The sequence below is a fragment of the Mytilus galloprovincialis genome, chromosome 2 (genome assembly GCF_965363235.1).
Source record: "Mytilus galloprovincialis chromosome 2, xbMytGall1.hap1.1, whole genome shotgun sequence".
Classification (NCBI taxonomy): domain Eukaryota; kingdom Metazoa; phylum Mollusca; class Bivalvia; order Mytilida; family Mytilidae; genus Mytilus; species Mytilus galloprovincialis.
The window spans coordinates 57,279,424-57,423,602 of NC_134839.1; the positions used below are offsets into that span (position 1 = coordinate 57,279,424).

General features: G+C 32.1%; 1 protein-coding gene and 3 long non-coding RNA genes across 7 annotated transcripts; 2 read left to right on the forward strand and 2 right to left on the reverse strand.

The window, feature by feature from the left end:
- Window positions 1-1,844: 1,844 nt before the first annotated feature.
- LOC143063929 (uncharacterized) lies at window positions 1,845-9,702 on the reverse strand. Its single transcript, XR_012975141.1, has 5 exons — window positions 9,577-9,702; window positions 8,625-8,802; window positions 5,963-6,111; window positions 4,680-4,809; window positions 1,845-2,105 (listed from the first exon to the last, which is right to left on the reverse strand). It is a non-coding gene; the product is annotated as an uncharacterized LOC143063929 (long non-coding RNA).
- Window positions 9,703-46,124: 36,422 nt separating this feature from the next.
- Window positions 46,125-60,005, reverse strand: LOC143063930 (NADPH oxidase activator 1-like). 2 transcript variants are annotated; one of them, XM_076236379.1, is made up of 7 exons: window positions 59,710-60,005; window positions 57,750-57,832; window positions 55,817-55,925; window positions 54,391-54,552; window positions 52,918-53,031; window positions 49,974-50,024; window positions 46,125-46,797 (listed from the first exon to the last, which is right to left on the reverse strand). In XM_076236379.1, the coding sequence occupies exons 1-7, from the start codon at window positions 59,881-59,883 to the stop codon at window positions 46,195-46,197; spliced, it is 1,296 nt and encodes a 431-aa protein (XP_076092494.1). In that variant the 5' UTR covers window positions 59,884-60,005; the 3' UTR covers window positions 46,125-46,194. The 2 variants fall into 2 exon arrangements, with proteins under 2 accessions (XP_076092494.1, XP_076092495.1); XM_076236380.1 differs by lacking the exon at window positions 49,974-50,024.
- Window positions 60,006-61,736: 1,731 nt separating this feature from the next.
- Window positions 61,737-73,485, forward strand: LOC143063931 (uncharacterized). Of its 3 annotated transcripts, none has more exons than XR_012975144.1 (5): window positions 61,737-61,754; window positions 65,147-65,651; window positions 67,922-68,002; window positions 69,716-69,849; window positions 73,124-73,485. It is a non-coding gene; the product is annotated as an uncharacterized LOC143063931 (long non-coding RNA). The 3 variants fall into 3 exon arrangements; XR_012975143.1 differs by lacking the exon at window positions 61,737-61,754 and adding an exon at window positions 63,622-63,659; XR_012975142.1 differs by lacking the exon at window positions 61,737-61,754 and having other exon boundaries at window positions 65,067-65,651.
- Window positions 73,486-92,111: 18,626 nt separating this feature from the next.
- On the forward strand, window positions 92,112-101,451 carry LOC143062314 (uncharacterized). The gene is made up of 3 exons (XR_012974680.1): window positions 92,112-92,245; window positions 98,447-98,547; window positions 101,073-101,451. It is a non-coding gene; the product is annotated as an uncharacterized LOC143062314 (long non-coding RNA).
- Window positions 101,452-144,179: the final 42,728 nt, after the last annotated feature.

The window sequence follows — 144,179 nt, forward strand, 5'->3', positions numbered from 1 at the left end:
TTTTGTCATTTTAACCTATTATGTCTGGGTTTGTTTCCCAAACATAATTGTCAATATAAAGGACTTTGATGTTAATGTCATACTAAATGTACAAACGAGAGCTTTAACTAGCTTTAAAACCCGGTTTAACCCACCATTTTCTATATCAGAAAATGCCTGTATTATTTGTTTCATTTTCCTTCCGATTTCAGTATTTTTGTGATTTTACTTTATGATGTATACATGTATACCGCAACTAATGTTGTGTTTCCCTAAAATCTTTGTTAAAAATTAATTATTTCCTTTAAATTTTTATACATACATGTATTAAGAGCATACATGTATATTTGTGTAAAGAACATTTATATGATGTTTTTGACAAAATCCGGCTTTGTTTGTCTGTTAAAATAGAAAAGCTAGATGTTTCTCTCCTGAGAATATAAATTATATCTAAAAAAAAGAAAAACTAAATTTGAAGAAAATGTCTAAAATTTGTAACCCTTTTATCTCTTAAAGTATATCAATTTAAACATATTAATCAATTAATAGGTGAACAAAAATAGCCATGCAAATTTTCGTACACAAATCTTTACACGATCTAAACTATATCGTATGTCCTTAATGAAAGATTGTCATCTTATTCAGATTTGAAATAGTTGTGCTACTTACGATAAGAAAACATACGGAAAAAGGACAATAAACAGATGGGGTCAATTATATTTTTTAGATATAAAGAGTAATGCACAGTTACTTGCAGACAACTTTCAAGAAAATAAAAACTTATAGCCCATAACAAATACTCATGGTGCTAGCTATATACTGTGGATTCATTATAATTATTCGTTGAATACCAATATTCGTGGGTTTCGATGGTACAGGTGAACCACGAATTCAAATGCTTAACGAATGATATCTTTTTAATAGGCTTTGTATACAGAGATTGTCAAAACCACGAAATCAAATATCCACAAAAAGTTAAAATGCAAGTTTTCAGCAATCCACAAAAATTGATACCCATCAAAATAATTGACACCACAGTAATACTTCTGCAAAACTTAACACCATTGGTATATTTGACATTCCACAAAGTGTTATTAATTTTCAAATAGGAAGACAACACCATATTCGAGAGTAGTTGAATGTAACCTGAATAATGGTTATCTATCTGATTTTTTTTTGTAATAGAGAGGGGGCGGCAAAGGGAACCATTGTCTCTCTACCTGTTCGTTTTATATCAATAAAATATGACAACGTCAACATTAATGTTTTATTCAGCCAGTGTGTAGATGATTTGACTTTGATCTGGATGATATGGAAACGTATATTAGTCACCAGTTGATCAGTTGTCAACACAACTTGACGACAAAAATAAGAGGGAAAGTTGCATTGTTACTGAACTTGTACACTTAAACAAGTTTACTTGTTTAATTAATAATTCAACTTGTAGACTTACTACAAGTTGACTTGTTGAGTTCTTCTGAACAAGACCACAGACCAAAAAGTGTACATAATATTATTGTGTCCTAGTAAACTTTGCCGTTTGTACTTGTAGGTGATTTGACTTTGATCTGGATGATAATCTCATCTTATTAGTTGAATTTGTTTAATCTTTTCTTTTTTTCGGTTCTTTATCATTAACTTAACTGACATTATCAATATTTTTATTATGTAACAGGACATGTTCTTTTTTATTTATCTTTTTTTATATATTGCATCTCACGTAACAGGAAGACAGATAACAATAAGCACTTGTTGCTTGCTTCTGAAATCTATTTGTGAATGTAAATATACAATATATAATTCATAATAAAATATTGTTTACACTAACACAAAACAGATACTGAATGATTAAGATAGAAGGTAAGTCTCTTTGAACTTATTTTATTCAGAATTTTGTTATTTCATATCATCAACTGAAGACAATTTGAATAAAATCTGATGTTGTGGTAGTCTAGATTCCCCAAAGCGCATAACTAACAATTGTACAAGTGTCCAACTGATGACTTGTGAGCATTTCTGTAATTGACCTTGTACTTTCTGGTGCGCACGAATCAAACTGACAAAGACATGACTTAAAAGTGGTAGCTACAGCTGTGAACCAAGATTGGAAACTTTCATCGTATTCTCTGCAAAATAAAACAACAAACTAACATTATTTTTGTATGGGTGTCAGACTTCTAACTTTCTAATATATGTATATACCACGGTAGGTGTAGTGTCCGGCTAGAATCGGCATTTTTTCGAGTGATTTGATCGGGATTTTTCTAGTATGACCACTTTTTAAAGTGAATATGAAAAACAAATGTGGACAAACATACTCCCTTTCTGACAAGACGTGAATCAGAAGTTTCAGTTTAGTATTCGAGGTTAATATAAATGGTATGCTTGTGTTTGAAAAAAATATCTAGTTATCAATCCGACTTTATTTTTCGTTAAAATGGATCAATTAAGTCTTACAATGCTTTTGTTCCAAAATACAGAATAAGGCTGTTTTTAATCGCATACCAATGCAAATGTCGAAGAAAATGCATAAATGGAATCTATATTTCCTGAAGAGTCCCGATGAAATCGATAGAATGGAACTGTTAACTTTTTACTTATTTTATTATTTTATTTAATGAATATATATATCTGCACATGTGAAAATTTTGTTTTACGCCTATATATATATTGTTATAGGTGGCACTGTAGGATTTCCTGGCCTATAAGGGATAATGATAGCCTTTTGAGAATTTTCACCACTTTCTAACACTGCCAAAAATTCTACATTAACAGTAAACAGAAGTACTTTTATCTTACTATTCGGAAATGAATTTGAATATGTATCATGACCGTTTACCTTTTTTGCTATTTTTAAAAACCTAAGGTCACTAGTGGTTTTATGTCTTTTATCGTGAAGTAAATACCAAATTTTGAAAAAATCTCAAAAATTCATTTTCATCTGTATGTAAAATTATTTCCTATTTTTCTACACCTGCTTCATCCCTCAGTTTGGCAAGTTTGTTCAGTTGATACTGAACTTTTTGTCCAATGACACTGTACAGACAGCAACCTAAATTCTGGAATGCAAATACTACCGTGCTACATGTACCTATACAGACACTTTACAAATTTTTTTGTTATTGCATTTAAAACGACATTTTGAGAATAAATTCATTTCTATATGTCTTGATTTTTCGAAAGCAGTTAGGACTTATTCAAGTGCGTCCGTGTTTTATCGAATGTCTATATAAATTTCCTATAGTTTAAAATGTTATATGTCAGTGTAATAACGTTTAAAAACAATACAATATGTTCAAATTAAGTACTTTTCAAGGCACGAAACTGGTGCGCTCATCAGTTTGATAATGGTATACTAACTTTGACAATTGATACACAAGTATCGTTCATTTGCATATATTGTTGTTTGTTACATCTTATAAATCACATGTACAGTAAATATTCGTGATTATGTTAACAATGAAATGTACAATATAAGCATATACAAAATGGATTGCGACGTATGTATACATAAAGTGTGTTAAGTTGATGAACTATTCCTTGGTTTGTTAAGTATATATTTATTGTATTATCTTCACGCTAAAATTTTAAGTTTTATAGACAAATGCGATTATATATTCAAAGCCTCACACCAAGGAAAGAGACAAACAGTGTACACAAATGTTTTAGTTTACGATATCGGTCTTATAGAAAATCTCAAATATTATTTACTGTTTATTCGTATACTAGTATTTAGAATGTTACACAATTAGGTACTATAGTTGTTTCATTTAAAATATACAATACTTTATATCGATATTATACTGCAGTATAGACAAATATTTTTGATTTGCTGAAATAAGACACATGTATTAAAAAAAAAAACATATCATCGTCCGAATTTAATGTTATATTTGGTTTGATATTTTGTCATATTAAGCTATGTTAGCCAGAACAATTTCTTCCAAAATGAGAGAGAGGATTCCAAAAGGAATTCAAATTTCATTCATAAAACAAGAATGTGTCCAAGGTACACGTATGCCCCATTCGCACTACCATTTTCTATGTTCATGGGACCGTGAAAATGGGATAAAATCTCTAATTTTGCATTAACATTAGAAAGATCATATCGTAGGGAACACGTTTACTAAGTTTCAAGTTGATTGGACAAAAACTTCATCAAAAACTACATCGACCAAAAACTTTTACCTGAAGCGGGACAGACGAATATGCAGACAATAACCCCACCAAAACCGAGGTGCTCCCAGCAGAAAACAGTTTCAGGTCTGCAAGTGTTACCCGTCGCGATTAGCATCACTTCAATATCGCGTTATTAGTCGTTTTTTTATTGTCATAATCGAGAAAGTGGGGACGAGATTGTTGTCCGATAATATGAACATAATTCGTAGTCATACTTGACATACCAGATATTTAATATCAATCAAACCACGAATGCGTACGTAAAACGTTCGAAAGGATTTACAAGTAAAAGTTTTCTTACATACACTTTAAAAAATGAAAAGATCAATACATAACGCATGAAACTTTAATTTTTATTTCAAGAAATGTTTATATGTATCCACTGAACTTGCAATTAGTAGATTATTAATGAATAACATATAATTTCACCATTCTCCGGAGTCATGGAAATTGCATATTTTGATTTTTCAAGCAGCAATTCATGTTGTTTAATAAATAATTGAAATTTCAAATATACTTACGAGCAAGTGAGAGAATCGGGTTTATTCAAACTCAAACTACTCAAACCACTTAGAGTACCTTGCAGACAACCATCGAATCCGTGCTGTGTCATACGGTTATTATTAGCACATGTCAGAAGGGCTTTAACATCTGTAATTAAAAATTGGATATTACTTACACATATCAGAAGGGCTCATAATCTGTAATACAAAATCTGTTATAACTAACACATGCCAGAAGGGCTCATAATCTGTAATACACAATCGGTTTTTACTAGCACATATCAGAAGTGCTTTAAGAACTGTTATACAAAATCGGTTATTACTAACACATGTCAGAGAAGGGATTTGAGATCTCTAATACAAAATCGGTTATACCAAACACATATCAGAAGTGCTTTAAGATCTGTAATACTAACTTTGGTTATTATACTAACACATGTCAGAAGGGCTTTGACATCTTTAATAAAAAAATAGGTTATTACTTGCACATATCAGAAGGGCTTTATCATCTGTAATACAAAATCTGTTATTACTAACACATGTCAGAAGGGCTTTATCATCTGTAATACAAAATCGGTTATTTCTTACACATGTCAGAAGGGCTTTTAGATCTCAAATACAAAATCAGTTGTAAGCTACACATGTCAAAAGGGTTTTAACATATGTAATATAATATATGTTGTTACTAACACATGTCAGAAGGGCTTAAAGATCTCTAATACAAAATCGGTTATTACTAACACATGTCAAAAGGGCTTTAAGATCTGTAATGCAAAATCGATTGTAGGGCATACAACAGTGGACCTATATGTAATACAAAATCGGTTTAAAGTAATAACACATGTCAGAAGGACTTGAGATCTCTAATACAAAATCTGTTATTACTAACACATTTCATAAGGGCTTTATCATCTGTAATACAAAATCAGTTATTACTAGCACATGTCATAAGGGCGTTAACATCTCTAATACAAAGTCAGTTGTTAGTAACACATGTCTGAAAGGTTTTAACATCTGTAATACAAAATCTGTTGTTAGGTACACATGTAAGAAGGGCTTTATCATCTGTAATACAAAAACTGTTATAACTAGCACATGTCAGAAGGGCTTTGAGATCCCTAATACATGTAAGAAAGGCGGGTTTAAGATCTGTAAACAAAATCGGTTGTTCACAATAATTCAGTTTTATATCATATGTTACCATTAAAAGATAATTTTATCTATCGTTGAACCTGGTTTTTTTCAATATATCAGGAATCAAGTAAGAATAAAAGATTTTTTAAAAATTGTAGTTATAATACCTTTCGTTTTCTCGACATCACACATTGACGTAGCAACATTAATTATATGCGGCATTAGGTCTAAATAGTTTCTCATATAATCAGTGTTGCACAATATTCTCAAATCTGCAATGTTGTTTTCGTAAATTGGAACCACGTTTCGAAACAAGCTAAAAGGAAACACATAAAATTGAAGTAACGATCCACTTAACACCAGTAATCATGCAAACGTTAAATTGATTCCTGAAAAAATTATTTTATGTTATGGAAGTGCAATATTCCTTAATAAACTAGTTATGACTAATTAATAAATTCAGCTGAAATGAGTTAATATATATGCAAAATGTTTACACTGGCACCACGTTAACATATAAAGATTATTTTTTCTCTAGAATTCAGTTTGTCTTTTCGAAAAAAAGAGAGGTTCCCTATATATTAATCAACTGAACGTTCACGAAGATGTTGTATGAGTGTCAATGAGACAATTCCTCATCCAAGTCAAAGTGTAGAAAACGTAAACAATTATGGACCAAACACGGAGTCTTGGCTCTAACCGAACATCAACCTATCAAGGGTCCCAATATGACTAGTGTTAAACAATCCAAACTGAAAAACAGTCTAGTCGAGTATGTTCCAATTGCATCAAACACAGCAGACACAGCAGTGGTCGTCGCAATCAAGTTTCTTTCCACAGATGTCCTAAAGCTGGTGCAAGGAGAAACCAGTGAAGTAAGGCAATCAGAAGATACCCTGGACCACTATTTAATGTAAGTGTTGATTGAATCATCGTTGTTTAACCCGCAGAATCTTCAAAGCTATTTGCTACCGCTATATCATCACATACGCATACCTTTTCTCAATTGTGACATCATTAAATTTGACTAATCATCCGAATTGTTACTTGTAAGCATGTATAAAACGACTCATGTCACGACTTCTTGTGCAATATTTACCTTTAAAACTCAGCATAGATACCCGGATTAAATTTTATATTTACGCCAGACACGAGTTTTGTCTACAAAAGATTCATCATTGACGCTCGAATCCAAAATTTAAAAAAAAGGCCAAATAAAGTACGAAGTTGAAGAGCATTAAGAACCAAAATTCCTAAAAGTTTAGTCAGTCAACCGTAGTTTTTCGTGGAAATCTTTTTTTTTTTTGTTAGTTTTTTTTGGCTTGGTTTATCAAAGAGACAAATCAAAGTAGCAAACCAAAAAACTAAGGAAATTGCATGAGCTCCAAAAAGGAACAAGCCTGGATGCTTCGACAGAGTAATCATATCTCTCTATGCATGTATCAACTACCAAGCGAATTAACACCTCAATCAAAATGCCAGAATGGGGAATAAAAAACAATAACCGAGCAGACGAGTTAAATGGGATATAAAGATCTAAGATTCGCGATGTGCACATGCCGTTAGTGAGTTGACACACCAACACACTGTATTTGTCGAAAAAAATCGCGATAGTGACCGTAAACCTTCTGAAGTGTCAATAACAATTGCATTTGTTTTGCTTTTGTTCGTCGTAACGGAAGGTTTTCAGTTTGTATGACTTTTCTCTGTGTCTGATTCAGTTCGAAATACATTTTATGAATTCGGATTGAATCCCGTTATGTCTTACCATGAGGAACAAAAGATAAAAGATACCAGATGGTTAGACAAACTCATAGATCGAAAATAAACTAACAACGCCATGGCTTAAAAAGAAAATGACAAACAGGCAAATTATAGTACACAAGACACAACATAGAAAACTACAACATAAGAAACAGTTTTGTTGTGTAACATTATCTGCTAGAACCTTTGTGTAAGTAGTATGAAGCACAAACTACTTCACCACGGTAAAGAACATCTTTACAGGTAAGACATAATTTGTTTCAAAGTATACTTAACGTTGAGGCATATCAAGCACACCTGTATGACCTCCTATACAGAAAAAGAAAGGATCAATATGAAAATAAATAATATAGATAAAATATCCTTTTTGATACAAATAATGGTGAATATCCACTGTACACTTTGTAAACCAAACTCCGAAACAGTGGTAACGTCCTCTTTGCTTCGATACGTTGACTTCATGAAAGAGACCCGAGAGATGCGAAATGCTCGTTGCAGTGATTATAGTTTAGCGAATCACAATCACCATTGTTTCGGAGTGTGTTTGTAAACATAAAAAAAAAATGAAAACAACACGTTCAATAATGTATTGCGTCCGAAGCGCTTTTCTGGATTTACCTTCATCAGGAACGCTCAAAGCCATACATTTGAAACCCGAAGAAAGATAAGTAACGAAAATCGTTGAAGAGCTGTATGTCAAAAAAACCTAAAATAAACAACCAAATTCATCTAAAGCCAACTTTGACTGAGGGAGTTGAAGCCTTAGTTAATAATAATTTCAAAATTTATAAACGGACAATTTAAGTAAAGTTTGTTAAATCATGTCAGTACCGAAGCACAAACTACTGAGCTGATGATACCCTCGGTACTGATAGTCCACTAGCAGAGGTACATGTATCGACCCAGTTATGTAAAAAATAGATAACAACACGTTAAATAATTTATTGCGTCCGAAGCGCTTTTCTGGATTTACCTTATTTAGGAACGCTCAATGCCAAACATTTGTAATCCGAAGATGGATAAGTTCTCATAAACTACGTGTAGGAGATTATAGTTATTTCTCACCTACAGTAATCATCTACCAAAGTTTCATCGAAAGAATATTCGTCCGTTTGGGTATTTGTCTGTATATAACTTTCAATATTTGGTATTGTCTCCCGTGAAGCAAATTCTTGTGTCAATTCGTCAAGTCTATCTGTACATATTTGTGAAGGAAGGGGTGGAGGTACTGCTTTAGCAAAACCTGCAATGAGAATGACACACAGGTGTTGTCGACATTTTATCGCTTTATCTCTTTATCAATTATTATAACGTTTACCTTTTCATAAAGGTATAACGTTAGTATTGACATTCTGAAATTTAAGTTGCTCTTTTGTAAATGTATCAATACAGCGTGATTGGACAAAAAAATACAGCATCTACTGAAAATACTTTCCCAAGCTGAGGTGTGAATCAAGTGTAGAAAAATATGAAATAATTTTGCATACAGGGGAAGATGAGTTTTTGAGAATTTTGTATTCATGACATGGTAAAAGAGCTCAAAGCACCAGTGACATTAGTTTTCTAGATAGCATAAAATGTAAACGGTCTTCATACATATTTGAATATTTTATTTAATATAAAATGAAAGTAATTCATCAGTTAACAGAGGATGTAAAATTTTGAGTAGTGTTAGAAAGTGGTGAAAATTCTAAAAAGGCTATCATTTTCTCTATCAGCAAGGAAATTTTACCAAGCCACCTAAACTATATTTCTATCTGTGTACGTTAAATTGTGGAATACATATATACTATATTTGAAGAGCTTTCAATCTTAATGTACAACTTTTGTATTATTGACAAAAAAGTCATAGTTGGTATAGCATTTAAAACATAAGGGATGTAAATTTAGCTACTGCATAATAAATTTGAATTAGTTATTCTGAGGATTTAAATAAATTAACAATAAATGTGTTTGACTAATAAAGAAATACAAATAAAATTAAACAGCAATAAAAATTATAAAAATAGTAACTTACATGCTAACATTAAAACCAACAAGTTAACAAAATACATCATCTTTGAACGATGCAACATCTATCTTTGTTGAGGATCCTTGTATTAGGGTATTTATATATTCTGTTAAGCGTGTGAATTAACTCAAATTTAAAACGACATAAACTGATATAATAGGTTTGAAATGAAATAGTACTTATAACAGTCATTATAATTGTAAGATGGCTATCGCATTTAAACATATTACATAATTATTTTTTTTTGCTGTTGTTTTAAATATGTGCGTTGTGATAAATATGCGTGTCATATGAAACAGCATTAAAAAGTAAAATCACAAAAATACTGATCTTCGAGGAAAATCAAATGGCAAAATCAAAATATAAAACACATCAAACGAATGGACAACAACTGTCAAATTCCTGACTTTGTACAGGCATGTTCAAATGTAGAAAACGGTGGATTGAACCTGGTTTTATAGCGCTTAACCTCTCACTTGTACGACAGTTACAGCAATTTCTGTTATATTGACAATGATGCGTGAACAAAATGGGACAAATAGGGGTACAAAAACAACACGGAACCCACCAAAAAGTAGGGGTGATTTCAGGTGCTCCGCAAGTAGAAGAAGTGGCACCCATCGTGTTGCTCATGTTGTTACAAAGCCGGTAAATAGTCTTATTCGGTAGGTCATATTCGTGTAAAGAGAAGGGGATTATAGTTACGACATAAGGAATATATCCGATATCATCTGTATAACGAATATTCCATAAAGGTCAACCAACTCGTGATGACGTTCGTAATATTTACGAATTGATGATTACAACTTCACTATTAGGATCTCTAGGTTTAAAAATGAAAAGTTCACAATTGGAAAGCTAAAATCATCTCTTGTCTCGTTAAGTTTAATGAAGTCGACAATCATAGAGTATGTTTTCTTTTGTTAGCACATTATTGTTTTGTTTTTTTCCGTGAATTCACGGGACATATCATAACTTGATCTATTATTTATACATAACCAAAATTATGATTTAAATTATCAACAGCGGGACAATACTGTAATTATACCATAAGTTATTTATTTATACGAAAGATACCAAAGTCTTCTAAACGCAGATTCTTCTTAGTTGATAAACAAATGAGCGTTAACATTGCTGAAATGCTTGATGTTTTGTGCCACTTTGTATTTTATTCTATTTATTTCGTTGTACTTTTGTAATAAAAATGTAAGTAGGTATAACCAAAACAAACAAATGATAATGTGCAAACGAAGACGTCAATGAGTATAATCCTAACCGAGCTGCTAGTATAATGACAACATGTATGAAGGTGTATGGAACGCCAACACTGTCTTATTATGCCCATTTTTCATTATATGTTGTGCATTTACCTTTATATGATGTGCATTTACCTTCATATGATGTGCACTTGTCATCATATGATGTACAAATATCCTTGTATGATGTGCAAACATCATTATATGATGTGCAAATATCATTATATGATGTGCAAACATCACTATATGATGTGCAAATAACATTATATGATGTGCAAACATACTTATATGATGCACATATATACTTATATGATGTGCAAATATACTTATATGATGTGCAAATGTACTTATATGATGTGCAAACATTCTTATGTGATGTGAAAATATACTCATATTATGTTGAAAGATCCTTATATGATGTGCAAATATACTTATATTATGTTGAAAGATCCTTATATGATGTGCAAATATACTTATATGCTGTGCAAAGATACTTATAAGATGTGTACATATCATTATATGATGTGTAGTTTCCCTTATATTACGTGCAAACATCTTTATATGATGTGGTTGTGTCATTATATTATGTGCTTGTAATCTTATATTATGTGGTTAGGTTTACTTCATTATATGATGTCGAAACGTCATTATATGCTGTGCTTTCATCGTCGTTATGGTCAATGAACATGATTACGATTAGAATGATTACTGTCTACGTCATAACTGATTCCGATCTGCTTCTGCGGAGTAACCGTTACTACAAATTAGAATCAAATCTGTTGCTACCGTTTGGAAAATGGTTGAGACTTGAGATAAACCTTGGCATGTTAGTACCTCGTTTTAAGATGCAAAAAAATCACATCTGATATTGTTGGAAAATTATAAAAATATATATGAATTGCAAAGTTTTGTTTAAATCGCAAATCTTTAATAATAAACATATGGAGTCTACAATACGGTTAAGGTTATTGAATTGAATAAATAATTCTTGTATGTCATGCTATATGATCGTTTTAACGAGGGAAGGCATTATATTTGTCAATTTCGTTATACCTAACGTTAGCATTTTTTCTATAAGAAGATAATACACGAAGTTTAGTATTTTCATTTATGTAAATATTGCCTTTCTGATCATGTTAGCTGTTCGAGTTTCTCTTTATATATTCTCAAGATAGACACAAACAATTGGGAATAAATCGGACTCTGATAGAGTAATGGCTCATATAAGGAACCGGTCATTTGTTACCAAAACCAAAGAGGGGATAGGAAAAGTGGCATTCAATTTTATATAGTTATAAATTTGCCGCGGTATAATGTTATGGCGAATTCTTCGTCAACCGTAGGCATCAATCTTTACGCCTCGTTTCGCTCATCTGAATTGTTAAAACCTGAAAATTTATTTTCTTCAATTTCTTCTAGCAGAGAATTTTTCATCTGATACTATTATTGAATGAAGGTGTGGTAAATATTAATAAAACCACAAACGGCAAATCCAAACCAATATAAAAAAAGAAGATGTGGTATGATTGCCAATGAGACAACTATCCACAAAAGACCAAAATGACACAAACATTAACAACTATAGATCACCGTACGGCCTTCAACAATGAGCAAAGCCCATACCGCATAGTTAGCTTTAAATAGCCCCGATAAGAAAAAATAATGTAAAACAATTCAAACGAGAAAACTAACGGCCTTATTAATGTAAAAAAAATGATCGAAAAACAAATATGTAACACAAAAACAAACGATAACCACTGAATTACAGGCTTCTGACTTGGGACAGGCACATACATAAATAATGTGGCGGGGTTAAACATGTTAGCGGGATCCCAACCCTCCCCCTAACCTGGGACAGTGGTATAACAGTGCAACATAAGAATAAACTAGTTCCCTGAAGTCGCAAACAATTTTCATACTTCAGTACTTTGATTATATATGTTATTGTCTATACCCTGCAAGAAAAGGTTTCTCTATTATTAGTTATCAAGATAATAGCCAATAAAACAACAAAACTTGAAAAGCCAAAACTACCCAAAAAGTACCTTTACTATAGAGTATACTCACCGGTTGGTGACCTTCTGCTGTTGTGTTTTTTTTATTTTGGTCGGGTTGTTGTCTCTTTGACACATTCCCCATTTCCATTCTCAATTTTATCAGACACATTGTACTATTTTTTTTTTAAAATCTATTATGTTTCCAGGATAAACGCAAAATATTAAAAGCCGCTGTCGTAAATCTTCACTTTGAAAAATTCAAAACACCACTCTCTATATTTAAGAGAACAACAGGTCTCAGTAACAAATAAATAAATGCAGTGTTTTAAGTTCATTTAGACACCAGATTAAAAACGCTCAATTCTCTGGTTTTGTTGGATTGATGTATACACACCTTCAAAAATTTGAAGGCTGAAATGTCATTGGCTGATGTAATATATACAAGGACAGAAAATAAAATGACGTGTTGTCAGATCCTTGTATCCAAAGCTGAAACAGATGATCTGTACATTATATATTAATAAATAAATGTGTTAGACACCGACTCTAGTTTGAGGGAAGGAGCACGTGTATTTCCTTTTTCGAAATAAAAAAAACAAAACAAAACATGGTTTATTTTTTTTTAAGTTTCATCATTGTTTTATTTTTTCCTCATTTTAAATAGAAACAAACTATTTCGCTTCCCTTCTGAAATAGATAAAATCTCTTTCAAGAAATTTAAAATCCAACATTTACAAAACAACTTGCCCCCACCCTCACATAAAAATATCAATGGTCGGTAAGTTAGCCCTGTTTAATTGAGTCTAGAGGTGAATACTGGTATATGAGCGGCTTCCCACGAAACCTTTTATATTGCGGGTTACTGCATGTCTAGTGGTGGTACTTTCGTCGTAGCATGTTTGCCTTGAGTGAGAGAGGTCGTGGGTTCGAACCCCGGCCGGGTCAAAACCAAAAACTTTAAAATTCTTATTTACATGCTGCTTCCCAGCTAATTATATAAGCACGCGGGATTAAGGATTAAGAGCAACAGTTGGTCGGCTCGGAATCAGAAAAATGTGTCCGGGTAAGGTGATGTACATGTCTTCCTTCGGAATGATACCTTTTGAACTAGCATGTTAAAAAATCCGGCTCAGGGTGTCGGTCTAGTACAAACAGGGTTAATATTCATACCACATTGACATGTTCTTGTACGAATATGCATATATCAATTTGCTGCTGGACCTCAAGAATCCACCCACAATCATCTATAGTTGAAACTGTGAAATATATGCACAAAAACATGATAAAAAGCTGCACGTTACTGTAATACACCGAGTTCAGGTTCATTCCATATCTTCTTTAATCCATTTCGGGTGAAAGTGATGGGCGCTCGGTGGTCGAGTGGTTACATTGTCATTTCGTGGCCTTTTATAGCTGAATGTGCGGTATGGGCTTTGATCATTGTTGCAGGCCGTACGGTGACCTATACTTGTTAATTTCTGTGTCATTTTGACCTCTTGTGAAAGTTCTCTTTAGCAGTCATAACACTTCTTCTTTTTTATAAGTATTCGAACTGCTGTATCAATAGCATGTCAACACTTCGGTGTTCGATTTCAAATCCCGCACGTGGCAGGTAAGCTCGATTCCAATCGTAATTGACCAGAATTGTATGTTTTCCAAACAAAGGTCAGGGGTCTCTCCGGGCACTTCTGCTTTCTCCACCAATATAAACTCAACGCCACGAAATAGCATGAAAGTTTTGAAAGTTGCGCTAAATTACAGTCAATCAATCATCCATACCGGTATACTTATGGCCTCTAAATCTATATAATAGCAATGTCAATGTATGACATCAGTATACAGAGATAAAAATAATAACTATTTATAGTATTATACTCGTTTGGTTATTAACGGGCCGGACCATATGAGTATTTGGACCATATAGGTATTTTTTCAAATATACAATAGAAATAAAACAATCAACTTTATCTTAAAAACAAATGTGTTTACAAAAAAAATGAATTAGTTTTACATTTCAAAAGCTACATAATCATTAAATATTGATGCCACAGTCAGTTGATCTTAGTTTTCATCGCTAATTGTATTCGTGTATACTTTTGTACATTTCGAATGACCTTCACACGGTACCATACATGTAGCTTTTCTGCGATTGCTTGTTTTGGCTGCGTGCAGTGATATCGATTGGGACAGTTCAGATGTGTCTACGGTGTTTTTAAGAAACTCTAGATCTCCAATATCGTAAAATAAATATTACAGATCAAATTAAATAAAAGCAGTGGCTATTTCATAGCTCTTAAATGCTATTTTACCGGTCTTTTAATAAAGATTAAAATAGAAATATAGAAATAAAGAATAGAAAAAAATAATAAAACATACACTTTTAATATTTTACTTATCAAAAATGTCTTAAAAAATGTCATGATCTTTAAATAAATATCATGATCCTTGTCGGTGATGTAACCTACTTTAAACAATAAAATTCCTTTTAAAATATGTTCATTTGATTTTGACATCTTCTTATAATTGTACTTACAAATAGTAAGTAATATTAACTGTGTGAAACTGGTTTTTTTTTAATAAGTTGTTTTAATATATTAATTACATTTAATTACATTTTAGTAACGTTACAACCAGAAGGGTCACACCAAATGAAGAGTTTAAAAGTATACGTGTTGATTACCCCGACCATACGCGTACGGTCCGACCATACGCGTATGGTCGGACCATATGAGTATATACCCATATGGTCATGACCATACGCGTATGGTCCATATACTCATATGGTCCGGAACATATACAAAACAAGAGAGAGAGGTTTCAAAATTACTAAGACAGCTGGAGGACAAACGCACGTGTTTATATATTTTTTTTATAAACGAACAAGCTGAAGTTGACCTTTTACAGAAATCTTATACATCCTTCCTGTTTTCAAGTTTTCGTACATGGCTTAAAGCCTTATCGGATAAATGTTGTTTGTCATATTGAAATTTCCCGTTTTAGTAACAACAAACGTCAATTAGCGATGAAAACTAAGATCTTATTTGTTATAGTTTTAGTAACAACAAACGTACGTTTTAGTAACAACAAACGTACAATTAGCGATGAAAACTAAGATCTTATTTGTTATATTTACAAGAAATCTACCCGGAAATTTGTGTTTAATTATAGTCAATTGTGTAAAGATGTTAATATCAGTGAAAATACACCTACTTCATGTAATTGCAGTAATTCCGAATATATTTATGGACCCATTTCCCATGTTATTACAGGAGATCTTAACATCGTTCAAGACCGAGAGTTAAAATCATTCCTCAGTAAAGGACCTAAATATCGTCCCCCGTCAATTATTAATTGGAATGAGTGTCGTAATATCATCCACGACTCACTCCATACTTACTGTATGAAATGGATAAAACGGGAAAATAATAACCAAAAACTGCAAAATTTCCTTAAAATAACCAATTCAGGGGCAGCAACCCAACAACAGGTTGTCTGATTCATCTGAAAATTTTAGGGCAGATAGATCTTGACCTGATCAACAATTTTACCCCTGTCAGATTTGCTCTAAATGTTATGGTTTCAAAGATATATGCAAAAATATACATTTTACCCATGTGTTCTATTTTTAGCCATGGCGGCCATCTTGGTTGGATGGCGAGGTCACCGGACACATTTTTTAAACTAGATACACCAAGGATGATTGTGGCCAAGTTTGGTTAGATTTGGCCCAGTAGTTTCAGGGGAGAAGATTTTTGTAAAAGTTTACGGACGACGGACGACGGACGCCAAGTGATGAGAAAAGCTCACTTGACCTTTCAGGTCAGGTGAGCTAAAAAGATAGCATTTTGTGACATAATGTTTATCAGGATGTAAAAGAAATTTCCGAGGAGAACACTTTATACATATAAATACCTTAAACATTTTACCTTAAAACAATCATGAGTGATATGAAAATAGTTGTTACATTAATGTATATATAATAAATATTCACAAAATATTTAAAAAAAAAAAAAAAACATATATGAGGGGGGGGATAGGAGGGGTCCTGATCCCAAAATCCCGGGCTTAAAAACACGAAATCCTGCGGTCCAGAATTTAAATAAAGTAAATCCTGAAGTCCCGAAGTTTGAAAACAAGAATTTCCGGATCTGACAGGGTCAATCCCAAAATCCCGAGCTTAAAAACACCCGATCCCAGAGTCCCGATAAAGGTCCTATCCCCCCTCATACATGTACATTGTATATCATATATATATAGTAAACAGCAATCATGCATCATGTTCAGGTATTGCGGTTAATGAAATATAAATGAATACAATTAGTTATCATTTACATGATTTAGATACCAGAATTATGATTTAATACTCCTAATACTTGTCTCATCTCAATTAAATGCATCAATGATGCTCGAATCAAAATTTGCAGAAACCAAACATGTACAAAGTTAAACAATGATAAATTGAAGACCCAAAATTCCAAAAAGTTTTCCAAGTACAGCTAAGGTTATGGCTGTAATATGCCGGTCAAAAAGGGGTACTATCATGACAAATAATGGTTAGAAATCTTGCCAAAGGAAGTTGACGGTAATTTTTGATGTATTACAATAAAACCTTTAATTTCTTCAAGACAATAAAAACATGGAACATTTTTGATGAATCACATCAATTTATTTCTAAAAAGATGGTAAAAAATATAACAATAATCATTTTAGACCTCTGATGAATTGCCATAAAAATTTAACCTATTTGATGCTAACAGTAGCCAAAAAATGACTGTTTGATGCCTGGCGTTAAAGGTCATTACCAGTGGTGGATCCAGGGGAGGGTTCCAGGGATTGGACCCCCTTTTCCTAGCGGACAATCAATGTATTTGAATGGGGACATATAGTTGGACCCCCTTTTAAAATGGCTTGATCCGACTCTGATTACTACCCTGTATTAATAGTCATAGTTTTTCGCAAATTGAACAGTTGCAGTCAGTGGGGTGGGGGACTTCCAGGGGTTGGAACCCACCCATGATCAATTCATTTGAATGGGGACATGTAGTATTGTAATGTATTGTTGCTTTGTCCTGGGTTACCCCCCCCCCCCTTTTTAAAATGGCTGGATCCGCCGTAGTCCAAGTTTACTGTGATATCCATTGGCTTTTTTGCCAGACAAGCTGGGGCCATGGTCCCACAGCCCCAGCTTGTGTGGCAAAACAGCCGTTGGATGTCCGAGTTATCTCGGATTAGAAACGCCCCTGGAAGTTGTATCGAAAAAAAATGATTTATACCTTTTTCTAATTTTTCTCCAAGGTACACACTCTCTATTCCCTGTTTGAAAAATTGTTCTTTTTGATCTCTCATTAGTGCAACCAGAGGAGAGATTACTAAAACAACTGAATTGTCTATTTTCTTTACTTTCTTGAATAGTTCAGGAAGAATAGAGTAGATCAGAGTCTTCCCATATCCAGTTGGTAGCACCACAAAAACATCGTTACCCTCTAACAAATACGCAATGGCTGATTTTTGGTGTTCCTTAAGGTCAAAATTTTGTTGTATGTTTTCTATGGAGGCTGCCATGTTGGATTTTGTTTGTCACAATTTTAATTCGGATACATCGTTCAAGACCGAGAGTTAAAATCATTCCTCAGTAAAGGACCTAAATATCGTCCCCCGTCAATTATTAATTGGAATGAGTGTCGTAATATCATCCACGACTCACTCCATACTTACTGTATGAAATGGATAAAACGGGAAAAAGCTGACAAAAAATCTTTGGACTCTTTTTTTAATTCAGTAATGAAGATAGTTGATATACGTATTCAACATTTTAAAGAACATTTTACTATAAACAATAACCACAATAAACCTATTTCTCGCATCAAACATAAACTAAAAGAACTAGCCAAGGAATTTGTTTTTGTCCCGGCAGATAAAGCTTCCGAAGCTACACAAAACCCCTTACAAATATAGATTTATTTCGTCTTCAAGCCATTGTTCAACTACTAAATTGTCTATTCTTCTTACCAGCACACTTGGTACAATTAAAAACCTGATAATAAATTGTTCAAATAAGGCCTTCGAAAATAGTGGAATAAATTACTTTTGGAGTGTCAAGAACTCGTTGGAAGTACTTGATAAATTGCATGCTTATATTGGTGATATTGAATCTGTTCAAAGTTTTGATTTTTCTACCCTGTATACCACATTGCCTCACATTCTCATTAAGAAAAAAATCACATACCTAATTAAATGGGCATTCAAAAAATCAGAATGTGAATATATATGTTCAAACTCTTTTAGGTCATTTTTTAGTAGCAATAAACAAAAAAACTATGTTAATTGGACATGCTTTGATACTATACATGCCCTTGAATTTTTACTAGATAACATTTTTGTTCGCTTTGGAGATTCCGTATATCGTCAGATTATCGGAATTCCAATGGGGACTAACTGTGCACCACTTATTGCGGACCTGTTTTTGTATTGTTATGAGTTACAATTTATGACAAAAATAAGCAAAGACCCATCGAAACAACATCTGATAAACAAATTTAATAATACTTTTAGATATTTGGATGATATTTTGGCTCTCAATAATGACGACTTCAGTATGTATATTAATGAAATTTATCCTGTTGAACTTACTTTAAATAAAGCTAATACTAACAATGACCACTGCCCTTTTCTTGATCTTGATATCTATATCACTAATGGAAAGCTGAATACTAAAATTTATGATAAAAGGGATGATTTTTCATTTCCTATCGTTAATTATCCGTTTTTAGATGGTGACGTTCCCTTGTCACCATCTTACGGTGTTTATATATCTCAACTTGTACGATTCGCTCGTGTATGTAACAATGTTTTCGATTTTAACGAGAGAAATTTATGTATTACTGAAAAATTATTACACCAGGGTTTTCGATATCACAAACTAGTCAAAACATTTACTAAATCTTATCATCGGTATAAAGACATCATTCGTAAATATAGCTCAACATGCAGACTTCTAATACTTTCAGGTATTTCACATCCAATTTTTTATGGTAATATTCTTTATAAAGCACAAAGGTGTCAGTATTCACCTCAGAAACTTACAAAACCTTTGAATAGACTTATTAAGAAGGGATATAATTACGATACTGTTGTCAAGTCATTAAAGATTGCATATTTTGGCGTTAATATTGAGTCACTGATAAGGTCTTTGCATCGGAACTAAACACATTTATTCTAAAATACAGTTGTTGGCATGACACGGGTTATGTTCTTCTCATATATGTTATGATGGTATGATACTAAACCCCTAACGGGAAGGATTGTGCCTGATGTTCATATGATGAAATCATAATCTTTCAGTCAGTTTAATTGAAGTCTGGAGCTGGCATGTCAGTTAACTGCTAGTAGTCTGTTGTTATTTATGTATTATTGTCATTTTGTTTATTTTCTTTGGTTACATCTTCTGACATCAGACTCGGATTTCTCTTTTCTATTGTTATGCGTTTACTTTACTACATTGGTTAGAGGTATAGGGGGAGGGTTGAGATCTCACAAACATGTTTAACCCCGCCGCATTTTTGCGCCTGTCCCAAGTCAGGAGCCTCTGGCCTTTGTTAGTCTTGTATTATTTTAATTTTAGTTTCTTGTGTACAATTTGGAAATTAGTATGGCGTTCATTATCACTGGACTAGTATATATTTGTTTAGGGGCCAGCTGAAGGACGCCTCCGGGTGCGGGAATTTCTCGCTACATTGAAGACCTGTTGGTGATCCTCTGCTGTTGTTGTTTTTTATTTGGTCGGGTTGTTGTCTCTTTGACACATTCCCCATTTCCATTCTCAATTTTACAATTCCCAAAAAGTTATATTGTTTTATCATCTCAATGTTAGTATCATTGTAAGAAAATCGGAGTTGTTTTGGCTTCCGTTAAAAAAAACACCTCACTAAGACTTTAATTTTGACCACTTTCCTTTCAAGTTCCAAGCCTTACAATAATCATGGAAAGCATTGAGTTGAGTCTGCAGGTCCTGTGCTGTTTCAGCCAACAACACCGTGTCATCTGCAAACAATATAACAAAACACTTAAGATATATTTCTAATTCTCTTTCCAGATCCTCATGGCATAGTTCTGTTAAGTCATGTAATATTTCTAGTTACTAAGAAATTATTTTAGTCAATCAAAAGTAAATAAAATAGGAAAGGTGATAAGTTTTCTCCTTGTCGAACACCATTGTCACAAGCAAGCAAAGTATTCCGAATTATAATTACTATCGTGTATCATCGGTACAGTGGATATAGCTTTGTAGGTACTTCGAAGCATGAAAAAAATATATACCGTACATTCATTTTACTATGCACCGTACAGAAGGATTCATGTGGTCAGCTATACACAACGCGGGCGTAGCTACCCGGAGGCACGACAGCACGTGCATCCACGTCGTTTTCACAACAACAAAAAAATGAAGAGAGAGAGAAATGAGTTGTCAATCGGAATCGGACAGCGACGCGTGATGCATGTATTATCTTAGACTATTATGATTATAATATTTGTTTAACGTCGGAGACTGTTGGTATCCCGGATATTAGTTTGACAACCTATAGTTACAAGTGTTGATGAAGCTGTTCGAGTCATGCAGAAAAAGATCGTGGCTCTATATACACTTACACGCAGTTGCGTGTACATTGATTCGGCATGCAAAAAAGAAATGGCAAAATCAAAATTTATAAATTGAATGTTAAAAGAAACAACTATGTTGTCACCTTTTTAATTAATGAAATATCATTAAATAACGACATTTGGTTTCAAAATAAAAAAAAATGACAAGATCAGGAGGTAACTTGTATCTTTTACAAGATTTGAATTTATATTCAGTCTAAGACATGTAGTTTTGGAATGAGATGTACCAATCGGCATTAGAATTATTAGATCCCTTCGATATCGTTGAAAATATGCCGAGGCGAAGTGGTCGAATCACCCTGCAACCACGCCAAAACAGTATTGGAAATTCTTATTATTTTTTGCGTTTTTAGACCATATGATAAGGGAACTGGAAAGTGGAGTCGCTTCAAGTATTATCTTCTTTGCGCTGTATCTGCATCATCATAATGTAGGAAATATCACAAATCTCAATCTTGTCTGAGACATACGAAACTGACCTGTCATGTAATTTTGACGAATTCAATTGGGAAGGTCGCTCGATGCCGGACACGTACGCTGGTTTATAACATCTCGCGAGTGCTACCATACAATGATGGAGATCTTTCAGTCACGGTACTACATATGTAATTGAAAACAAATGTACGATCAACAATGAACAACGACATTTACATAGCATTACTGCATATTCATCGGGATTTCAGTGTGAATATTGACAAAGTCATAGAGAAGTTTCTTTCTTCCAAGACACAAAGAGCAGATTTTGGACAATTTTAAGTAAATTCTTATCAAAAATATGAGTTGCTTATTTGTTACTCTATTCAGAAGATTTATTAATAGTTTTTCATTCATTAATTTTTATCTACATATACATGTAGCTCCTCTTTTAGCCGTCCTATGACCAAAAACCCAAAAAAAAAAACATTTTTCTGCAAAATAGGGTCCCACGTCGTTTCTTTCTAACTACGCCCCTGCCTTTCTTGTCGGAATAAAATATCGAAAAATAACATAAGTACAAATATATTTCAATGCCAATTATTGAAACAGCTATACTTATTACGCACAAACAGTGGCCTTCTATCAGAAAAAAAGTTGCAATGAATATAGAATCATATCGAACGAGACGAGCGCCAACTTCTTTGACAAGTATTTGCACATGTTTTAGTAAGGATTCTTGTTTTAGGCAAATAGTGAGAATTCTCTAATCACCAACCTACGACAAAATCATTTCTTAAAACAACAAATATGTTTAGATTGAAGTACACATTGATATAATGTAAACAAAACAAAGATTTTCGTACCGTGTCAGAAGAAAAATCGACCACGACCCCTTGGATAGTACCTATATCCGCTCTACCGATGATGCAAGGAGACGCCAGCGAGTGGGCAATGTTGAAACAAAGAGTGATGGCACAGTAATAAGGTGGACACAGTAAATACAAAGTTAATGCATTTTAATCTATTTTTTTTAAAGAGACGAAAAAGAGGAACAAAATGCAAAAGACAGGCGTCACCCCATTCATCTCGGTTTGAAAATAAAAATATTAAATACCCTAAATTGAAAAAAAGTGTGGCAAAGTGTGATTTTCAGTGGTTTTTCCCCCTGTTAACTCAATAACTGTATCGTCTACGTAAAATCCGTTGCCATTACCGAAAAGGACCAAAATATTTACCACAAAGGTAAAATCCGATCTAATCGGACGAAAAATTAGATCTAAAACACTTAATCAGGAATCAACCCCTTATATCTCAGAAATCGTTGACGCTACTCCAAATCTGTTGACATACTAGTACTAATGTTTCAGAATTTTATAACCAACTAAAAATATCTCCATTAAAATAAGTTGAAAATAAACAATCTGTATATGCCAATATGTGCTCATTGTTGAAGACCGTATGGTGACCTATAGTTATTAATTTCTGTGTAATTTGGTCTGTTGTGGAGAGTTGTCTCATTAGCAAAGATACCACTTTTTCATTTTTTATAATTTCCCACATAGCCATTTCGCATTTTGTGGGCACTACGTCGACTAAGCTTGCAGTCTTCGAAATTGGATATTTTCTCACATAATTGGCGTTTTCTGTGGAAAAAAGATTGGTTCAAAGACAAATTAAAAGTCCTATCACACATATTTCCGACTTGGTATGGTTTTAGAGGAGTTGCGGCTCAATGAAATCGGTCTACTCCTTTAGTAGCATAGATTATATGATATACTAGATGTAATATCATTGTACATATTCAATACTACATTATACATCTTACCATTTATAGATTAATATTATTCAATAACATATTTAATAAAACAAACCATCTCGCCATAGTATGCATCAGAAGATAATTTTATAGCTATTGTTATGACATATTTTTGAAACAGACTGGGATTTCAATAGTGTCTTTAGCAATGAATAGAAATAAGCAGATGTGGTATGAAAGCCAAAGAGACAACTCTCCATCCAAGTCATAATTTGTAAGAGGAAACAATTATAGGTCATAGTACGACCTTCAACACGGATCCTATGCTTAAACCGAATAGCAAGTTATAAAAGGCTCTTATTTTGTTATCATTTTCTCCACAGCCCGATATTTCTTAACTAGCTCCTTTATTAACTGATTTTAATTTTCAACCGAAATGTTTGAAACGTTGATTTTGTTAAATTGCTTTGTCTCATTTTCCCTATAAATTGCACTTTCGCTAGCGATAGACACATATTTGAGCCGGGTTAATAGTTTACAGAAGCAGATCGGAATCAGTTATGACGTAGACAGTAATCATTCTAATCGTAATCATGTTCATTGACCATAACGACGATGAAAGCACATCATATAATGACGTTTCGACATCATATAATGAAGTAAACCTAACCACATAATATAAGATTACAAGCACATAATAAAATGACACAACCACATCATATAAAGATGTTTGCACGTAATATAAGGGAAACTGCACATCATATAAGGATATGTACACACCATATAAGGATCTTTGCACATCATATAAGTATATTTGCACATCATATAAGGATCTTTGCACATAATGTAAGTACATTTGCACATCATGTAATAATGTTTCACATCATATAAGAATGTTTGCACATCATATAAGAATGTTTGCACATCATATAAGTATATTTGCACATCATATGAGTATATATGCACATCATATAAGTATGTTTGCACATACTATAATGATATTTGCACAACATATAAGGATATTTGCACAACATATAAGGATATTTGCACAACATATAAGGATATTTGTACATCATATAAAGGTGTTTGCACATCATATAATGACAAGTGCACATCATACAAAGGTAAAAGCACAGCATATAAAGGTAAATGCACATCATATAAAGGTAAATGCACATCATATAAAGGTAAATGCACATCATATAAAGGTAAATGCACATCATATAATGAAAATGGTCATAACAAGACAGTGTTGGCGTTCCATAAAGGTGGTCCTTTGTCCATGTGATAGCGGACAAACGATGGTAGTTAAAACACAATATTTATGAAAAAGTAAAATCACAAAAATACTAATGTTGTAAACGGTTTACCGTTAAATCAGTTAACCGTCGGAAGTACCGAATACCAAATACCAAAAACCCTATCCGGTTAATCGGGCTTTTTCAATTTAATAGATTTGATATAAATTAGTATTGAAATCATTTAATATTTTTGTTCTCTTTAAAGGGGCACTAGCTATTAGAGATACATAAAAAATCTAATATATGTTGGGTGCCATATTTTTTGGCTCAATCATTAATGAAAGGAAAATAGTGAAACAATAATTCGCCTCTAGCAGCCAGTATGGTTCAATTTTGTCAAAATAAGCTAAAAAAACATTGATTATGAATTATTCACTTGCAAGTGAATAATTCGACCTCATTGAATCCGTATTCATGTGAACTTCAATTTATCCCCTTCGCTTGAGATGGATAACACGTGAATTGTATATGTAAATTTATTTAAGGAAAAGAATGTCAACATTCAAAGTGAAAGGTAAATCATTTGATTGACCGATTCGATCCACAAAATATTATTCTTATACAGGTAAAAACGACGATAAACATTTATTTGTTGTCTATAATATGAAATTAAATTGACCTAAATCTATTTATATTTATATTTATGTTTACATCGCGCGCTTATATGGTCATCGGATGACTTAAGTGGTCAACTCGATGATTAATTAGATGGCGTCTTGACTAAAATACACACGAAAGGAAGCTACGTATGTTCATGCCTGTGCACTGAAAATTGTTTATTTCCGACGTTTAATTGTTTAGATAAATGTTTTATATTGTTATAAATCAAATATGAGAATTTGGTGAACATGAATTTGACAGCTAGTGCCTCTTTAACAAATTATGGTCCTGGTAATTAATTTGACAGATCAATTGTCCAATATATTGATTGATATCCTAACAATATCATATTATTTAGCTCGGAGCAAGATCTTAAGGAAACAAACTTAGTATACATGTTTTTAAACATTAATTTCAATCAGTAATCCGATTTAACATCACGATTTACTCTAATATTTTATTTATGATTTGATATTGCGAAGGCCTACTTCTGAATGTGCAAGCTCGATCGTTCAAGGCTTTTTGATACTTTAAACGAAATGCCAATTCAAATACTGCGAAATGCATATAAACGTGAATGTAATTAATGCAATATCAAAGTGAATGTAATTAATGCATACTTAATACGAGTAACAGGCTAAAGTATTTCAAATTAAAACACCCCACATTATTTTCTCAGACATAAAAAAAATATTAAAATATCATCTATTTCAGACATTTTCAATTCAACCAGATTAAGGATGTATTTGTCTTTCATTTCAGTCTCGTAGAAATCTCGTTCTGGAATTGTATTCAAAACATGTGATATAAGTGGAAAACATCAATGCATTTTTCAAATATTATAATCAAACAAAACTCTGTGAAAAAAATGTTTAGTTACAATAAATAGTTTGTGAGTATTCCAGTTTTTAAAATTTTCGACCAATCAAGTCAGTTTTTTAGCCAAATTTTCGAGAAAATGGGTGAGGGTACAAAAAATGATTTTACAAGAATCATATCATTTTTGTCTTTTCAAATTTCTTAGATATGTATTTTGTCATTCATTTATAAGAAAAAAATGAAATAATATGCATGTAGTTCTTAAAACTGAGAACAATCACAAATTTACAAAATTGACAACATGGTAAATTTTACACAAAAAAGCATCAAAATATGATAAAACTTTCTTATATTAACACCTACCTAATTTTTTTTAAAGTTTACTTTATTCAGACTGGTCCACTTCATCTTTATTGAAAGTATGCCAAAAAGTTAAATAGTGGAACTGTGATTTTTTTCATGATTATAGCCCAAAAATCAGGTAAATATTGATGAAAAATGGGAAAATCATCAAAATTGGGTATTATTAAAGGGCCGTAGCGAAAAAAGAAGTGCACCACCGTATGAATTTTCTTCACAACTATTTTTTTAAAGTTATATAAACCCAAAAATCAGGTAAATTAAAACAGTTTAATTCTAGAAAAGTTTGGCTCCTCCTTACAGTCAAGCCTGATAATGCCAACTTCAATTCATCGTATTATAAAAACGTACATTTGTAGGGTACTACATATATAGATATAGGAAGATGCGGTGTAAGTGCCAATGAGATAAGGCCTTCAAAAATCAATTTAAACTATCGGTTAACCGGTTGAACGACTACCCGAGTAACCGGTTTGTCAAAACTGTTCGATTTGACAATTCTAAAAAATACTGAACTCCGAGGAAAACTAAAAACGAAAGGTTACTAATCAAATGGCAAAATCAAAAGCTCAAACACGTCAAACGTAGGAATAACAACTAATATATTCCTGACTTGATACCGACATTTTCTTTTGCAGAAAATGTTGGATTAAACCTGTTTTCTTTGGTTATCTTAACATCTCACTTGCATGACAGTCGCATCAAATTCCATTATTTTGACAATGATGTGTGAACAGAACAGACAGACATAATGCTAGGTAAAAATGTCAAAAAGGGGTACAGCAGTCAACATTTTGTTAAAATCTTAATAACTATAAAACCAAACAGATATATTACAGAAAAGCACAAAAAAGGATAGACAAGACACATTAGAAAAATTGAAAGACAATTACAAGTATACCAAAATTTACCATAGAACAATAACACAATTACGGGATGTATAAGTACAGAGCCACGTCATATGTATCAAAGGAACATTAAAAGGCATTCTGACAAAGCACATTAGCGAAAATGCAAGACAAGATAAAATTGAGAATGGAAATGGGAAATGTGTCAAAGAGACAACAACCCGACCATAGAAGAACAGACAACAGCATAAGGTCACCAACAGGTCTTCAATGCAGCGAAAAATTCCCGCAACAGGAGGCGTCTATCAGACGGCCCCCAAACAAATATATATACTAGTTCGGTGATAATGAACGCCATACTAAACTATATAAAGAATATACAAATTATTATAAACTAATAACACAATGACGGGATGTACAGAGTCACGTCAAATGAATATCACCAAAACATATTAAACAGAAAAAGTAATATTCATTAAGACATAAAAGAATACTATACCACGTCATTAAGATGATACACAACGTCAGTACCTAGAAACTATAGTTCAAGACCATCGTGTACTATTTGTGAAGCTGGTACGGAATATTTGTCAACAAGGTTTTTGGTACCTTCCGATGATTTTGTTGTTTACAAAAAAACGATACGTTCTTTAACATATGCCTGGTTCATAAATTTCTGCTCAGATACTGGTCACGTTTTACATAGTCTGAGTAGAAGCTTCAATCTCTTGAATACCGAATAACTTGGGAATTGTATATTCCATATGCAGGTGAAATTGGTATATTGCTACTAAAATGGGGGAATTGATATTCTAAAAATTAAAATCGTCTCATTTGTCATAGATTCTGGTTCTGAGATAAGCGTGTATGCCAAATTCGAGGTATAAGTCTAAAAATGAGGTGGGGAAAGCCGCGTCTGTTGTTTCTTCAATTTTAGCTCTGAGAGATATATTTAGGGAAACCCAATGAAAAAGTTTGGATTGTTAATGGAAAGAATATCATCAATATATCTAAACGTAAATTCAAATAACCTGACTTCTTTGATCTTTTTTAAGGTAGTCTTGGGTCCAGGTTAAAGCAACAAACAATGGCAGTTAAACCACAAAATATGTATGAAGGTCGACTAAGTCCTGGGTGCAGGAACAACGGACAAACAATGGCAGCAAAAACACACAGTACCAATAAAGGTATTCCAGGTCAAAAAGGGCAAACAATGGCAGGAAAAACACACAATTTGTATGAAGGTTGTCTTGGGTAAAGTGGAATGGACAAACATTGGCAGTTAAAACACACAGTATGAATGAATGTTTTCCTGGGTACAGGTAAAACCGGTCAAACAATGGCAGCAAAAACACAAAATATATACGAGGATATTCCTTGATCCAGGTTAAAACAGACAAACAAAGGAATTAAAAAACACAACATGTATGAAGGTATTTCTCGGTCAAGGTAAAAGCGGACAAACAATGACAGTTAAACCATACAATATGTATGAAGGTGGTTATGGGTTCCGGTCAAACGGACAAACAACAGCAGCAAAAATTCACAATATGTATATAGGTAGTCCTGGGTAAAGGTAGAAAGGACAAACACTGGCTTTAAAACACACAATATACAGTTATCAAAGGTACCAGGATTATAATTTAGTACGCCAGACGCGCGTTTCGTCTACATAAGACTCATCAGTGACGCTTAAAATATCTATAAAGCCAAACAAGTACAAAGTTGAGGAACATTGAGGATACAAAATTCCAAAAAGTTGTGCCAAATATATATAAAGGTAGTCCTTGGTGCAGGTTCAACGGACAAACAATGGCAGAAAAAACACACAACATGTATGAAGGTAGTCCTGGTTTTAGAATCATAAGAGAAACAAAGACAGCACAAATACACTATATGTGTAAAGTTTTTCCTGGTTGCAGGTACAAACGAACAATAGCAAGAAGGTATTCCTTGAAGCAGGTAAAACGGACAAAGAATGGCAGCAAACACACACATTAAGTATGAATGTTTTTCTTGGACCAGTTAAAACGGGCAAACAATGGCAACAAACACACACAATAAATATGAATGTTTTTCTTGGACCAGTTAAAACGGACAAGCAATGGCAGCAAACACACACAATAAGTATGAATGTTTTTCTTGGACCAGTTAAAACGGACAAACAATGGCAGCAAACACACACAATTAGTATGAATGTTTTTCTTGCACCAGTTAAAACGAACAGACAGTGGCAGCAAACACACACAATAAGTATGAATGTTTTTCTTGCACCAGTTAAAACGAACAGACAGTGGCAGCAAACACACACAATAAGTATGAATGTTTTTCTTGGACCAGTTAAAACGGACAAGCAATGGCAACAAGAACACACAATATGTATAAATATAGTCCTGGGTGCAGGTATCACGTACAATCAATCACGGCAACTACACATCATATGTACCTATAATGTGATAAATTGAAACATAACTAAAGACTGCCATATATTTATGAAAGCGTATGGCCCTAATAAAGGCAACAATAGTATACCGCTGTTCAAAAGTCATAAATCGATTGAGAGAAAACATATCTGGGTTACAAACTAAAACCAAGGGAAACATATCAACTTTATAAGAGGAAAACAATGAAACAACAGAACACTAAGTGCAACAAAACAAACGACAATGCAACATACATAGAAACGAACTATTAAAACTACATTTTGCCGTTTCACATAGTCATTTTATTCAGACTGTTTATGACATCTTTTAATCTTTACACTTAATCTGTTGGATGTTCTGATTGATAGTTTATTCTGGAAAATATGATTTACATATACATGTATGTTGTTTGTAGTTTCAGTAACTGCGAAAACTCTTAAATGTGTACTTTGTGTCTTTTGTCATTACGTAAGTTGCGTTTTATGTTTCGTGCCAATTTGCCGAGTAAAGCCATTAACGGTTTTGTCGTAATAATGCACACCTTCAAAAATGGTAACGCAGACCTCATAGCCTTGAATCAACATCCATAACACATGTATAAATGTGATTATGGTATCTTAATTTAAATGGGATATATGTGAGAGTCACAAAAACTATGATAACTAAAATTTATTATAAATCCTTCAGTACTAGTATATCAATGATGCCAACTGTATATGTTTAATATCATTTATAATTACAAACAGAAAGTAGAACAATGTGACGACGCATGGACACAGAGTATGTGCTTTTTTTTAATTAAGATTAAGAATCAAATAAGATTAATACAATAGTTTATCAAAGGTACCAGGCCTTTTTTTTTAATACGTCAGACACGCACTTTTCGTCTACACAAGACTCATCAATGACGCTCAGATCATGAGACTTCATTTATTCGAATGGTTCTTTTTTTTTTCATTTAGCGGCATTCTTATTTATTTCCTATTTTTTATTTTCAGGATAAGCGGTTGTCAATGATTTGCGTTCTCTGTCATGTTTTCATAATTGTTTATTTTTTTAAAGTTATCAGAAGTAGCAGAACCAGCTCTGTTAAAAAGAAAATCTTTAATCTGTGCATCCCGAACTCAACGTTTGCATCTCCCTGAATTGTCAATGCATGATGTTTCCCCAAATCAATTCTTTTCCTTCAACTAAAGCAAAGCATATGATTTTGACCTTTCTCCACATTATTGATATATATACTATATGGCAATCCTCCTTTGAAGAGAAGTGTCATAACTTGGTTTTTCTCAACATATTACAGTTTTAGTATTAAAGACCTATTTCGAAGTTGTTACATCTGTCCTTGGCAACAATATTACAAAATTTAGCCCTTTGAGAATATGTAACACGCATATGATGAGACAACTGAACGGATATGAGTGATTGGTGATATTAGACATAAATGTACAAAATAGCACATGATAATTTAAAACTACAGCATTTTGTCAGTAAATTTACCTTTTTAATAGAAATTATACTAAATCGTGATGTTTGTCATTTTGTAATCGTGACTAGGTTTAATATAACCGAGATATGTTTTCTACATTAAACATAGACGATCAAAATGTTAAATAGATTTTAAAAGTTGATTTGTATGATTATACTTATGGCTCATCCTGCACCTTGGAAATAGTATGTCACTCCTGAAAATGCAAATAAAGGATCAAATATTACTTCCTAACAATTTTGTTTTTTGATTACAACGTCGAGCAGTATTGTACCAAGATTCACATGGTAAAACTGATTCCGGACATTGTGCGCTCTGTTGCGATAAACAACAGCATATGAAAGAAGTATCAAAATTACAGTGAAAACAAATACACATATAACATCAAATAAATGATAAATAAACATGTTCTGACTCAGGAAAAAAAACATAATCCCCCTTGGGGTAAATGTTCCTATATTGATCATCATTTGGTTGTCGTCTTTCAGATACAGGTTTCCGTGAAAGTATCACTGAACGTAGCATTGATTAAACTCATCATAGATACCAGGATTGAAATTTTGTAAATGCGCCCTTCAAATGACTCAGTAGTGACGATCGAGTAAAAACAGTTCAAAAAAGACAAATAGAGTACGGAGGAGAAGAGCTTTGAGGACTCACAATTCCTAAAAGTATTGCCAAATACAGCTAAAGTAATCTATTCCTGAGGTAAAAAGCCTAAGTGTTTCGAAAATGTAAAGTTTTGTAAACAGTTAACTTATTATTATGACCATATCAATACAATACAATACAATACAAATATGTTTATTATAGTGACATTGTGTATAACAAAATATGTACAATATTGAAATATTTCAATTAAATTACACCCGGCCATGGACCTATAAGTCACTTCAAATAGATACTATAGTATTTATTCAGATTTTCATCAGGAATTTTATATACATATCAATGATAGTCAATGTCAACACTAAAGTGCCGACTACTGGGCTGGTGATACCCTCCGGGAATAATAATTCCACCGGCAGTGGCATTGACTCAGTGGTTATAAATAAATTTATCATAGATACCGATATTAAAATTTTGTAATTGGGCCAGACGCAGGTTTCGTCTTTAAAAAACTCATCAATGTAGGATTAAAAAGATTCATGTAAAAAGAAGGGCATGTACACTGTACAATTATTCCATACACCAAATATAGTCAGCGTTTTGCATATATAATCTAAGAGACTAACATGAAAACTTTACGTTGACTAACGAACAATGGAAATAAGTCATGGCCAAATGAACCCTTCAACCATTGACCACAAGGATATGAAGATCATTTAATTATTCTATACAACGAATAAAGTTCACCTACTGCGAATACCATTATTAGAAACAAAAGATACAAATGTATCTTGAGTAGTAATGATCCGTCAAATCAGTTATAAATTTCCTGTTTCCCAAACTTTGAATTTTTGAAAAAACTAAGGATTTTCTTATCCCAGGCATAGATTACCTTAGCCGTATTTGGCACAACTTTTTGGAATTTTGGATCCTCAATGCTCTTCAACTTTGTACTTGTTTGGCTTTATAAATATTTTGATATGAGCGTCACTGATGAGTCTTATGTAGACAAAACGCGCGTCTGGCGTATAAAATTATAATCCTGGTACCTTTGATAACTATTTACACCACTGGGTCGATGCCACTGCTGGTGGACGTTTCGTCCCCGAGGGTATCACCAGCCCAGTGGTCAACACTTCGGTGTTGACATGAATATCAATAATGTGGTCATTTTTATAAATTTCCTGTTTCCCAAACTTTGAATTTTTGAAAAAACTAAGGATTTTCTTATCCCAGGCATAGATTACCTTAGCCGTATTTGGCACAACTTTTTGGAATTTTGGATCCTCAATGCTCTTCAACTTTGTACTTGTTTGGCTTTATAAATATTTTGATATGAGCGTCACTGATGAGTCTTATGTAGACGAAACGCGCGTCTGGCGTATAAAATTATAATCCTGGTACCTTTGATAACTATTTAGGGTATATGAACACTGCCTGATGGATACGATGCAATAATTCCATATACCAAATACAGTTGCTTACAATATACGAGAAATAGACTGAACCATATAAACTTATAAAACATTGATTAATGAACCATGTAAATGAAGTCCTGGTGAACCATGCCCGTCGGGCTTATACAGCGTTAAACATTCAATACACAAAATATTGATAATAAATGAGAAATACATTTTTCCACAAAGAAAAAAAATATTCTTTTCATCGACTTATCACAACCATGAAAATGAGGTCAATGTCAAATTAATCCTGCCAGACAAACATGTACACTTTTTAATCAGACCACACTCAAAATATAATTTCTTATATAATAGGAGATACAGACCAAACTACATAAACTTATAATGACAAGTCAACCATAACAATGAGGGCAGGGTCAGATGCACCCGCAAAACGACTTTCATAAAAATATTTGACTTACTGCCTATTCGTATTTTAGAAATACACTCAACAAGAAAACTTGATCTCTGATCCATAAAATTACGGTTAAGGTTAGGAAGACGCGGTCTATCGAACATGAAGACCTTAGAAAGATCCCATATACCAAATATAGTAATAAAGTTATTTAAATTAAGTGAAAAAATGTGACCAAAAAATAGGTTTTTAGGTCAACAGTAGTTTATCAATATTCAAGACTCATAAATGCATTTACACGATACACATCAAGAAATGAATCAAAGCTTTGTAAATTTTAAGAGCTTTCTCTGCTTTTATATGGCAGACGTATATTTGTATGGTCATGTTGTCCTCCAACGATATTTGTTTTCTAGACAATAACTTAAGTGCGAGTTTATTGATCCCTATGAAATTGTACCACAAGGTATCATATCAAAAAGGAAGGTTGGTATTGATTTATGCCCTAAAAAATTTGGTGCAAAAAATAGCCAAAAGCAAACATTTTATTGTTTTCCAGACAATACCTTGCGTAAAAGTGTATGGATTTGTATGAAATTGTTCCATATCACAAAAGGAAAGTTAGATTGAGTTTTGGGGTTGTGGTCATATCAGCTGATGAGATTTTTAAATGGGTGAAAAGGCGTAAAACACAAGCAACTTCTGTTAACTTTGTTTGAATTGATTATTTCTGACCAATTTTAATGGGGTTTAAAAATCAAGATATCATTGAATTTCATATTCTTTTTAAAATATGACAGTTTCTTCATTTGAAATACCAAATTTATTTGCAACAATATTGAAAATTCTCTATCTTTTGGAAAAAGAATAGACATTTTACAGTGAAATAATGGAAATGAAGATAACAAAATAATTTTTGAAAGTATAGTCAGCTATAGAATTGGCTGAATCAAAACATCCATGATATATATCAGGAGCAATAACTCCAAATAGGGGAGTCTGATTCATCTGATGGACTTTTACCCCATCTCATTCATACATAAATGGGGCATGTGTCCATAGGGACAGAGATGATCCCCCCGCTAGTATATAGCATTATAAAGGGACATAAATTAAGAAACTGTAAAAGTGATGCTTCAAAAATTTGAACTTAAACTGAATTAAGTGGTATTAAGCATTATATATACATTTCACTAAATTAAGTTAAAAACAAAATATAATAGAAGGTTATAAACTGTATAACATAATTCAAAGTGCTTATAAGCACCGAAGGGTAAAAATTGTTTTAACTTTTTCAGGGAACAGCAGTGTAGTAGGGTGCTCAATCAACAAATTTGATCGATTTGCCTGAACGGAATAACACACGGCTATATTTTATATCATTGGAAAGAGGAGAACAAGCCTCATCGAAATAGCGTTGTCGTCGTTGTCTGTCGTGGTCACGTTTTTTTTTTTAAAAACAGGGTCAAAGGTCAAAGCAAATATTCAAGAAAAATGCACAGTCACATTTAGATAGCTCGTTTCTCCTACATATACGCGTTTGAAGCAAAGTAAAGACAACTTATTTATAGAAAAATATCTCTTGTATCTACATTTAAAACTTATTTTATATTTTTATCGCCAAAAATGACTTTAGATTGACTTTTTTGCATATAGGGTGCAAATTTGAAATTTTCAAACATCTGTTAAATAACAGTGACCTTGACCTATTTCAATTTCTATTTTTGAAATTTTTGTATTCATTTCGTTACAAGTAATATCTAAAGATGTTTTTTAGATCTTAACTTTAATCATTTGTCGAAAACAAAATGTGTTTTTCATGTCCTTTGATAGTAACGTGTTCGTCAATTTCTAGGTAAATATCAAATTTCTGTTATTGGTTGTGAAAGAGTATATATAAATGATTTGTTTCGAAATTAACGTCGAACTTGGTTGAATATAAAGCTCTGTGTATAGCTTTGTAAGTAAAAATACAGCAAACAGAGAAAAAGGGGGGTGGGTTAAAGTTATGAAAACAAAACGTCTATTAGAAACAGGTAAAACACCCCATCCTACATATACAGATGACTAAACATGCTAAATGAGCAACGATTGAATGTTTACAAGTATTCCAAATATATAATAAGGGAGTGGGTTATGTACAGCGCCGATGTATTTTACAAACAATTGCAAACCAAAAAAGGCGTGAAAACCAAAGGAACATTTAAACTTATAAAATGAAGACAGTCAGACAACAGCATGGCAAAAAAACACGAAAAAAAAAAAGAACAAATGCAAATAGAAAATTCTGATCGAGGCTAGTATTACCTACTTCTATCTATGGTCTCCTGTAGTTCAAACCCACCAATCACGCCAAGGTCAGAGAACTTGTGGAAGGGTTTCAATATTATTATTTTTTACATATCTTTCGGAATCCCCACTAATAGATTATTACTATATTTCCCACGATTTCAAAATTGAGTAAGATGTTTTATTTTTTGTTTAGAAAATATTATGGACTGCTTAGTTTTCATTCGATAGCTAACAATGATTTATAAGGTACATACAGAAAAATGAAATCTTATACATCGTCATCATTGGTGTAATTCGAATTAAAACGGGTTTATTATGCTGTACAATATTGGTAACTTAGTCATAATCTTTAAATTTATTTCAGGTACACCCTTGTACATTTTTCTATTGCGCAGAATTTATCAAATATAAATTTGAATGAATCCATTATCATCTTCTCATTCTTCTGCAATAATATTAAAACTCTATTTTAAACGAAAGCTTCTGGTTTTTAAAACCAGTTATGAACGAAAATGTTATAAAACAGATATTATAAAATAAAAAGTAAGGATATCAAAAGGATTATTTAAAGTCAAACGCACATGACTGTCAAAAATGAACGGACAATGCTACGGCAATAAATGGAAAACGACAAAAGACAAACAACGATCGCAAAATAAGTGAATAAACAGCAAAACAAGTTTACAATCGCACGATAGACGATAATAGTATAAGTAATGGACTATTTCACAACAAAATCAAATCTTGAGAGCCGGGTGAGACGTGATTTGTTTTTTACACTGATGGACTACCGTTACGCTAAAATATTTGTATTAAAACATTTACCGACTGTATCAACCTATGAAGTGTTTGTTTTAAACATTTAACGACTGTGTCAACCTTTTATAAGTTGTGCTAAACATTTAATGACTGTGCCAACCTTTAGAAAGTTGTAACAAACATTTAACGACTGTCCCAACTCTAAAAACGTTGTGACAAACATTTTTTGGCTGCATCAACGTCTGAAAAGTTGACACAAACAAATTTTAACTGTCCCAACTATTAAAAGGTTGGGACGGACATTATGCAACTGCCACAACTATTAGAAAGACTGTAATAAATATATTTTGACTGTGACAACACCGTAAATCACTGCAACAGTTCTGAAATGACTGATGGTAGCATTTTTTGACTTTCACAACCCGTAGAAAAGTTGGGACAGACATAAATGAACTGTTGCAACGAAATATGACAGATTTGACAGTCATTACTTGTCTTTTACAGACTAAGACAGTCGTACAACGACTGTTACTGGTATGGACAGTTGTTTTTTCGTCCAGTAGTGTTCGTCGTCATCAATGTTTCTAACTGCAACCAGACAAGTATTTACAGATTGCCTGACATCGGCATAAATCTGTACATGATACATTTTGTTCTAGGCAAATGCAACCCTTTGAAAACACAGATTTCCCCTTACAAATACAAACTAAATCTTGCAGAAACACGGATGACATCTGACCATCGAAATAGACAGGAAAAAATCGTTTTTTTTTCCCCATTCGAACTAAAGAGGAGAATGTTAGGGTAGTTTTGCTATATTGGAAGACTTCAAATTTACCTGTGGATTGAAGCTCTTATTGCATATTGTTTAAAAGTAGATTCACAAGGAGGAAGTTTGACAAAAGAGAAATCTTAAATTGTAGCCAATTTTACGCTCAATTTGTTTATGTCACAATGATATATTTCTAGTTTTGACTTGAGATTATTCAACGTGACAACAAGATCTTGAGCTGCATCTATAGATTCATCGATGTCACAATTAGAAAGGTTTGTCAAATCAGTGAAATCATCTGGGTTGTCCTTCAAGGCTAAAAACAGTGCGCTTACAGATCCAAAACAGGGCTGATTACGTTTTATCGCATCATGTTACAGCATGTGCGGCTAGTAGAATGTTACAGATGACAAACCCGAGACTTTTACATATTTCGTGGACAGGTATATAGCGACGCAAATCTTGTGTTCAAGTTATAGTGCCTGTTTGAAACCATACCTCATGCGTATGCTGCATGGAGGGGAAGTAATGAATACATAAGATCAGAACATCTGTATCTTGTGAGTTTATTATTATCCTACCCTTGATTCCTTTTACACCGAACTCTTTGTCTACATGAATAGCATGTAAAATCATACGAGTACTACTTCATCGGGCGTACAAAATAATTTTTAAAACCTGAAAACTCCTTCTGAGCTGATTTAGGGTCCTTGGAAGTGCTAGCTAGAATATGACTTCCTCATGTCTCATAGTAACTGTTGATCTACCATGATGCTGAACAATCGATTCGCCAAGAAATCTGATTAAGGCCTGCTGGTTTTCAATGACTCAGAGAAACTTTTTCCAGTCAGGAATTTGGCGACCTTCTATATGACCTGAAACACTTTTACAGACAAACAAGTCAGAACTTGATTCAGCTTTAAAATAACTGCAGTTGTGACTGCTTGTGTAAGATTTATAGCAAGAATGGTGGTACAACATTTTTTAATCATCAGTACGAAGATGGTCTAGGTCTGAAGCATCATGCAATAAACTAAAATCTTTCCCTGCTCCCATAGCCTCGATAAAGCTTTTGCTTGTGCTAATTCCTCGCATATAAATACGCAATTCAATAGAAGAACCCTGACATATAACACACTTATCCCATTGTATTTCATTCTTACTTCGTTTCGGGCTTGATGGACATAGTTTAACAGAACTGTGAATGTGTGCAATAACCCGGTTCTGAAACGATCAATTAAAAAAAAATAATTAAATTTATAAAAACCTACAAAAAAATATTTCCAATTAAAAAACAACGAGCTTCAAACTAACTGGACTATTCCAAATATACAAATCGACAATACAACAAGCAGAAAGGAGAAATGAGATTAGTAACTATTGTCCTATTTAATAACCTGATAGTGTAAGCTACAAAACGATTAACGGCACGAGAAAAGGCTTGTTTGAATCAATTCACCCACGTAAATTTTTTTTACCAAGGGTATGGTTTGCCGGCCTCGATGGTCGATAGACCCACGGAAGAGTCTAACGTGCGACTCCTCGATGAAAATTTCACCCACGTAAAGGCAGAATTATCACTAAATTTGTGTTTTAGATTGCTTTTTTCTTCTCACCGATTAACATTACACAAAAGATATTTGGCACACATATGAACCATGTCTTATTGATGTAATCAGAGTAAAAATCCCGTGAAAGTAACACACAATACATTTTCTTTCGTTCAAAATGTGGTAAATTTCAGCTAAAAAAATAGTTATACTACAATCATGAAATACCGATACTTAAATTATGTAAATCTTTTCAGCTTTCGTTATATGATAAATTTGATTTTTAAGGTAAATGATAAGTATCATTTGAACAAATAACACAGAAAGCAATAATTTTATTTTTCGTGTTGAAGATGGCCTGTATGATGAGATATCTTTGGGTACCCCAAGAAAACACAAAATTTTGAAAAACGTGACCAAGGGAACTTACGACGACATTCATGATTTGAAAATATAATGATTTTCCAATAGTTTGTATGTTAAAATAGCTATGTGTTATCCGTTAACTTAAACTCGTTAACTAGACGTCTTTTTCGATACTGGGCACCCTACTATTGGTTGTAGTTGATGTAGTTGTTAAAGTCAATTTTTAAAATTAGAGTTATCTTCCTTTGTCCATAATTGTAGTTGGTTAAAATTGATTTTTAAAATTGGAGTTATTTTCCTTTGTCCATAATTAATTGTAGCTGATTCAACTAAAATTATGGACAAAGGAAGATAACTTCAATTCTAAAAATTAATTAAAAAAATTTCATCATTGATATTTTTAGAACAGATATAAGATTCCTATTTTTCCATTTGTAAAAGCCATAACTCAACAACAGTAAATGTGACGCCACCAAAATACAAACATGATCTGTTTTTTGTGTTAATGAGCATTTTTTAAAAGTTTCATAACATTTGATTGAAGCAAACTTAAGTTAAAGAACAGAAACTAACTTTGATGTGTACGTACATACCTACAGAAGGATAATGGTAAAACTTAATGCCCCCTCCACTACAGGGGGGCATAAAAATTTTAGTAAAGAAAGTGAGATTAAAACATATACTATAAGAATCATTTATTGCACTTCGTTGTTTGTCATGAACAATTTTTAATTTTTAACTATAGCAATAATTTGCTGTCAATCATCAACAGCATGCTTCAATTTATAATCTTTATCTCATTTCAAAGGCACTTTTGGGTCACCAGTTTTGCAAAAAAAAATGTATTATTCCCAACAAAAACAGACAAAGCAAATACAAACTATCAATCATACATACACCATAATATAATACATACAGACGGATAATAACCTTATGTCCCCTCCACTACAGCTGGGGCATAAAAATTGTAGTAAAGTAAGTGAGATTAAAATATATACTATAAGAATCATTTATTGCACTTCGTTGTTTGTCATGAACAATTTTTAACTATAGCAATAATTTGCTGTCAACCATTAACACTAAACAGCATGCTTCAATTTATAATCTTATCTCATTTCAAAGGCACTTCTGCGTCACCAGTTTTACAAAAAAAAATCTATCATTCCCAACAAAAACAGACAAAAAAAAATACAAACTCTTAATCATACATACACCATAATATAATATATACTATGAATAAACAATTAAAATAACCATGACTCATATAATATAAGTTGGAAATACAGCATTGACTGTGACAGTTACACACAACCAAATCTATGTTGTCTTTGATTGTGAAACTATTTTGTTTTGATATTGAACAAATAAAGTTTCAATGCTTCATTTAAAAAAAAAAAATTGGCAGGAAATCAATTATTTATGACTATTTTTCTGAAGAAATTTCCATCATTTTATGATATTTAGATTCGGTTTCCAGACAACATGACAGTTCATTATTGTTTTTTCTCTCCTACAGATTGTATATCAAAACTGGGCTCCATATACTGTACTTAATTTAGACTTAAAATCAGTAAACTTAATCCAAAAAGAAGACATAGTTTTAATAGTTCGGGAAAAAACGTTAAAACATAGAAAATAAAGTAATAAGATATAAATGCACTAAGAAAAAAATCTTACGTAACCAACTGGCAACACAAATATTTACTTATTTAAAGGAATCATAAAGAGCTGCCATTAATTATTTACAATCATTGAGCAGTTAATTAAGATATTTTGTCATGTTTTGATTAATGAATTGTCAGCATTATTTACTCACATTTTCACCTTCCTACATGTTGTACAATATTTGAAAATAACAAACTTGTTAAACCCTGAGCAAGTTAACAGTTTGGTTTATTACATAGACACTTGTCCACAAATAAGATCTTGTGATGACCTTTTCTTGTTTTTTGTTTTTGTTTTTTTAAAGCTGTTGCCCATTATACAACATTAAAACATACAAGAACTTAAGTCAGTGTACAATAGATAATATTAAAATTTTTATTAGTTACTAGTCAGAGTAATTATATTTTTCCTATAACATGTATATAAGACTATTCTGATATTACCGACTTTTGACTTCAGAGTTTATATTTTTTTTTCAACAGGTTATCTACTCGGAGGCAGAACATTATGGTACTTTATCAAGTAAGAAGTAAAGAAATAAAATCAAGCTCATTATCAGGTCAATTCCGTTTGATATTTCTTTTTAAGGTTGCTATACCCTACTGAGTACCACAGAGTAGGAAACCAGTTAAACCTGTAGATTTTGTTTCAATCTGAAGTCAAAAGTAGGTTATATGAATTGTGTGTTACAGAATATAAAATTGAGATTATCATATTAGAATTCCATGGATCCAATACTAGTTGCAGGATTTACTAATTTTTTGGGTATACTTTAGGTGAGCAACAAAGTCAAATTGTTCAATAAAATACAAATTGTCTATTTATAAGAATCACAAAATTAATTATCAACAAAATATACAATCTCTTTTTCAATACACTATTCTATAAAGCACAAACATATCAAAATATTATAAATACACAATATAGAATTGTCATACAAAAGGTCATATTTCTTTTTATTTTCAATGCCCTACAAAAATATTTTAAACTATAAAAAAAAACATGAATGAAAACTATAAAGTGTAATAAACAAAGGCAACAGTAATCATCAGTTACCATAAAACCTTTTAAAATATACAATAAAAATATATGACGATGAAGACTAGATGAATTCTACAAAGAACGTGATTATTATTATAAATATTGATATGATCATTCTAAAACATTTCTTCTATTTTTCTACACAAAATTATTAATCAGATTACATGTGGGATTCGGTTTTTTAATATTGCAACTTTTGCAAGCTAGTATCAACACACTCTGAAGGATCTATATTGTTTTACACAAAAATGTGTTTGTTGAACTATATGATAAGACTACAGTAAATATAGAAATTTTTGCAATTCTAAAACTTGTGATTGGAAAGGTTGATATACACAAATTATAACTTACATCTAAAAAATTTAAAAAATTATGTATGTGCAGTAATTCTAATCATTGTAATAATTAATCTGTAATAATGTTTTCTATTGAACCATTGCAATAATATAAGCATGCACAAATTTCTGAATTTGCAGTACTATATTTTAAGATGAAATTATATATCTTTCACATTTCATTATTTAGTATCACACAGTTTTACATTACATAAGTATAACCCTATGCAACATTTCTGTAGTATGACCCTATGTAACATTTCATTAATATGACCCTATGTAACATTTCTTGAGTATGACCCTAGGTAACATTTCATTAATATGACCCTATGTAACAGTTCTTTAGTATGACCCTAGGTAACATTTCATTAATATGACCCTATGTAACAGTTCTTTAGTATGACCCTAGGTAACATTTCATTAATATGACCCTATGTAACAGTTCTTTAGTATGACCCTAGGTAACATTTCATTAATATGACCCTATGTAACAGTTCTTTAGTATGACCCTAGGTAACATTTCATTAATATGACCCTATGTAACAGTTCTTTAGTATGACCCTAGGTAACATTTCATTAATATGACCCTATGTAACAGTTCTTTAGTATGACCCTAGGTAACATTTCATTAGTATAAATATATTGGCTAAATTAAAATAAAGTCTCATTATGTAAATATTGAATCACAGCAAATAAAATATAATATCATTTATTTTAATTTGATCTATAACTTGTCAAAGACAAACTTTACAATAAATATCAATTTAATATCTACAAACATGATAACACAAAGTGTGGGATAACTGATTAGTTGCACGAGTTTTTGCAGTCTGGAGACAAATGATCACCCAAACTGAATTAATTTGAAACTGATCTGTAACTGGTCAAGGTAAACTATTTATCAAATTTCAAATGAATAGCTTCAAGCATGATGAAAAAAGCGCAGAAAACTTATTGAGTGAATTTTTGTCCAATGACCATAACTGAGTTACTCTGTGCAAAATCATCAGACAGGATCAAATTTAAACTTGATCTGTAAATTGTCATGATAAAACTATATACCATATATCAAATCAATATCAAGCATGAAGAAATAAATTGCTGAGCGCAGCTGGATACGACCGCAGAGGTCCAACACTGAACAGTTGGGGCAAAAATGGACACAATATTCGTGCTTGATACAGGTCTGAATTTGGATTGTTATTAAATATTTGACACATATTAGGTTTCTGATACAATAACTGTAGTCGAAGAACTTAGAATTGGTTATATGATTTGAATTTATATATTTTTTGCTTTTCCCCCCCTCCCCCTTTTTTTGGCAAATAGTCCAAACCCTGACATTTCTTTATACATAATTTAGAAGTAGTGTAAATATTTTAGAATTAACTCCCTTACACTGCTTTTAAATTGTCTTAATTGTCCATTGACCAGAAAAGCCTAGTTTTTTCCTCCAAACTCAATACTAACCATCCCTTCATGGTATGGAAACTTGTGATATAATTTCAGAGAGATTCATACAATTAAACACAAGTTATGTTTGGAAACTACAAAAATGCTTATTTGGGCCCTTTTTTAGCCCCTAATCCTAAACTATTGGGACCATAACCCCCAAAATCAATCCCAACCTTCCTTTATTGGTACGACATGATAGCATTCTACGACGCAAAAAATGCTTTGCTGTCATATAAAAAGTCTGGAGAACTGATTTGCGAGAGCAAACCAAAAGTGCCATTTGGCTTTGCAAGTAGGGGACTAATAATGAAATATTAAAACAAACTTCATATAATAATGATAAAGATTGTGATGTAATAAAAGGCAGTACGTATTGTCAAAGGAACAAAATGTGGCAGTTTTGAGTGCTGATATCAACATACCCGTAGCCAAGGGGGTTCGAGGGGTTTGGACGAACCCCCCCTTGAAAACAAATAAGCACTGTTAAAGTCAATGTTCTGTTCGAATTGTGACTGTTAAAGTCAAGTTTGTGAGTCCAACGAACCCCCCCTTAAAAATTCTTGGCTACGGGCCTGATCAAATTGGTCAAAATATCAAAACTGAGATCAACTTTGAAATACATTAATTAACTTAAAAAACAATTTCAAGTTTAACACATAAGGTGATGTCATACTTAACCTATAAATGGATATAACTAATAAAAATTCACTAAATGCTATTCATATGTACTTCATCAACATAAATTAACTAAATTGCTTGTGACCTTCTGGGATTTTTTTATGGTCTGCTTTAGCTAGAAAGAGAAAACAAGTTTTCACACGTTCTTTTAATGTTTAAACTAAAACTTGAAATCATTATAAATTTTCTTTGGTTTTTAATATGAATGTAAAAATATCCTTACTTTATAGAGCCTTGAACTGATCTGTATATCTTCTTTTTTAAGACAGATAAGGCCACGGTTTTTTAATTTGTTGGTTTACGGATTTTCCCCATGAAAAAATCGGGTCGGTCGGTCGGGAAAAAAAAGAAAAAAAAAATCTTTCAAGACAGAAAAAAAAATGCAAAATAAATATACATTTCACCATTCTAACAAAATGTTTTTTATGCTATTTTGTCATCATTTCAAATTTTAGTTCGATGAAATATTCTTGCTCAGCTGTCATAAATATCGCATGACATTGTCTAATGATTTGCCGTAAAAAAGGGGGGTGTTCACAGACAAAGACGAAATTAAATCGTCTTTTCACAAACAAGAAAAACAAATTCGCGTAGCTCTTAATCAATTCCAGAAAACTTGGTGAGTAATGATCTTCAAAAACGAAAACTGATAAAGAAAAAAATGTAAAAAACGTCGTACGAAAATAAGTTTCAACACACGTGTCAAAAACGTAATAGACTCGTCCACGGAAAAAAAGAGAATATCGGGTTTATAATCTAGTGTCATGCATTCCCGTTTTTTTATCCAAATGGACGATATTTTTTTTTTATTATCCATGAAACAAGAAAATTCTAAATGACTTGTTGATATTCAGAACTTTTACTTCCAAGGTGCTTCCCACCTGTCCACATTTGGACAAGTCTATTTCTATGAGATTATGCATCTTACAGACTGATGACAAATAAGGGAAACGAACTTATTGTGTAATGGGTTTTAAACACAGATTTCGTTCCGCAAAATTATTTGCGTAAACGACATTTCAAGGTCAGTTATAATTGATTTGTCTATTTTTAGAAACGTAAACTGGAAGTTTTATTTTTTCACAACAGAGAGTGTTATCAATTTTGTTAGTGATTCATGCATTTCATTTCATAAAAAAAGAATCATTTAATTATTTTTCAGGGATAATGTATTTGTTTGGGTCGGCGGGAATAAAAAAGTATGAAAAGTCAATTTTATTTTTATTCTAGGAATCGGCAAAATCGGGTCGGCGGATCCGTAAACCAACAAATTAAAAAATCCTGGCCTAATTCATTTTTGTTCTTTTGGCATTAAAATAGGGAAGATCCTAACAAATATTACCAACATTTTATCAATTTTTACCTAAGTTCTCTTTTTGGGGGGTAAAGGAGGCAAATTATTTTGTTTCAATGGAGGGGGTGGGGCTCTAAAAGAGGGTGGTGGAGGGGGAGGTTTGTAAGAAGGAGGGGGAGGAATGTTACGAGTTGAACCATTGGAACCAGATTTGGTAGGGGATTGGGACAGATTTTGTGATGGTAATGTTTTGGTTGTAGCTTTGACTGGTAATGGAGGTGAATCAAAATTTGAATTTGTTGATGGACTTATGTTACGGGGACAGGATGTTGAACCAGGAGGAGGAGGTCTTCTTGGGGGTCTTGATGGAGTATGAGAGGGCTTAGGAGGAGGTTTTGAAGGCATATTTTTGTTTTTAAACTGAGCATTAAGTGCATTTGTGAGTTCATTGTTTTTGGAAAATTGCCAGCTCTGACTAGATGCTTCCTCTTTCTTTAATTCTTCAACTATGCTTCCCATTGACCTTGATGTCCGCAATTCTGAAGGTTGTGGTGGCAGTGGCCGTCGTGGCAGAGGTGGTGTTCTAGGTGCTAGTGAACGATAATTTGGTTTTTCTGCAGTTTCAGTATTAGAAGTGGAATTAGAATGTCCTCTAACGGATCCTTTAATGACCTAAAAAAATGTTTAAATATAATGTTTAATATTGATAAATATACTAGCTAAAATGACAGGCTCAAGAAATAGACATCACACATGTATAATGAAGATATTTAGCATCTACTGAATATTTTGATATTATTTACAAACCGTATTTTCATAAATTAAACTCATGGTACAGTGCCTTGTCATAAGAAGCATAAGCTCCTCTTTTATTCATTACATAATAACTGCATATCCATTCATTTAAGATTAAATTTAAATCATTTGAGAGTCCAATGTTAAACTTTAATCAAAAGTCATGGTAACTACTTTATGTCATCAAGACACAACAAAAAATAAAGTGACCTGAACTAAATTATCATTGACATCATAATGTATGCTCTAATGTTGATTAGTGTGCAACTTAATATCCTCCTATGGTTTGCTGGTAAAACAAAGCAAAACTATTGTTTGTATGGTAAAAACACACAAACAAACATGCATCAAATAGCTTCATTATGTGACTTGCAGCTGATATTTAACAGCATTAATATAAAGAGAACTGATATTTTTACACTTATCTACCTTAGGAATGTGATGCACTCTAAAATATCTATTAACTCATATAATTCAACAAAAATTTACATAGATTGCTACGAATAATGATTTAACTTTTAGTTAAAATAATTAATTTAGTTAGATAGGAAAACAATACATTCATTAATCTGCAATGTTATTTTTACATATAATGCTATCATATTGTTGTAGTGAAATGTACAAGGGAGGAGAACTCTTGTGCTAAACTAGCTTTCTACTATACTTTCTTTTTTATACTTTCTTTTAGCATTGAATGCTGTTTTTTTCTTTATTTATATAAAATGGCCTTTTCATATAACGTTACATGGTCAATGCTTACTGTCATTTCTTATAAATTTTGAAAATCACAACGTTTTAATCTTATATCTACAAATCTTTCAAATAAATAAAATACATACTATATTATCATCATTTTAAATCAGAAAGTAAATCTTTAAACACAAAATTTAGACAGAAATTGTCTAATGAGATGAAAGCAGTATCATTTCACATGAAATCCATTAAACTTCATTTACATGATTTAGCTGAAATTTGCATAGAGGAGATTTTGATAGTCATGATTGTGAAGCAGATAGCTCATCAAAATAATTTTTAAATTTCAATAATTCTATAAATGTATGTTATGGGATAATAAATTTACTGCTACATTTTTACACCTTTTATGCATATGTAAAATATATACAGTTTCAACTACTTTTTCAAACTTAATACAATATATTGGCAGTTCTTGAATCAGCTTAAAACATTGTCATGAAATAAAAGCAAGCCAAATGTATTAGACACAACACAATAAGCAGTGAGGATACTGCAAGGTTAAACACACAATTCTTAATGTTTATCACTTCTCTCCACTCAAAAAGTATACAACACTCCTTAACTTTAAACTATTGTCAGTTCTATTATATGACAAAAATTTAGGTATATCTTTTTTTTTTGTATAAAATTTTTGTACTTTGTATAACTTTGTATACAATGTTTAAAATATTTTTCAAAATATTTTTCAAAATTTGTATTTTTTTTTTAAAATTGACTTCACTATAACTGTTGCTCTTTACCTATAACAATTCATTCAAAATTCTGACCAAATCGAAACTTGTTTAAACAAACCAAACTGTTGAACTGGTTAAACTGGAAAAATGCAGTTAATACGGTACACTATGATAAAACAAATGTAATTTGGTCAGAACTTGGTCAGAACTTTTTTTGAACTACTATATGTGGAGAGCAGCTCTAAAGCCCCGGTCACAACAGATCGTACGATTTTTTGTCGTGTTAGATCTACAAAATAGTTGTCGTGGCACTGTCGTGCAAAATGTCAAAAAAATAATTCAATGGTCACATCAGCTACGACATGTCCATGATGGTTTCACGATGGGTACAGTACAGAAAAACAGAATTGTAATTGTACTGTCGTGGGTTTGTCGCAAGTGAGTCGTGCGAAAGTCATGCAAAAGTCATGCGACAGTCGTACGACAATAGTCAGTTGTTTGGGGCTATTTTTCAGGTTTTCATGTCATGGGATGCACGTATTACTGTTGTGCCACTGTCGAACAACTGTTGCACGATTGTCGCAAAACAGTCTTGGGTCACTCGCACGTTTGACTCCCAACTACTAGTATATAAAGATGGCCCGATTTATTACATGCCATTTGCCATTTGCTGTCAATATTGTTCAGTGTCATTACAAGTTCGGTCCAAATAAACGACATTTTCGTATTAGTTTATATTATAAATGTTTAGCGAATTTAAACCAGGCTGCCCCCTGAAAGAAAAATTAACAAGTAAACGTGGTTGATGTTGATCAGACGGTGGACCCCATACCACAAGCTGAATCAAATGACGTTTCCGAAACTGCTGGAGATGACCCTCCTAATAATGTCTCTATGTGACAGGGGACAGGGAGGAATCTACGGACATTCCCGCCAAATTGTATTTTTCTAAATAAAACAAAAATATATTGCACGACAAACTTACCACTGTCGTACGACAGACAATGAGATTGTTGTACGACAGTTGTGTGACAGTTGAACGAATGTTTTTATTAAAATGGTTTATTTTGGTACCAAAGACAATGTGTTAACTGCACGACAGTCACACAACTGTGGTAAGACACTCTCACGACAGCCACAAGACAGTCACATGACAAAAAATTGTGGAGCAAAAAAGGTCTATGTTCAATTTTACCACGACACACGACAGCGCCACAATGCTGAAAATATCGTGTGACGGTCGTATGACAATCACAGATGACCCGCGATTTGACCAAATTTCATGTCATAGCACTGCATAGATGTGTCATGGGTTCGTTGTGACCAAGTTTTTACATATAAGTCATAGTAGCGAATAAACTCATCAAAGATACCAGGATTAAATTTTGTATTTACACCAGACGCAACTTTCATATACAATAGATTCATCAGTGACACTCATTTCCCAAAAAGTTAAAAACCACAAATAAACAAGTCAAAACTTGGATTTTGAAACTGAAATTTTTGATAATGAGTTTTAATATTTTACAGAAGTGTTAAACTACATAATTAGGTGTATCAGAAGTGATCACATATCCCAGAATTCTGTGCAGATTATTTGACACACAACAGAAAACATTGGACCTTTTCATTGGTTTCCACAGGAATTTTACCATCTCCATACCTAGCAATAACCTGATAAGGCCAAAATACTATATATCATTTCATACAGTAAAGTAAACTAGAGGCTCTTAAGAGCCTGTGTCGCTCAACTTGGTCTATATGCATATTAAACAAAGAACACAGATGGATTCATGACAAATTGTGTTTTGGTGATGGTGATGTGTTTGTAGATCTTACTTTACTGAACATTCTTGCTACTTACAATTTTCTGTATCTATAATACACTTGGCCCTTTAGTTACAGAGGATAATATTTTGTAAAAATTTAAAAAAGTTTACCAAATTAATGAAAATTGTTAAAAATTTACTATAAAAGGCAACAACTCCTTCAGGGGTCAACTGACCATATTGGTCATGTAGACTTATTTGTAGATCTTACTTTGCTGAACATTATTGCTCTTACATTTTATCTCTATCTATAATAGTATTCAAGATAATAACCCAATGCCAAAGTTTCTTTAAAAATTAACAATTGGGGGGCAGCAACCCAAAATCCCAATTCCAATTCATCTGAAAATTTCAGGGCAGATAGATATTGACTTGATAAACAATTTAACCCCATTGAGATATTTGCTCTAAATGCTTTGGTTTCAGAGTTATAAGCCAAAATCATCATTTTACCCTTATGTTCTATTTTTAGCCATGGCAGCCATCTTGGTTGGTTGGGTGGGTCACCACACACATTTTTTAAACTAGTTACCCTAATTATGATTGTGGCTAAGTTTGGTTAAATTTGGCCCAGAAGTTTCAGAGGAGAAGATTTTTGTACAAGATTACAAACATTTACGAAAAATTGGTAAAAAATGACTATAAAGGGCAATAACTCCTTAAGGGGTCAACTGACCATTTTGGTCAAGTTGATTTATTTGTAGATCTTACTCTGCTGAACATTATTGTTGTTCATAGTTTATCTCTATCTATAATAATATTCAAGATGATAACCAAAAATGGCAAAATTTCCTTAAAATTACCAATTCAGGGGCAGCAACCCAACAACAGGGTGTCTGATTCATCTGAAAATTTCAGGACAGATAGATCTTGACTTGATAAACAATTTAACCCTCATGTCAGAATTGCTCTAAATGCTTTGGTTTCAGAGTTATAAGCCAAATTTTTAAAACTAGATACCCCAATGATGATTGTGGCCAAGTTTGGTCAACTTTAACCCAGTAGTTTCAGAGGAAAAGATTTTGGTAAAGTTAACGACGACGGACGACGACGACAACGGATGCCAAGTGATGAGAAAAGCTCACTTGGCCCTTTGGGCCAGGTGAGCTAAACAAATAATATATTATATGAAATCATACATATGTCATATGAAACAATGATTTTAGTAAATGTTGTTATAAATGATAAAATCTAAAAATAGCAAAAACAAAATCAATGTGCGTCAGTTCTGTAGATGTATGAAAAATGTTTCTTTCAGAAAATATGAACTGTATTTCATTTGTTCATCAAACATTTGATTAAGATTCTTAGTTATTAAAATTGCTGTAATAGCACATTAACTAAATAGAGATATATAGATAAGACAGTTGGTTTTCCCGTTTGAATGGTTTTACACTCTTCATTTTTTGGGCCCTATATAGCTTGCTGTTCGGTGTGAGCCAAGGCTCTGTGTTTAGGACAGTACACGGAACTATAATGGTTTACTTTTATAAATTATTACTTGGATGGAGAGTTGTCTCATTGTCACTCATATCACATTTTCTTATATCTATATGTGTCATAAATAACCAAAATCAAGTTAATTAAGGTTAACTGTCACTTTTGGTTAGAAGATTTGTACAATGTAGATCCTCCACAAGGAAAATTTCTTATATTAAACTTAACTTGTGTAACGTTCTCCAATAAAAACATGTTTCCTTAAAAAAGGGAACAAATACAAGTACCATGGCATAATCAATATCCAATAAGACAGACAACTACATGGTAAAAAAAATGACAACATTAGAGCAAAAAAACTTATTTTTGAAACTAAAACCTAAACATGAAGCTACTCAAATTAAACCCCATTAAATTATGGCTTTTGATAGGGACCCATGGCCAGGAAGGGTCAGCAGCAATGTCTTCACAAGTCATTATACAAATGAAGATAAAGATTGATAGCCCTACAAGCAAAAATATTTGTTGAAATATCAACAACAAAGGAAGCAAACGCTTGGTAATTTATAGTAACTCATTTGCTTACTATGAACTAGTTTATTTACTTTCATCAAAAAGGTGTTTTCAGTCTAAACCAATCCAAGAACCTATTGCCATGTGTGGTACTATGACTGCTATGTGATCAGAACCACAGTAACAACACTTCAACCATAGGTAAAAACTTTTAATAGGTATGGGTTCTGTTCATTGCTGAATGCTGTACAGTAACCTTTAGTTGTTAATTTCTGTCATTTGGTCTCTTCTGGAAAGTTGTTTCATTTGCAATCATACTTTTATATTTGACATGTTTCAACTGATTTATATAGAGGTACACTATAGCTCAAGTGGATGTTTCCATTACCATCTGATATTAGTGGTAGTTTGGGTAACCTTAAAGATATCCCTTTGGTCACCCTTTTAGACAAGACATATCATTTCAGTTTCAATATCATGTGAATTGATTATACAATACCTTGCAAAACAAAAGCTTTTTTTTCAATATTTTTATGTTAAATTTGAATGAATTTGAATAGTGGGCAGGTGAAAAAGGTAAAATCTATCTGAACTGTAGTGTATGTCATTAGACTCTGACCGTGTAAGGGCTGTATAGCCTGCAGTCAAGGCCGTTAAAATCTTCCATTTGCTGTTGTCATTAGATGTGACAAATGTTTCCAGCAGACATATATGATAGATACCGAGTGATGACAACAGCTCAAGTGACATTTTGCCAAGTGAACTATATAATTTCAACTTCAACAGACCTTTGCTTTTGCTACATATTCCTTTCTTCCTAAATTTGCTACCATATCTTTTGGTGGTTGAAATAAACATTCACCTGGTACTTCAAATTCATTAAATGAACTCGGAAGATTTCCCTATAAAAGAAAAAATAAACCTATCTAGTTGTTCATAAAAACTCAGTCACAGGTTTCTGAAAAATTGGAGAAAAAGTACAAAATATTAGCAATTAATTCCATGATTCCATGATGTTATTACAGGTCAACAATAAATACATCAAACAATTGTATATTATTTCAGTGGAGCAATAAAACAAATTATTTTGGATTATGAATTAAGTGCTAATCTGCCCAAGAATCAGGCTGTGGTGAAAACATGACAACAACCAGCTCAAGTTGACATCAATTTTGTTTGCTTTTCCTATTCTTATATTTCAAGACACAATTTGGTTGAAATGTACTAGAAACTACCAATTACCCTGTTATTTTTTATCATTCAAACAAAAGTAATCTAGAGATATCTCAAATTACCAGACATGCAAATACAAAAGTCCTACTATTTCTAACTAAAGATGAGGATAACTTCAAAATAGGATCCGTGTTTTTTTTACCATGTTGTTACATTGGTTTAAATTGATTCTTACAAAGCGGCACTTACTTATATTTGTATAATTTAGACAAGATATAAAACTATGTGATTTTTATAAAAGATTAAAAAAGCTGTATTCTTTAATTAACAAACAGCTGAACAAGTTATAATGTGATAATATAGATCACTGAATCTTTTAGGTAATGCATCAGCAGGTGCAGGAAACTACATGAACTACAGAATACCAAATATTTCAGTCACCTCACTGATGCCAACTTGTATGCTTTTAAAGTGTAATACATGTTTTTTCAATTGTTTAAATGTACTCGTGTTTTCATCAAATGGAGTGAACGTTCAGTGTATGTTTACTAATTTTTTGTTAATATGTACTTTGATTGAGTTAAGCCTTGATTTCAATTGATATTTGTGGTGTGTCCTTTTATGTTGTGATGTTACACTTTTATTTCAGATAAGGGTGAAGGTTGGTGTCAGTTATAACGTATAAACCTGCTGCATTTGTTTGCACCTGTCCTAAGTGAGAAACCTGATGATAAGTTGTTGTCGTTTGTTGATGTGGTTGACAGTGTTCTCATTTCTTAAATAGATTAGATCGTTGGTTTTCCTGTTTGAATGGTTTTACACTAGTCATTTTTGATGGCAATTATAGCTGGCTGTTTGATTTGACCCAAGGCTCTGTTTTAAAGGCTGTATTTTGACCTTTAATGGATTACATTTTTTAATTGTGTCTTGGATGGAGAGTTGTCTCATTGGCACTAATACCACATCTTCTTATACATGTATCTATGTACACAAACTTTTTGGCATGACAAAAATTCTCATTGCTAATATTAGAAGACAATTATGAGAGAACCTTTAAAATAAACCATTTTCTAGAGATATATCCATACCTTATAACCTTCCTGTTTAACTAGTGTCAAGTCCTGTATAGTTTTCACACTGATTCTGCTATGGACTTCTTCTTCTGCTATCTTGCCAGCATCTATTAACATATGTACAGCAGTTCTTATATCTCCTTGCCTGGCAAAACATACTGCTCTGTTAAACTGTATCTACAAGATTTAAAATTGAATATCTAAATAAATAAATTTGGTGTTTTTACGGTCTTCTGATTGGTTAAAATTATTAGTTTTATTTTCAATGTTGTCAATTTTGATGGTGACACGCCCACTCTGACGTTGTGTATTCATACGCCAACATGTGTGTACGTTGTTATTGTTAATATAAATAATACAAAAAGTTCTTTGAGCCTTATTTTTGATAGAAATTTATTTATAATGAATGGCAATAATTTATTTTGACTTTATTGAACCATAAAACTAATTTTTGACTCTCCACATTTTACATAATCCGCTTCGCAGATTATTCAATGTGAAGAGTCAAAAATTAGTTTTATGGTTGAATAAATTGAAAATAGATAATAGCCATTCATTAAATACAGTAGTGTAGAACTTGATCACAAGATTTTTTTTAAAAGAAAGAGGGTGCCAAAGTTAAAGGCATGCAAAGGCTAGAGAGAATTATTTCAATCCAAATTCCACATTTTTTCAGTGACTTATATCTCAAAATCAAGCACACCAACTCTTCATTTTTTTCTGCTTTTTTAGTTCCCTTTTTTATGCCATTTTAATACATTTATAACAGTATTTTAAAAAGCTTTTTATTTTGCAACAAAGTACTGACCATCCTTGACGAGCAAGTACAATGGATTTTTTACTCATTATTTTTTTTTCTATAAGGTTCTGTAGTTTATTATTTATATATTTCAGTGGCGGATCCAGAACTTTTCCTAAGGGGGCCCGCTGACTGACCTAATTGGGGGGCTTCAGTCATGCTTCAATGATTCCCTATATAATCAACCAAATCTTTCCCACGAAAGGGGTATTTTGTTGTATTCAACTTATAAATGGAACAAATATTAGAATAGTAGGTGGATTTTTAAATTACTACAAGAAACCGTAAATTTTTAAGACATGGTCAAATAAATCAGCCCAGATGAGTTTGTGATATATCATACATATTCAAGTATCAGTTTTATTATGAAATATTGGAAATATTTTATAGAAATATGCCAAATTCAAAACAAGGCATGCATATATATAGTTAAGGAGTAAGAAAGGTAAAATAAGTTTTCAGGGTATACTCATAATAGTTTTTTTCTAGGATATTTCCTTTGAATGGCATTTTTACAGTAAATAATATGACATTATACAACAATAGCAAAACATTTTACTTTTAAACAACAAAGTTCTCTAGCACCAATAACAAGTATTTTGAAAGGTAAATATCATTTCCTTGGATTATTTTCTTACTCACCTCAAATTTATATAAAGTGAAATTCAATCCAAGCTGACTATACTTTATAAAAGAAGATCCACGTAAACTTTGTTCTGCTCTATCTAAATCATCAAGTGCCTCACTGTATCTAAAATTACAAAAATATATTTACATGTATCACAGTAAGAATAAAAAGATGTGCCAAGAGAGTATGATAAACCCTCATTATGCAAATTGAAATTGAGGCAAGAATATAATAGGATATCTAGAAGGCATTTAAATCAAAATGTTAGATTAGAAGGCTCTGCAGAAATTCATGTACTGTGGATTCATTTTTATTCGTGGTATACCAATTTTCGTTGGTTTCGTGGGTCACAGCGAACCACGAATTTAAGAATTCAACGAAGAATAATCCCGAGAAATGTGTATGGAGTTGGATGTTTATTTCCGGTTATGTTATGCAGTTCTAGTATAGTGTTGACTAACGATAAACATTGTAACATAACACGTGATTTTTATTGAAAGAAGATACAAGTATTTTGATTAAATCTATAATAAATATATCGAATATCAGTGATAATTTACTTTTTAAAATTGATTAAAACTGTTCATGGAAAATAACTGCAAGTTGTTAATTACCGTGTCATACTTAGTTTGGTTTACCTGTGATTAAAAATCAATAGGATTAAGTACGGGGATATTGCCCGTAGGTAATATTGTTTATGACAGGAACATTTATTTTCACACCTTATACTTATATCACTGTTTATTATATCGTGATTAGGGAAATTAGCTTTCAATCATAAAGTTTTGAATGCCTTATAGAATTCAGACAAGAATTTATAAATTGTAAAACAAACAAATAATTAGTTGTCTCTGCCCATTATTGTAATCGAAGTTATCAATGAATGACCAATTAAGTGAGGATTTTGACAATTCAAAACTTTTTCAATGAATTCCTTCTTTTTTGTTTTGTTTTTTTTATTGATCGAACCAAGGATGTTATATGATCTCCTAAATCAAAAAGAAATCCACGAATTACGTATCTATTTTTTGCTGTTGTAATCAGCGATCCACGAATTTACGTATACCACGAAACGTCTTTTTTTCACTATCCACGAAAATTGATACCCACGAAAATAAATGAATCCACAGTATGCGGATATTCTTTGAAGTATAAATATTTATACTTCAAAGGATTGTCAAATGTCCATAAATAACTCTGGAATGACAAACCTGCAAAATTTTTCAAATTAGAAAGAGAGTTTTCATTCACTTTGTTCACTAATCCCTACAGCAGTGTATCAGTAAGTTTGAAGTGATTTGATCCAAGAATACTGCAGTGGTAGTGTACGACATTTCTAAAATGCTTCTTATTTATCTAAGGGTCAAAGTCCAATAACTCTGGAAGGATATTTTTTTTTAATCAAATGGTTTGTTCTGTCACCAATTCCAACAATAATGTAAAGTTTTCAGTAAATCAATCCAAGCAGCCTCAGGTATTGCTAGAACAGGTGAAAAATTTATTTAAATCATACAATCTAAGTCCTGTTATGCATGGATCAACAAACCAAAAAATATAAAAAGTCTAAAGGTAGTTTCCTATTATAAATTCCAACAATAATGTAAGGTTATGAGGAAATTAATTATGGCATGCTTGGGTTAATGTGCATTATGTGACTAGACCCATGACTTTTATTGAAGGAAGTATGCTGACATCTCAATGCCCTCGAGAGATATTTGTTTCATTGGGTTGCTGTCTAAATGTCTCTATTTATTCCTACAATCATGCAATGATCAAGCAACCATACATAGTACAACTAACAAATTATGGAGACTAAATTGTATTGTTAAACTTTTAAACCTATCCCAAACAATTTGAAAGAATAAATAGTGAGTTCAACTACCATGACTTCTACAACGATATTGTCTTGAAGTGCAGGTAATGTTAATTATATATAAAGAATCATACTTTTTTAATTTAAGGTACTGCACTGCTCTATGATAAAAAGCCACAGCTAAATGAGGATCCTTTTTTATTGCTTCTCCTAGGTGCTGCAAGTAAATAAATTTGATTATAATTCAATTCTAGCATTATGAACATGACAACAAATATAGTATTGTATTGAAATTATTGCGTGCATTTATTATTGCCATTCTGTCATTTAAGTTTAAAATACGCTTTTAATTTTTGCGATTTTGAGAAAAATCCTCTTTAGATCATGTTAAAGATTTCAAAATGCTTATGTTGTACTGTACTTTTACACCTCTGCACCAAGTTAAGGGAGGGGGCCTTTTATAGCTTACTATACAGTATGGGTTCTGCTCATTGTTGAAGGCTGTAGCATGACCAATGCTTATTTACTTTTATACATCATTTGGTCTATGGTCTATGGTAGTGATTTGTCTCATTGGCAGTCATACCACATCTTCATCTTTTTATGTGAATAGACACGCTGTAATCTCTTGCCTTCATAATAAGTTATGACTTTGATGTGGTAAAAAAATTGGTGCTCCAGGTGTTAATAAGACTAAGGTTTGGCTATAAATACAAAAAAAAGTTTTAAAATCATGCCCATTGATTATGAAAATTAGGTTAAATCTGGGGTGAACCCTATCTGACAAAAACATGATTGTCATAACAGTCATGTATGTCTATCTTTTATAACCGTACAGTAAATCTGAGGATTAAATATAGATAACATTTCATAGATAATAATCAATACAATGAGCTCAGTACGAAAATTTACAATGTACAATGTAACACAGATCAATGAATGATGAGGAGCTCCAGGTCCAGGTCAGGTGAACTTTGTCGAACAGATATCGCCATCATGACCATACAGTGATTCTACTGATGAAATAATCAACCTTTTACTTGTATGGCTAACTGACATACATGTATAAATCATAAAAACTTTAATAGCATTATCCTGTACATGCTGTACATTGTATCATATCAAGGGAGCAAACATTTTTATCCCAGTCAGAAATATTTTTTTCACCCAAAGCGTGACAATTATATTTTAGTTTTTCAATGCTATCAATCAAATAAATTTTTTTTCTACAAAATTTAAACACTAAAACATGTATAAGGTATGGGGGAGAATTTGGTTTCTGAATTAACTATTTGTTTTTTCATCTGCTTGACCACAATGTTTATTTTCATCAAATTTTGAATCAGAATATTTTTTTTACACCATAACCCTCCATTCATGATTGAACAGTTCCCAAATGAATATCATCTGAAAATGTTCACATCTTTGTCATTTGGTCTTTTATCATGACGAAATAAATAAAGATTTTTATTTTAGGTAAAAAACAAGCAAATAGGAAATCAGAGACTGAAATTATCACACATTTTTATCAAATGGATTTGTTCCTGGTTACAATAAATACCTATTTTTCGAAAACAAACATTTTAATTATTTTGCCTAGCTTTTCGCTGCAAAAATGGCAACCCCTGGCCCTCATGGTCCTGCCACCTTTTGTTTTGTTTTTGTACTACATTTTGTATATAGCATTTTGTTCTGAGGGATGGAAAGCAAAGTACTCCAATAAATAAAATAAACACTTAGTTAAACACTAATCATTCCTAATAGAGTACTGATCAGTTTAATTGTTGCACTGTATAACTTCAGTCCAAATTTATGTACAGGATATACTAATTCATACAATGAACAATGTACTTATCATTCCTATTGTTTTATTTAATTGTCGAACTACTTCAGAGGAAAGACTTACAGGATATATTCATACAATGAACAATGTGTGTGTACATGCATATTGATCAATTGTTTATGGTGTCCTTTCTTAATTAACAACTTATAAACATGGACATTGGTTAACATGATGATTTTAAAAGTTACCGAATGTCTCATGATTTGAGTAATTTGTGTGTACCTATCCAAAGAATGATCAAGAATTCATACCACAATACAATCATTCTCTCTGCTAAGTCCTTTCAATACACAGGCGATATTGAACTGGATACGAGCACTCGGCTCAAGTATGTTGTTAAAACTAAGTAGGGAGTCCTTGTATCGGTCCTCTTGGAAAGCAACAACGCCTTCGTTCCAACAACGAACTGTCTCCAAAAATGCCATGTTGATCTGTCAACTTCAAAAACTTGTCTTTCATCTAGATATCGTCGAAACAATAGTTATTATTGAATTGTAATGCATTTTAGGAAATATCCGGCTAGAGTTTGATACCTAGTAGGAAGTCCTGTTACATTGGATGTTCCGAGTAAATCTGTTCGGAATCTTTTCCCGCGTTTTTTTTTACGTTTATAAACAAAGAAAAGCAATCGTGAACCCTAAAACGATATTAACTTATTTACTGAAATTTGTTACATTACAGATTTACCAATAACAAATAAGCAAATCTATGTTTGAAAGGTTTTCGTGACTACCACAAATTTATGAAGAATTTGGACTAAAACTAACGTTGGTAAAATGTTTTAAAAAACACTTCAAGTTGGCTGAATTGGAATAGTGCAGACTATCGGACAAAAAAAAAAAGATGCACGATTGGTAACGCTATATAAAATTTAAATATAACACGAAAAGGTTGCAATACATAAAACAATAAATTAATTCCACGAAAGATACACAAAAGACATTCAAATTCAAACATTTCAAAATTCCATCCTGTAAAACACAGTACAAAAAAAAAATTTTTTTCTGAGAACAACCAGTCGTGATAACCATGATAATCGACTGGAACAAACTAGCCAATACCACCATTAAATGCACATTAAGAGTTTTTCTTTACATAGCAAGTTACAAATAGACTAATACATTATTAATTGAAGGTCCTGACACGGCAAAATATATATGTATTAAATGTACTCAGTCACGTACTGTCAAAGATAAGGCTCATTTCGGAATGCCAAAAAAAAAGAAATTATAGTTTGTCAAGTCAGTATATATAATACTGATTCTAATAATGTTGTAAGTTAACACAAAGTTATTAGGCTGCAATAAAGAGTAAAATATAATAACTCAATATGATATTATAAATAAAAATATGGAGATTTGGTATGGGTGCCCGGCAATAAGAAAACTAACCACCAAAGCCGGTTCAAATGAAGTAGATGTAAACTGATGAGAACACTATAACTAGAATCTAACTACAGACCAGTATGTCTAACTTCTATCACATGTAAGGACGCAGAACATATCGTACATAGCAACATCATGGACCACTTTGACAAAAATGAATTACTAACTGAATGCACAACACGGATTCCGCAAAAGACGATCATGCGAATCCCAACTCATCATAACCATCAACGACACAGTCAAAGAACAGCATGCAATACAGTTTAGATGACTGAAAGAAAAAAAAAGAAAAAAATACAAATACTAATAATTGTTCTCAAAACTGAAGAAAACTATAACATCGAAGACATGACAGTGTATGCAAAGGAACAAATCTGGTTGTGTTATACTTCTACTAATAAAAAATGCTATCAGACACGGTTAAAAATCTATATAATAGTACTTATAACCATCTTCTGTTTATGTTCATTCGTGTTCCTGTTTTATAAAGAAAATAAGCTGCGAGGTATAAGGAAATGAGATACCAACCTATCGATCAAATAAAAAAGGCAAGTTGTGACTTAAACTTGCAAAAACAATCAAAGATCTGCCACCAACAAACAATTATTCGGAAAAAAAAACACAATTAAGATATATGTATTATTAATTTATGACATGAGACAACAATTGACACGAGTCCTGACTATGCTAACATAATAAAAATTAAAAAAAAAAACATATTCAGCATCAATCATTAATATACAATTAATCATAATATAAACATTGCAATACACAGTGAGTCATTTCAGTCATCGATCACTCTATATGTCTTCTAATCTATAATCATATATTAGATTCGATACTCCAAAACATCGAAATTTTATGGGCTGGAGAGTTGCATGGCCTTTTTGGATTTTTAATAATGCAAACAGGTTTGTTTTTCTCTTTAATTCTCTTTCTATCGACTTAAGCAATTAGTTTTGTAACTTTTGGCTATACTTTACGTACTCTGCATTTAATTTGTCAGTTATGTGAATAGATATTTTTATAATATGGTGCTATCATAATCCCAGTCTGCAGTGTCCCAATCTCGTACATCTACCAGAGTTCTGATCATGTACGATCTAAACTAAAAGTTAAGAAGCGTAATGTAAAAAAAAGCAATAGTCTTGAGGGAATCAATTCAAGACTTTTATATAACAATATTGATCTTAGAATATGGTTATGTGGCGACCTTGATCCTCTTGCAAATTGATTTAGGCTTGTAAATATTGATATGCGTCTGCCGTAGGAAACGTTTTGTCTGCCCTGTCATGGGAAAATGCAGGGACGGATCAATAATTTTTTAGAAAGGGGGATCGGGTTCAATTATATATGTGCCGATTCAAATGCATTGATCGTTAAAGGGGGGTTCTAACCCAAACTCCCCCCGCCCCCTGGATCCGCCACTGAATGCATTTACTTGAGCAATCCGAACTGATGGGATTCGATGAAATAAAAATGCACTTTTTTGTATTTTACCCAACATACTAATCTTTAGGACAGTTTTGAGTTTGAAATAGAAATGTAAATTGTATCCCAGATTTGTTTATCAGTCATATAAAACTACATACAATAAGACCCGTGTAAATTGCTGAACTATAGGAATGCATTTCATGATCCATGACCCGGTTTTGTCATGAATATGAATGAAAAACTGGATGATGACAAATTATATAATAATGTATATGAATTATAATAATCATTCCCTTTTTCTTCACTTGTCAAAATTCTTCCTTCTCTTTTCTTTGCAGGCATTCACTAGTATATAAATGAAAATTATAAGTTTGTTTGCATTTCATATTCTGTTTTTCTAAAGTCTATTTTGTTATGTATCCTTCAGCTATGTCCAACAGATTTTTATACTAAAAGTTTATTTTTACTTTAATTGTCGAGTCTAAACTAAATAATGATGTATGGAATTTTATAAGTACCAAAAATACTTTTCTAAAAGATGGAATAGTCAACCAAATCTAAATGCCTTAGACGTATAGTCGGAATCGGTAACAACAGGAATTTATATCAATGGCTGACTTCTGCATGGGTACGAATTTCGGATTATGCAAAATATTATGCGTGAAAAATATACAAATACTTTGACATGCATTTCTCAATATGAAAATGACATACCTAGATCTTAATGTATATAATATTTTTGCTGGTGTTTGTGTTCTTTGTATTGATTAATTATGTTGTTAGACATATTCATTTAAAAATAAATTTGCTACAAAACATGATATTCAATATCATGTGTATCTCAATACTATAGAAACAGAATAGTCTTTCTAATTTAATGTGAAGGACCATGAAAATAACTGGGTTTTAAATTTCAGTGTCAACTCATATAAAAATACCATTCTCACGAAGAAAGTAGTAAGCTTTTTATTTTGAAATTGTTTAAAAACATCATCACATGAAAATTATTTATTTTTCATAATTAAAACTTAACAGGGTGTAGATTTGCAATGTGGTGATATATAAGTGTTTCTTTGAGAAAGTGTTTTTCTGCGTGTGGTGTATATAATTAAAAGAAATAAAACAATTTTCTGTTTGAATTTATAACTGATAAATAAAAAAAAAAATCTATTCAATATTGGTTAAGGTCGCGGTCCTTTAAAATATTCAAAAGTCAAAATATTTAATGATTGCAATTAAAGTGGTTTAATTTATAATTTCATTCGGTGAAATTTACGATAAATAATGACAAAGTCTGCGTGTCAAAAAGCAATTTAAAGCTGATTCATTATTACATTCAACACTTTAAAACTTTGATTTGGTCTGACATCTTAATCAACCGGGTAAGCCTTTTTTTATTTTGTGAACAGCATGAACGAGTAAAATGTAGACTGAATGTTCTTGTGTTCATGCCTTTTACATGTTCTTTCTTACAAAAAATATTAACAAAAAGAACACGCTTTATAAACCACATGTTTTTTTTTTTTAATAATTATGCATTGTTTTGATGCGTATTTCTTATTTTATTGTGTTCGAATGTATCATATACTGTAGATTTAGCTATATCGTTAAAAGGCATAGGGCAAAATCTAGCAACACAAATCTAGAGCGGTGTATCGATAGCCTAGGAAATTGGATACATACATTATTGAAAAGTGTTATCTCTAAATTAAAACAAATAGATGCAAAATAAATTTCTAAACTTTCAACACATACATAGATGAAAAATAAATTTCTAAACTTTCAAAACATCACACCCAGTCAAGTGAAAACCAAAGTGTGAAACTTGTTTCAATTCCGTTAATTTCCAGTGGAAAGTATTTCAAGAACGTTGAGAACTGCAGCAATTTTACATTGTAACATTAAAGCAACTTGTTAAGTGTTCCATAGTAGGCATAGTTGGGCCAAGTAGACTGGGCTGAAGGCTGTGAAATATGGAGTGACACTAAACATGTACTATGTTGTATTCCGGAATAAGGTACGGGCTATTCAAAGATTCTGAGATAAAAATATGATACGTGTTCCTTAAAGGACAATTTATGTCAGTAGCATCAAATAGTGTGTCGGTATAATTATAGTAAACAAATACAATATGCAAATGTTTATGGATTTTGTGATTTTATCAGTAATAAAATATTATTACAAAATTTCCAATTAAAAATTAATTAATCATTATTATGGAACATTTTTTTTTATCGCAAGACAAGACAAGACAAGACAAGACAATATTTTATTTGAGTCTCACCTTTTATAAAACATTTACATAATATTACAATTTCACATATAAAACAAGAGCCACTCTAAAAAGAGTTATAGGAGACTATAAAAATGGTATATACCTTTACATATATATATACACACACTTAAAATATAAAACATAAAACGTATTAAAAGTATACAATTTTGATGTCATAAGTTAAAAATGCCGTGCTAATTGATAGCCAGTCTCGCTTCCTCTCGCAATGAATGAAAATAAACAAATTTTGAAAAGGGGTCTTAATAAGTCAATTAAAAATCATTAAGTTAATAAACAAATATATAAAACTTCATTTAGTTAAAAGCCAGTTAATAATAGTAATAAAGAAACACTAATATGAATAAATAAAACAAAGATAATACGGCAATTTGAGCAAAACGTGTCAAATGTTAATGCTAATTCTCACGCTAAGTATACAAAGATTTATAGTTAATTTATATGCTTTTCCCAAATTTATTTAGTCAATATCCACAGTTATTTAACTCATTTCGTGTCAAATTATGTCACATGACAGTCCAAGTGCTTGTTAACATGCAATGTTATACTACTTAACTTTAAACTTTTTTCTTGTAGATTTTTCAAATGATGCTACACGAAGTGACCTTGTAGTTTACATACAAATCGTATAAAAAAGATTAATTTTGAGAAGACTTAATTTAAAAAGCCGACTGCGCATAGTTAAACGAATAAGGGATGGGAAAAGGAAAACAGGATATTAAACAAACTAATCCAGAAGAAGAATAGTACGAAAAGTGCTACTTGGAATTATTCAGGATAGAATGCTAATTATAATTCAAAATTGGTTGTGTCCATTTTCTTTGTGACATTTTACTTGCGTTGCTTTGCTAAATTATACAGGAATCAATGCAATGATTCAAAATTATGAGTGTCAATAGACTTTTGGACAATTTCATTGTGCTGTTTAACTGAATTCTACGGACTACAATGCAGTAATTCAAAATAATGAATGCCAGTTTGTTTTCTGACATCTTCCTTCTTGTTGCCTTACTGATGGGAATGTATGCATGTAAAGTTTCAAGTCACTTTGTCGTCACAGCGACACAGCAAACTAGTCATGGTAATATAATCTTCTACAGAAATATTGATAGGAAATTTTAAGTTGTATTTTTATATGTAGTCTTTTTCGGTATTTGTTATTGAATATCTGTTTACGAAGTAGCCTTATATATGTACTAAGATATTTATCATGCAATCAGCCAACTATTGTACAAATAAAGGGTATACAAATAAATTTTTACTATATTTGTACTTTTACAAATAAACTCTCCTGTGACCCCGCTTCCATGTTATGCAAAAGATAATGTGGATATTTCTTTTTCCGTACCAGTTCATTTTAGAGTTCTTTTTGCGCTCCGCGTTTTAACGAAGTCGATTTCTTTGAAAAGTTAGAGACAATGGTTTTTCGATTTTATTCAAAATAACTAAAATATCAATTGTTTGGAGTAAATTTCAGGATATAAACACTATAATGTAGATTGCCGTTGGAAAATATAAAATGTATTTGTACTCGTCACGAAACAGGAAAAAAGCTCGGCCAGACTCGCTTTTTGTCCTGTTTCTACATGTATGTCAGGACCGTAACTACCTATGAGGCAGGGGAGGCAGCAGGGGTGCCTCCCCTGAATTTTCTACACCAATTTTTTTTTTTTGGAAGTAATAAAATGAAATTTTGACAATATGTACACCAAGAACTTGAATTTATATAATAAACAACACAAGTTTACAGTTTTAACAGTGTCATGATACGTGATATATGCGTCATTTTCCGGATTTTTCATCGAAAGTGAACCGTTTCAGTATTTGTATTTTGTGTTTTTTTTCGTGTGGCCATCCGTCTGTTATTCAGTATTCGTACGAGAACACACATGAAACTTTGATTTCGACAATTTTGAATAAAACTTAACTATTCACATTTATCTAGGGGCTCAATTAAGCAGAGGAAGTTCCCTTTGAATTGTGAATCTTTTATGATATCGGGAATTCGTTACCGGCTGAATCAGCTGTTTTAACCGCTTCTCCCGATCGCACGAGAACATTATGGTCAATGCCTAAGTAGTTAAACACCCCATTCGTTGTAGCAGGGACTTTCTATACTAAGTATATACTTGACTGTATTTAAAGTTCCTGTTTTTAGTTATATACATGTCTGACTGTTCAGCTTTCAACAATATTGAAATTCAAGGTCCTCGATAAAAAAATTATCTTGCGTTCCATGATATTAGTTGCTTTATATGTTTTTTAACTTACCAGTTTGATTTCTAATAAAAATATCTTTAAAGTCATAAGAAACGAGTGACCGGTGAAAAATAATGTTCTTCCAATTCTTGAACCAATGCATACAAACATCATTAACAGTAGTCTTCTGTGCACGAATTTATCATTTTTTTTTTCGGTTAAATTTCGTATAATCGTCAATTTTTTTTTCAATCGGTCAGTGTTGTTGTGAAAATATGGCAGGTAATTAAAGTTCGTGTTTTGAAGCCGAAGTTTAACGATTGTCACCTGTTTGTCAACAATCGACAAAAAATCAACAGAAAGCACGGAAATTGAGCACGTGTTTAACATGTAAATACAGATAATAGTTTATTTTAAGGACATCAATGGATAACTATTGTGATCATCGGATTTTTACGAGATGGGTCACACTGAGGTCACTTTGCATACGGAAAATATATCGGGGGAATTGCTTCCTGGAGGAAGGAAGCAATTAAAATAAAGTAAACTTCTTCTAAATATGAATAAATTAAAGAATTTTCTTCAGAAAAAAAGTATATGTACATAAGTTTTATAATGAAAACTATCCATTGAGTTTTAAAAAAAAACATATGCATTATTTTTTTTTTTGATTTGGGGTTTCTTATGACTTTAAATACAGGTAATAATTGTTTGAATAAAAATTGCTTCCAGGATCCAGCATTACTGATGTCTCTTAGAGTAAGGAAATCGAAGGAAAACGGGTAATTTTTAGCCATTTTATACTGAGAGGAAAACAAATCTGCGACGCAGCCCCCAACCCCTCTCTTGTGGGCCTCAGTCGGCGGCCCCCAAACCCCTGCCTCCCCTGAATTAGAACCCTAGTTACGGCCCTGTTATGTCATACAAATAAATGTGATATTTTCCGACAATGTACATATATATTGTATATATACCTTGTGACAAAGTATACGTTTTTTTCACCTATATCATGATCGACTATACATGCGAGGGGAACATTTTATCTTGAACCGTTAGAATTCATTTTGACATGTTTAATATATTTGATGCGTCGTATACGATAAGTGTATAGGAATGCATTTTTTATATTGCATTAGTTTCATTTTTTCACAGGTCTAACATGCTGGACATGTCCAGAGATGTATAGTAATCAAGAATGCAATGATTGGGCACCAGATATTCCCTGTCCACAAAGTATGTATTCGCAGACCAATAACCCCTATTAGCATATTACTTATTGAATATAATTTATGACAAAAGCAAATGATACGTTCAGATTGTGCATGCAAAATTAATACTGTTATTCTCTTTCTATTTTGATCATGATAATGACAATGGAGGTCACTGATATTTTTTTTTTATTTGATAAACGCCTAGTATCAATGTTCAATTTGAATCAAATATTCTGAATAAATCGTTTATTAAATGAAGATTGAATTGACAGAATGTTATATTTTCAAGACATTATAAAATAAAAACAATATTTTGATTGATAATTTATGAAAAAGATCTGAATTGAAGCAAAAAACAGTACTTTTCAGAGATATTTTATTTAATGAAAAAATATCGTCGGTACTTTATCAAATTCTTCTCTTAATATTTTTGTAGTTATATTCAAATATATTTATATACATGTACGGGGAGGATTGTGCCTGATATTCATATGATGAAGACATAATTTTTCAATCAGTTTAATTGAAGTCCGGAGCTGGCATGTCAGTTAACTGCTAGTCATTTTATTTATTTTCTTTGGTTACATCTTCTGACATCAGACTCGGACTTCTCTTGAACTGAATTTTAATGTGCGTATTGTTATGCGTTTACTTTTCTGCATTGGCTAGAGGTATAGGGGGAGGGTTGAGATCTCACAAACATGTTTAACCCCGCCGCATTTTTGCGCCTGTCCCAAGTCAGGAGCCTCTGACCTTTGTTAGTCTTGTATTATTTTAACTTTTAGTTTCTTGTGTACAATTTGGAGTTTAGTATGGTGTTCAGTATCACTGAACCAGTATATATTTGTTTAGGGGCCAGCTGAAGGACGCCTCCGGGTGCGAGAATTTCTCGTTGCATTGAAGACCTGTTGGTGACCTTCTGCTGTTGTCTGCTCTATGGTCGGGTTGTTGTCTCCTTAGCACATTCCCCATTTCCATTCTCAATTTTATGTACTAGTATGTGATTAGAGTATGGTATAATGCGAACCTAATAAGTAAGTTTTTGTCGCCATTTTATGTACACAAACTAGTATGCTATAATTTTAGCCAGAGTTAAGAACTAACAGGACACCTTGAGTTGTATCCATTAAATTAAATCTGGTGCCATTTCTTTACCAATTATCATAGTTCTCCATAAGAAAAACAATATTTGCAGTTTTTCTCTCATGCTATATTGTAGTTTATTATACGTCATGACGGACCTTTTCAATGTAAGTGTCATACTAAGACAGGAGCTTGTAATTCAGTGGTTGCCGTTTTATGCTGTATATCATATTTGTTTTTTCGTACATTATTTTGTACATAAATCAGGTTTTTCGTTTCTCGTTTAAACAGTTTTATATTTGTCATTTAGAGGCATTTTATAGTCGACTATGCGGTATAATGGGTTTTGCTCATTGATGAAGACCGTACAATTATCCAAAAAAGTTGATTATTTCTATGTTATTTGGTCTCTAGTTGAGAGTTGTCTCATTGACAATCATACCACTTCTTTTTATTCGTACATTTGTCGCCAAAAATATATTTTTATTAAAACATTAAATTATTGAACATCTTATCTGGTAAGATTATTTTACTTTAATGATATGTATTATTGCGTTGTATGAAAACGATTGAACGAATTGATGATTGTTTTCTTCAAATTTGTCACAGTGACTTATTTGACATTAATATGATTTTGATCATTTATTTGCAGATAAAACTACATGTGCAACAATTCATAGATTCAATACAAGTAGCAAAGTCAGCATAAGAGTAACCAAATCATGTGTGATTCCATTGGAATGTGATAAGTCGGTTGTTGGGTGCATAACAAAAGATGGCGCCACGGTACGATATCCAATATTAAGTCGTCCTGAATATGCATGAAATATTTGCCACTGGACGTTAAGCAACCAACAATCAATCAACCCCATATTAAGAATTTATTAATCAATTAAATGATTGATTCATGTCCAATACTGAAGACTATAATAGTTGCCCTCTAGCTTATGATAGGTCAAACATACGACAAAGCATTGATTTACAATCTTCTATACTTAAGAATGTTCCATATATTCTAGCTGACATAAAAAAAATCACCACTCTCTCTTCTAAGAATACATCAAGAAAGAAAGATATTATGAATATTTGCCACCTAGCCTTTAAAGGGTAAATTATTTTTTGACAAATGATATAAAAACCTCACAACTACAATAAAACGTTCATTTGAAAAAAATGTTAAAAACATTAATTAAGCATCCATACATTAATGAACCATTAAAACCGGTAAAAAAAATAGTTTCATAATAAATGAATTCATTAACAAAACGCAAATGAATAAAATATCCATATATGTTAATTTGTTTAAGATTTTTTCCCCTATGTCAAAAAGACCAGAATGCTGGATTTGTTGATCGACAAAATCGTGTTTGATCGATTGATACGTCAACCAGGGACTTTCTATACTAAGTATACTATTTTAGTATAGGGAGTCCCTGCATCAACAGACAATCGATTGATGTCTTTAAATAGACAATCGGTATTTATTTCAATTTGGAAAATTTAAATAAACCTGGTAGATGTCTTGTTAATTGTTTACAAATAATTCGAAAGTATGTTGAGAAAATGTCGTGTCATGGTAAAAATAAAGTAAATTGAAACAATCTTATTTTTAAATCTTGTAGATTATATACAAGTATCATGCATGGCATTCAATGTTATTAAACAAAACTCTTACTATTTGAATTTAAAAGAAAGGGAGAGGTGCAAAGGAGGGAACAACAACCATAAGTTCTATAAATATAGATATCAACTATAAAAAGTCTATGAGCAGAAAAAAAAAACAACAAAAAAACCTAATAGATGTGGCAAGACGGACCCCGGCAAATCTGCAGTCGAACTAAGTTGCTCTGGCAGGGTAATCACTTCCTGCTACTAAATTATATCGTCGTACCCTCTGACGATACAATATAAAATAAAATTCGGTTATTTACATACAGTATATTCCCCTCCAGAAATCAAATGTTGTTTAAAAAAGAGGGACGAAAGATACCAAAGGGACAGTCAAACTCATAAATCTAAAACAAACTGCCAACGCCATGGCTAAAAATGAAAAAGACAAACAAACAACAGCACACATAACACAACATAGAAAACTAAAGATTAAACAACACGAACCCCACCAAAAAACTAGGGGTGATCTCAGGTCCTCCGGAAGGGTAAGCAGATCCTGCTCCACATGTGGCACCCGTCGTGTTGCTTATGTGATAACAAATCCGGTAAATAGTCTAATTCGGTAGGTCACGTTCCTGAAAGGGAAGGGGATTGTAGTTTCGACGTAAGGAACATATCCGATATAATTTGTGAAACGGTTATTCCATAACGGTCAACCAACTCGTGATGGCGTCCGTAAAATTTACGAAGGGAGGATTTCAACTTCACCATTTGGAACTCTTGGTTTAATAGCTTCCTTGTGAGCAGCTTGTTAATGTTTCTATAGATATAACGGCCTTCCAAACACTTTTAGATTCCTAACATCACTGAAGAGACATTAATTGTCGATATCCGGATATGGTGTAAAAAAATTAAGAACTTTTACAATAATTTGCAAAGTCCTTTAATTGGACTCTCGTTTAGAATTGAATATTTATATGAACTCTTATTCAATTTGAAACGATAGTTCATATAAATATTCAATTCAAAACGAGAGTTCATATAAAACACTTTGCAAATTATTTAAAAGTTCTTCAAGTCACTTTCCTTCCGGTTATATAGCTCTCAATTTTTTTAACTGTAATGTGCTAATCAGATTTATAATCAAATGTTTACATACATAACTATTTCCAACTAATCAGTTTGTTAAACCATAATATTGTGTTTACATTCGACTTTTACATGTTTTACATGAATGAAATATCTTTCCTAATCTTGTAATTTGATTGCAATGGTTACCGTTGACAAGGGATATAATTAAGTCCTTATCCTCAGTGAACAGCAACGAAGATCAGAAGGGTAACCTTTTTATTGAAATCCAATAACCCAAATATAATATTGTTGTTATTAGGGATTCACAGGGAATATGACCAGAGCAGGGGATATAAACACATAAGTAAATGCCTTAATATAACACAATTAAAGTACTTAGGCAGCAACCGTTTGATTTTCTGGGGGGGGGGGGGGGGGGGCTATGGTTTTTTTTTCTGGACAAATTTTTTTTCTCGCCTGCGGCGAAAAACAATCTATTTTTTTCGCGACAAGTCGAAAACAATTTTTTTCTTTCAATTTTAGCATTACATATAGTGGCAGCTGAGGGTGAAACAAACAATTTTTTTTTCTCAGAATCAAAAACAAATTATTTTTTTCTACAAAAACTGGAAACAAACTTTTTTTTCCAAAAAAAACCATAGCCCCCCCCCCCCCCCCAGAAAATCAAATGGTTGCTGCCTTAACTCGCATTTTTGAAAAGAAAAAAAAACAAATTTCAAGTTCCAATCCGTTGTGGGTAAATGAAATAATTACGCTTGATATACTTAGGAAGGTTTACTACGAATGATTCAGGAAACAAATATAGGCGTGTTATACACCAATGTGTAGATAAATCAACTTATATTAACGGCATAACACGTTTTAGTGCGGTTGACATCTGAGAAATCGAAATATAACAAAAGTTAGCGACTGGGTGTCATTAAAAATAAATGCGAGTTAAGTACCTTGTACTATACCAAGGTATATTAGGGGGGATGTTTCAGAGACACGTGCCTGAGTTATAACACACTGGCAGTGATCACGATTCCTTATCCAATGTGAAGATCTAACTTTTTATGCTAACATATAAGATATATCATAGTTTAAACATATTATTTATTGTGGATTGGGAACAAGTTATTGCAACTTATATCAATCACTTTCCAAGTTGCGGGTGCGAGGGCTGCCTTGTACATGTGGCAGTAATAGCCTGATCTTTTCCGAAATCTACAAGGGTATTTTACGTGCAAGATAAATGGCTGGTCTCTCTGAACACGGGTCAGCCATTTATCGTCCCCTTATAATGTACAGAGTGAGCCTTTACAAATGAGATGTATAATTTTTAAATTCAATATTGTTATTTTTTTTTTTTTTTTAGGAATGTACCTCCTGTTGTACTGAGTCATATTGTAACAAACACATTCCAACAGACGACCGATCGGCCAGTCAGCTGACATCAAACTCCATATCGTCTGCGCCATCTTTACCGCGGAATTCAGGGCTATATTTGACATTGATTGTTTACTGCTTATCTTTGTTAATTTGTATCTAATGATCGATAGATATATCATATGTACCGGGAAAAGAATTTATAAAATGTGCAATATATTTTCTTGATTGTTATCAAATTTTAATTGTGTTTGGATTAACGAACAGTGCGTCTTGGTAACAAATTTAAATGTCTTTTACTTTGTACAGATATAAGAGGTCATATAAAGTATATAAATATAATGTATAGATTATTTGGTCATGTTTTTTTATCCCCAAATAAAACTGGCAATAACAACACGAACAATGATAGCTATCAGTTGTGGTTTGCGTGAACAAAAATGATTTATCTTTAGTACATTTGCATATACTGTAATGTGCAGTATTACAGATGATCATTGACGTTTTAAAAATCATGATTCATGTGGTCAAAAGAAAGAGGGGGAGCAATTATAATCAAATTGAATGTAATTATTTCTCAGCAGGGTTATTTTGAAGAGGTTGTTGAATACGTTAATTAGATGTTTAAACATTTTAATTTATTATTTATAATTCATTAGACAAACTTTTTTAAAGGGAAAATAGCCATTCTTTTTTTTCAATTAATTTTTGACCACGTGAAGAATATAACACAAAAGATACAAACTTCACAGCTGGAGAGGTTCGTCTATTTATTGAAAAAACCCTGATGGATATTGCTAAACAATCAAAGATACCAACGAAGCCATAAAAACACAAGAATCGAAAGAGGGCATTCTGATGGGAAAATAGTGAAAAGACCAACATGTCTTCAAAACAGTAAACTTAGATTGCCTTTGAAACCGGAATGATGAAAATGATCTTGAGGGGAAGCAGTTCAAGCATTGATAGTCGTCCAACTTTACACTCATGTATTTACAAAAAATTGCAACGTCTATTTATAATAAGTCGTAAAGCATTAAAAAATAGAGGACTGGTAAAGTTTACATGATCATAACATTACTTTATTATCCATTTTTACATATAAAACCGAGTGTGAAATAGTTAAAAAGAAAACTAATTGTATCAGAACAAACAATGAATAAGATCTAGATGGACAAAACAAAGCAGAATTTTGAAAATTTTGATACATTGTTTTAATAAAAATTATAATATAACAAAAATATCGAACTCAAAGGAGAATTTAAAACGGAAATTCCCTTATCAAATGGCAAAATCAAAAGCTCAAACACACCAAACGAATAAAAACAATAACACAGAAAACTAAACAAAAGTAACACGTACCTTAGAAATAAACTACGAAAACGAAAGGCTTTTAACAAGGTGGCATCATTTAAATATTCCTCTACAGAGACTACTTAAGAGTTCACGTATATGAATTTTCCGATAGCATGGACGCTTTATTTATTCTTCATGGACATGAACCTCTCATAAAAACGTTATAAGTCATCCATTAATAACCTTCTTTCCATTTTAAAAGATACAGATACACTGGATTATTTCGAGAAGAATTTATTAAATAAAGTGTTATATTATTTCAACATTTACTTTCATGATCAACAACAACTAAAATGTAATCAATGGAAGAAGCCAACTTTTAGTGGTACAAATTTATCTTCACACATTTATTTCTGGGATCTATAATAAGCTGAAGCAATATATGCTGTAATAATTCGATTTAGAAGGATGCAGAAGGAAGAACGTTAATTACCTTACTTCGTTGGCTTTATCAATGAAAACCAAGAAGAGTAATTAAAAGTTGCCTTTTAGTGACTTTCTTTGTTCTGTATTGGTTCAAGCATTGATCAAATTTTGGACAGTGCATAAATCTCTCATTACATTGCAGTGTTTGGCAAGAATGACATAGACTTAGTGGTCATTAAGACCCAAGTTTATTTTGAACTGATACAATGTGTTCAATGATAGGATTTCTACAGTAATTCCCTTGTCGTTAATGATTTAGCAAATTTTTCTCCCAAGACATAGTTGAACTTGTTAATTTAGAAATATTTAGAAAATGTTGCATTTTTAATGCTCTTTGACTTCATTACTGATTTTGCTCCCTAACTGATTTGATTTTAGCACCACTGAGTACTACCGAAGACGAAAAGAGCAGACTAATTGTAAGACTGGTATATTTGAGGTGTTTTACAATTTTGGACATTGCCACTGATGGTGGACGTTATGTATCCGAGGGACACTAGCCTTTGACACAATTAACAAACTTTTCTGAATTGATGGTTTGTAATGCTCATCAATTTCGTCATGATTAGGCCTTTCGTCAATTGCCAATTGCGCGCCACTTATTAATCTTATCTAGACGAAATGCTCATCTGGCGAAATGAAATGTTAGTCCAGTATCTTTGATGAATGTTCAAAACCACTGGGTAGATGCCACTGCTAATGGACGTGTAACAGACTAGCACCATATCAATTTACATTTAATGTATAGTAAATGTTCATAAAATGTTCATAAATTGTTAAAATAGTTCGAAACAATAAGCCGGATTGTATACCCTATGCATAATGATTATATAAGATAGAATGTGCATTTTGTTTTGACTTTTAGGTTGTGCTATTCTCTCAAACTTCGTCTTTGACTTATCCATCAAAGTGTTTTGATTTGAGCATCAATGGTGAGTTTTATGCAAAACGAAACCCGCGTCTAGCGTACTAAATTGTAAGCCTGGTAAACTGATGTTTTATGCAATCATTAAAGGACTGTAAATGTACAAAGACTCCGGTATTAACTCCATTCAGATAATAATGGGTCCCGAGTTTCCGTAGTTGCTACTGTTGTCACATATTTGATGCTTCTTAAGTAGATGCATTACTTAAACAAATAATACCCGATAACACTTATGTATTGGAAATTGTTTTGAAGAACTTTGTTTTAAATCAAATTCAGTTTTATAATACCTTTTTTTTTTTAACTTACCTCATTATGCAGTGCTTAGGTTAAAAAAAGGAAGAAAAAAACCCAAAAAAAAATTATTGATCAATTCATTTAGCCTTGAACTTTTTTTGTAAATGAAAATATGCATTTGTCATAAGAATACGATAACAATGAAATCAATTCGATATTTTTTGTAAACCATGTGATAAAATATCATACAAAAGAGACCACAATACACATTTATTATTCGCATAAACACTGCAGATAATCCCGATATATAAAACCTACATCTATTTTCCTTTTTACAATACAACCTCACTTTAAAAGAAATATGGAACAGAACAGTAAACTTTCGATTGCCTTCGTAAGTATTATTTATATTGAATAAAGCATGATGTACGGTTTATAACTTTATGTATATATTAGGGATGTCAAAATATCTGAAATTTAATACTCGGATCCTTGGTCATGATACTCGCGAGTACTCGTGTACTCGGATGAAACTTAAACGTCTATTGAAAAGTTAAGATTTTAGGTGTGATTTTACTTTTTATAAACATATTAACGAAATACAATAAAGCTTTTAAATCTGTCAACTATATCACAGACAGAACATATCTTGCATTTTTGTTTTTTTAGTATCCAAAATTTTCTTTGTTTTGCAGGAAAGATTCGAATTCTAAACAAACCATTTGCTGAACCTGCAAACTGAATTTACTTTTAATTTATTTTTGTACTGAAAATACATTACATATTTGTTTTAGATTTTTACACAAACAACTATCGATCAATTAAACTAAGCAAGTCACACTGTTGTCAATATAATGAGATTCTATGCCACTGTCATACAAATGAGAGGTTTGACTACCTACAAAACCAGGTTCAATCCAACATTTTCTACATGAGAAATGCCTGTACCAAAACAGAAATATGACAGTTGTTTTTCCATTTGTTTGAAGTGCCTTTTGATAAAAGACTTTCCGTTTGAAATTTCCTTGGAGTTCTTTTTACAATTAAACTTATGCAGGTGAAAAAAAGATTAATGAGAATTGATCGCTCAATTTTTTTTCATTTCAAAGAAAAAAACAGACGGGTTCTTTTGATAAAGTACAACTGAACTATTTTTACTTTGATGTCTTTACCAGCTTAATTACTAGCATCAAAATACAAATATGGTTTTGGTTATGTTGTTATCAGGTATACTTATTTTGATCTCTAATATCTAGAGGTTGAGATCGACAAAACAAAGTTTGTTTGAATGGAACTATTAAGGAAACAAATCTTCATCTAAACCATAAAACTAACAAAACTTCAACGACAAATCGTTGAGCTAAAAAATAACAACTGTAAAATAACATGAAATTCTTAATAACAGCAGATTGCCTAAACACTTGTTAGTTAGGGTTAATTATTTTTAGAACATACACCCTCCAACTATATAATATATGTAACCTTTGTTTTTGTCCTTGTGTCTTTTTTAACTTCTCTATGTTTTATCGCACTTGGCAAGACTCTCGTTTCTGATATTTAAAGGAGGCACCAGAAGGTGTTCACTCTAATTTTGAATATACGAACAAAATGAAAACAGCTTAGGAAATCGCAAGAATACTGGAAAGAGCTGGACAAGGTTCTAGTCAAAATAAGCGTTATCTGTTAAATATGCATCCCCCTCCATGAAGAAGGAAATGTTTATTAATATATGTTTTTCAAAGTGTAAGATTCAATTATATTTTACTTAATTTCGTCCGTTCGATTTACTAGTAGGTTAATGTCATTAAAAATACGTTTTTCCTTTCTTTTCAGGTTGCACATACTTGGTTAATACTACTATTCCTTATTTGTATATTTATCGGTAATATATCATTTTTATAATATATTATTTAGATTTTGTAGAATTATTATTCATTAAAAAAAAACCCAGAAAACTACGTCTAGCTTAATCAGGAATTGCCAGTGAATAAGCCCGTCTCATATAATAATAACAATGATAATGATTTAAAAAAAAATCTTTTTATATATTTAGTTTACTGTTGAAAAAAAGGAATAGAAGATATCAAGGGGATATTTGCAAATCCGAAGTTTAACAAAGATTAACATACCATACACAAAAACGACGAAAAACAAACAACTCTATGGTCGGGTTGTTGTCTCTTTGGCACATTCCCCATTTCCATTCTCAATTTTAACACTTAGAAAACCTTACATAAAAAACTAGAAACTGAACAATTCGAATCCAACAGAAAGCACCGTGTTAATCTCGGTTACTGCTCCAAATGTGACATTCCTGGTGGTGCTCAAGAAATTAGAAATCCGTAAAACATATCCGTGGTTATTTACTCCATAGATCAGAACCAATCAGATTATGATCACGTCCGTAAAATCTTCGACGGAATGACTTCAATAACATTAACGGTATCAATTTTTCTGCACCAGATGCGCATTTCGACAAAACATGTCTCTTCAGTAATGCTCGTGGCCAAAATATGTAAAATCCAAAGCTTATATAAAAGATGTAGAGCTATAATCACTTGTTCTATAGGAACCCTTGATGCAATTGTTTTCTTATTAGCCTCCAATCAAGAAATCAAGGACATTATTATAGTAAATGCAAGCCTATCGAATCATCTAGGAAACATATATTTCATATTCTAGCCCTGCTGGATGTTCTTTCTCCAAAAAAAAAAAAAAAATGAAAAGTTTACAATTGGAAAAATTTGTATCACTCCTGTTGTCGTAAATATAAAAATAAGAGAAAATGTGACATGATTGCCAATGAGGTAACTCTCTACCAGAGACCAAATAAAAAAAAATTAGTTAACAACTATATGAAAGTAAATTATAGTTGTTAACCGATCCGCATTGTCATATTTTAGACGAAAGTCAATTATAAGGTAGATTCAACTGTATCTCGTGTATCCTTTATGTTAAGAGCCAATCCGCCAGAAAACCATGCAATAATCAGAAAATCGTCCAAATCGACAAAAGTTCAATTAGTTGAATAAATAAAACATAAACATAAAACTTTGAAGAATACAGCGAAAGGACATCATCTATATAGAGAAAAGGGAAATTTAGGAATAGTGCATGCTTCTTTTTATTTATCTTTAAACGGTTCTGTACAAGTTTGGACTCATAACAATATAGAAGCAAGTCGGTACCGTTGACTCCTATAGACATGCCGATCTTCGGTTTTAAAACATGATCCGAAACGTAACAAATGTATTGTCAATGATGAAATCCAGCATTTAATATCAGTTTCAGTGAGCTTTCTGCTTGAACAAGGGTGTTTTAAATGCAAATAATTACAAAATGGAGCCATTGTACAGTTGTATAAGCTCACTTGACCCAAAGGGCATGCCTGTGTCACTAATGACGCAACCAATCTTGTTCGTTTTTAAGTTAATGCGATTTTCACAGTTCTTGTTTTTACCTTTATATGTTCATATCTTCTTAACAGATTTATGACTTATGAATATCAGTTAACTACGGTTGCCTCTAATTTAATACCAATAATTGACGTTTATCTACGGCTTTGCGTTTGCAATCATTTTTTTTCTACTTTTCTAATTTAACTAGTTTAATTAAAAGAGGAGATGTGGTATGATTCAATGAGCAACTATCCTAGTTAAAATGAAGTGGCAGTTAGTAATTATATAGGCCTCAGTACGGCATTCAACAATGAGATAAACCCACAAAGCAATAGTCAGCTGTAAAAGGCCTCGAAAGGAAAAATGTGAAACAATTCAGAAGAAAAGGCGTACGGCCTATTTAATAATTCACAATTTACGAAAAACAAATATACCAGACATGAACCAACAACAAATGAAATGATAGGGTGACATCACATATATGTTCCTTTTCATCTCAGGTGCACATAACAGTGTGCTACATCTATTTTATAGTAAAATTTATGTATTTCTTTGAAATGATAAACCTAACAATATTAAGCAGGATCTTGAACGTCTTTAACAAATTATGACTTGGATGGAGAGTTGTATCTTTGGCACTCATACTATATCTTCTTATACCTATATAGGTAGTTTTTTAAAGAATTTAAAACTCTGTAATTGTTTATGTTTTAATTTAGTTTGTTAATCTTCTATGCATTTACAAGGTTTGAACATTTTGAACTACAAATGTACTCTTGCCTCTTCTTATTTATGATCTTTATGTATATATATATATATATATATATACAACTCGTCTAAACATCAACCCAACAATGTTAGATCTGTAAATTTGCTTTCGCAAATTTTTGGTTCTTCCCTCGCCGGGATTCGAACTCATGCTACTGTGATATCGTGACACCAAATCGCCTGCACTGCAGCCGTCCCGCTAGACCACACGACCACCTGGGCTCTCAAAAAAAGAGCTTTCGCTGGCCGTGTGTTACCTTTCCACGTCAGTTTTAATCTATCGGCGTACTACAGTACATGATATATAAGGCATGAAGATGTTATTGTTACAGATCAGCTAAATTATCTATAGTAAAGGATCCTACAAATTAATGTAATATACAGTCACAGAAAATAATTATATTTATAAGTACGTCTGAGTCAGTGACAACCCTACAACAGATGTATCCATCGGATCGCCATCAATGATGGTGATACATGGCTGTGTACATAATGTATATACAACTCGTCGAAAACATCAACCCAACAATGTTAGATCTGTAAATTTGCTTTCGCAAATATATATATATACAATCGAACCTGCGTAAGAGACCACCTGTATTATGTTTTAAGCAAAAACCTTATAATTAGTTATCAAAGGTACCAGGATTATAATTTAATACACCAGACGCGCGTTTCGTCTACATAAGACTCACCAGTAACGCGCAAATCAACATAGTTATCATGGCAACCAAGTACAAAGTTGAAGAGCATTTAGGATCCAAAATTCCAAAAAGTTATGCCAAATACGGCTAAGATAATATATTCCTGGGATAAGAAACTCCTTATTTTTTTCGAAAAATTCAAAGTTTTTTACAGGAAATTTATGAAAATGACCATATACTGTAAACCAACTTATTTTCGCGCATACTTTATTTCGCGTTTTACCCTTTCTATATCACTTCGCGGGTATTTAATTTCGCGATTTTCTGATTTACTTGATGAAGTTTAATAAGGAATAATTGAAGTTTTACATATTCGCGACGATTTAAATTCGCGTTTTTTTTCTACTCGCGAAAGTCGCGAAAATAAATCGCTCGCGAAAATAAGTTGGTTTACAGTAATTGATATTCATGTCATCATCTAAGTTCTGACTACTGGGCTGGTGATACCCTAGGGAACGAAACGTCCACTTGCAGTGGCATCGACCCAGTGGTGTTAAAAGTTATCAAAGGTACCAGGATTATAATTTAATACACCAGACGCGCGTTTTGGCTACATAAGACTCATCAGTGACGCTTAGATCAAAATAGTTATAAAGCCAAACAAGTTCAAAGTTGAAGAGCATTGAGGACCAAAATTTCCAAAAAGTTGTGCCAAATACGGCTAAGTTAATCTTTTCCTGGGATTAGAAAATTCTTAGTTTTTCGAAAATTTAAAGTTTATAATATCATTATAATAAGATCGCTCTGTAGCGTATTTCATATAGATTGAACCTGTTTTAAAAGACCACTTGTCTTATGAGACCATTGTATGATATCCCGTAAGTGTTCTTTTACAAATAGGTTTTACTTTTATACCATTACTGTACCACTAAAAGAAACTGTTCTCTTCCAAACCACCTGTGTTGTCCTTGCTACTACTTTCTTTGTGTTTTCATCAAGTGTTTTCGATGAATGATTTATTTATTCGTCTTTTTGTCATCTTTTGATTCCCCCCGTTTATTTTTATTTTTAGGTGTAAACGGGACAATTCGATGTTGGCAAGAAGATCCAACATCAGGTGAAAGGACACGACAGTTTTGCTCTGCAAGAAACAGCTCTTTACTTTATATGACAGTTGGTGTGCAGAAGACCCTTTTGAATCACTTTCAAACCACAAGCCTTTCAGATAATGAGTAAGTTTATTATTAATTTGATGTTTTATTATTTTCTTATTTATGTTTTTTAAACAAATGCTACAAATCAGTTTAAAAGCACTGAACGAAAAGGAAATGATAATGTTTATTTATATTTATTGAAACTTCTTTTAAGTTTTGATTTATTTTGTAAGACAAATACATTTGAATACAATGGAAAGTATTGAACAAGTAACTTAATAAAACGTTTAGTAGAAAAAAAAACTATTAAACGGTAAATGCAAAATCCGTAATCATAGATAATTGTGACCTGCATTTATGTTTTAACACATTGTGTTGAAATGTCCAAAAGTTTTAAAAGATGACAGTTTTACTTTCGTTATCAGCTGGAAATAAAATAAATCCAACTAAGGCGAATAACGCTTGAACGGTAAATGCCAAAACATCAATTTTTCAAAATCGAAGTTGACCTGTACTTTTTGGTTTATGCCTTTTTATTCAAATTTTAAAAAGTGGTACTCTAATTATCTGCCAAAAATTGATACATAGTCAAATGTTGAATGGAACTAAGGGATACAGTGTACAACTCTAGAACAGTAAATGTCTGAACCAGCCAAGCCGAAATCACACCTGTATTTTTACATTTTAGGATCTTGATTTGTTTTTAAAATGAAAAAGATTTGTTGAAGGCCGTACAGTGACCTATAGTTGTTAATGTCTGTGTCATTTTGGTCTTTTATGAACAGCTGTCTCATTGGCAATCATACCACATCTTCTTTTTTATATTGATGAAGCTGTAATTTAATTTTAATCTGGAATGAGGATGCTCAAGAAAGAAAACATAAGGTCCAGTAATATTATCATTATCGTGTGGGAACCGACGAAAGTAACTAAGATTTTAGTTTTGAAATGACCTGTATTTTTGTTTTTAAAACATTGTGATAAAATTTAAAGATATGGTCAAGTGTACTTTAATTATCATCGGAAAATATACTTGTGTGACAATCTGAGCTACGGAATGACATGTGCATCGCTACCTACCGCCTCCATTTACGATGCGGATTTGTAAAACTTAAAATTGCTATCCATACATTTGAAATAATATAGTAAATGATAAGAAGATAACTTGATTTTGTCTTAAGCTATGCACTTGAATGTTATTAATTATCTGTTACTGTTAAAAGGTAAATCAAATTTTGTTCACACAAATAAAAAAGAAAAATAAAGGATATGGGTATTCCTCCATGACACAACATTGGTACATCTACCACACACAAACAACCTTTCTGTTCGTCATTTGTCTTAGTGAGGCCTTCAACACGGAGCATCCCAATGCAAGTTTAAAGTGGCCCCTATCACCGGCTTGAGCGGAATTCTTTGCAAAAATAATTCGGATAGACATTTTAAGAAGTACAATCAGGGATTAAGTGTTTTAACGTCATGGATTATAATTATAATTATGAATGACTTATAAAATTGAGGGCATATATTGCCTGTTTCTCAGATATGAAGTACCTAGTTTGGTGTATACAAAGTTCCGGTAACCAGTACGGTCGAATAAAGGTGGTGTGCGTCTTATTAAAATTTTAGTACACACACTGGCCTTAATTTGAGAGAATGATGTGGCACTAATAAGACAAGTTATCTCAAGAATAAATATGCCATAATTTCAAAATAAAAAAGGAAATACACCTCAAGCACGGGTAAACTGTCTCAAATGTTTATTTTTTAGCCAAGTGTCATCATGGACAAATCATCATGTCAAAAGACAATTCTTTGATGAAGGGAACATATACTTCAGCGAATTTCCTTTCAGTGATGATGTCCCTTTTAATGAAGCCTCTATTTTCTGTATTTATGCTACTTTTTACCTAAACAATAATACTGTTGGATGGGTTCCGTCAAACTGCAATGACAACTACTTGAACTCCGTTGATTGTTGTTATACGTCACAAAAGAATATAGGTAACTATCTATTTCTATTTTAAAGCATTTCATTATATCCTGTCACTTTTTGTTTCTATACTAACCTTTTTTAGTCTGTCAAATATAATTTAGTAATAGAATAGAATTGTTATTGGTTTAGTGTTTTGTAAATCAGGCCTTATATAGCTAATTCAGTTTGATTACTAATTGTGTATTGCCATACGATCACCTAAAAGGATGCATTCTTACATCCACGACATTTAGACTTTTGTGGATAGGTGTCTCATAACCAATCATAACAGAGCTTTTTACTTTTATATTATTTATGAAACGAAATCATAATATGCATCGGATCGTGAAAAAATCTTGTTTTCAAGCTTTCAAGTTATCATTTTACCGTTAACATTTCTAACATTACATTATAACAATAGACGGTGATGCGATGAAGCAGTTCTTATTATGAGTAAATAAACTTATCATAGATACCAGGATTCAAAATGTGTACGCCTGACGCGCGTTTCGTCTAAAAAAAGACTTGAATCTAAAACGTTAAAAGGTGATATAAAGAACGAAGTTGAAGAGCAGAAAAAAGTAAACAATTAAATAGTTATCGGATATCACACGTACTTCGTTTTTGAAACTAAAAGCATTCAATTACAATGTGTTGATTTTTTTCTCGATTTTCTGGCAGGATGACTGATTATGATGTGGATGGCTTTTTAACATCCAACGGACAATAAAATGCATAATTTAGACCGAGATCTTGTTAATGAAATATGATTATTAATACTGCTTTGAATAAGATCGACACGCTGAGCCGGATGTTTAATGTGTTTGTTCACAAGATAACCATCCGCTGGAAGACATGAAAACCTACACGGGCACATTTTCCGACTCTAAGTTGACTCTTACTCTCGCGTGCGTGCTAAGCGGAGAAGCATCAAATACTAAATTTAAAGTTTTGGCTGGACACGTCCGGGATTTCGAACCCCTGATCTCCCGTTCGGGGCGAACATGCTACCAAGAGACCAGTGATGCTGTTCGGACAGGATGGATTTTTAGTTATTGTATATTATGTATCATTTAAACACAGCAATATATATTATTGTTAGTGATTTAAAAAACGTCTACTCTACTTGCTTATTACAATATATAAACATGTGTCATTGTATAATTGAAACAGAAGCTTTGAACGCTACGTTGTACACCGTAGCGGTCACGTGGTACACAGCAGAAAACTATTGTTCAAAGGAAGGAAGCAATTTGTTAAACCTTACTCAGCCGATTAACTTGTATTTAAGTTTCGTTAAAACGCCATGGCTATCATCAGGGTAAGAAAATGTAGACTCAACACATTTTGTCATTTTTTTTTAGAAAGATAGTAGAAGAAAAGGTTAGCAGAGGTTTTCGAACCTTAAAAGTGTTTAATTATGGAAAGAATGATACAAAACTTAGTTCTAGACATTATTTTGAATTTTCTACAACTAAGACATTTATATGTTTTGCACATTTGATTACAAGGATCAAGGGTGAGGAATAATACCAACTATTAAATAAAGATAACATTTATACAGACCATCGACGTTATCTTGAAAAAAATTAAATACATTTTCATAAAGCAACTGGAAACATTGCCGATGTAGATGTAATAGAATGGGGAAGGATGAAAATTCTGCAATCAAGTGTAAGAGTCAGTGTAATATAGTCGCATTTTCAACATCGTAAATGATTTTACTTTGCAACTGTTTTGATTCGAACGCCACTGATGTGTCTTAAATATAGATGAAATGCGCGTCTGGCGTACTAAATTATAACCTGAATCTTTGATCAAGAAAGTTCTAAATAGGAAGCATGAAGTCTATTAAGTGTTAATTTTTGATATATTGTATAGATACTTGTTTATTGTTGAATTCTTTATGGGTTATTTTTCTTGTTTTTTTTTAGGGGGGGAGGGTTATTGCTGTCGTTGTAGTCCTGTTTCATTTATGATAACCCCACATCTCTTTTTATTCAAAACTAGTATTTCGTACTTCGATTTTTTTATTAAGCTTTTAAACTTATTTTTGAAATCAAACTGTAAGAAGAACCACACACATGTACTCGAGTGTAACAATGAGATACTAAACAGATGATGTATGGCTTTTCATCAACATGTAAGATCATCAATAATAATCAAATTCTATTTTAACATGTTAACATGTAAATAATCTCAAAACAACTTGAAGTTGAAGAGCAGTGATGCCACCAAAAAATCCTAAAAGTTTTGACAAATACAGCTGAGGTAATCTATTCCTGAGGTAGAAAAACCTTAGTATTTCAAAAATTCAAAGTTTTGTTAGCAGTCAATTTATAATTATGAACATATCAATGATAATTCAAGTCAACACAGAAGTGCTGACTGCTGGGCTCGTGATACCCTCGGGGAATTAAAACTCACCCAGCAGTAGCATCTACACAGTGGTTGTAAATAAACTCATCATAGATACCAGAGTTGAAACTTTATATTTCCGCCAGACGCGCGTTTCGTCCGACTGTCATCCTTATTGCTACTTGCGAAGAGGAAGTGTACGAAAATAATTATAAAATCAAGATAATATGAGACGTGAATACTTGTTTATCTTCGAAAAATAACATTTTCTTCAAGCAAATGACATATCTACTGATTTATTTCTGTCATTAAATAATAAGCAAATAAGAATAGGAAATTGATCTCTTCGTTGGTCAATAAACGAAATAATCACGATGGCTACTTTGTGGTCGAATGATGACAGGTTTACACTTGGCGACCTCTTTTCTGTATAAAAATATTTCCCAATGTTATTTTGGTAATAGTGGGAAAGCTGGAACACTGAAGAGCTACGTTGTATTGGTCACGCGGGAAAAGGGAGATAGACGCCATTTTACAAAAATGGCGCCTCCATCGTACCGGAAAAATTGCTTAAAAATTTATTCTAGATACTTAAAATGCAGTTTAAGAACTTATTATTGTAATAATATAATTCTTAAAGACAAGTCTGAATTTCGAGCTGATTCTCCAGCTTTCTATTGTTATTCAAATATTGTTAATTCTATTACAATAATATTTGTTTCAGGGTAACAAAGTTTTGGACTGGTCATTCATCACTAGAAATTTTTGAAAATTTAGAGATTGCAAAGAAATATGATATTGCTGAAATGGAAATCAACCAAACAGGTTGTGTCTATGTTATTGTTGAAAACCAATATCAAAACTTTCCAAAAATTCAGTTGGGAATAGATTCATGCAATAATACTAAGGACGGTTTTATTTGCTTGAAACCCACACGTAAGTTAACTGTATACATGTATGACGTTTTTGTTCGATTTTCTGGATGTATACAATTGTGTATTTACTTTATTTTTACGCACCACATATATGCAGTATTTTTCTCCATTAAATAGAAGAATATGAAGTATTTGAAAATATTAAGGGTTTTCAAAAATATTCTAAATACTAAACCATACAAAAAGGTCATTGATGCAAACCTTTTTTTTTTTTAAAATATATGCCAAAAGCTCGGGGACGTAGATTGTACAAGCAGATAAATATGCATGTAATATAAATTCGTAGAAACAAGACACTTATTAGTACAGTAGTAATGTGTTCATCTAAAAATGCAAAAGCACATAATTGAACACGAACTTATACCAGCACACGAGATGAAACAGTTTATTTCGTTCACAACATATATCGGTAACCTCATCAATTTGTTTTCTTCATGTAGTGGTTTATATTGATGCCGATCTTTTTTAACATTTATTTTTATCAATCTTTTTCCGTAGAAAATTGTGTTGATGTCAAACCTTTGATAGTCTGATTTGACGGCTGTGTGTTTTTGTAATGTGTCCGTTTTTATTCTATAGCTAGTCACCACTTCAGTTTGATCATGTAGATCTATTGTATAGTCATTTAATAAAATTTTCTATTCGCAAAAGTATGAATTATTCTAAATTCTAAATGATAATGATGTTCTTGTCCCAGGCGTATTGGTTATATTTTACAAATTCAAATGTGACGCCATTTTGAGCCTTACAATGTGTTTTAGCTAACACGGCTGTGAATTTTTGTAATGTGTCTGTTTTTATTCTATAGCTAGTCACCACTTCAGTTTAATCATGTAGATCTACTATATAGTCATTTTATAAAATTTACTGTTCACAAAAGTATGAATTATTCTAAATTCTAAATAATAATAATGTTCTTGTCCCATGCGTATTGGTTACATTTTGTTTTGGGACTTTTGGTTCTCAATGCTTTTCAACTTTGTACTTGTTTTGGCTTCCAAACTTAGCGTCACTGGTTGGTCTTGTGTGGACGTGGAGGACGTCTGGCGTGTTACATTTTTAGCCTGGTACATTTGTTGGCTATTATTCATTTGTTATTCTGTCCTATATTTTCTCTCATTTATTTGTATTGTAGTCCTGTCATTTAATATTGTCATTTTAATGTTATAATTAACATTGCCATTAAAGCGGGATGTTTGGCATGCCACAAAACCAGGTTCAACCCACCATTTTTATTTTGAATTGCCCTGTACCAAGTCAGTGAAATGGCCATTGTTATATTATAGTTCATTTGTGTGTGTGTTACATTTTAATGTTGTGTTTCTGTTGTGTCGTAGTTCTCTTATATTTGATGCGTTTCCCTCAGTTTTAGTTTGTAACCCCGATTTGTTTTTTCTCTATCGTTTTATGAATTTCGAACAGCGGTGTACTACTGTTGCCTTTATTTGATACTTTTTTATTTTCCCTAGAACTTGAACTTCCAACTCACAAGTCGAAAACAAACTGTCAACGTCATGCCAAAAACGAAACATAAAAAAACCCCGACCAAATTCAAACAATAGTATACAAAACACAACGTAGAAACTATAGACTGAGCAACACGTACCCAACCAAAAACTCAAGTGCTTTCGGTGTGTCAACATGACAATTATACAATGATACCAAGATTAAACTGTGCATTTCAATTGAGAAAAGGAAGGCACTAAAAGCATTCATCATTTGTAATGTAAAGAAATGCCGGAATTCTTTAATCAATGCAAAACATGGTTTGTCAGTGGAATAAAAAGAATGCTTTGAATATTTTGAATATTTTTTTGCAGAATATATGTATTTCGATAGGTCACCAAACTTTATTTACACCAGCAATTATTTAAAGTACGATGGTCAGCCATATACTATTTCGGAGTGTGAGGATGAGTGTGAGGAAATGATGAAGAACGGTTATGCATGTATCGGCTTCAATTACAATAAAGCAAATTCGAGCTGCCAATTTAAGGAAACGATGTTCGGAGGCAGTTATACTATCCGATTTGACTCCGATTGGATTTCTGTTGATTTTACCCACCATCATGGTATGATATAACCATTAGTTGAATGTACAACTTGCACACTGTTAAATATAGTAAAATTGAGGAACTGCTTAAATCCACGTAATTTAGATTCATTTACATTGCCACGTGTCACAATTTTACACTAATTATAATTTAAGGAAAATTTCTTCAGGATTATCTGATAATTTTTAACTTTGGACTTATCTTTCCTGCTGAATAATCATGCAGAATGGTCATATTCTTTATAGGTGTTACATATTACAACTTGTATGTTCTATAGGCTGTAGCAACAACTACTTTATCTTCTTAAACTTTTAAACATTACCAAACGAGATTCATTTGATATGAACAATACGAAAGGAGCAACTAATAGAACAGGAAATGCTTTCTTTTCAGGATCACATGAGTTAACCTCCTTTTGATATTCATGTTGCCCAATAACTTTTGAATAGTGTTTAGTATGTTTATCTCTTCGTCAATAAAACACCCATTTTCGGACGGTTCCGTTATTAAAAATTAGTCACGTAACTTATTTGACACATGATTGTCTTAATTTTTTTCCTTTTTCTGAATTTGTGCTCTCCTCTCTTTTATATCTAGGTATAATACTCCGTAGCAATCCGTTATACACCTCACCGTTACTGTCAATACATGCATCAAAATAAAAACAACTTTTTTTGGAACTGAAAAATGTAATCCTTGTCTATTTTGTAGACTAAAGCTGACCTTAAAGTCATCAATTAAAAATTGTTTCATTCTTCATAACAAGTTAAGAAAATAGAAATGATTGTGGATAGCATAATATTTTCAAATGTAAATACATATGTAGAAAAATATATATGCAGAAAACGTTCAAGAAAATTTCTAGAAAATATTTGTTGTGGACATGTACTGAAGGCTCTAAATGCAAGAATTATATTCAAAATATATTGCAAACGACTGCATATAATCTATCCTTTCTTATCTTTCAATGCAAATACAGTTTTGCTTACAGATGGGCTAGTCATTGTTACATATCATATGTAAAACATTTTAATGAAAAGTGTCCATTTTCGATATGTCAGGAGGACACGAAGTCTCACTTTCATATTCCAAATCTATGAAACTTCAGGGAAAAGGTTCCAAGGCATTGTATGCCACGTTCTAATCAATCAAACGTCTAGAACGTGTGCAAGTAGTCATGCTAACTATTATTGATACACGGGTCATTACAGATAAGTTGAATTCTCGAAACTTTTTGTATGGTCATAAACGGAATGCTGGTATCACTGTCACTTAAGCGATCTTCAGTAGACTTTTGCGATAAATCTAGATCATAAAGTAGAAGTCCTACAAACATGCCAAAACTAGGGGTTTCTGATAATTTTTTCTTAATGACATTTGATCGATTATACGTTCCTATCTAACTTTATTGAAATTGAAAGATCTTTATAGGTGTATCCATCGCCCTGTGTCATTCAAACGAAATAAGACAGAAAATCAACAACATAACAAACATAAAGATCTTCGAGATTGACTAGTTTCTATACGGTATGCCCTATGTCCATAAAATGTGTATGAATAAATCTGAACCAGATGATCACAGATCTTATGTCTACACCAAATTTTTCAAATGATGAATCATTATGATATATCAAAAATCAACAATGAGGCTCACGACCAAGAACAGGGACTCAAACACGTGATCTGTTAAACTTGTCTGAACCCAATCTTCTTTCAACAACAATAACAGGAGTAATCAAGAGTTGTCTACATATTGTACAATAGCGTCTGTCCAGTTCTTTACATATTATATTTATTAATGTATATCTTTTAATCTATTTAAGAACTAACTGTCAAATAATTTAATTGTAGCTATTGCTGGTAATTATACACCTAAGCAAATTGCAGTCAGTACATCTTCAGGTGGGTCATCTTTAAATGAAGTTACACAATGTATTTTGATATGTTATGTGTCTTATTCCTTTCATTTTTATAAACAAACCAACCTGTCAATCATTTATTTATAAAACAAACAGAACACTCAGACGGTGATCATTGTCACACGTGAAAGCCACAATGAACTAATGACTTTAATTTAATGTACAATTATTCAAGTGATACGGGATCTAAATGAGCATAGAATGAATTGCGATGTTGTAGAAATAGATGGCAGAAGATACCAAAGGAACATGCGAAAATCATAACAAAAATCTAAAAGAGTAACAAGTGTTCAATAATGGCAGATGCTCAATAACCATTGTCATATCCATTTTTTTTCCATTTCAGTAACTAATAATGAAGGAGTAACAGCATTAAGTTATTTATATGATAGGAATAATCAGGCCACATTACCTTCAGAGAAAACAATTATTAGAGGTTCGGAAAACACAAGTGATTATCCTGCTGCAACGAATAACATTAATACAGATACTTCATTTTTAGGTGAGAGATGTTTTTTTAACTAGCATAACTATTTACTATGAACCTTCTTGCATGCAATGCTGCATTTTATTTTAAAGTTAACATCGCATGTTTACACGATTTCAAGGAATTTTAGTATTTCATCCTCACTTTAAATGAAAACCAAACAAAAGTATTCGATGGGTCAAGCAATTAAAAAGGACAAATAAACAATATATAGAAATAAAAATCAAAAGCTAACTGCAAATATTTAAAAGAGTAACAAGTGTTCAATAATGGCAGATGCACAATAACCATTGTCCTATCCAATTTTTTTCCATTTCAGTAACTATTAATGAGGGAGTAACAGCATTAAGTTATTTATATGATAGGAATGATCAAGCCACATTACCTTCAGAGAAGACAATTATTAGAGGTTCGGAAAACACAAGTGATTATCCTACTGCAACGAATAACATAAATACAGATACTTCATTTCTAGGTGAGAGATGTTTTTTTAACTAGCATAACTATTTACTATGAACCTTCTTGCATGCAATACAGCATTTTATTGCATAGCAATATAATATTTCCCACAGAAAGTAACCAAAAGTTAGCGTGCAATAAATTCTAATATTGCACTAGTGCAATAAATCTTCAAAAATTTATGACGTCATCAACAACAAAATCTTAGTTTAAACCAATTTTTACTTTCAAATCTTATATTACTATACAATAAAAGGGTTATTGCATGAATATTGGGGAATATTGTCCCTCGTAGAACATATATTGCACTCGCAAGCTCGTGCAATATAAAATTCTACTTGGGACAATATTCCCCAATATTCATGCAATAACCCTATATTATTTTGAAGTTAACATCACATGTATACACGATTTCAAGGAATTTTAGTATTTCATCCTTACTTTAAATGAAAACCAAACAAAAGTATTCGATGGGTCAATCAATTAAAAAGGACAATTAAACAACATATAGAAATAAAAAAAAAGGTAACTGCAAACATTTTTTTGTCTTAAGTATCTATAATACGAATAGCACAGGGAATACTAAAATAATAATGAAATAATCCATTTTTTCAGAGTATCAAGCACTATTTTGTCAATATATATTGTTAAGCTTCGCTTGTGTGTACACAAACTATGCCAGTTTCGAGCCTCCTCGTGGGGTTTTTGATTATGTGATTACTTGGCCGTTATATGGTGAATATTTGATTACCAGACAAAATATTTCATGATTATCTGATAATATGGGACTGTTTTTTTTATTATTTGATTATCTTGTTAAAAAAAACAATTTATGATCATGTGATTCTATTTACAAAAAAGTTGTGATTATGTGATTCTATTTACAAAAAAGTTGTGATTATGTGATTATATTTGCATTACTGGGAAACCCCCATGAGGGGCCTCTCAGTCGTAGTTGCATGCTTTTGTTAGCTTTTTAAGTTAGCAGCTTCTTTATAAAAATAAGGAGATGTGGTATAATTGCCAATTAGACAACTATCCACCATAGTTCAAATGGAGTGGATGTAATCAATCATAGGCAATTGTTCGGCCTTAAACAATGAGAAAACCCCATTATGTATAGTTGGCTATATAAGGAACATATTTGATGAAATGGAATCAAAAGAGAAATGGGAATAATTGAATGGTTAATACAAGATTTTCATGCTTTGAATCCAAAGAGGAATTTTGCCTCCAGTGCAAGTATGGGTCATTTATTTGTTTAAACTAGAATTATCGCCTTTTCCAACATCAATAAGTCAAAACCAATTGACATATACACTCTTTTTTCTATCAAAAGACAACCATCATGACAACAATCGTGATTTGACAGTTATTACTATGTAAAAGAAAGCTAGGGCAGAATACCATCATTATAATTAAAGCACGATCGCGAACCTGACTGTCTCAAAGTTGACATCTCACTGTATACCAGAGGAAATACTGCGAGTTGTTTATATTAATAGAATGCATATCGGGGGCTTGTTTTAATACATGAATTTCATTTGAATCAACACATGTAGAGCCCCGCTGTGAATTGAATTCTTACCTACATAAAAAGACAAAATAGTATATACACTTCGATAAATCTTACACATAATGAATGTTGAGCTATATAGAAATCTTGTGATGCCTTAAATACCGTTTAAAATAGCTGGCAATTAACGAACGAAAATATTAAAGATAGTTTCAATTTGTTTTTAGTTTTCCAAAATTTTGTAGCTTCTGAATAGTATAAAAAAAGTATTATGTCCAATGAGACATTTACCAACCAGAATATCAGTTGTAGACTTATGTGGAAGCCAATCATGAGTATTTACTTCTTCTTCTCTTCTACTGGTATCTGGCATAGAATTCGTGTAGATAAATATTTAAAAGTCCATATGACTGTTTTTTCCAGTTGTTCTGTTAGTATATATGGTCGAGCGTTTGGTGTTGTCTGTTTTAACTCATCTTTAAAGAAGCGAGCATCTTATAAATAACTGATTTATTGTGATCATAATGGCTTAAATAATGAATATTGTCATTGCTTTTAAAGGTAATACTTCTATAATCCTTAAAATGATTATTTACAAAAGACACCAAAGATCAAATTGAGATGATCTAAAGTTAATGTCAAATTCTTGGTCTTGTTTTTTCATGTGCTTTCAATTTTTGTTTATTATTAACATGTGACTATACCTATTCAAATATTAGAGGACACAAATGAAAATTATTATCACTTTATAGTTTTGATTATTGATTTTATATCATTATATAAGTTAACTTACTATAATGATCAAGCTTTTCATGCTTTTAGCATGGTTAGTTGCATTTTTGAAAAGTTTTATTAAAAAACAGACTAAAGTTAATATACATTAAATTATTTATTAATGTGCAAACTAGATTTTGGAAGCAAACAATTTAGGAAAAAAAAAATAGATGTTTTTTTAATTGATAAATTCTGTTATAACTCATGTCTACTAACATTACATAAGAAGTTAAACACACAAAACAATATTCATTTTCATATCCTGCCTATAAAGTATGGTTTTAATAGTTTATAGTATCGAATTCATAACAGTGTGGCTATGGACATTGATTGGCGCACTTTAATATCCCATTGACTGGGACAGATTAGGTGAACGTTCGTCTATAACGCCCATTGCTCACGACGTCCTTAATATAAACATTTAAACCGTGGGGTCACCAAAGGTTCTCAACGCCTATATAAAATAATTCGAAATACTAATCAGGAATTTGTGTTTTGATTTATATTGATTAATTAAACGTCCTTTACTTGTGTTTTTGTTATGTTTCGACAATCAATTTTCATAATAAGATATCGCAAAGCCATGTTCTTTCAGAAAAAAGAATGACTTACTGAATGCATGTATTGATTGATTATCTTTTTCGGATTTAACAATTGCGATTGTCGAGTTATGTAATCTTTTAACTTTTATCTGGTCTAATTTTATTTTAGAACGAATGCATAATCCACTTTCAAAAGTTGTGCAAATACGAAACATAAAGACAAAATATACTTCTGCCCTGTCGTTTTCGTACTTGAAAGTTATTGGATAGTAAGAAAGCTATTTGGATTAAACCTTGTGAAATTTGCATGCATTTACGTTATTGTATTGGCAAAATGTATCATTTGGTGTATATAGGAAACTTAAACCGTTCTGCTATACTGCTACTATACTTGTATAAAACACTTGGCAACAGAAACGCATTCATCTTATCTATATAAAAAAATCGACCCAATTTACATAGAAATGGACGTCTTCGTGCATTTGTGATTGCAAATAAAATATGTTCCGGACCTTATGAGTATTTGGACCATACGTGTATGGTTGGACCATATTAGTATACCCTTATGGTCATGATATATGCGTATGGTCCAAATACTCATATGGTCCGGAACACATACATGATATTCTGTGCATTGTCGGTCGTCTATTATTTTTTTTCTTTTGTTGATGGATTTGACGTCTTTCTGTAAGTGATTATTTGTTCATGACTTAAAACTTACTTGCAAATAATTTAAAAACAAGACTTGATTTATAAAAATGTCCAAACAAACCATGATTTTTTTTTAAACATACATCACATCCATTGCAAAAGGCTAAAATTCGCCAGGTCTTTAATTTCAACTAAGTGAGTTGACTAAATTAATGTTGCGGACCATTTTCCAATTTCCATGCGGTATCCCTATTTTTTTCTCGCTCATCTTTTATGTTTGTTTTTTTTTCTTCATCCCAAGACCTCTTGGAGCTTTCATTCTATAAAGTGTGTATTTTGCTAATGGTCGAAGGCCATACGGGGACCTATAGCTTGATAACGCCTGTTGGTCCCTGGAAAGAATGTGTCTGATTGCCTATCACACTTCATATTCTTATTTTAACATGCAGTTATATCTATGATAAGAATGAAAATTGAATTGTCATTGAGACAAAAACCCAACCAAAGAGCAAAAAAAAAAAAGAAAAAAAAAAAGCCCAAGGCAACATGTAGATCTTTCGTATCAAGGGAATTGCTATAAATTGCTATAAATTAATAGTATTAGGCCATACTCAAGTTATAAAATAGATCTTGTCGTCAACTTTTGCAACCAGCTTCTATGTTTCTATAATGCACTGTTCATCCTTTTTGGGCTTCGACTTTTCCATTGGACAGACAATTTTGTTTTCGACTGTTTTAAAAAGATGCATTTTTTTACAAAATCATACAAGTAAGGAGTCTCTGGCCTTTGGTAGTGTTGTATGTTAATTAATGTTTGTTTATTTATTTGTTTAGGAAATAAGTATGACGTACATTTTCACTGAACTAGGACACTTTTTATAATAGTTTTTCGATATCGCTCGGGCAAAAATAATCACGAATATAATGCCTACCCATGTTAAAACTACAATAAAGTATAGTTTGCATCAATTATTTCTTGAACCTACCATTTTTTTTGTCTATGTTGGATTTGTGTGGCATTGAAAAAAACGGGTATAAACTACACAGTGCAGCTTCCAACAACAATACAAGATTTATTGATTTTCAAAATGCGACCAAAATTAAAAATTTGCTCGCAGCGGAAAAAATTCAACAGTTTGATTTTAATTGAAATAAAATAATTGTTATGATTTACACACCGTTACTTTTTCCAATATAAATATTCGAACTATTTTGTTTGTTGTTTCCTTTATAAATTTACATCATTTTTAAAAAGACCACGCGTCTTCGATATTTAGAAGACTATAAAAGTGATGTTCATTATCTTTCTTCTGCTGTAAGTTTAATTTAGTTATTTTGTGTAATAATTGCCATCTCGTATGTTTTAAATTTGAATAAAGAAGATTCAGGTTGTCTTATACGTCAATGATACACACAAAAAAAAAACCGATAACAAATAAAATAAGGTGCAAAATTCATTCTCCATGAAAAGAATACATCACATGGATGTAATTTTTGTAAGAAAAATACCAATTTCGTGAGAAGTTGTGTGTTGGACTTGAAGAGCCAAGGCAAACTGACAAATATCTGAATGAACGAATCGATTTATGGTATATAAAAAAAACAAAGCCCACATGGTTAACATTGAATAAATAGAAGGCCACTCTTAAATGATCACAACGTAGAAGTTTTTGTTCTCTTAATCAATAAGATATTTTCTGAAATAACGCGGGTCCCTATTAACTTAAAATTTTTTTTGTTTTTTTTTTTACCATGAATAAACTTTTTTTTATTATTATTGATTGATATCAGCTCTGGATATTAATATTCTTAAAAGTGAAACTGTTGTAAGTGATGGTATAACAATTATTTAAAATAAATTCCTTAAATGATATGTGAAAAGAAAGTTTCATTTTATGTATCAAAATGTGTAACAAATGATTATTTAAATCCCAACTTGAAGGCCTCCGATAGACTGAGTGAGCATAAAATCATCGCCCACGACAAACAGTTAAAGGTAAAATGTTCAGTACAATTACTAATAAACGTTTTACTGTCGACCACACTGTTATGAATTTCGTTCTACTATATCTCATATGTTTTTAAAAAGAAATGGAAAGAACAGAATCCTATCATATATAAAGAACAATTATTACAATCACATGAAATGAAATTTTAATTTTGTTTGCTGGTCAGTAAAGGTCATCTTAAAATCTAAATATACAATGTCACATGGTACAAATTGACAAAAAAATAAAAGCACATGTGGTGTTTTTGTTTTGGTTGGAAGGCCGTTACTCTATTTAAATTATGAGTAGTTCGTATATATCATATATCAACATACATTGAGGAAAAAAATATTAGTTTGAAAAAATGAATTTTTATGCCCCACCTACAATAGTATGGGGACATTATGTTTTCTGGTCTGTGGGTCCGTTCGTCCGTCTGTCCCGCTTCAGGTTAAAGTTTTTGGTCAAGGTAGTTTTTGATGAAGTTGAAGTCCAATCAACTTGAAACTTAGTACACATGTTCCCTATGTTATGATCTTTCTAATTTGAATGCCAAATTAGAGTTTTACCCAAATTTCACGGTCCAATAAACATAAAAAATGATAGTGCGAGTGGGACATCCATGGACTATGGACACATTCTTGTTTAGAACTTTTTCTGCAAATATATAGAAGTCAAATGTATAATATACTCTTTAAAATTCTTGGATTGTTAATTTATACTTTCGCTGACATATTTGTTGCTAGGGAAAACGTTTACTGTTGGAGCATGCGTAGTCGCTGCCGTAGCTGGTGTAGTTGTGTTGGGAGCAACCGTTATAGGAATCATGAAGATAAAACAGAAAGGGGTAAGAATAAGACAAATTTCAAGTTTGGATAATTTAGTCAACTCTATGATTATCTTTCTTGTCAACGCGTCACGATCACTCTAAAATTGACAGTACATAAAATTGAGAATGGAAGTGGGGAATGTGCCAAAGAGACAACAACCCGACCATAGAAAAAAACAACAACAGAAGGTCACCAACAGGTCTTCAATGTAGCGAAAAATTCCCGCACCCGGAGGCGTCCTTCAGCTGGCCCCTAAACAAATATATACTAGTTCAGTGATAATGAACGCCATACTAATTTCCAAATTGTACACAAGAAACTAAAATTAAAATAATACAAGACAAACAAAGGCCAGAGGCTCCTGACTTGGGACAGGCGCAAAAAACGCATAACTTTTTTCAAATGAATTAATTGCATTTCAGTTTTATTTTCATTTTGTTTGTGTGTTTGGTATTAGAGCATTGGGCTCAGGTTTGAAATGAATTGGCAAATGGTTACTAAAAAGTAAAATCACAAAAATACTGAACTCAGAGGAAAATCTAATTGGAAAGTCTATAATCACATGGCAAAATCAAATGAGATAACACATAAAAAACGAATGGACAACAATTGTCATATTCCTGACTTGGTACAGACATTTTCAAATTTATAAAATGGTGAATCATCAAATTCCGTTATATTTACAATGATGCGTTAACCTAAAGGAAAATCTAATAGAAAAGTCCATAATCACATGACAAAATTAAATGAGAAAACACATAAAAAACGAATGGACAACAACTGTCATATTCCTGACTTGGTACAGACATTTTCAAATTTATAAAATGGTGAATCATCAAATTCCGTTATATATACAATGATGCGTTAACTAAAAGGACATAGTAAATAAAATAGTCAAAATATGGGTACAGCAGTCATCATTGTGTTACAATTTTAAAAGGAACAATTTAACAAAACACAAAAACAGGACGTCAGGAAATTTTATACGTCACATATATTTGTCGTTCAATGTATAAACAAACAATTTTAAAATTTCACATGATGTTAGCATAAAGGGTTAAAAAATCAAAAGTATGTAAGAATTATATTCAGAAAAAGACCTAGATTTAAAATAGTCCAAAAGTTACATAGAATTTATAAGAATCCATAAATAGTTCATTCTACTACGCGATTGAATAATTTTGACGTTTGTGGTTCAACGTATTTTCTAATTCATAATAGAAATATATCATAATTAAGAATAAAATGCTATTTTTTGTAAATTTATTGGGGTGTAAAAGCGGTGACCGAAGTACATTTTGTATGCGGAAGCGCTTCATACTAAAACTGTGCACACGGTCAACGCTTTTACAACCCTATAAAGTTACAAAAAGGCATTCAATACTTATAATTACATTTTTACCTATCGGATTATGAAAACACGCCTTTTGTCAAGTTTTTATTTCATTTACCTGTGCACTTTATTGTGGGACCTCGTGTCATCATGAATGAAAAGTTGCATTGTGTAATGCAATTGATTAAGGAATATCACGAGATTGCTAGTTAGCCAATCAGAATAACGTATTATAATGAAACATACATCTAATGTAATTATTGACATATAATAGAACAATATCATACTGACGGGATCTTTGAAAGTACAGAGTCACGTTATAAGAACCAAAGAACACACAAAAAGTCGCATATACAAAACAAACCTGCAAAAAATGAAAGATAATACAAACACATTGACGAGATGTTTAAGAACGAGTAACGTTAAATGGATATCACATAAAACATTCTGCGTACTGATGTTGTTTATCATCTTAACAACGTGTTATATTAACAATAGAACAAAGACAAATGAAAGAACAATATAACACGTTGTTTAGATGATAAACAACATCAGTACGCAAAATCTTTACATTCAGACCATCATGTATTATTTGTGAAGTTGATACGGAATATTTACCAACCAGGTCTTGGTACCTTCCGATGATTTTTTTAAAATCAGTACTAGTTTATTCTTATTTCATATTAGTTTCATTAACCAATGATACTGCCGATGAGCTAATTCATATGCATTTATTGGAAGTTCATGTGTGAAAGTTGCATCTGATTTGGCCACAAAACGTGCAAATTTGCATTTGATGAACATCATTCAAAATCGTAATTCTTAAGATCTAAGACTCTCATATATTAGACGATATAATATAGTCCATCTTTTTAAGTTTTAACGACACATCTTTGAAATTCATTTCGACAGAAGTGAAAGGAAACTAAAAAAGAGGAAAGACAAATTTTGAACCTTTTCTTTGACAAATAATCTTCATTTTTAAAGCGTCAAAATCGCTTATGCACCAGATGCTCGTTTCTCCTATTGAAGAATATGTAAACATCGAACATTACTTTATTTTCTAAGAGATATTTCTTGAAAACTTACCATAGAAATTACCCACATAAATAATATGTTCAATTTAAGAGACAAAAGTATCAACGTTTATATCTTTTTAATTAAATCTGTAGTTATGAGTATACTTACGTAATTTGTTTCTGGTTCTAGAGAAATTCGAGTATAATATGCAGTTCGCATAATGTTGAAGATAGTTTGTCAAATGGTAAGCACGAAGTTAGCGGACTAACAAGTCTGAACAACTTTCTGAATAAGCCTCCAGGAAACTACCAGGTTGGAAGACTACGCAACAAACCACACAACAATCAGCATTAACGAAAATAAAATGAATTCTTTAAAAATGCACCCTTGTGTTTTGAATAGGTCTTCTGTGGATTAAGATCTACATTTTGTCTACGATACAATGATTGATGAAGAAACATTTTTGTGAAGTGTGTTTCTGTAAATAAGGTTAGAGGTATTGTTATCTAAAACCAATTTAAGTCTTAACAGATTTGAAATGTGATATGGTTCAAGTCAGAAAAAAGCAAATTAGAATGAAAATGTAGTGTTCACTAGAATTTGAGATTAAAATGTATATATGACTTTCGTCTTCTGTCTTATATCAGGCATATCGTTGGCTTCAAAAGATGACAATTTCACAAAGCTATACAAGTACATCGCAAATGTTTCCATCGCAGTCAGCGTATGGAGTTAATGAACAGGTTTATCATAGATGAATTTTATTTCGAATGTCTTTCCTTCTATTGTGATATATTTTTTAATTAAGTCAAGTGCCAACACAAATAACTCAGGTTATGTTTATGTTATTGACTCTTGCAATTCAGGAATGCAATGTATTTGGCACATTATAGCATTGTTATTTATGGTCATTAATAGCTTTACGCAGATTTATATATTTGTATTTTAATTCATATTTTCGGTGTTTATGGTTCAAATCAAATAAGACCGTAAAAGCGAAGTTATCTTTGTTTTGCCGTTATTCATTATGGCGTCTAATGTAAGTCTTTTTTTTAAACCTCATGGTAAATAAAACTGGGCATGTGAAAATGCAAAACATGTTGAACCAAAATAAGTGTCAAGCTGTATGGTTACATAAATAGTTATCAAAGGTACCAGGATTATAATTTAGTACGTCAGACGCGCGTTTCGTCTACATAAGACTCATCAGTGACGCTCATATCAAAATATTTGTAAAGCCAAACAAGTACAAAGTTGAAGAGCATCGAGGATAAAAAATTCCAAAAAGTTATAAAACAACAATCCTAATGATTTGTTTTGGCTAGATATAATAAATATAACGAGAGGTTCATTTAGTAGTGAATGCCTTTTTCAATGAGTCTCCAAATTATATTTCTATAGGTACATAATTACTAAACAATCTACAAACACTTCGACGGATTGGTCTGTTAGTTTTTTTGTTGTTGTTGTTTTTTATCTTCCTTTCTGCTTTATGCAATAGATACAATTATTTATTCATAATCTAACTTACATATTTTATGATCATTATTATTTGTTGTGATTCATTGATTATGATTCAATTATTCAATTTTTTGTTTTTATCTGCTACAACATTTGTATATGTACTCTTATTTACTTATGCTATTCATTTAGGGTTGAAAATATTTGTTTTTTATATTTGTTCTAAGATGGTTTGCAGTTTGGTCTTTTAATGTTAGCTTTTTATTTGGTAGCTATGTGTGGCTTTTAAACAAGCATCGATTATCGAAGGGTATTATTGACAAATATAAAATAATATATTGTATAATGTATGATACAATGTATATGTTACAGTAAATAGGTGAAATTAGGAATTACATGTAAATACTAAAATTTAGGAATTACAGCTAATTCCCGATGCACTTAGTTAATACAAGTAATTCCTTAAACGGCCCAGTTATTACCAGTAATTACTAAATTTAAAATGAATTTTTACACCTATTTACTGACTGCTAAAACAACCATAACTTTTGATCACCTGACCATAATACAACATTGTTTTAGCTGTGTAATACTAACTAGAAGATCAGTTAGTACTCTTAAAATTTTGAATGGTTGATATGTATGAAAAATATCTTGAATAAATATGGACTTTCAAATATTTGGTTAAATCAGAGTAACTTTAGTTTTAATCCAAAATGGTTTAAGTTGAGCATTATACAGATAATGTTTTACCAACTTCAGCAGACATGGAAATCAGAAATGGAAAATTCTCCCAAAGCAATATGTCTTAACTTTTTAAAGAAGTCTTTGAATTTGAAGAATATTTAGACTTATTACCTTATAAAGATATATAACACGCGTAAACATGTCCATCCCTCTAAATCTATGCATTAAGCCAAAACATTATTTATTTTCGTTCACAGTTGTCTGGTGTGTTACCTCATTAAACAAACAATGTCCCCTTGTCGAACATGACAACTTTACGACGTCACAATATATCAGAACCGTCAGTGCTTCCTGTGCCTCTGAAAATTCAATTAATCATATGTCCTCTGTATTTAATATTTGTTTAAACAGCAACATACGCTTTAGTCAACAATTTTTATTACTAGTATAAATTGAGAACTTGAGCACCCAAGGTTTTTGTTCTGATTCAGTCTATTTTTTTAGACTGTTGTTTGTCTTCACGTTTGGACTTTTCAATGTATGGATAGTTTAACTTCGAATTTTTAAATGTCAATTTTGTTCTGTCTCTTGTTTTTGATGGCTTGTCATACAAGCTTAGAACGAAAGCTCGACCTGTTGATGCATTTGACACGATACCTTTTGGATTTTAATAATAAATCCTGCTTTCTGCATTTAATATTCATAACGTTTGTGTTTTTCTCGAAATGAAGTGGGCTACATTTAAAAAGAAATACATTTATTGGAAATAAAAACATCTTTGTCTGCAAGTGCAGATAATCTTTGACGATTAAGTTATATCTACTGTATAGTAATTTTATCTAGGGATTAGTCATATGGGATCTAGGGAGTAATTCACAATATAAGTGTAAAAACTTTATCTCCCGCTTGAGGTCAAAGTCTGCATGATCAGTGATTGCTTTGTTAGTTATTGAGAGGGGCAATAAACAGCAGATAAATGCATGATCTTGGACATGCAGTCAATCAGCTTATTTCTCTCAAAGAAGAAACAGCGTTTATTTGTAGCTTGGGATTTTTTTTATTTTTAGCTCACCTGGCCCAAAGGGCCAAGTGAGCTTTTCTCATCACTTGGCGTCCGGCGTCCGTCGTCGTCCGTCGTCGTCCGTCGTCGTCCTGCGTTAACTTTTACAAAAATCTTCTCCTCTGAAACTACTGGGCCAAATTTAACCAAACTTGGCCACAATCATCATTGGGGTATCTAGTTTAAAAAATGTGTCCGGTGACCCGGCCAACCAACCAAGATGGCCGCCATGGCTAAAAATAGAACATAGGGGTAAAATGCAGTTCTTGGCTTATAACTCAAAAACCAAAGCATTAAGAGCAAATCTGACATGAATAAAATTGTTCATCAGGTCAAGATCTGTCTGCCCTGAAATTTTCAGATGAATCGGACATTCCGTTCTTGGGTTACTGCCCCTGAAATGGTAATTTTAAGGAAATTTTGCTGTTTTTGGTTATTATCTTGAATATTATTATAGATAGAGATAAACTGTAAACAGCAATAATGTTCAGCAAAGTAAGATCTACAAATACGACAACATGACCAAAATGGTCAGTTGACCACTTTAGGAGTTATTGCCCTTTATAGTCAATTTTTAACCATTTTTCGTAAATCTTAGTAATCTTTTAGAAAAATCTTCTCCTCTGAAACTACTGTGCCAAATTTAACCAAACTTAGCCATAATCATCATTGGGTATCTAGTTAAAAAAATGTGTCCGGTAACTCGGCCAACAAACCAAGATGGCTACCTTGGCTAAAAATAGAACATGGGGGTAAAATGCAGTTTTTGGCTTATAACTCAAAAACCAAAGCATTAAGAGCAAATCTGAGAGGAAGTAAAATTGTTGATCAGGTCACGATCTATCTGCCCTGAAATTTTCAGATGAATCGGATAATCGGTTGTTAGGTTGCTGCCCCTGAATTGGTAATTTTGAGAAAATTTTGCTGTTTTTTTGTTATTATCTTGAATATTATTATAGATAGAGATAAACTGTAATAATGTACAGCAAAGTAAGAACTAAAAATAAGTCAGTCTGACCTAAATAATCAATTGACCCCCTAAGGAGTTATTGCCCTTCATAGTCAATTTTTAACAATTTTCTTAAAATTTGAAGATTTTCAATAACATTTTCCACAGAAAGTACTGTTATAGATAGAGATAATTGTAAGCAGCAAGAATGTTTAGTAAAGTAAGATCTACAAACACATCACCATCACCAAAACACAATTTTGTCATGAATCCATCTGTGTCCATTGTTTAATATTCACATGGACCAAGGTGAGCGACACAGGCTCTTTAGAGCCTCTAGTTTTTTTTATCTTTTTGCTTAATTCAAACCATATTGTACCCAATTTTAATAATCAGTTGTAATTATAAGTTTCATTTTTTACATTTATTATTTCATCTTGAAATACTGGTTAAGATTATTTTCATAATATTTATAGTAGTGTTTAGCTATTTGCTACTGTAATATATTATGTGATATAGATACAATGGATAAGCGTTGATTCTTGAAAAAGAAACCATGAGCCCGGAGGGCGAATGGTTTGTTTTTCATGAATCAACTCTTATCCATTGTATCTATCACTTAAACTATTGTGATAATGTCTTTTGAAAATTAACGCCTATTCATAATTAGAATGTATTGTAAGTGAGTTTAATTTACCATGATATTGTGTAAAACGATTCATTACAATAAATTAGATATCACAATTAAATATTTAAAAAAATACTAATATATTATAACACAACACGTCTGCCCTTAAAGATCTTCATATCATCAGGCATCCGAATGTTATCTGTTATTACAAAAAAAGACATATTCGAACTTATTTCTATTTGAATTGATCTTAATGGAAATAGAGAATGTGTCAAAGGGACAACAACCCGACAAAAACATTATGTATAGTGCATATTATACTAAGGATTTTTTATCCCAGGAATAGATTACCTTAGCCGTATTTGGCACAACGTTTTGGAATTTTGGGTCCTCAATGTTCTTTAACTTCGTACTTGTTTGGTTTTATAAATATTTTGATATGAGCGTCACTGATGAGTCTTATGTAGACGAAACGTGCGTCTGGCGTACTAAATATAATCCTGGTACCTTTGATAACTAATTATAAGTATGTTTCCTAAATTTATAGCAATAAGCCTAATTCAAGACATATCACGATTTTCTAGCATGGAATTTGCGAATTAAAATTTGTAAAATTATGTAGTTAAACAGATGAAATCATATAATATTAATTTATAAAACAAAAATGGACCAATATTATGCAATCCATTTTTGTTTTCTTTGAAACATGTGGAATAGCCAACCATTATCCGATAATAAACGACCAAAATCGCTTTATTACACAAAATATCTACAATAACATTCAAAACAAGAAAAAAAACTGGAAATCTAGACTATAGGAACAACAAAGAGAAGTCAGGGATTCGAACCTAAACAGACAAGTCCTTAGCTTTAACTCATTTATCTTAACTACGAAACCTCGTGGCTACCAACTCATACTATAGGATTACCTATTATGTATATTTTAAGGTACAAGCCATGTGTGTCCGTTGTACCGATGTATATCATATATTCATTTATTTATATAATATAGACTTTTAAATCTTAACCGATTGGTAGCCCAGAGGTTTCGTCGATATGTTAATGTCAGTAACAAGTTACAAAACTTATGGACGGGTTCGATTCCCAGTGAAGGCATTTAGAAATTACAAAAATTAAAGGTAAGTTTTTAAAAATAATTCCATTAGTGAACAGAAATCAGGAATTAGTCAAACTTAACGATATTAGGCACACAAAGGAAACAAAAGAATATAATCTGGTGAGTCCATTTCAGCGACGGATTTAGGAAGCGTTGATTCTGTCTCGGTTATTGTATATTGCCCCAAGCTCTTATTTTCATAGTATATACCTTTCTATACAATATCCAATTTAGCACATATTTACAACTTGAGTAATCCTGTAATTAGTCTATTGATATGTTTTGGCTGACTGGATGTAGCTTATTTACGTAGTTTTGTAAATCTACTCACTATAATAAAATTATCATTGTAAAAATGGGATTTCAAAAGGCCCTTGACTTTAGAATGTAAAGAAGGTAGCTGCTGGTGTAAGTATGTTTATTAATATGAACGAAGCGTTGTTTTACTATACATGTACTTATTTACATGGTAAGATGACAAAATGAATTGACCAAGAGCAGACAATTCTTAAATTGCAGTGAAAGCTTGAAATTCTTGAAAACATTTTTTTTAATTTCACATAAAACCTAAAACTAGCTTTTGAATGAGTACAAACAGTTGGACCCCCCTCCCACATCTAGGTAGTCTAGTAGATAGTTTATATGCATGAAATATTTGTCACTGGACATTAGGCAAACAATTATCGACCAATTTATGACTAAATATATCAAATTGCTTTATTAATAATTTCCCTTCAAAAGATTCATGGTTGACTCTTTTTGTGTACAAAGTAATTGCATGGAAGATAAAGGATTAAAATTTTAGATTGAGTTGTACTTTAATCAAGGTATAAAGCACCATTATTATTACTCTTTATTTAAATGAAAGAAACTTTTTTCATTGTCAAAACAAAATTTAGATCAAAAGATTGATTAGTAGGATGTTAAAAATCTGTTTGAAAACTAATTACAAACTATTTAGTTAAATTTGGAACACATCATTTATTTCAAAGTAGCAATTTTTGTTCTAATATCTTGATTACAATACAATGAAATCTTACCCTTGTGGTCATTCATGCGTAGTTACTTAGTACACGGGAAAAGTATGTACTATGAAAATTAGAAGACAAATTCAAGCAATTTGATTGGACGAGAAGTTGTAGGTATGTGCTAAAGAAAAAGAATCCACGGTAAATTAATAGGCTGACGTCACCACAATGGTTTAAACATTGGATAGGGCATTTTCTAAACCCCTTTTTAATGTGTTTGTCACTTATTTGCTACTATTATTATTATTAATATGTCATTCTCAATTAATGATAAATTTTTGATTAATGAAATTTTGCTCAAATTAATTGAGTTGTACATCAACAGCAAACTTAGCTAAGCTTCCATAGAGGTTTGTCGGAGACAATCTTGAAAAATCGTGGCAGTAAAAAAATGAATTTATTGAAAGTCGGTAAATTTACTCATCATAGATACCTGGAATGATTTTTGTGCCAGAAGCGCGTTCTGTTGTCAAACGACTTACAGTAACGCTCGATTAAAAAATGTTGAAAAGGCTAAATGAGGTATGCCTTGCCGAACGTTTCACCAAATGCAGCGAAAGTCATCTCTTACTGTGGTAGGAATTCCGTAGTTTTTCGAATAATTCAAAGGTTAAATGTGTGAACAATCAATTTATAATTCGGGGCATTTCAACCTCTTGAGAATTATTTATTAGGGGATCTTGTTTTAAAACAAACTTATGATGTTCAGTAGCTGTCGTTTGTTGGTGTGGTTCATACGTGTTTATCGTTTCTCGTTTTTTATATAGATGAGACCGTTTTATTTTACACTAGTAACTTGTGGGCCCTCAAGTTATAGCTTGCAGTTCGGTGTGAGACTAAGCCCCGTGTAGAAGACCGTACTTTGACCTATGATGGTTTACTTTTATAAACTGTGACTTAGATGGAGAGTTGTCTCATTGTCACTAATACCACATCTTCTTATATCAATTCAATTGCATTTTGTGTTTCTACTTGTCATGGGGAAACGGCTTCTCCCCGTAATAATCCGTGCCTGGTCTATATTCTGATAAAGCGTTAAATTCAATTTATTATTATTCAATTTATTGTCTTTTAAAATCATTTCTTTGATAAATTTTATTCATATTCATCAAATTCTACTGATAGTGATGAGTGTTTATCGAAAAATAGTATGTTATTGAAATGAAATCTGTTTGAACAATTTTTCTTATGTTATAGTTTGTGTATTTTGTCTATTTTAATGTTGAATGTTGGAGTATGTCTATTAAGGTGGTACCCAACATTTTCACCAAAATAAATTTGGCTCGTTAAATTTCATAAAACTTTGACAAAGTATTTACTTTGTTTCTTTGACAAAAATATAAAAATTTCAAAAAAATTGAACCAACCATTTTATCAGGAATATTACACTGGTTATATAGGACTTTGACAAACACTAATTTTGATCATTGAGAAGTTTAATATTCCCTTAACAATACAACGTCATACCTGCCAAGTTTTCAAAATGCCCATGGGGGTTTTGCGTGCAAGATGGCTGCCATACTCCTAAAAAACCTTCAAGGGGGCCTTCAAATTCAGTGTCATGTTGTTTTTTGGCTTCTTCATACTTTTATATGCCTCAATTCATTGTAAAATTAATTGTTTTGTTAAAATTGTGGACACAATTGGTCTTTAAAAATTTCGATTTGGGAGCCTCCATGGGGGAAATCCCCAACAAATAGTGACAGTTGGCAGGTATGCAACGTAATTAAAACGTTTCGCTGATTTTACAGAGTTATCTCCCTGTAGTGTTAGGTACCACCTTAAAATCAGCTGTCGTTTTTCTCTTTGTTGTTTTTACTTGACAAAAATAAAACCAAATCTTCATCACATTCAAAGAGTTGTTTTGTAACATTTAGATTATAACCTTATATTCAGGGTCATTCAGAATTCTAAATAAAACCAATATATTCCTTTTCTTCTAATCGTATCCTCCAACTTGCTCATATAAAAAGGAAAATCACAAAAATACTGAACTCAGAAAAGAATCCAAGTGGAAAGTCCATAATCACATGAAAAAACACATAAAAAACGAATGGACAAGAACTGTCATATTCCTGACTTGGTACAGGCATTTTCAAAGGTAAAGGCTTCTTCAGAAGAATTCGAAAACAAAAGATAGTTCCCTATGGGGTAATTCTTGTTAAAAACGGCAACGCCATCTTATCAAATAATGATATGTGTTGTCTTTGTTGATCTCATCTATTTATCTGAACCTGGACTAAAGGAAACACACAGAATTGTTTGATTCATAAATTGACATACATATATAATACTAAAATAACGAGGTCCAATTTTCCAGCCGTCATGGGGTAAAAGCGATAAATCAAGGAATTCAACTTTATATATGAGACACTATCTGAAAAATTTTTGGCAATTAGAAAAAAACAAAAAAATGTCTTTAGACCAGGTATTTTAATAGCACAAATCGGAGAACACACATTGAGGATATAGGAACTGTTGTCTGTAATTCAAACAATTGTTTAATGTGGAAACAATGGCAATTTTAAAAATGATACAAAAAAATCAAGTTCTTTCCTGTCACCAAAGTGAATCAATTTTAAAAAGTTTTTAATGGGAAAAAAGAATAAGTTTAAGACACTTTTTGTGGTTTACCTGTATAACCTGCAAAAGTTTATCAAATGCCAATTATTGATTTTAGCATTTGCAATACGAAAGGTGTAGAAATATGCTTAAATATAGTCAGATATGTCGGTAACATGAAAGAATCTTGAGTAACAAGACAACGGTAACAGGACAGAGTTGGTAACAGAAAGGATGTTTTTCTCCAAAAAATGCTTTATTTTTATAGTTTAAGAAAAAAACATCATTTCCGATTGGTCACAATTGGAAGATAACAGCAAACAATGGAATTTATCCTTTGAAACTGTATTTGCAAGATGAAAAATCTGCCTAGGTAATAATTTTTTTTTTAAAATAAATTCCTATCTGTTACTATCTACTATACTAGAATTGCACAATGTTCTCTGCTGTTATCAATAGCAAACAACCTATTTTTTTCAGTCAATATACTGTATATTATTTTGAAATTTATTTGATATGGTGATGATAACTTATATGAAATGAAATGGTTGGCATATAGTAGATTAACTTTTTGATTCACCAGTGTATTTGTCTTGAACATCCTTACTGATTATGGTTATGCTGTTACTTTTTATCAGGTAACATGACAGAACGTAACAGAAAGGAATTACGCAGTATTGTTTGTTCATTTACTCGAATTGTGTAGAAGTTTACTTCCATCTACATTTCAATTTGATAAGATACTATAAAGACACATGTACTGTTATAGTGTTGACAATGAAATATTCTTAAAAGGTGCACAAAAAGGCTGTAACAGGAAAGACCAACAAAATTATTTTTCTCCAAATTCTGATCTTTTGGTAGTTCAGATTTTTCAAACCGGCTGCTATTCACCTAAACATGTGGAGTCATACATTCAGGAAATGATGCTCTTCACATTGCATCAAAAGAAATAAAATTTTGGTCTTTCAAACGTGTCCACAGGTGGAAAAAACTAAGCGGTAACAGGAAAGAAATTACCCCTGGGGACAACATTTAAAATACCCTTAAAATGCAACATTTTCTTACATGATTTAGTTATAACAAAACCAGACCAGTAATGGAGAAGTGTTTTATATAATCTATCAGATTTGTGAAAATCGGAAGGCTGTTTACCTAATTTAGATATTCTTTGCAATATTAAAAAGAAAAGTGGGACATGGAAATTAGACTTTTCAGATATTGTCTCATATAGCTAATATAGGACAATGCTGTTGATAAAAAATTACACCAATACTGACCCTTTTGTTTTCCACATAATTAATATTGCCAACAAGCATTAGCCTTTCAAAAAGGGCTAGTCGACTCTTAGCTGATGAAAATGGAAAGTGCTCTCGCTTTGTAGATTAATTCATTTACTAGAATAGCCACGTGCATCAATCAACAAATTTTACCACACACGTGAGGTCACACGTTATGAAGTAGATATATCGTTTAACGTTGTTGTTTACGAAACTCCAGAAAATTCGACTATTTATAGATAAAAGTTACCTGTGTACCAATATCATGAATATGCATGATTAATGACCAGGCAAAATCTAATTGCTAAAATAGAGAGAACAAATCCGATACTCTACGGGATTGAAGGACATTTACTAGGTTTGGATTGTCCTAACCAATCAATAAACTTTGATTATTCACGTCTCGTAATATTTTCCAATCAGGTAGCAAGAAAAATTCACGCACTGACTGTCCATCTTTCAATTCTTAATATCGGCTCCTAGGCCTAGGAGCCAATAATAAGTAACAAGTTCCGGGTCGAATCCGATACCGATACCAATAGTATATTTACCTGTTACCTATTACCTTTTCTGAACGTTCCGCATTTGACAGGCGCACCACCAAACGGTGTATTTAGGATTTTGCTATATACACTGGTCATAATCACAGGGTTGAAACTACTAAATTCAATCATTGTCACATTGTTCCCTATTGTAGTATTTTAATAAGTATGACTTTCTAAGATGACAATAGGAATACTAAAAATCTGGACTTGAAATAAGGCGTATAGGTACAGTTTTCAATTTTTTAGCCGGCATGACGTAAAACAGCGAATCAAAGAAATCAACTTTATTTATAACTAATATAGAACAATGATGTTGATTAAAAAAAACTCCGTACCAGGCCTTTTGTTTTCCAAATAAATAATATTACCAATAATTGATAGATTCCAGGATGACGGATTCAAACAGAAAGATTTTGAAAGCAGAGAAAACTGTGCATCTTATAATCGGCATGACTTTATCAGATGACAATACCAATACTTAAATAAGGCACACGCATAGTTATATACTTTAATTCAGTCACGGACCCGCAATATCACGGGTGTGTTCTAGTAAGTATATAAACCGACAGATATGTTGGTTGAGAACAATAAAAACAAAATACAGCAAAACGAGACCTTCAATTTTTCAATTTTAACCATATCAATGAAAATTCATGTCAGCACAAAAAGTGCTGACTACTGAGCTTGTGATACCCTCGGGGAAATAAATGTCCACCAGCAGTGGAATCGACTCAGTGGTTGTAAATAAACTCATCGTAGATACCAGGACCAATTTAGTATATACGTCAGACTCGCGTTTTGTCTACAAAAGACTCATCAGTGACGCTCGAATCCAAAAAAGTTAAAAAGACCAAATAAAGAACGAAGTTCAAGAGCATTGAGGACCAATATTTCTAAAAGTTTTTCCAAATAGAAAATATAAAATAGAAGTCGTTGTAAATGCATTGGTTAAATTTATTTGGTTAAGTTTGCTATTTTTGCTAACTTTCAAATTCAAAGTTCGGAGTTATATTGAGTCGCATGTGACTTGACGACCAACATTAACAATATTAAGTGGATGTAATTTCTAAATTTAAAATTCATAACATCTTTTAATAATTTCTCAAAATGTAGTTTATATCATGCTTTTTTTTCAAAAATATAAAAAAAAGTATGGGTCATTGTTTTGTTTTTTTCACGCTAAAGGTTGTGCAAAATTGTTAAGATTTTGTATAGACTATGCTTGAAAATTTTGTGTGATTAAAAGAAACTACACCAAAGAGTTAAGAGATAAAATATAAGATAGCTCTAAAAGAGGGACGAAATATACCAGAGGGACAGTCAAACTCACAAATCGAAAACAAACTGACAACGCCATGGCCGAAAACGAAAAAGACAAATAGACAAACAATAGTACACAGGACACAGCATAGAAAACTAAAGAATAAACAACACGAACCTAAAATAATGGGGTAATGGAACTCGTTTTCTAGCTACATAATATAATATGTAAATTTACAACACATTCGATTAAAAAGTTTAATTTATCTAAGTTATCTCCCCTTATATAGCAAAGCTTGAAAACAATGAATCAAACAAAAATATTCTAGTTTTTGTAAAATACAGCCGAAAATATAATAAAACACGTAATTGTCTATATTAACATATTTCAATATTCAGCCGTCTTATATATTTCCTTAAAAGTATGAACACACGAAATGAAGCAAAACAAATTTTTCATCGATATAATTGTGAATTTTTTTTATAATCCAAGACCATCCAATGATGTCTATTGTGCTTATCTAGATTTACGACTGATGTGATAAGTTCTCGTAACAAACGGTACTTAAAAAATAAAAATCCTTTTAAGGACTAACACATGACCTTAACCCGTCTTATGCCATGTTTCAGTCCTTGGATACCTTTAAAAATCAGGAATCTGAACTCTGAACTCATAATTAGATGTTTTCTAATGTTTTATTGACGTACATGTACTAAATAAATTAAATGAAAGGAATTTTATTAAGTTTAGGAAAAAAACCGTATAATTATACAGAAAAATTTTAGATACTGTTATTTTTGTTCACAGGTCGAACATATTCGACATGTCCAGAGATGTACAGTAATTAATAGTTATCCCACGAGGACGCGGTGTGTCAGTGTAAAATTACTCCGATCCACGAGGACGCGATGTGTCAGTGTAAGATTACTCAGGTGGTCGGAGGACTGAGGGTGATCTTACACTGACACATCAAGTCCGAATGGGATAACTAGTTAACATCCCAGCTGTTTTAGATAAGATGAAAAACCATTTACAATTCATAAAATCTAGTTTAGAACGCCACACAACCATTATAATATACTTTATATATTACTATATGATGTATACCCTTTATGACCCCCGAACACGATGAGATATCAAACAATGTCAACTCGCCCCACACTAAATCGACACTTTATAAAAAAAAATCGCCCCACTCTTGTTGACCGACTCGCTCCACTTTTGAAAAAGTTTAAAATCAAATTGAACCATCAGTCAGACAACTCACTTATTAACGAAAAGGGTTTAAACCCCAGTGATTAAAGGTCTGCCAGCTTGCCCCACTTATAAAACTATCTTGCTTCCTTTAAGTATGTTAAATTACTGATAGTTCGTATTCAGTCGTCCTGGTGTAGTGGTATGTGTAGTGGCTTGATAAGCTAAAAGTCTTGAGTTCGAATCCCAGCATATACACTAGATTTTTTCTACGTGGATTTTGATAGATAGTCTTTTCCGTATAATTAATTAAAAGGTTTATAGTGGATTTGATATTCCCGCCAAAATGTTATAGAACAAAGGAAAGCATGCATAACAAAGAAACTCAAACTGGGGTGATCTGGTAGGGGTGATCCGGCTAAGATCATCCCTGTAAGAACAAAGGAGCTGGGATGTAATGAAGTATGCACTGATTAGGCCCAAGATATTCCCTGTCCACAAAGTAGGTATTAACAGACCAGTAACCCCAATCATCAAATATGTATAACTTATTGAATGTAAGAAAAAAGCGATTACTACGTTCAGGTTGTGCATACGAAATTAATACTGTTATTCTCTTTCAATGACAATGAATGTCATATTTTTTTTATTTATCAATCGTATGGTATCATAATTCAAATTGAATCAAACAGTCTGAATAAATCTTTTTCAAAATTAAGATAACATTGACAGAATGGATTTTTGCAGACACGATAACATTAAAGCACAAGATTTTGATAAATACTGTAGGAAACTTAAAAAATTGTGAAATAAAACAAAAACATATTTCAAAAATAATATTTATCTAAGGAAAAGTATGGGCAGCACTGTATCACATTATTCTCTTTTTAATATTTGTTGAGTAATATTCAAATATGTTTTATAAACATACTTAAGTAGACCACTAGAGTATGGTATAATGCGAAACTGTTATAGTGTTTGTCGCCATTTCATGTACACAAACTGGTATGCTACATAATTACTCCGGCATTAAGAATGAACAGGACAAATTGAAATGTATCCTTTAAATTGAAACAAGTTTAAATAATCAAATTCTATTCAATGAATTTTCAGAAATCATTATGGCGCAATCTCCTTACTAATCAAAAAAAATATTCAAAAGAAAAATTAAATTGACAGATGACGTTTTCTCAAAGTCATACTAAGTCATTAGACTGTAATTCAGTTGTTGCCATTTGTTGCTGTGTATCATATTTGTTTTTCGTTGATTATTTTATACATAAATCAGGCAGTTCGTTTCTTGTTTAAATTGTTTTACATTTGCCATTTCGGGGAAATTTTATATTTTCTTATCCCAGGCATAGATTACCTTAGCCATATTTGGCATAGCTTTTTGGAATTTTGGATCCTAAATGCTCTTCAACTTTGTACTAGTTTGGCTTTATAAATATTTTGATATGAGCGTCACTGATGAGTCTTATGTAGACGAAACGCGCGTCTGGCGTACTAAATTATAATCCTGGTACCTTTGATAACTATTTACACCACTGGGTCGATGCCACTGCTGGTGGACGTTTCGTCCCCCAGGGTATCACCAGCCCAGTAGTCAACACTTCGGTGTTGACATGAATATCATTAATGTGGTCATTTTTATAAATTTCATGTTTACAAAACTTTGAATTTTTCGAAAAACTAAGGATTTTCTTATCCCAGGCATAGATTACCTTAGCCGTATTTGGCACAACTTTTTGGAATTTTGGATCCTAAATGCTCTTCAAGTTGGCTTTATAAATATTTTGATATGAGCGTCACTGATGAGTCTTATGTACACGAAACGCGCATCTGGCGTACTAAATTATAATCCTGGTACCTTTGATAACTAATTATAGCTGACTATGCCGTAAGGGTTTTTCTAATTGCTGAAGTCCGTTCGGGACTTGTATTTGCTAATCTGTATGGCATTTGGTCTCTTGTTGAGGGTTGTCTAATTGGCAATTATACCACATCTTTTTTTTCTTAGAAAAGAAAGATAAAATATATCAAAGGGGCATTAAACATGATAAATTTTGACTTAGTGTTGTTTTGCGTTTGTGGCGTCATTTTTTCAATATTAGGAAATTGCCGTAGATCTGGAACCCAACATAGATTTGAGTTCTACATATTTATTCACCCAAATCTTTTGATTTGAGAAAGTCCAGTATCAAGACTCAATTCCCCCCCCCCCCCCCCATTCATATAATAAAGTGTTCCGAGTTCCAGACTAATAGTTCATACTGTTTTTCAAATATTATATGATCCTTCTAAAGAAGATAAAACGTTAAATCATTCAGTTTTAGATAAACGTAACATTATTTTCTTACAATTATGATTCTTAAATGCTCTGAGAAACTTTTTTTTTAAACAATTTCAGTTTTATAATACCATTTGTGCGATTTAACTCTTGTGCATTGACCTTTTGCCTCAAAACATACATAAAAAAAATTGTATACTGAATAATTGATAAATTCTTGAAACTTTGAACATTTTTTTAAAAGATAAAAATATGCAATTGTCATCAGAATACAATAACAATGAAATCAATTCATTTTTTTTTTGGTGAACTATGTAATGCAATATCATAAAAAAAAAGACCACGATACAAATTCATGATGTGCATTAACACTGCAGATACACTATATAAATCCATTTCAAAACCCATATTTTACTTTCTATAAAACAAACTCGCTTCAATACAGTATGGAACAGAACTGTAAAATTTCGACTGCATTCGTAAGTATTTATGTGTAATTTGATTGAATAAAAAATTGTTTACTTTATATTTACTTAAAAACTTTTTATATAGACTTCTCTTATTTTTTTGTTTTTTTTTAAGATATGCATTAAAAGATGTAAAACATTTTGAGCATTCATCTGTATGAGGGTTTTATAAATTTTTTGACTGGACAAATTTTCAAAGTAATAATAAATTCTTGTAAAAAGACTGATGTTTATATAAACATACTACATATTTAAGGAATGACTATATTATTTTTTCTGTGTATGAAGAAATCACATAAAAAATGTGGTGCACACTGAATAATTAACACCACATTTTTTATGTTATTTCGAATAGACAGAAAAAATATTACAGTCGTGTCGTTTTTTTTTTTGCGAATGTGTTGTAGGTTCCTTTTTACATTTAAGAGTTTTGACTACCTCTCTGGTAGCTTTGACCTTTTGTTTTCGCACAATAACTTCAATTATCATAACGGTTTCCTCGTCTATCATTAGGAATATATACGAGTTAATTGTGTTTAAGGGACCTTACTTTTATGCTTTATTTTTTCACGGTTATATAGGACTTGAAACTATTTTCTGTATTTTTCTTAATGACACTTTGACATTAGTACCATTAAAACGTTTAACCCCGCTGCAAATGTTTGCACCTGTCCTAAGTCAGGAATCTGATGTACAGTAGTTGTCGTTTGTTTATGTACTTCATACGTGTTTCGTGTTTCTCGTTTCTCGTTTTTTTTTTTTATATAGATTAGACCGTTGGTTTTCCCGTTTGAATGGTTTCACACTAGTAATTTTGGATCCCTTTATAGCTTGTTTTTCGGTGTGAGCCAAGGCTCCGTGTTGAAGGCCGTACATTGCCCCATAATGGTTTACTTTTTTAAATTGTTATTTAGATGGAGAGTTGTCTCTTTTTTGTATTTTGGAGTATATTTATGATATTTGATTGGCGAATGGTTTATGTACGGCTACCCTTTTCATCAAATCGACTATTTTTGTATATGATTTTAATCATGGTCCTCCCCATATTTACATGTCCCCGTCACGCCGAATGCACGGATAATTGTCCCAGGTACGACCGGGATACTTCTCAAATACGTTCAAGGGACATTTTCCTTCGTAGCGTTCATTTCATCTACCTTAATTGTTATCCGTTGGGAGTCCGTTGATGTACTGACCTAATAAAACGGACGTGTAACGAATGCCTTACGGACACGCATCGGATATGCAACGTACGAGAAACGGAAACGTACCGGACAGAACGGATGTCGAACGTACATCTAACGGACGAGTACCGCATAAAACGGACACCTAACGGAAGCGTACAGGATAAAACGGATGAACAAGATATAAGAAAAAACTAAAGGCGACAATAATAATATATGTAAATCGCATTAATATTCAAAATGTTTCTGTGTAAATGGTTTTGGTTTGTTCTTCAAAATGCCGCCAAAGGACAATGTCTGGCCTGAATAAGAGCTCGTTGATTGTGAAGACGTGCCCTTACTCTAAAACCGATTATGAATAATAAGAATTCATGAACATTAAGAAATCTGACATACCAAAAATTGTCATTTCTGACGCGAAATTTTCAATTGGCATTTATCCGGTTTAGATCCGTTCATCATCCGTTTTATCTGTTATACGTCCGGTAGAAGTCCGTTTCTCATTCGTTCAACATCCGTTTTATCCGTTAAACGTCCGGTAGAAGTCCGTTGGTGAAATTATCTTTTAGACCTCCAACGGATGTATAACGGACACGTAACGGATACGAAACGGACACCAAACGGACGAGAACCGTACAAAACGGACGCCTAACGGACGTTCAACGAACATTTTATCTGTTGGACGTCCGTTCAAAGTTTTGAACATGCTCAAATTTTCCACCGGACAGAACGGACGTCGAAGGAGACGGATAAAACGTACACTTAACGGACATGCAACGGATATGGACGGACGTCTAACGGATAAGAACGGACGTTTAACGGACATGAACGGATGGAGAAAAAAAGTTATCCGTAAGGCGTCCGGTAAGGTGTGACCGAGGCTTAAGATATTTTTACTTTCAAAATTGGTGTCATCCCCAATCCTTACCAGTTTAATCATTTGCAACCACAAACATACTATGTGTTGGCTTATTTTAATTATATACTTATTTTGATCTCTTATATCTTGGTGTTGAGACCATCAAAAAGTATTTGGTTTTATGCGTACTATTTAGGAAAACAAATCTTCAGCTAAACCATCAAACTAACAAAACTTTAACGACAAATTGTTGAGCTGAAAGAAATACAAATGTAAAATAACATTAACATTCTTATAAAGTAAGATAATAAAGAAGATTGCCTAAAAACTTGATAGTTGTCTAACCCTCCTGATTGAACACGTGTCAGTTTCCCATATAAATATTATCCGACTGGCAAGGTAATTATTGATGACCTCAACATTTTCAATGAGAATACTCTGCGAAATATGTTATCTATTAATCATGCTTTTCTTTGTCTAATATGGTCTCCTTTTTATTTGTATTGTAGTCCTGTAATATTATGTTGTCATTTCAATGTTATATTTAACTTTGCCATTAAAGTGCGAGGTTTGGCATGCCATAAAACCAGGTTCAACCCACCACTTTTATTCCCCTTTAAAAGTGTCCTGTACCAAGTCAGGAAGATGGCCATTGTTATAATATTGTTCGTTTCTGTGTGTGTGTTGCATTTTAACGTTGAGTCGTTTGTGTTTTCTCTTATTTTTTAGATAAGACGTGGCACGGTACTTGTCTATCCCAAATTCATGTATTTGGTTTTGATGTTATATTTGTTATTCTCGTGGTGTTTTGTCTATTGCTTGGTCCGTTTCTGTGTGTGTTGCGTTTCGGTGTTGTGTCGTTGTTCTCCTCTTATATTTAATGCGTTTTCCTCGGTTTTAGTTTGTTACCCCGATTTTGTTTTTTGTCCATGGATTTATGAGTTTTGAACAGCGGTATACTACTGTTGCCTTTATTTATCCAACGACTCAACATATCCTGAGGATAATGATAGTCAAAAAGAAAACGTCGATACTCTTTCTGAATGGATTAAGGATGTTAAGTCATCATTGACAGATACAAATCAGAACTAACAAATTGAATGAGCTTTGAATAACCATCAACGCTACACCAATCTCTAACGACCAAAGATGTTGCAAAACACTTGTCCTACCTCTATGACAAACATTTGACTTTTCTACTTATTACACAAGTAATTTTCATTTACAAACAAAAAAACAAATTAAAAGAGCGGGTCTTGCTATGTTTCTTTTAAGAAAATTTGGCAAACGTAGACACAAGTACCTTATCTTAGAAATGGATACAACACACTTTGTAAAACAACACTATGACGAAAAAACATGTTTTCTGAAAGCGATATTATCAAGATGCTTGATTTCTTAATCGGCAGCATATTTGACGTTTGCCTAATTTTTTTTTATTACACAATCAAAATTTTCATTGAAATCAACCGTGATACTCTTCTCATAAAATCGACAAAATAGATGATTTCAGCGTCCAAGTTGTGAACCTTCCGTTTCTATGTAGCAACATTTGAGTAGCGCCTGCATACAGAGAATATACATTTTCGAGTTGTTACTATATTTCAGGACTAGTTTGTTTATATAATGATTTACTTTAAATAGGTTTACTGGTCACAAGGAGTCTATTTAAACCAAGAGTTCCCAGTGGTGAAGTTAAAATCATACCTTCGTCTTTTTACGGACGTCATTATGTTTTGGTTGACTGTTATGAACAATATGTCTCATAGACGACGACGGATATGTTCCAATTGTCATCCCAAAAATGTGACCTATCGAATCAGACTAATCACTGGGTTTGTACTTGCATGAGCAAGACGACAGGTTTCACGTTTGAAGCATGATCTGCCTACCGTTAAGGAACGCATAATATTTCGACTTATGAGCTTGAATGTCCTTTTGGTATTTTTCGCCTCTCTTTTAATGATTTATTATTGTAAGCCAGACTCTCCTCGACTATTTAACAGCTCCATTAATCACTTAAATCCACCAAAATCATGCAACGTATATTTTTTTGTCTATTTTAATGTCTCCATGTTTCATGTGCAAATTTCTTAAAATTATTTTACATGCCATGCGGGAAAGAACACAGCAACACTGGAATATCAAACGCACTCAACAAAACACTCATTTCTGATCTGAATAAGCGGTATCAGAAGGTAACTGAGGATAATTTTCATTTTGAATACTTAGTATACTGTAGATTCATAAATATTCGTTTGATACCAATTGTCCTGTATTTCGTTGGTACAGGTAAACCACGATATTAAATGTTTACGGAATGGCAATTTTTTTATAGGCTTGTATGCAGATCTCGGCAAAACTACGAAACTAAGAAATTAAATTTCTATTTCAAAGTATTATATTTCATTTGTATTTTACTATAGTCGTCCGTTTGACTATTATAGTATAAGTTTAAGGTAAGGGCATTACAAATATATTTTTATTTTGTCTTTTCAGATTACACAGACTTGGTTTATACATGTATTACTATTCCTTCTTTTAATTGCTATCGGTAATATATCATTTCAATAAGTAATCATTTAGATATCGTATAATTATTATGCTTTCATGATCTTAAATAAAAAGAAATTCGAAAAGTTCGTCTAGTTTAATAAGGAATGGTCAAGGAATTTTTCTTCATCTCATTAAAAAATATATTCATCATTTTCCCTATATCTGTTGGTTACTGAAAAATAGTTTTTGAAAAGTAGAAAAAGATATCAAGAAGACAAAAATCAGAAACACAATAAACTTTAACAGACCTGAACGAAAATGAAGTCGACAAAAAAAATACAACAAAAGAAAAACTTGTCATAAAACCATTAAAACTGAGGAATAGGAACCAAAGACATAAACACGGTGGTAAACTTGGGTAATGTCCAAAAAGTGGCATTTGTCGTGCTGCATAAGAAATTATTTCCAAAAAAAAAACATATCATTGATCGCATGTGACTAGTTATTAAAGGTACCAGGATTATAATTTAGTACGCCAGACGCGCATTTCGTCTACAAAAGACTCATCAGTGATGCTCATATCAAAATATTTATAAAGCCAAACAAGTACAAAGTTGAATAGCATTGACCCCACTGGTCAGAACTACATTGTGTTTCTTCAGATCACCTCAGGAATAGATTACCGTAGCTGTATTTGGCCAAACTTTTAGGAATGATGGTCCTCAATGCTCTTCAACTTCGTACTGTATTTGACCTTGTTACTTTTTTTGGATTCGAACGTCACTAATGAGTCTTGTGTAGACGAAACGCGCGTCTGACATAGATACAAAATTTAATCCAGGTATCTATGATGAGTTTACTTAAAACCTTCGACAGATGATTACAACTTAATCTCTATCTGTAGTGTACTTTGAATTAATCTATTTTCGTGGATTGAGGGGGAAATATTTTTGTGGATATTTGATTTAGTGGTTTTGTCAATCTCTGCATACAAAACCTAACAGACAATTTGTAATTCATTGAATATTTGAATTCGAGGTTCATCTGTACACACGAAACCAACGTGAATTTATATCAAGCGAATAACAATTAACCCACAGTATGTCATAGAGATGCACATGACTTATGATACCACCTGTCTTATATACCACGTGTTTGCTCTCCCTTAGCCAATATCTTAAATAGGTTTCATTGTTTCAACACCAATGGAAAAAGAACTGCAATCCTTTTTAGATCACACGTTTTGTGGTTACAGGTAGTAAATAGATGCTACTGATGGTAGAATTATTTTTGCGAACTTTTGTTTGTGTCTTTGTCAATTGTTTTTTTTTTTTATAAATGAATAATTTCTGTATTTTTTTTTTGTCATCTCTTGTTTCCTCTATTTGTTCTTTTAAGGTGTCAACGGAACAGTTAAATGTTGGTCAAAAGGTTCGACATCAGGTGAGGAGACACGACAGTTTTGCTCTGAACAAAACGCCACTTTACTTTATATGACAGCTGGTACAAAGTATGGCCTTTTGAATTTCTTTCAAGCCAACGACCAATCATATGATGTGTAAGTTTCAGTTTATTATTGCTTTGGTGTTTAATATAAAAAAAAAAGAAAATGTAGTATGATTGCCAATGAGACGACTGTCCACAAGAGACCAAAATGACACAGAAATTAACAACTAAAGGTCACCCTACGGCATTCAACAATGAGCAAAGCCCATACCGCCTAGTCAGCTATAAAAGGCCCCGAAATGGCAATGTAAAACAGTATATTTTGGAAACAAATACTGCAATTCAGATTAAAAGCACTGACATGAATAACTTTTACTTTACAATTGAAAATTGAGAATAAGTAACTAAATAAAATTTCTTTAAAAAAACAAATTTTAAACAGTATATCCGAAATCCGGAATTATCATAAATGTAACCTGCATGTATGTTTTATTACATTGTGTTAAAATGTCAAAAAGTTTTGAAAGATGATATTTTGTATTATCAAATAAATAAATTTGGTGTTTTTACTGTCTTCTGATTGGTTAAAATTTTTAGTTTTATTTTCAATGTTGACAATTTTGATGGCGACACGCCCACTCTGACGTTGTGTATTCATACGCCAACATGTGTGTACGTTGTTATTGTTAATATAAATAACACAAAAAGTTCTTTGAGCCTTATTTTTTAAAGAAATTTATTTATAATGAATGGCAATAATTTATTTTGACTTTATTGAACCATAAAACTATTTTTTGACTCTTCACATTTTACATAATCCGCTTCGCGGATTATTCAATGTGAAGAGTCAAAAATTAGTTTTATGGTTCAATAAACTCAAAATAGATAATAGCCATTCATTAACTAGAAACAAAACAAATCGAAAATAGAAAGGGGGATAACACTTGAACACTAAATATCAAAACATCAAAATCGAACTTAAGTTCTAGTACTTTTTGGTCCATGCTGTGTATTAAAATTTCATAAGATTTTGTTGGTGGTTCTTCAATTATCTTACAAAAAATTATTACAAGGCAAGGTCAAGTTTAAAGGAAACTAGGGGACACAATGGAAATAATAAGAGTGCCAATGAGACAAAGCTCCATCCATTCGTAACGTGTAAAAATGTAAACCACTGCCGCAAGCCGAACAGTATGCTATAAAGGGTCCCAAAATAATTCAGGAAATCCGACAGTAAAATCTATATAAAAACGAGAAATAAGAAGCACTTATGAACCACATCAATAAAAGACTAAACCATGTTTAACTATTAATCAGTTAATGTATAAACCATCTAAATCGAATTCCATCTTATTTAATACTCTTGATTTATTTTGAAACTGCCAACGATTTGATGAAGCGATGCTAATTGCTTTAACTTTCATCTAAAAAAAACTATTTGCAAGTTTAAAAAAAAAACAAAATCTAGCAATACTACCAGTGTCGCTTGGGAACCGATGACAGTCTAATTATTCATCTTAATGACAGAGTGAGAACATACTGGGAAGTAGTACATATTTTAAACAGATTAGTCATTAACTTATCTGTTACTGTACTGAATATTTCCAGTAACATATAAGTGAATTAATAAACAGGACAGCACCATTTGACATTTCATTTTCTAAAGGAATCTCAGATTAGGATACATTAAGTTCCATCTCAACTTCAAGGTAAAAATTGTGTAACTCTTGTAAAATGGGACAAAACATACAGAGAATGGAATGTGTCTAAAACAACAACCAAATCAAAGAGCAGAGAAAAGCCAATGGTTTTCCAATGGGTTTTAAAATACTACAATAAACAATGATAAATGAATGAATGAATTATAAAATTTAAGGTACATAATTGTCTGTTTCTCAGTTATGAGATACAAAGTGTGTATCAAAGTTCTGATAACCAGTAAAATCTGGTGTGTAAATACTTTACAAATTTCGCCTACGTCAATATTTGAAAGTGAAAAAAGAAATGTGGATAGGCATAAGCGCCAAAAACATGTTGTGCGGGTCTAATTGAACTTTAAGTTCATAAAGTGGTCTTAAATTGAGATAATTATGTGGCACTAATAAGAGAATGTATCTCAAGAATAATTACACCATAAGTTTCAAAATAATAAAGATTATAATCCTTAATCAAAATGTTTCTGTTTTAGCGAAGTTTCGGCTTGGACAAAGCACCATGTCAAAAGACAGATCTTTGAGGAAGGGAACATATACTTCAGCGAATTTCCTTTTAGTGATGACGTCCCTTTTTATGAAGAGTCTATCTTTTGTATTTATGCTATTTTTTATCTAAAAAATGATACTATTGGATGGGTTCCTTCAGACTGCAGTGAAAACCTCTTGAACTCCGTTGATTGTTGTTTTACGCCAGCAGAACTGCAGGGAAAGGGTAATTATTTTTTCTTCTTCATTTTATTGTATATAGTCACTTTTTTACTGTGCTTATCGTTACATACAATGGTCTTGTTTTATTCGCATCTTAATTGAAAAGGATTGCCAGTTGAAGAATTATCGTTCTCAACGAGTACTTCCCATACCAAAAAAAATAAATCTTGGCCGTTATAACAAAGCCAAGGTAACCGAACAAAAGTATAAGAACAAAAATACCGAAATCCAAGGAAAATTTCAAAACGTAAATTCCCTTATCAAATGAAAAAGCTCAAACACAACATACGAATGGAACACAACTGTCATATTCCTGATTTGGTACATGTCCCTTATGTACAAAATGGTGGTTTAAACATAGTTTAATTGCTATCTAAACCTATCAGTCGACAAAAGACTCATCAGTGACGCTCGAATTCAAAAAGTTAAAGAAAATAGAGTTGGAGAGGACACAAAGAGACACATAAAACACTTGGTTTTCTTCATTGTTAAAGTTTTACTGTTCCGAGTACAGTTTGAACCATAACACACACGACAAAACAACAGTGGTATTAAGAACAATATAAAAAAAGAAGATGTGGTATGATTGCCAATGAGGAAACTCTCCACAAGAGACCAAATGACACATACATTATCAACTATATGTCACTGTACGGCCTTCGACAATAAGCAAAACCCATACTGCGTAGTCAGCTTTAAATGGCCCAGAAATGACAAATGTAAAACAATTTTAAACGAGAAAACTTAAGGCCTAATTTATGTACAAAAAATGAATGAAAAACTACTACGTAACACATCAACAAATGACAACCACTAAATTACAGGCTCCTGACTTGGGACAAACACATATATATATATATAAACTGTGGCGGGGTTTAATATTTTCGCGGCATCCCAACCCTCCCCCTTACGTCGGACAGTGGTGTATTAGTACAACGTAAGAACGAACTATGCAAATCAGTTGAAAACAGGTTTAACTCATCAAATGGATACAGAAATACATCCAACAAACAAAAATATAGTGGACGTGGCCGGGTACTTGTATATCCCAACAACATCTATTGGCATAGAATGCATATTTTGGACTGGACATGTTAATGTAAAATAAATATTAACCATGCTTTGTGCAACTCGCAAAACGGGTTTTATATTGTAACGGTGATAGTTCACAAGATGAGCGTGCCCATGAAGAAATTAACACCTTCACGAGTCTTTGTTCTTACTCCTAGCACATGCTTTCAAAAGATTTTGATAGTTGGATTTGCAGTAGTTATATGTTTTGTATTATCTAAACACAGCAATATATGATTACAGTAATTAGAAAAAGGCGTTTATGAGTGATTATCTCGATAGTTATACATGTATCATTGCATTGTTGAATATATGGTTACAGTAATTACAAAAAGGCGATTATGTTTGCTTATCTCGATAGCAATACATGTATCATTGCATTGTTGCATGTATGGTTACAGTCATTACAAAAAGGCGATTATGTATGCTTATCTCAAAAGTAATACATGTATCATTGCATTGTTGAATGTTTGGTTACAGTAATTACAAAAAGGCGATTATGTGTGCTTATCTCGATAGTTATACATGTATCATTGCATTGTTGAATGTACGATTACAGTAATTACAAAATGGCGAGTATGTGTGCGTATCTCGATAGTTATACATATATCATTGCATTGTTGGATGTATGGTTATAGTAATTATAAACAGGCGATTTTATTTTCTATCTCGATAGTTAAACATGAATCATTGCATTGTTGGATGTATGGTTACAGGAATTACAAACAGGCGATTGTATTTGCTATCTCGATAGTTATTCATGTATTATTGCATTGTTGAATGTATGGTTACAGTAATTACATACAGGTGATTTTATTTTCTAGCTCGATAGTTAAACATGTATTATTGCATTGTTGAATGTATGGTTACAGTAATTACGAACAGGCGATTTTATTTTCTATCTCGATAATTAAACATGTATCATTGCATTGTTGAATGTATGGTTACATTAATTACAAAAACAAGCGATTTTAATCGATATCTCAATAGTTAAACATGTATCATTGCATTGTTGAATGTATGGTTACAGTAATTACAAACAGGCTATTTTATTTGCTATCTCGAAAGTAAAAATTGTCTCATTGTATTGTTGGATGTATGGTTACAGTAATTATATACAGACGATTTTATTTACTATCGTGTATCTTGATAGTTTAACATGTATCATTGCATTGTTGAACAGAAGCTTGGAATGCTACATTGTACACTGACGCAGTCACGTGGAACACAGCAGACGATTACTGTTCACGTGAAGGAAGCAATTTGATAAACCTTACTCGCTCGATTAATTTTCATGTGCATTTTGCTAAGACGCCATGGCTATCATCAGGGTAAGAAAGCGTAAACTCAGAAAATTTTGTCATTTAAATCGCTTGTTTTTTTCTGAACAGATAACGGAGGTTTCAAAACCTTAAAAGTGTTCAATTATGGAAGGCCCGACACAAAATTTAGTATTTTAAGGGATCTTATTTTCAGTTTCCATCAGAGATCAAATCAACAATTATTACCCTTATATATATGTAATGCATGTATATCCTATTCAGGTGATGGATAATTCTAACCCTTTCCAATATATAAATACGGAAAACATGTTCACTCTGAGAGACAACAAAAATGAACTCCTGAAAGAGTTATTTTAATAGGATTCTTTTACGCAGAGAGAGCATATAACAATCCACACAGTTTATTTTTTTTTACTGACATTTAATTAGTTATCAAAAGTACCAGGATTATAATTAAATAAGCCAGACTCGCGTTTCGTCTACATAAGACTCATCAGTGACGCTCAGATCAAAATAGTTCTAAAGCCAAACAAGTACAAAGTTGAAGAGCATTAAGGACCCAAAATTCTCAAAAGTTGTGCCAAATACGGCTAAGGTAATCTATTCCTGGGATACGAAAATCCTTAGTTTTTAAAAATAAATGAAGTTTTGTTAACAGGAGATTTATCAAAATGACCATATATTTAATATTCATGTCAACACCGAAGGGCTGATTTCTGGGCTGGTGATACCCCCGCGGACGAAACATCCACCAGCAGTGGCATCGACCAAGTGGTGTAAATGGTTATCAAAGGTACCAGGATTAAAATTAAATACTCCAGACGCACGTTTCGTCCACATAAAACTCATCAATGACGCTCAGATCAAAATAGTCATAGAGCCAAACAAGTACAAAGTTGAAGAGCATTAAGGACCCTTAACTCCCAAAAGTTGTGCCAAATACGACTAAGGTCATCTTTTTTTGGGATAAGAAAATCCTAATGATATCTCGGGGCCTCAGTGGTCATGTGTTCTAAGTATTCACTACTGTAATCACTAGCCAGTCAACACTGAGGTTGTGAGTTTGAACCCCGCTTGTGCGGGTGCACTCGACTCTAATCTTAATTGACTAGGATTGTCAGTTTTTCTACTGAAGGTCAGTGGTTTTCTTCAACCAAAATAAAGTGGCTGCCACAAAATAGCCGAAATGCGGTGCTTAAAATTGGCGTTAAAACACCAAAATTTAAATCAAAGCAAGTCCCAATGGTATCACTAGCCTTGAAGTCTTCACTTTTGTATTGACATAAGATATAGTTGATGTGATACTATTTCTGTAAATTGATTTAATATAACATAGTTATATTGCCTTAGCTTTATTTATAACTTTTTGAACTTTTGGTTTTAAATGCTTTTCAATTTTGCAGTTGATTTGGCCTCCCAACTGCTCTGATATGTAGGTCACTGGTTAACATCCAATTGTTTCCATTTGAGCGTCATCGATGAGTGTTTTGCCGATCAAAAGCGTGTCTGGAGTACCAAATTAAAAGCTTGGATCTTTTATGAGTTTGTACTGCATATTCGTAGAAAGTTCAAACATCGTACAAAATAGTTGGATGCAGGGTATATCCAATTCTCATTACAGAAGTTCAACATGTTCAAGTCTAATTAAAGTTAACCTTAAATTAGTTTGGGTTCTCGGATTCTGTATGTCTGTATCTTGTTAATGGTGTATGTAGCACTGTATGTAATTATATATTTATATCCTTGACTTTCTTACGTGTTTTTTTAACACCAAATAGATATTCTTTCTTTCAGATTGTTTTTACTTCACTGTCCAAGCTCCAATTAAACATCATTGTGAAATACTTTCTGAGTATCCAGGACAATACTCAGCATATGATAAAATATGAATATTTTCTTTCTATTTAGTAATCTTTTTCAATAAATGAAAAATACATTTTTTAGATACGGGTTTTTTTTCTTCGTTTATTACCCTACGTAAACATATTCTATTTCAATTTTTTTTTTGATCGGAGACATAATATGAATTTTAAATACAAAAATTAAAATCTGTCAAAACATAGTTTAAACTTTAATATCCCATTTTTGATATTGTGAATCCAAATACTATATGGGTTTCCAATACCTTATTATGAATTTTTTTTTTATAGGAAATAATGTACCTTATCCAAAAAATCATTTTAAAATTAACATGTAGTAAAGAAATGTTAGTAATTTTCTTCTTCTGTTTTACAAAAATTGCATTTTTTCATTCTCAGATACTCTCCATCTTTAAATAGTAACTGCTTTGTAGGAATGATATATTAAAAGAGTTTCCATCTGAAAATTTTCCATTTCTTTTCAATATCTTGTCTAAATATCCATACTGATTGACTTTGCATATGTTTATCTACTAAAGTATTATAGAGTATTTATTGTTAATACGTTTTGCTTTAATTTGTTTATTTCGCCATCTTAATTCAGTCTACATATATTGATTATACTCTAAAAGGATTTGGGTTTTTTTTTAAACTTGCAGCCATTCTTTTTGAATGCAAGATTTTAAGATATTGAACTGTGTAAACCTGTGTAATTTATTAATTAACTTTTAAACTTTTTTTTTAAATCACAATACTTTTTATTTCAGAGTTACAAAGTTTTGGACTGGCCATTATTCATCTGGAAAATATCTTGAAAATTTAGAGATTACAAAGTTATATCATTTTGCTGAAGGGGAAAGCAACCAAACAGGTTGCGTTTATGTTATTGTTGAAAGCCAATATCAAACCTTTCCTAAATTGAAGTTGGCAATAGATACATGCAATAATGCTGAGATCAGTTTTATATGCGTGAAACCTGCAGGTAAGATAACAGTATAAACTTTCTTTTACGAAGGTATAAAATTGTGGATTTTGTACATTTGTAAATTATACATTTATATTTGTTCTTGTAAATTGCATTCCGTATTGCGCAGGCCAGATTTTCGCTGTAGCTGTATCAATACAGTAACTGCTCTTTTTATGAATTATTTCAATGTTTTAAAAGGTTTATCGTATAAACTCATCATAGATACCAGGATTATTTGTTTATTTACGCCAGAGGCGCATTTCGTCTACAAAAGACGCATTAGTAACGCATGAATTCAAAAAAGAGTCATCTGTTTAAAATATATATTTAAGATCCGGCTTTAAACGATTCGGCTATGAGAATTTTTAATGAAGATAAATCATAAATTTAGAGCTTCAAACGCACAACATTTATACAGTATTCTTTTTATCTAAAATGAAAAGTGGAATAAAAAAATATTAAGAGTATTTTGAATTTTTGTTGGATTTATTTTGCAGAATATAAATATTTCGATAGTACACCAAACATAATTCAAGTCTGCAATTATATTATGTACGATGGTCAGCCATACACTATTGCAGAGTGTGGTGATGAGTGTTGGAAACTGAGGGAAAGCGGTTATAGATGTGAAGGCTTCGATTACAATAAAGCAAATTCGAGTTGCCGGTTTAAGGAAACGCCCTACAATCATTTTACTTACCGCTATGACCCCGATTGGATTTCTGTTGACTTAACTTACGTACATGGTATGTAATTACTATTATAATGAAGCACAAATGTAAAGCTTTATTATGTAGTGAAAATAGAGATGAATGAAGTGTGCATATATTTATGACAATCGTTAGTGATAAACATACCATTAAATGAACGATGAATATTTTGATACTAGAAAAAAATTGCCTTGAAAGGTATACAGAGGACTGACTTTAAAATCACTCAAGCGGTCTCCAGTAGTCTTTTGAGAAAAAAAATCTATATCATGAAGTAGGATGGTAGAGTTCTACAAACATAAAAACATGACAAAAGACCCAGGGTTTCTGATAATTTCACCATTTGGACATGTCTAATTATCTTATCTAACTATTTGCATATTCTATTAATTTGAAAGATCGTATAGATGTATCCATCATCTTGAGATAGCAACCCAACTAAGGAACAAAAGTAAAGATCTCTAGAATTGACTAGTTTATATACAGTACGCCTTATTTCCATAAAATGTGTAAGAATAAGTATAGAACAGATGGTCACAGTTCCTCCAAATCCAAAGTCATAAAATGTCAAAAATCAAAAGACAACAATGTGATTTGTGACTTGGAACAGAGACAGAAAAAGTGATCAGTTTGACAATTTTTGTTCAAAACAAAATCCCCTTTCAAAAACAATAACATTAACGCACGGTTCATATTTTTATAGGTGTTGTTGACTGGTTTGCACTTGCTTAATTTTTTTTATTATTTCTGTGGTAAATATTAACATAAGATTCAATACATAACTAGTATTGTACAATAGTTTCTTGTCAGTTCTTACATATCATATAAATATTAATATTTTGAGCAAAGAATTGTCAAATAATTTAATTTAAGCAATTTTTGGTGATTATACACCTTAACACATTACAGGCAGTACATTTTTAGGTGGCTCATCTTCAAAGAATGATATAAAACGTGTGTATGATGTGTCTGATTACGTTTATTTTTATAACCTGCCAATCATTTTTTTACTTAAACAAAACTACAACAAAACTATCACATGGAAATAATTGTCGTACGTGAAAGCAACAATGACTTTATTGCTTGAACTTATTTTACTTTTTGATACATAGAAAGGGAAAGTTCACAATTGGGAAGCTGAGATTATCTCTTTTGTCATAAAGCTTTATTTTCAACCGACAATTATTGTCAATAACTAGACGTAAGCAGATTTAGCTGTATCTATTATATCTTTTATCTCAAGTTCGATAGGATAAATGCGTTCAACGATGTAGTCACTAAATTTTTAATTGTTAAGTGGGAGAACAACATCTATTTAGCGGAAAGTGAAGTTAAAGGATGCTGCTACCTTCTTCTCTTTCTTCCTAAGAAGTTTCTGTATGAAGTTAGCCTCGTATGAATAAAGGTCAACAAGAGCAGGGCACAATTTATTACATAAGAATGCCGATTGTTTGTTGATAAACACGTCATCGAAACGTAAAAATTATGTTGTCAATCAAGAAATCAGTTTTACATATAAACCAAAAAAATCGAATCAAATTGATTTTTACAGAGTAAATCTAACTGAATATAGATTGAATTGTGAATGGTATAAAAAAAAATTGGTGGAAGATACCAAGGACGAATGCGAAAAAAAAAATGTCGAAGAGAAACTGACAACACCGTAACAAATAAAACGAAAATAGATTCAACTGTTCTCTAATGGAAGCCTGAACAACATGCTTAGTAACAATTATTATATTAACTTCTTTTTTTGTTTCATTTCAGTAACAATTAAGGCGATGATAACATCTTTAAGTTATTTATATGATAAGAATGATCAATCCACATTGTCTTCAGAGAAAACACATATTAGCGATTCGGATAAAACAAGTAATTATCCTGCTGCAACGAACGATATTGATTTAGATGCTACTGTACTCGGTGAGAGATGTCATATGTATCTAGCAGATCTAGATACTATTGACCTTCTTGCATGCGATACTGCATTTTATTTTGAAGATAACATCGCATGTATAAACGTTTTTAAGTTTTTTTAGTATTTCCTCCTTACTTTAAATAAAATTAAAAGAAACGTATTCGATAAGTCAAGCACTTAAATCGGTGGCTGAATTTAGTAGTAAAGACATTGTATTCAGATAAGAGAAAAAAAAAGATGTGGCATGATTGCCAAAGAGACAATTATCCACAAGTGACCAACTGACACAGAAATTAACAACTAAAGGTCACCCTACGGCTTTCAACAATGAGCAAAGTTCATACCGCATAGAATGTCTATTTGACATGTTGATTTTTGTATTGTTCAGTTATACTATTGGCTAAAAAATTGTTTTAAATTAATGTTACCTCAAATTTACATAAGCTGAGTAAGTATTAAACATAACAGAAATGTTGTACGCATGAAATAACACGCCATTAACACCAAAATGTGCGGATCTATCAACATTATTTGGTATCTAGAAAGTATTTGTAAGTGAATGGGACTTAATACTTAAATCCTGATCAAATAGTTAAATTTGTAAAATATCTTTCTGACAGTCATACGAATATTTCATATATGTATTAATTTTAACTGATAAAATTTACATTTATTGCGTAGAATGTTTAAATAAAATACCCTTTTAAATACAGTAGATTGTTAATTTATATTTCACTGACATGTTTGCCTTTAAATACAGTAGATTGTTAATTTATATTTCGCTGATTTTTTTGTTGATAGGAAAAACTTTTACTGCTGCTGCATCCGTAGTCGTGGTCGTGGCTAGTGTAGTTGTGTTGGGATCAACCTTTATAAAAATCATGGAGTTAATGGAAAAAGGGGTAAGAATGCTTCAAATATCAAATTCTGTCATTAAGTCAATTTTATGATAATCTTTCTCGTCTTTGTCTGGCAATCCAAAGCGGCTCGCTATCCCTTAATAAAATGATAGGACATCATCACTTCACTTCAAATAAATGGTAATCAGTTGCTTTTTTTTTGTTTGCTGGTGATTTGGGATCATTAATTTCAGCAATGTTTATTCTTTTTAAAGATACAGAAAGGATGAGACACACGTTAATAAACTTATAAGGTCTTCTTCAAGGGATCATATCAGTCATGTTTGATTTGAACTGACAAATGGCTACAAAGCCAGCATTATTAAATTCCTATTGCATATTAGTTTTATAAATCAAAACTACTGTTGATAAGCTAGTTTATATGTATATATATTACAAATGTATATGTGTAATTTGCATCTATTTTGGTCACAAATCGCGCAAAATAGCATTTTATGAAATCATTCAACATATTACCATTCTAAGCATCCTAAGCATTCTAAAACCCTTATATATTAGTGGCTATAATTTTTCTATATTTGCAGTGTTAAAAATGTACTAAGATGATGTTAAGGAATTTATGTCAGATGTTCGGACTCCTTTTGTTTTTTCCTTTAATACAGGGTAAAATATTTTGCCCCATAACACCCATATTTGTTTTCATATAAAACTTGGAGTTCACTTGCTCATAAAAGGTCATATACCAAAATCTTAGCAGATTCTTGATTTTTGTTTTATTTGAGAACCAAAGAATACAAACTAAATATGAGGTTAAAGTCTGAGTCCGCCTTTTCTGCGATTTTTTTAAATTCAAATATCTCAAAAAGCTGCTCCATAACCTATCAATATTTTTAATTTATTTTGTTTCTTAACTAATATTATTCCGACTAACCATGCTAACAGTACCAATTCTAAATCAAAGATTTTTTAATTTCACTTAAGAACATCCTTAACGGCACGGTTTTCTTAAAAACAACAATGAAAGTAAACTTAAAAATATGATTAAAAATTTGGAATCTTATCTATGCCTAAAAATCTTCATTTTAAAAAAGTCAAAAAGCCCATCAAAGAAACCAAGCGTATCATTTAGTACACCAGACGTGCGTTTCGTCTTCTTGGGAAAATACCCAAAAAAAACACGTCTTTATATACCAGATATTTTTTTTGAAAACCTACAATGTAATCAACCAACATTTTGATAAAATTGTTCAGTTAAAGAGACAAACAAATGTACCAACGTATACATATTTTAGAAAACGCTGTAGTTATGATTATACTTATTGGTCACAACATTTTATACTTTTGGTCCTCAGTACTCTTCAAGTTTGTACTTATTTTGGCTTTCGGACGTTTTTCATCTGAGCGTCACTGGTCAGTCTTGAGTGGACTAAACGCACGTCTGGCGTATTAAATTTTAAACCCGGTACCTTTTGTGAGCTATTATTCGTGTGTTTCTCTGTCCTATAATTATGTTCTCCAATTTATGTCTATTGTATTCCTGTCATGTAATGTTGTCATTTTAATGTTATATTTAACATTACCATAAAGGCGGGAGGTTTGGCATGCCACAAAACCAAGTTCAACCCAACATTGTATTTTTAAAATGTCCTGTACCCAGTCAGGAAAATGGCAATTGTTATATTATAGTTCGTTTCTGTGTGTGTTACATTTTAATGATGTGTCTCTGTTGTGTTCTCCTCTCATATTTGATGCGTTTCCCTCAGTTTTAGTTTGTAACCCGGACTTTTTTTTCTCGATCGATTTATTAGTTTCAAACAGCGGTATACTACTGTTGCCTTTATTTATGTTATTTATTTTTGGTTATAGAGAAATACTAGTGCAACAAACAGCTCGCATAATGGTGAAGATTATTTTCGATTGTCAAATATTAAACACGTAGTTACTGGACAAACAAGTCGGGACAATTTTATCAACAAGCCTAGAGCAAACTTCCAGCTAAAAAGACAACAGAAAAAAACGCATAAGAAGTCAGAATTAACGAGAAAATAATGGAATGCAGAGTGCATACTTGATTTTTGAAGAGGTCTTTTCTATATTAAAAAGTACATTTTGTCTGGCTACGATACAATGTTAGGTGACGAAACACTTTTAATATGTAGTGTTTTTGTATATATAAGGTTAGATGTATTGGTATCTAAAACGACTTTTATTCTTAGCATATTTGAAATATGAAATAGTTCAAGTCAGACACACTAAATCAGGATGAAAATGTTCACTCGAATTTTAGATTAAAAGTATATAAACTGTCGCGATCGTCTTCTTCTACATATCAGTCATATCTTTTACAAAAGTATAAAAAAAAAAACTTTGCAAATGTAAGTTTAAGAGAAATATTCCATCTTCATCAGTAAATGATGTTGATGTATATGTACATAATAGCTAAATACTATTTCGATTTTCTTTCCTTCTATTGTGATTTGAGTCAGATTAGTGTGAGGTTGTTAACATCATACACGTGGTAATTAAGGTGTCACTTTTCAAAGTTTTGTATGCGATATGACAGTACATTTATAATACGTCTTTTTGAAAAGTTATGAAAAAAGTTAAATAACAAAAAGACCGAACTCAGAGAAAGTCCCTAATCAAATGGCTAATTCAAAAGCTCGAACTTATAAAACGAATGGATAACAACTGTCCTATTACTGACTTGGTATAGGTATTTTCTTATGTAGAAAAATGATGGATTAAATCATGATTTATAGTTAGCTAAGCCTCTCATTTGTATGACAGTTGCATAAAATTCCATAATTTTCTATGTTGAGTCTGCCATTTTCGTCAACAAAAACAACTCAGGATAGGTTTAAGTTATTGCTTATGCAGTTTATTTTGCATATTAGTGTATTGTTATTTTCGGTAATGAATGGCTTTGAGCAGATTTACATATTTGTATTTTTATTCATCTCTAAGATCGTTGAGTTTCAGATCAAGCTAGACCGTAAAACCGAGCGTGTGAAAATTAAAAGCATGTTGAACCGTTATAGTTGTTAAACTGTATGATTACCTCGAAACGTTAATTATATAAAACTAATTTTTCAAGATATAAGAAATATAATAAAGGGTACTATTATTGTTAGTGATATAAATGTTTCTTTTTTTTTCTTGTCTCCAAATTGTATTTCTATAGGTCTATAATTACTAAAGAATCAACAAATTCAAGAAACGATTGGTACTTTAGTAATTTTTTTTGTTATTTTCTTCATTCCTTAAAATAAAGAATAACATTCCTCTTAATATATATTGTTAACATAAATTATTGTTATTATTATTTATTATCGTTCACTGGTGATGATTCATATCTATTTTATTGTTACAACAACTTATCAATCGGAACTACTCGGTCTTTCTAGTTGCACGAAGAAGTTATTGTACTGCGTAGCGAGAATGGCCGAGTAGTCACGATTGCACAGCTTATGTGTGCTTTTAATTACTGATGCTATTCATTGAATGGTGAAAATGAGATATTTTTTTACCTGTTCTTAGATAGTTTGTAAATTGATTGATTTATATGGTTTCCTTTTTGCACAAACAAGCAGCGATTATCAAAGGGTTTTATTTGACAAATATAAACTTATATATTGTATGATTTTGTATAATATTATAGTTCATTCATAACATGAAAATGTTAATTGCAAATATTTTGTCATCTATATGTAAATGTTGTTTAAAATGCAACTTACGGTTTTCGTTTCGAGCCATCAGTAATATCAGTCAGTTAAAAGGTATTTTTGGAAAATTGATTACGTGTTGCCATTATGTTTGAATGTAATAAATTGTACCTTGTTTTGTAGAGAGGGCTTACCTTGGCTATGCCTGTTGCCCAATCCAATTCAATGTATTTGAATAAAATACTGTTTAAACTAGTAATGCAGCTTGTGTAGATGAAACGCGCGTCTGGCGCAAATGCAAAATTTCAATTCTAATATCTATGATAAGTTTATCGTCAACAATTTGTACTATTTGTTTAGATCCACAGATCACCATGCCGATTTTGTTTGTTTCAGATTGCCCAGTCTTAAGATTTTCAAGAATAATATGTGTCTTTCCTTTTGGATTTTTTCCATTTTATTCTATACTGATGATTTTAATTGCCCCTTTTGTTCTGCATATTTTTTGTATGACGGCTTGTCATTCAAGCTTAGTTAGTGTATTATATATGCATTTGAGACGATTTCTTTTAAAGTCCAAGTTTTCGGAATTTAATTTCATAAACACTGTTGTTTTACTTGAAATGTAGTCTGCTACATTTAAAACAAATTGAAATATTGAACGCTATGTTATACTAGTATATAAATTTTAAAGTATTTTCATCTTAGTAGAATTAACAAATACCTTTGTATAAATTAAGTCATCACTGATACAAAGATTGATATTTTTACGCCAGACGCACGTCTCGTCTTTAAAAGACTTATCAGTGACGCTCAGATTCAAAACGTTCAAAATGCTAACTCAAGTACAAAGATAAAGAGCATTGAGAACCGAAAGTTTTTCCAAATACAACAAAGGTCATCTACTCCTTAGTATTTTGAAAACTAAAGTTTTGTAAACTGTTCATTCATCACTTCGGGAATTTCAAGCTCTTTAGGAGTTTAGTGGATCTTATATTAACACAAAATGTATGTTGTTCAACTTAAACTATATTTTGTGTTTATATTTGACATGGAGATTCCATATAAATCTGCCCCTAGCCCATATTCTAAATAGTGTGAATTTCTGATATATATTATCGAGTACATACTTTCTTAACTGTTCATTTCAGACTTATTGTAATATGGATCTACGTTTTAGAATGTCATAAATCAAATATGACAATTTAAGTCAAATCCGTGAACATGAATTTGACAGCTTGTGCCCCTTTGAAAAATTAGTTAAAATGACAAAAATATAAATTATTGAAATTCACACTATTTTCACTATCGCTCGGGCACAATGCCTACCCATGTTAAAACTGCAATAAAGTATAGCTTGCATCAATTATTTCTTTACTAAATAAGGAATATCCTTTATGACCCCCGAACACGATGTTTAAATATGAAACCATGTCAACTCGCCCCTCTGGTCAATTGGTCCTTCACTAAATCGCCACTTTCTAAACAATATCGCCCCACCCTTGTTTACCAACTCGCCCCTTTTAAGGAATAGGGTAAAATCCGTGACGATTTACCCCACTTATCAGAAACAGTCGTCTCTTAGATAGTACCAGAGTAGGGCGCTTTTTTTAAACGTTGGGCGAGTTGGTGAAAAAAGTGGGGCGATTTGATATGGGGCGAGTTATCTACTTCCTTGAAATATAATAAATTACTGAGAGATTTTGTCCAGTCGTCCTGGTGGAGGGGTTTGATTTGTGGAATTATATGCTTAAGGTGTTGAGTTCGAATCTCAGCATAGACACTGAATTTTACTACACAAATTTTTAAAGTTAGTCTTCGCTGTATAAATATTTCTAAGTTTTATTGTGGATTTATCATTTCCGCCAAAAAGTTACAGAACAAAGAAAGGCATGCAGAACAAGAAAACGCTAGCTGGGGGATCCAGCTCAGATCAGCCCTGGTAGAACATGGAGCTGGGATGTAAGGTCACATGAATACTGAAAACGGATTTATTGCAAGCGATAATTCATCAGCGATATTTCTATATAAAAAAAAGATGTGGTATGATTGTCAATGCGACAACTCTCCTCTAGAGACCATAATGACACGGAAACTAACAACTATAGATCATCGTACGTACGGCCTTCAACAATGAGCAAAGCCCATACCGCATAGTCAGTTATAAAAGGCCCCGAAATGACAATGTAAAACAATTCAAACGAGAAAACTAACGGTCTTATTTATGTACAAAAAAAAGAACGAAAAACAAATATGTAACACATAAACAAACGACAACCACTGATTTACAGGTTCCTGACTTGGGACAGGCAGATGCATACGTAATGTTGCGGGGTTAAACATGTTAGCGGGATCCACCCTCCCCTAACCTGAGACAGTGGTACACCTACATCATAAGAACTAAATCAGTTGAAAAAGGCTTAACTCATTGATGGACAAAAATACAAGTAGAGGAGGCCGGGTACTTGTACATTCCAAGAACAAAAATAGACTAGGTACAGATCTGAGCGTACTCGCAGTTAACTGACAGCTAGTTTTCCGTTTAAAACCTGCCTAAAATCTATGCTTATTTTGACACAATTGTATCAAATTGACTGGTAAAAAAGAATTATTATTTCATTAGTTCACCTTTTTTAACGATTGAACCGGTAGCAAGTGCCCCTTTAATTAAATATATTTTATATTTATCAAATTCTACTGGCAGTGATGTACAATGAGTGTTTATTATATATAAATATTTAATGTTTTTTTAAAAACAAAAATTGTTGAACAATATTATTGTTTATATTGGATATAAAAAAGATGTTGTGATATGTTTGTCAATGAGACGACTCTCCATAAGTGACCACATGCCATAGAAAATAACAATTATAGGTTTCCGTACGGCCTTCAACATGAGCAAAGTCCATACCGCATAATCAGCTATAAAATGCCCCGAAATGACAATGTAAAGCAATTCAAACGAGAAAACTAATGACCTTATTTATGTACAGTAAAATGAACGAAAAACAAACAAACACGCACATACAGTAGCGGAGTTAAACATGTATTTATTCATCAGGTCCGTACTAAGCACACAAAAACATATCAAAAGACCAAAAAAACACACACAAATAAAAGTTACGTTCTGAAAAAGGCGACAGATACCAAGAGGATACTCACCTTGAAAACAAATTCACAAAAAGCTACATAAAAAGCTAAAGACTGAGCAACATTAACCCCACAAAATTTTTGGGTGATCTCATAAAAAAAGAACCATAGATCCTAGTAGACTAATGGAACCCGTCATTTTGCTCCTGGTAAGTTACAAATTCGATGATTAGTCTCATAATTTGGAGATGTTCCAATCGAAAAAAAATGACCCCGATCGTGGTTACGAAAATTGGTATAAATCCGTCGTCATCTTTGCACAGATAATCCATAACGGTCAACCAACTCGTCATGACTTCATTTCTATCATTTAGAACCCTGTTTGATAGCTGCATTGTAGCAACAACTATATATAAAGATTTTTTTTATATGAAACGCAAGCTCTGAAATGACATATTAACTAGGAGAGAAATAATCTTGCAAGTGAGCACTGCTGAAATGTTGCAAAATTGCAACAGAACTTATCCCTTTTGCCATAAAGTTTTGTTTTCTATCGACCCTCAATGGCAATACATATATATATACATTTTGTATTATTCCTGACCATATGAGTATTTAGACCATACGCGTATGGTACGCGTATGGTCGGACCATATGAGTATTATACTCGTTTGGTTATTTTAAAACGAGCTAGACCGTATAAGTATTTGGATCATATAGGTGTTTTTTTTTCCAAAATGCAATAGAAACGTTTCAATAATACAATAATCTTTATCTTAAAAAAATTATGCTTACTAATAATTTCACAATTCAAAGGCTACATAAACATTAAATATAGATGTCACAGTCAGTTTTTTTTTGGGATTCGAGCGTCACTGATGAGTCTTTTGTAGACGAAACGCGCGTCTGGCGTATATATAAAATTTAGTCCTGGTATCTATGATGAGTTTATTTATTTCCACAAGGTACCATAGCTTTTCTGCATTTGCGCGTTTTGGTTGTGCACGAACCTTTTCAGTTACACATTTTGCTTGCAAGTGAAAAGCTAGGTTTCTTTGCAGCTGCGTGCTGCGTGCAGTGATATCGAGGTCTCGGGCCATTCCTATGAGTCTATGGTGTTTTTAAGAAGCTCTAGATCTCCAATATCGAAAGATGACTGCAGTACACCATATTCACAGATTAAATTAAATAAACTATGGTCCTTGTCGTTGATATCATCTTCTTTACAGAATAAACGTGGTACATTGTAAATCACTAGACCCGCTATACATGTACGTAAAGTAACAAACTCCCTTTTACAATATGTGCATTTGTTTTTGGCATCTTCTTATTGTACTTCAAATATTTAGTAAAATCAAATGTGTGAAACTGCTTATTTTTATTTAATTAATCTTTTTTGTTATTAAACAAGTGTGGACACAGATGAGTGTGGATAGAATGTTTGGATGTTTGACAGTGTTTTATGATAAATGTAGTTCTATGATTTTCCTATATGTGTTGTTAACTGTGTTGCACGATGACAACCAACCGGAGCATTAGGAGTATTGTTTATTTTATATTTAGTTTAGTTTTTATGTTCAAGACAGGCATGGAAGAGACACTAATTGCATTAGTTACCAAATGATTATGATAGAATATGTTCCACATCTTTGATTTTGGATACATTTTATAGTTAGGAGAGCAACACATAATAGGTTCAATTTTTCGTGATTTTTTTAAATTGGGAGATGCCATCAGAGATATGATATCTGAGAACATGATGTAAGGAGCCTGTAATTCAGTGGTTGTCGTTTATGTGTTACATATTCGTTTTTTCTTTATTTTTTGTACACAAATAAGCCTGTTATTTTTCTACTTTGAATTGTTTCACATTGTCATTTCGAGACCTTTTATAGCCGACTATGCTGCATTAGCTTTGCTCATTGTTGAAGGTTGTGCGGCGACCTGTAATTGTTAATTTCTATGTCATTTTGGTCTGTTGTGGAGAATTGTCTCATTGGCAATCATATCACATCTTTTTTAATATGTATTTGCTAACTATTTGTATGGTTCTATTTATATATACTGAGTGCCAATGAAAACGCAACACTTGGTTTTTCAAAAATAAAATTTATATTAGAAATCATAATCTTTCAAACTGAATTGTTCTTGAAAATTAACAATTCTAACAATAGATCGATATCAAACAAAAATGTTTCATTGTCATCTTTCGGGCGCAATAGATAAACGAAACATCCAATGTCGAATCATCAAATCACAGTCCTAACTAAAAATGTTACAACCCCGTTGTGCAGCGCAATCTCGACAGCGCCGTGGAATTGATCATCCCGGACGTTTAATGTGATCTCGGGGAATGTTATTCCACTTGTCCTGTAAAGCAAACTCAAGCTGACTTTATGATATTGGTGGTGGTTTTCATCGTCTAAACCATGTCAAATCTGATGCAAAATTTGCTCTATCGGACCTAAATCTGGCGAAACGCATGACTTTTGGCCAAGGCTGGTGCCAAACGTCTATGTAACCACCACTGATGATTTTTGGTACATAATAAATGATTTTTGGTCTAAAAATTCGATGTTTACACCAGACAGCCGTTTAGATGTCGACTGTGGTCCTCTTTAACCGTTGAATTTCTGCGCAAATAGTGCTTTACTGAAATTGCTCCATAGGATCTACCGTGCCCACCATTGAACTCACGTGACCTTTGGACATCCATCAGAGTCGATATCGGATATGTTAAAGACCAAATGTATCTGTTTTACTGAGCGTTTCTTGCTTTTTGAACTTGGGATGTGGCTTATCATTAACTGATCCATTTTTGTTGAATTTGTGGATGATTTGAGTTATTGTATGCTGTGAAAGGCTTCATTGGATCATGCCCGAAACTGCATGTCGCTGGTTGTCAGAAAGTCCTGGCATTTACTCAGATGTTT

Coding starts and splice junctions, on each gene's coding strand:
- LOC143063930 (XM_076236379.1), bottom strand. CDS start 59,883: ATGGCATTTTTGGAGACAGTTCGTTGTTGGAACGAAGGCGTTGTTGCT. Junction 55,926..57,749: donor CAGTACCTTAAATTAAAAAA/GTATGATTCTTT, acceptor TTGTAATTTTAG/ATACAGTGAGGCACTTGATG. Junction 50,025..52,917: donor AATATGTAGCAAAAGCAAAG/GTCTGTTGAAGT, acceptor TGGCCTTATCAG/GTTATTGCTAGGTATGGAGA.